General features: G+C 44.8%; 4 protein-coding genes across 5 annotated transcripts; 2 read left to right on the top strand and 2 right to left on the bottom strand.

Moving 5' to 3' along the window:
• The first annotated feature begins 22,613 nt into the window (after window positions 1–22,613).
• Window positions 22,614–27,816, top strand: LOC129842023 (leucine-rich repeat-containing protein 10B-like). Its single transcript, XM_055910398.1, has one exon. The coding sequence runs from the start codon at window positions 22,618–22,620 to the stop codon at window positions 23,836–23,838; it is 1,221 nt and encodes a 406-aa protein (XP_055766373.1). The 5' UTR covers window positions 22,614–22,617; the 3' UTR covers window positions 23,839–27,816.
• A 582-nt stretch (window positions 27,817–28,398) lies between these two features.
• On the bottom strand, window positions 28,399–35,337 carry LOC129842026 (uncharacterized). The gene is made up of 2 exons (XM_055910401.1): window positions 32,867–35,337; window positions 28,399–30,203 (listed from the first exon to the last, which is right to left on the bottom strand). The coding sequence occupies exon 2, from the start codon at window positions 29,959–29,961 to the stop codon at window positions 28,399–28,401; it is 1,563 nt and encodes a 520-aa protein (XP_055766376.1). The 5' UTR covers window positions 29,962–30,203; window positions 32,867–35,337.
• On the top strand, window positions 33,476–39,904 carry LOC129842025 (keratin-associated protein 6-2-like). The gene is made up of 2 exons (XM_055910400.1): window positions 33,476–33,536; window positions 39,396–39,904. The coding sequence occupies exons 1-2, from the start codon at window positions 33,476–33,478 to the stop codon at window positions 39,902–39,904; spliced, it is 570 nt and encodes a 189-aa protein (XP_055766375.1).
• A 6,019-nt stretch (window positions 39,905–45,923) lies between these two features.
• ppp1r32 (protein phosphatase 1, regulatory subunit 32) lies at window positions 45,924–94,840 on the bottom strand. Of its 2 annotated transcripts, none has more exons than XM_055910403.1 (12): window positions 94,570–94,840; window positions 93,959–94,161; window positions 93,410–93,527; window positions 90,661–90,805; window positions 90,375–90,435; window positions 89,995–90,092; window positions 84,750–84,815; window positions 84,436–84,522; window positions 51,624–51,695; window positions 50,279–50,373; window positions 48,639–48,740; window positions 45,924–46,098 (listed from the first exon to the last, which is right to left on the bottom strand). In XM_055910403.1, exons 2-12 carry the CDS (start codon window positions 94,074–94,076, stop codon window positions 46,080–46,082), a joined length of 981 nt encoding a protein of 326 aa, XP_055766378.1. In that variant the 5' UTR covers window positions 94,077–94,161; window positions 94,570–94,840; the 3' UTR covers window positions 45,924–46,079. The 2 variants fall into 2 exon arrangements, with proteins under 2 accessions (XP_055766378.1, XP_055766377.1); XM_055910402.1 differs by having other exon boundaries at window positions 93,959–94,076.
• Between the last annotated feature and the right edge of the window lie 9,991 nt (window positions 94,841–104,831).

Below are 104,831 nucleotides of genomic sequence, written 5' to 3'. Positions count from 1 at the left end.
TCCCTAATGCTAACCCCCACCATAACCCTAATGTTAACCCCTACCATAACCCTAACGTTAACCCCTACCATAACCCCCACCATAACCCTAATGTTAACCCCCACCATAACCCTAATGTTAACCCCCACCATAACCCTAATGTTAACCCCCACCATAACCCTAATGTTAACCCCTACCATAACCCTAACGTTAACCCCTACCATAACCTTAATGTTAACCCCTACCATAACCCTAATGTTAACCCCCACCATAATCCTAACGTTAACCCCTACCATAACCCTAATGTTAACCCCCACCATAACCCTAACGTTAACCCCTACCATAACCCTAATGTTAACCCCTACCATAACCCTAATGTTAACCCCTACCATAACCCTAATGTTAACCCCCACCATAACCCTAATGTTAACCCCTACCATAACCCTAACGTTAACCCCTACCATAACCCTAACGTTAACCCCTACCATAACCCTAATGTTAACCCCCACCATAACCCTAATGTTAACCCCCACCATAACCCTAATGTTAAACCCCACCATAACCCTAACGTTAACCCCTACCATAACCCTAAAGTTAACCCCCACCATAACCCTAACGTTAACCCCCACCATAACCCTAATGTTAACCCCTACCATAACCCTAATGTTAACCCCTACCATAACCCTAATGTTAACCCCCACCATAACCCTAATGTTAACCCCCTACCATAACCCTAACGTTAACCCCTACCATAACCCCCACCATAACCCTAATGTTAACCCCTACCATAACCCTAGAGTTAACCCCTACCATGACCCTAATTTTAACCCCCACCATAACCCTAACGTTAACCCCCACCATAACCCTAATGTTAACCCCTACCATAACCCTAACGTTAACCCCCACCATAACCCTAACGTTAACCCCCACCATAACCCTAATGTTAACCCCTACCATAACCCTAATGTTAACCCCTACCATAACACTAACATAACCCTACCATAACCCTAATGTTAACCCCCACCATAACCCTAATGTTAACCCCCTACCATAACCCTAACGTTAACCCCTACCATAGCCCCCACCATAACCCTAATGTTAACCCCTACCATAACCCTAACGTTAACCCCTACCATAACCCTAATGTTAACCCCCACCATAACCCTAACGTTAACCCCTACCATAACCCTAATGTTAACCCCCACCATAACCCTAATGTTAATCCCCACCATAACCCTAATGTTAACCCCCACCATAACCCTAACATTAACCCCCACCATAACCCTAACGTTAACCCCTACCATAACCCTAATGTTAACCCCTACCATAACCCTAACGTTAACCCCTACCATAACCCTAATGTTAACCCCTACCATAACCCTAACGTTAACCCCTACCATAACCCTAACGTTATCCCCCAGCATAACCCTAATGTTAACCCCCGCCATAACCCTAACGTTAACCCCCACCATAACCCTAATGTTAACCCCCAACCCCCACCACAACCCTAATGTTAACCCCCACCATAACCCTAATGTTAACCCCTACCATAACCCTAATGTTAACCCCTAACATAACCCTAATGTTAACCACAACCATAACCCTAACGTTAACCCCTAACCCCCACCATAACCCTAATGTTAACCCCCACCATAACCCTAATGTAAACCCCTACCATAACCCTAATGGTAACCCCTACCATAACCCTAATGTTAACCCCCACCATAACCCTAATGTTAACCCCCACCATAACCCTAATGTTAACCCCTACCATAACCCTAACGTTAAACCCCACCGTAACCCTAACGTTAACCCCCACCATAACCCTAATGTTAACCCCCACCATAACCCTAATGTTAACCCCCACCATAACCCTAATGTTAACCTCTACCATAACCCTAATGTTAACGCCCACCATAACCCTAACGTTAACCCCCACCATAACCCTAATGTTAACCCCTACCATAACCCTAATGTTAACCCCCACCATGACCCTAATGTTAACCCCCACCATAACCCTAATGTTAACCCCCACCATAAACCTAATGTTAACCCCCACCATAACCCTAATGTTAACCCCCACCATAACCCTAACGTTAACCCCCACCATAACCCTAATGTTAACCACAACCATAACCCTAATGTTAACCCTACCATAACCCTAATGTTAACCCCTACCATAACCCTAATGTTAACCCCCACCATAACCCTAATGTTAACCCCTACCCTAACCCTAATGTTAACCCCCACCATAACCCTAACGTTAACCCCCACCATAACCCTAATGTTAACCCCTACCATAACCCTAATGTTAACCCCTACCATAACCCTAATGTTAACCCCCACCATAACCCTAATGTTAACCCCCACCATAACCCTAATGTTACCCCTACCATAACCCTAACGTTAACCCCTACCATAACCCCCACCATAACCCTAATGTTAACCCCCACCATAACCCTAATGTTAACCCCCACCATAACCCTAACGTTAACCCCCATCATAACCTTAATGTTAACCACAACCATAACCCTAATGTTAACCCCTACCATAACCCTAATGTTAACCCCTACCATAACCCTAATGTTAACCCCCACCATAACCCTAATGTTAACCCCCACCATAACCCTAACGTTAACCCCCACCATAACCCTAATGTTAACCCCTACCATAACCCTAATGTTAACCCCTACCATAACCCTAATGTTAACCCCCACCATAACCCTAATGCTAACCCCCACCATAACCCTAATGTTAACCCCTACCATAACCCTAATGTTAACCCCTACCATAACCCTAATGTTAACCCCCACCATAACCCTAATGCTAACCCCCACCATAACCCTAATGTTAACCCCTACCATAACCCTAACGTTAACCCCTACCATAACCCCCACCATAACCCTAATGTTAACCCCCACCATAACCCTAATGTTAACCCCCACCATAACCCTAATGTTAACCCCTACCATAACCCTAACGTTAACCCCTACCATAACCCTAATGTTAACCCCCACCATAACCCTAATGTTAACCCCTACCATAACCCTAACGTTAACCCCTACCATAACCCTAATGTTAACCCCCACCATAACCCTAATGTTAACCCCTACCATAACCCTAACGTTAACCCCCACCATAACCCTAATGTTAACCCCTACCATAACCCTAATGTTAACCCCTACCATAACCCTAATGTTAACCCCCACCATAACCCTAATGTTAACCCCCACCATAACCCTAACGTTAACCCCTACCATAACCCTAACGTTAACCCCCACCATAACCCCCACCATAACCCTAACGTTAACCCCCACCATAACCCTAATGTTAACCCCTACCATAACCCTAATGTTAACCCCTACCATAACCCTAATGTTAACCCCCACCATAACCCTAACGTTAACCCCTACCATAACCCCCACCATAACCCTAATGTTAACCCCCACCATAACCCTAATGTTAACCCCCACCATAACCCTAATGTTAACCCCTACCATAACCCTAACGTTAACCCCTACCATAACCCTAATGTTAACCCCCACCATAACCCTAATGTTAACCCCTACCCTAACCCTAATGTTAACCCCCACCATAACCCTAACGTTAACCCCCACCATAACCCTAATGTTAACCCCTACCATAACCCTAATGTTAACCCCTACCATAACCCTAATGTTAACCCCCACCATAACCCTAATGCTAACCCCCACCATGACCCTAATGTTAACCCCTACCATAACCCTAACGTTAACCCCTACCATAACCCCCACCATAACCCTAATGTTAACCCCCACCATAACCCTAATGTTAACCCCCACCATAACCCTAATGTTAACCCCTACCATAACCCTAACGTTAACCCCTACCATAACCCTAATGTTAACCCCCACCATAACCCTAATGTTAACCCCTACCATAACCCTAATGTTAACCCCCACCATAACCCTAACGTTAACCCCCAACATAACCCTAATGTTAACCCCTACCATAACCCTAATGTTAACCCCAACCATAACCCTAATGTTAACCCCCACCATAACCCTAATGTTAACCCCCACCATAACCCTAATGTTAACCCCTACCATAACCCTAACGTTAACCCCCACCATAACCCTAATGTTAACCCCCACCATAACCCTAATGTTAACCCCTACCATAACCCTAATGTTAACCACAACCATAACCCTAATGTTAACCCCTACCATAACCCTAATGCTAACCCCCACCATAACCCTAACGTTAACCCCTACCATAACCCCCACAATAACCCTAATGTTAACCCCCACCATAACCCTAATGTTAACCCCCACCATAACCCTAATGTTAACCCCCACCATAACCCTAATGTTAAACCCCACCATAAGCCTAATGTTAACCCCTACCATAACCCTAATGTTAACCCCTACCATAACCCTAACGTTAACCCCTACCATAACCTTAACGTTAACCCCCTACCATAACCCTAACGTTAACCCCTAACCCCCACCATAACCCTAATGTTAACCCCCACCATAACCCTAATGTTAACCCCTACCATAACCCTAATGTTAACCCCTACCATAACCCTAACGTTAACCCCCACCATAACCCTAATGTTAACCCCCACCATAACCCTAATATTAACCCCCACCATAACCCTAACGTTAACCCCTACCATAACCCTAATGTTAACCCTTACCATAACCATTTGAAAATTCAACTTCAATGGGGTAACGTCAGAGCTGGGACTGTCTCAAGGATCCCTGATTGCACGGAACGGGCATCAGGCCTTGAGAACTGAACAGAAGGTCACGATGAAAATATATAATGGCCAATCAACGAGGCACTCGTCGATTATGGTAAGTGACCGACGTGGAGATTTACGAATAAAAACCGGAAGCACCGAGGATGGGCGTTCTATAGGACATAATGACAAAAACTCCTGTACCAGTGTAGAGGGGACATAATGATAAAAACCGTGCCGAGGGTTGTGGTAGGCTACATACAGTACAGTATAATGAGAGAAGGTGATATTAACCTAGTTATGAATCACTGTTCATGGCGAAAATGACCCGAAATTAAACTAAAATGTAGCCAGTTGTACCGTTATTTTGTACAGGCATGAAGGCATTTCTGCAATTGAAAGTAATTTAGCTAATGTAGAAATGTAACTGTATTTCTGTAGACAATTGTGACTGTGTTTTGTCCTTAATAGTGCTGTCATGTTGCAGTAATCTCGTTTACCAGACACTAAATGCGCAATTAGCCCGGAGACGAGTTTACATGTGCAGTGTGACATCCCATTCAATCCACCTTGAACATGCGTTTCCTGAGCTCAGCCACTACCAATTTACACCAGTAGGTGGCGCCAAAATGCCGTGAAACCACATTCACATAGCAATTCATTTGACCAAACACACAGTCGTCCTTATCCTCGCTTGAACCTCAGCTCAAGATGTGATGAATGGACATCAATGCTGCATCACAAATGGCACTTAATTCCCTATGGGTTCTGGTCTAAAGTAGTGCACTATATAGGGAATAGGGTTCTATAGGGCTCTGCTCTAAAGTAGTGCACTATATAGGGAATAGGGTTCTATAGGGCTCTGGTCTAAAGTAGTGCACTACATAGGGAATAGGGTTGCTATTTTGGACGCAACCAAGTATTTCTTATTCAGTAGATCTGCCTTCATAACCAGTTTCCCCAAATAAGAAATCCTTATTTTCTCTCCTTTCCCTCCCCTTCCCCTCATAAGGCTTGTGCACACCTGTGATACTTGTATGTGTGATAAGCTAATGTATTCATGCCGAGCACCTAAACATTATGTCAAAGTCATTGTCCGACAAAACATCCATTTAGCTCCATTCTGGAAACAGCTTTAACCACCTTTACATCTATTACAGACATGTCAGTACAGTGGTGAACCTATAGACCTTCAGTGGTGAACCTATAGACCTTCAGTGGTGACCCTTCAGTGTTGAACCTATAGGCCTTCAGTGGTGAACCTATAGGCCTTCAGTGGTGAACCTATAGGCCTTCAGTGTTGAGCCTATAGACCTTCAGTGGTGAACCTATAGGCCTTCAGTGGTGAACCTATAGGCCTTCAGTGGTGAACCTATAGGCCTTCAGTGGTGAACCTATAGGCCTTCAGTGGTGAACCTATAGACCTTCAGTGGTGAACCTATAGACCTTCAATGGTGAACCTATAGGCCTTCAGTGGTGAACCTATAGACCTTCAGTGGTGAACCTATAGACCTTCAGTGGTGAACCTATAGACCTTCAGTGGTGAGGGGGGGGGTGGGGTTGGGGTTATTGTGTTTCTCTTGACATGTTGTGTAATAATGGATAATTACCACAAATTACTGAGTAACTTTGTTACGTTTGCAACCATGAGTTTGTTCTATTGTGCTAGTAAAACAAAATGCATGCTCTTCAACCGATCATTGCCCACACCCTCCCGCCCGACTAGCATCACTACTCTGGACGGTTCTGACTTAGAATATGTGGACAACTATAAATACCTAGGAGTCTGGCTAGACTGTAAACTCTCCTTCCAGACACATTAAGCATCTCCAATCCAAAGTTAAATTTAGAATTGGCTTCCTATTTTGCAACAAAGCCTCCTTCACTCATGCTGCCAAACTTACCCTCGTAAAACTATCTATCCTGCTGATCCTAGACTTTGGCGATGCCATTTACAAAATAGCCTCCAACACTCTACTCAGCAAATTGGATGCAGTCTATCACAGTGCTATCCGTTTTCACCAAAGCCCCATATACCTCCCACCACTGCGACCTGTATGCTCTCGTTGGCTGGCCCTCACTACATATTAGTCGCCAAACCCACTGGCTCCAGGTCATCTATAAGTCTATGCTAGGTAAAGCTCCGCCTTATCTCAGCTCACTGGTCACCATAGCAACACCCACCCGTAGCACGCGCTCCAGCAGGTATATTTCACTGGTCACCCCCAAAGCCAACACCTCCTTTGGCCGCCTTTCCTTCTAGTTCTCTGCTGCCAATGACTGGAACGAATTTCAAAAATCACTGAAGTTGGAGACTTATATCTCCCTCAATAACTTTAAGCATCAGCTGTCAGAGCAACTTACCGATCGCTGCAGCTGTACATAGCCCATCTGTAAATAGCCCATCCAATCAACTACCTACCTCATCCCCATATCTGTTTTAGTTTTTCTGCTCTTTTGCACACCAGAATCACTATAATGACATCACAATACCCGATAATGACATCACAATACCCCATAATGACATCACAATACCCCATAATGACATCACAATACCCCCCACACCAGTATTTCTACTTGCACATCCTCATCTGCACATCTATCACTCCAGTGTTAATTGCTAAATTGTGATTATTTTCACCTCTTTGGCCTATTTATTGCCGTACCTCCCTAATCTTACTACATTTGCACACACTGTATATAGAAGAAGAAAAAAATATTTTAATGTTGAAGTTGCCGATACTGCTGGGCATATTGTTTATAGTATGGAGCATTGTGTCCGTTGTCATAGACGTCATTCGTTTTTACATAAAGGTGCTACTGCAGCACTTTCCATAGTTAAAGTGTTTTGTTGCGCTGCCATGGGCGAGCTTCTAGAACCTTCCCAGACGGGTCCTGGAACCGGCGCACGTACAGAGTAATATACAACTCTGTGGCGCTGGGGCAGATCAGATGTGACCTCAGGGAGGCAGATTCTGGCACCAGGCCGAAGAAAGAGTGTGTCATAAATCTCTATCTCGTCCGTCTCGGTAATTGGTTTCTCTCTCGCCGACAAGAGGTTCAATCTTTAGGTTAATGTTGATGCTGCTGTGTGTATAGCCCTGTTTATAGCTGTGTTATAATAGTGTCATATTATGCTTATACCTTCTGGTTTATATAGCTTTTCAATATTGCATAATTATGACACTGTGCTGATACTGTTATGTTCTTCCTGTTTTGGCCTTATAGAACCACAATTCATTCAGAGTAACATCAGTACTATTCCACCTAGATTCAGTCTCAGTCAGGAGTAACATCAGTTCTATTCCACCTAGATTCAGTCCCAGTCAGCAGTAACACCAGTTCTATTCCACCTAGATTCAGTCCCAGTCAGCAGTAACACCAGTTCTATTCCACCTAGATTCAGTCCCAGTCAGGAGTAACATCAGTACTATTCCACCTAGATTCAGTCTCAGTCAGGAGTAACACCAGTACTATTGCACCTAGATTAACTCCCAGTCAGCAATAACACCAGTTCTATTCCACCTAGATTCAGTCTCAGTCAGGAGTAACACCAGTACTATTCCACCTAGATTAACTCCCAGTCAGGAGTAACATCAGTACTATTCCACCTAGATTCAGTCCCAGTCAGCAGTAACACCAGTACTATTCCACCTAGATTCAGTCCCAGTCAGGAGTAACATCAGTACTATTCCACATAGATTCAGTATCAGTCAGGAGTAACACCAGTACTATTCCACCTAGATTCAGTCTCAGTCAGGAGTAACACCAGTACTATTCCACCTAGATTCAGTCTCAGTCAGGAGTAACACCAGTACTATTCCACCTAGATTCAGTCTCAGTCAGGAATAACACCAGTACTATTCCACCTAGATTCAGTCTCAGTCAGGAGTAACACCAGTACTATTCCATCTAGATTCAGTCTCAGTCAGCAGTAACACCAGTACTATTCCATCTAGATTCAGTCCCAGTCAGGAGTAACATCAGTACTATTCCACCTAGATTCAGTCCCAGTCAGCAGTAACACCAGTACTATTCCACCTAGATTCAGTCCCAGTCAGGAGTAGCACCAGTACTATTCCACTTAGATTAACTCCCAGTCAGCAATAACACCAGTACTATTCCACCTAGATTAACTCCCAACAATCCCTGACTGGGAGGTTATCTAGGTGGAAAAGTACTGGTCAGGACAATCCTGAAGAGCTTTAGAACCCAGAGAACCGTAAGCATCGTCCTGATTGGACAATCCTGAAGAGGGTTAGAACCCAGAGAAGCGTAAGCATTGTCCTGATTGGACAATCATGAAGAGGGTTAGAACCCAGAGAAGCGTCAGCATCGTCCTGATTGGACAATCCTGAAGAGGGTCAGAACCTAGAGAAGCGTCAGCATCGTCCTGATTGGACAATCCTGAAGAGGGTCAGAACCTAGAGAAGCGTCAGCATCGTCCTGATTGGACAATCCTGAAGAGGGTCAGAACCTAGAGAAGCGTCAGCATCGTCCTGATTGGACAATCCTGTAGAGGGTCAGAACCCAGAGAAGCGTCGGCATTGTCCTCTCCTCTTTCTGTTTCCTTCTTTTTTTGCCCCCTAACAGTCTTACCCCACACACACACACACAAACACACACACACACACACACACACACACACACACACACACACACACACACACACACACACACACACACACACACACACACACACACACACAGAAACACACACAGACACACCTTGTTTTATCAGGGTCATTTCAGTCCAGTAGGCTGAACTGTCTGCAATTTGCAAAGATCAGCACTTTCACTACCCTTCAGATCACACAGCATTACACTCAACCATTGTTCTGTTCGGCCTGCTGTGTGTGTGTGTATGTATGTGTGTGTGTGTGTGTGTGTGTGTGTGTGTGTGTGTGTGTGTGTGTGTGTGTGTGTGTGTGTGTGTGTGTGTGTGTCTATGCGTATCTGTGCGTTTGTGCGTGTGTCTGTGTGTTTGCCGCTGTCCTTCATCGCAGCAGCTCATTCCCATGGCAACACTGACCTTCCTTCCCTGAGTTTACTGAACAGCGTTTACACACTCATCATTCATCACCAACAGGCAGTCAGACAGTCAGTCAATCAAACATACAGTCAGTCAGTCAGTCAGTCAGAAAAACAGTCAACCAGACAGTCAGAAAAACAGTCAGTCAGACAGTCAGTCAGACAGTCAGTCAGTCAGTCAAAAAGTCAGTCAGTCAGAAAAACAGTCAGTCAAAAAGTCAGTCAGGCAGGCAGACAGTCAGTCAAATCGTCAGTCAGTTAAACAGTCAGTCAGACAAAAAGTCAGTCAGTCAGTCAGAAAAATAGTCAGTCAACCAGTCAGTCATTCAGACAGGCAGGCAGACAGTCAGTCAAACAGTCAGTCAGTTAAACAGTATGACAGTCAGACAGTCAGTCAGTCAAACAGTCAGCCAAACAGTCTGTCAAACAGTCAGTCAAACAGTCAGTCAAACAGTCTGTCAAACAGTCATGCAGTCAGTCAGTCATGTAGTCAGTCAGTCAGTCAGACAGACAATCAGTCAGTTAAACAGTCATGCAGTCAGAAAAACAGTCAGACAGTCAGTCAGACAATCAGTCAGTCAGTTAAACAGTCAGTCAAACAGTCAGTCAAACAGTCAGTCAGCAGGCCTACCCCAGTGACTTAGTGAGTTAGTTTCCTTACATTTATAACTTTAGTGTTAGTTTCCTCACATTTATAACTTTAGTGTTAGTTTCCTCACATTTATAACTTTAGTGTCAGTTTCCTCACATTTATAACTTTAGTGTCAGTTTCCTCACATTTATAACTTTAGAGTTAGTTTCCTCACATTTATAACTTTAGTGTTAGTTTAAATGGCTCTTATCAAGTTGTAAATTACAGTAGAATGGTGTTATTTCTCTTGGAAAATATAAAGTAGACGTTGCTCCACAGAACCGACAGGTTGGACCCTATTCAGCGTTTCATCGTGCGTAAGTGTGGTGGAATTATGAGGGAATTAAGACAAGGTCCGAACACACAACCTGTTCTCAGAGCATTTTATATTATTCTGTACTTAAATCGGAGACACTCCATGTAAAGGGGAAAGGGAAAGGGGGGATACCTAGTCAGTTGTATAACTGTGAATGCTTTCAACTGAAATGTGTATTCATTGTCTTCAAATGTGTATTCATCTCTGAATCAGAGAGGGCTGCCTTAATGAGGGCTGCCTTAAGGAGGGCTGCCTTAAGGAGGGCTGCCTTAAGGAGGGCTGCCTTAAGGAGGGCTGCCTTAAGGAGGGCTGCCTTAATCGACATCCACGTCTTCAGCGCCCGGGGAACACTGGGTTAACTGCCTTGTTCAAGGTCAGAACGACAGATTGTTACCTTGTCAGCTCGGGGATTCGATCCAGCAACCTTAAGTATGATATGTTACATTTCGTATGGTATACACAACATTCTGAAATAAATCTCTGGAAATAATCAGAATTCAGGTAAACATAACAGTTTGGAAAACATAGCTGGTCCCAAAAAAAAGTGGTCTCTTAGCACAACTTACACCTGGTACATTGAGCATAGAGACAGGGTAAATTTAGCCGCCTGGGGGTAAGTGGGTGATGGTATTCCTGTGACATGAACCGTGGATAGATGAAAGCATTCGCGCAAAACTGAAAGAGCCAACCATCGCATTTAACCATGGCAAGGTGACTAGGAATATGGTTGAATACAAAGAGTGTAGTTATTTCCTCCGTAAGGCAATCAAACAGGCAAAACGTCAGTATAGAGACAAAGTGGAGTCACATTTCAATGGCTCAGACACAGGACTTATGTGGCAGGGTCTACAGCCAATCACAGACTACAAAGAGTAAACCAGCCATGTCGTGGACAAGGACGTCTTGCTACCAGACAAGCAAAAACACCTTTTTTGCCCGCTTTGAGGATAACACAGTGCCACCGACGCGCTACAAAGGACTGTGGGCTTTCCTTCTCTGTGGCCGACGTGAGTCGTGTTAACCGCGCCTCTTCAGGAGGCTGAAGAAATTTGGCTTGGCACCTAAAACCCTCACAGACTTTTACAGATGCACAATTAAGAGCATCCTGTCGGGCTGTACCACCGTCTTGTACGGCATCTGCACCGCCCGCAACCGCAGGGCTCAACAGAGGATTGTGAGGTCTGCACAACGCATCACTGGGGGCAAACTACCTTCCTTCCAGGACACCTACAGCACCCGATGTCACAGGAAGGCCAAAAAAGATCATCAAGGACAACAACTCCCAGAGCCACTGCCTGTTCACCCCGCTATCATCCAGAATGCAAGGTCAGTACAGGTGCATCAAAGCTGGGACCGAGAGACTGAAAAACAGCTTCTATCTCAAGGCCATCACTAGCACATTAGAGGCTGCTGCCCTACATACGTAGACTTGAAATCACTTGCCACTTTAATAAGCTAGTAATTAAGGAGATAATGATGTCCAGGTGTGCGTACTGATGGGGAGCAGGTGTGTGTAATGATGGGGAGCAGGTGTGCGTAATGATGGGGAGCAGGTGTGTGTAATGATGGCGAGCAGGTGTGCATAATGATGGGGAGCAGGTGTGCATAATGATGGCGAGCAGGTGTGTGTAATGATGGGGAGCAGGTGTGTGTAATGATGGCGAGCAGGTGTGCGTAATGATGGGGAGCAGGTGTGCGTAATGATGGGGAGCAGACGTGTGTAATGATGGGGAGCAGGTGTGTGTAATGATGGTTGCCAGGGCTCGGTGGTTAGTAGATCGGCGACGTCGAGCGCCGGACAAGGGAGTAGGCGTAACACTAGATCAAAACGTTTAATTCATGGAATGGGGGTGTGGTATATTGCATATCTTCAATTAATGCCTACATTCAGATGTGGATCGCTCTGTTCAACGTCACATCCTTCCACAGGGATGCTGTTTCAATGTGCCAATTCGTAGGCAAGTTCTCCGGGTTTGAGGCTACTAAGCAAGTTCTCCGGGTTTGAGGCTACTAAGCCCATGAAACTGGGCTGCGAGATTCTTGATATGTTTATCAAGCTCAGACTCCATGTCATCAGATAGGACCTTATTTTCCTCTGTTACTCTGTCATAGCCTCTCTTTATCAAGATCAGACTCCATGTCATCAGACCTTGTGTTCCTCTGTTACTCTGTCATAGCCTCTCTTTCACACAGGTACATATTCATTTTATTTTTTTGTCAGCGTATCTCTTCAGTGTCATTCAGTCTATTTCTTCATCCCTTGCTGCTGCTCTAATTTCATCCCTTCTCTCACTTCCTTGGCTGTTGTCTCAAGAACCTCAAGGGGGGGGCCCTTCTCTCACTTCGTTGGCTGTTCTCTCAAGAACCTCAAGGGGGGGGGGGGCCCTTCTCTCACTTCCTTGGCTGTTCTCTCAAGAACCTGAAGGGGGGGGGGGCTTCTCTCACTTTCTTGGCTGTTCTCTCAATAACCTCAAAGGGGGGGGGGAAATTCTCTCACTTCCTTGGCTGTTCTCTCAAGAACCTCAAGGGGAGAGGCCTTCTCTGACTTCCTTGGCTGTTCTCTCAAGAACCTCAAGGGGGGGGGGCTTCTCTTACTTCCTTGGCTGTTCTCTCAAGAACCTCAAGGGGGGGGGGGGGGGGCTTTTCTCACTTCCTTGGCTGTTCTCTCAAGAACCTCAAGGGGGGGGCTTCTCTCACTTCCTTGGCTGTTCTCTCAAGAACCTCAAGGGGGGGCCCTTCTCTCACTTCCTTGGCTGTTCTCTCAAGAACCTCAAGGGGGGGCCCTTCTCTCACTTCCTTGGCTGTTCTCTCAAGAACCTGAAGGGGGGGGCCCTTCTCTGACTTCCTTGGCTGTTCTCTCAAGAACCTCAAGGGGGGGTGGGAAGGGGCTGTTCACTCAAGAACCTCAAGAGTCTCTGGTGACCATTGACTCAACTTAGCCCATAGCCATTGGCTCAACTTACCCCAAGGCCATTGACTCAACTTACCCCAAGGCAAACATTTTGACTATATTAGCCCACACAGCTACAAGGATGCCCTTTCATTCTACGTTTAGGGCCTCGTATTGAAGCTGATAGAGAACCCAACTGACGTATAAAACAATCTTAAAACCCATCTACCTTCGCTTAGATACACGTGTCATTAAACCTATAACACCATAAATTAATTAGAATTTGTGAAAATCCATTTTTTGGGACCTAACTTGCATACCACTTTTTCCCATGTGGTTTTATAGGTTTCACGGTGTGTGGTCTCTTCCTATATATCTGGTCACATGATTAATTTTGTGTATGGTTACCTAGAAACAAGGGGTGGTTCAACTGACCCTTTGGCTCTCCCCTAGTACATAACAGTACTACAGCCATACAGTGAATATTATCAGTAAAACAGATTTTCTTTAAATAAAACATGAGTCAGAACATACATATTAAATAGTACTTGACTAACCACCCTAATAGCACACGAATCAGTAACTATTGAATAGTATGAGCGTGGAGATTCCTATAATTATATGAATGATAGGATCTGTGAGTACAAGAATGTGTCTATAACAAGACAAGACTACATGACTAAGGCTGTACCTCCACTAAGTGAATGAGAAAAAACAGTAATCTCTCCTGCCCAGGGGTTTTTTATGCATGAGTCTCATTCATTCTGCATCTGAGACTCACCAACTCAGACTACCTGCTACTACATTGTACACTAATATTTCTCTCTATATATAGCCTATTAAGCCTAAGTGTTATAACCTCTCTCTGCCTCCTTATAACACTCTTTGCCTGTATATAACACAGTTATAACGTGTCTGTCTTCACATAACACTGTAATAGCAGTTATAACATGTGTCTGTCTTCACATAACACTGTAATAACAGTTATAACATGTGTCTGTCTTCATAACACTGAAACAGCAGTTATAACATGTCTGTCTTCACATAACACTGTAATAACAGTTATAACATGTGTCTGTCTTCATAACACTGAAACAGCAGTTATAACATGTGTCTGTCTTCACATAACACTGTAACAGCAGTTATAACATGTGTCTGTCTTCATAACACTGAAACAGCAGTTATAACATGTGTCTGTCTTCACATAACACTGTAATAACAGTTATAACATGTGTCTGTCGTCACATAACACTGTAATAGCAATTATAACATGTGTCTGTCTTCACATAACACTGTAATAGCAGTTATAACATTTGTCTGTCTTCACATAATACTGTAATAGCAGTTATAACATGTGTCTGTCTTCACATAACACTGTAATAGCAGTTATAACATGTGTCTGTCTTCACATAACACTGTAATAACAGTTATAACATTTGTCTGTCTTCACATAATACTGTAATAGCAGTTATAACATGTGTCTGTCTTCACATAACACTGTAATAGCAGTTATAACATGTGTCTGTCTTCACATAACACTAACAGCAGTTATAACATGTGTCTGTCTTCATAACACTGAAACAGCAGTTATAACATGTGTCTGTCTTCACATAACACTGTAATAACAGTTATAACATGTGTCTGTCTTCACATAACACTGTAATAGCAGTTATAACATGTCTATCTCCCTGAATACCATTGTTATAACACCTCTTTGCCTCCATATTAAACACTTATAACACCTCTTTCCTTAATTATAACACCGTTATAATAACATATCTTATAACACTGTATAGCATATCTCTGCTTCCATATAACACTGTATAGCATATCTCTGCTTCCATATAACACTGTATAGCATATCTCTGCTTCCATATAACACTGTATAGCATATCTCTGCTTCCATATAACACTGTATAGCATATCTCTGCTTCCATATAACACTGTTTAAGCTCACGGGGAGGAGGCCCCTTTGATACTTACCAACGCTGACTATTGTAACTAAATTCATGCATCTCTCTACCTCCACAGTATGGTTTGAACACTGCTGTAGTACTGTCATAACACATCTCATCCCCCATGTACTGTAGCAGTGTTAAGGCTTACTGGGAGGTTCCTGTCATACTGTAAATCCTCTTATCCCATTGGACACAGTCAAAACTTCCATCCTCTTATCCCATTGGACACAGTCAAAACTTCCATCCTCTTATCCCATTGGACACAGTCAAAACTTCCAATCAGCCTCCAATTGTATATTCTGCCATGCAAAGGGGAAATTAGATGATCTCTCCCAAATGGCACCCTACAGTATTCCTTATGTAGTGCACTACTTTTGACCAGGGCCCATAGGGGTAGTGCACTATGTAGGGAATAGGGTGCCATTTGAGACACACATCCTATATGACCTCTCCCAAATAGGGCTGAAAATGTGCCTGCTGCAGTAATAATAAAGAGATGCCAAATAATACATGGCCTAGCTATGGCAACTACTAGCCTGTTAGTTAGGCGAGCTATGGCAACTACTAGCCTGTTAGTTAGGCTAGCTATGGCAACTACTAGCCTGTTAGTTAGGCTAGCTATGGCAACTACTAGCCTGTTAGTTAGGCGAGCTATGGCAACTACTAGCCTGTTAGTTAGGCTAGCTATGGCAACTACTAGCCTGTTAGTTAGGCTAGCTATGGCAACTACTAGCCTGTTAGTTAGGCTAGCTATGGCAACTACTAGCCTGTTAGTTAGGCTAGCTATGGCAACTACTAGCCTGTTAGTTAGGCGAGCTATGGCAACTACTAGCCTGTTAGTTAGGCTAGCTATGGCAACTACTAGCCTGTTAGTTAGGCTAGCTATGGCAACTACTAGCCTGTTAGTTAGGCTAGCTATGGCAACTACTAGCCTGTTAGTTAGGCTAGCTATGGCAACTACTAGCCTGTTAGTTAGGCTAGCTATGGCAACTACTAGCCTGTTAGTTAGGCTAGCTATGGCAACTACTAGCCTGTTAGTTAGGCTAGCTATGGCAACTACTAGCCTGTTAGTTAGGCTAGCTATGGCAACTACTAGCCTGTTAGTTAGGCTAGCTATGGCAACTACTAGCCTGTTAGTTAGGCTAGCTATGGCAACTACTAGCCTGTTAGTTAGGCTAGCTATGGCAACTACTAGCCTGTTAGTTAGGCTAGCTATGGCAACTACTAGCCTGTTAGTTAGGCTAGCTATGGCAACTACTAGCCTGTTAGTTAGGCTAGCTATGGCAACTACTAGCCTGTTAGTTAGGCTAGCTATGGCAACTACTAGCCTGTTAGTTAGGCTAGCTATGGCAACTACTAGCCTGTTAGTTAGGCTAGCTATGGCAACTACTAGCCTGTTAGTTAGGCTAGCTATGGCAACTACTAGCCTGTTAGTTAGGCTAGCTATGGCAACTACTAGCCTGTTAGTTAGGCTAGCTATGGCAACTACTAGCCTGTTAGTTAGGCTAGCTATGGCAACTACTAGCCTGTTAGTTAGGCTAGCTATGGCAACTACTAGCCTGTTAGTTAGGCTAGCTATGGCAACTACTAGCCTGTTAGTTAGGCTAGCTATGGCAACTACTAGCCTGTTAGTTAGGCTAGCTATGGCAACTACTAGCCTGTTAGTTAGGCTAGCTATGGCAACTACTAGCCTGTTAGTTAGGCTAGCTATGGCAACTACTAGCCTGTTAGTTAGGCTAGCTATGGCAACTACTAGCCTGTTAGTTAGGCTAGCTATGGCAACTACTAGCCTGTTAGTTAGGCTAGCTATGGCAACTACTAGCCTGTTAGTTAGGCTAGCTATGGCAACTACTAGCCTGTTAGTTAGGCGAGCTATGGCAACTACTAGCCTGTTAGTTAGGCTAGCTATGGCAACTACTAGCCTGTTAGTTAGGCGAGCTATGGCAACTACTAGCCTGTTAGTTAGGCTAGCTATGGCAACTACTAGCCTGTTAGTTAGGCTAGCTATGGCAACTACTAGCCTGTTAGTTAGGCTAGCTATGGCAACTACTAGCCTGTTAGTTAGGCGAGCTATGGCAACTAATAACCTGTTGATTAGGCTAGCTATGGCAACTAATAACCTGTTGATTAGGCTAGCTATGGAAACTACTAGCCTGTTAGTTAGGCTAGCTTTGGCAACTACTAGCCTGTTAGTTAGGCGAGCTATGGCAACTACTAGCCTGTTAGTTAGGCGAGCTATGGCAACTACTAGCCTGTTAGTCAGGCTAGCTATGCAAACTACTAGCCTGTTAGTTAGGCTAGCTATGGCAACTAATAACCTGTTGATTAGGCTAGCTATTACAACTAATAACCTGTTAGTTAGGCTAGCTATTACAACTAATAACCTGTTAGTTAGGCTAGCTATGACAACTAATAACCTGTTAGTTAGGCTAGCTATGGCAACTACTAGCCTGTTAGTTAGGCTAGCTATGGCAATTAATAACCTGTTAGTTAGGCTAGCTATGGCAACTAATAACCTGTTAGTTAGGCTAGCTATGGCAACTAATAACCTGTTAGTTAGGCTAGCTATTACAACTAATAACCTGTTAGTTAGGCTAGCTATGGCAACTACTAGCCTGTTAGTTAGGCTAGCTATGGCAATTAATAACCTGTTAGTTAGGCTAGCTATTACAACTAATAACCTGTTAGTTAGGCTAGCTATTACAACTAATAACCTGTTAGTTAGGCTAGCTATTACAACTAATAACCTGTTAGTTAGGCTAGCTATTACAACTAATAACCTGTTAGTTAGGCTAGCTATGGCAACTAATAACCTGTTAGTTAGGCTAGCTATGGCAACTAATAACCTGTTAGTTAGGCTAGCTATTACAACTAATAACCTGTTAGTTAGGTTAGCTATTACAACTAATAACCTATGCTAGTTAGTTAGCCTAGTTATTACAACTAATGACATGTTAGTTATGCTAGCTATTACAACTAATAACCGGTTAGTTAGGCTAGCTATTACAACTAATAACCTGTTAGTTTGGCTAGCTATTACAACTAATAACCTATGCTAGTTAGTTAGCCTAGTTATTACAACTAATAACCTGTTAGTTAGGTTAGCTATTATAACTAATAACCAGTTAGTTAGCCTAGCTATTACAACTAATAACCTGTTAGGCTAGCTATTACAACTAATAACCTATGCTAGTTAGTTAGCCTAGCTATTACAACTAATAACCTGTTAGTTAGGCTAGCTATTACAACTAATAACCTATGCTAGTTAGTTAGCCTAGTTATTACAACTAATAACCTGTTAGTTAGCCTGGCTATTACAACTAATAACATGTTAGTTAGGCTAGCTATTACAACTAATAACCGGTTAGTTAGTTTGTTAGCCTAGTTATTACAACTAATAAGCTGTTAGTTAGGCTAGCTATTACAACTAATAACCTGTTAGGCTAGCTATTACAACTAATAACCTATGCTAGTTAGTTAGCCTAGCTATTACAACTAATAACCTGTTAGTTAGACTAGCTATTACAACTAATAACCTGTTAGTTAGGCTAACTATTACAACTAATAACCTATGCTAATTAGTTAGCATAGCTATTACATCTAATAACATGTTAGTTAGGCTAGCTATTATAACTAATAACCGGTTAGTTAGGCTAGCTATTGCAACTAATAACCTATGCTAATTAGTTAGCCTAGCTATTACATCTACTAACCTGTTAGTTAGGCTAGCTATTACAACTAATAACCGGTTAGTTAGGCTAGCTATTACAACTAATAACCTGTGCTAATTAGTTATCCTAGCTATTACATCTAATAACCTGTTAGTTCGGCTAGCTATCACAACTAATAACCGGTTAGTTAGTTAGCATAGTTATTACAACCAATTATATGTTAGTTATTTAGCCTAATAATCTGTTAGTTAGGCTAGCTATTACAACTTATATTGTAAGTTAGCTATTAGCTTATATTAGTTAGCTTATATTGTTAGGCTAGCTATTACAACTTATAACCTATGTTAGTTAGGCTAGCTATTACAACTAATAACCTATGCTAATTAGTTAGCATAGCTATTACATCTAATGACCTGTTAGTTAGGCTAGCTATTACAACTAATAACTGGTTAGTTAGGCTAGCTATTACAACTAATAACCTATGCTAATTAGTTAGCCTAGCTATTACATCTAATGACCTGTTAGTTAGGCTAGCTATTACAACTAATAACCGGTTAGTTAGTTAGCCTAGTTATTACAACTAATAACCTGTTAGTTAGTTAGCCTAGTTATTACAACGAATAACCGGTTAGTTAGGCTAGCTATTACAACTTATAACCTATGTTAGTTAGTTAAGCTAGCTATTACAACTACTAACCTTTGTTAGTTAGTTAGGCTAACTATTACAACTACTAACCAATGTTAGTTAGGCTAGCTATTACAACTAATAACCTGTTAGTTAAGCTAGCTATTACAACTACTAAACAATGTTAGTTAGTTAGACTAGTTATTACAACTAATAACCTGTTAGTTAGGCTAGCTATTACAACTACTAACCTATGTTAGTTAGTTAGGCTAGTTATTACAACTAATAACCTGTGCTAATTAGTTAGGCTAACTATTACAACTAATAACCTGTTAGTTAAGCTAGCTATTACAACTACTAAACAATGTTAGTTAGTTAGACTAGTTATTACAACTAATAACCTGTTAGTTAGTTAGCCTAGTTATTACAACGAATAACCGGTTAGTTAGGCTAGCTATTACATCTTATAACCTATGTTAGTTAGACTACATTAAAATTCTGAAACCTGATCATAGCTGCTTATCCAGAATGATTCAAAGGTTTACAAAAATACCTTTGTTTGTGGATGCATTGGCGTGTATTATATTACATCATCTGCGTGTGTTGCATGGTCCTAAATAAATACAGCTGCCAGTGTGCCCATGCACACAATCATATTACCAATTTTTCATTTCGAATGCAACTCCCTATTTATAATTGGCCTATGCAGCAGTAGGCTATTATGTAAATCCTGTGTCAATTACAGACTTTATCCAGGAATATTTTATAGCATGCTATGTGCCAATTTTTAACTCTTAATTATACTAGATCACATCACGTGGTCCCTCTCATCACTCTCTTCTCCTTTCTGTCCCCTCTTTATTTCTCTTCAATCACCCTCTCTGCTCTCTCTCCCTATTTTCCTCCCCCACTCTCCCATCCATCTCCTCTGCTCCCCCCCCCTGTCTCTCTCTCTCCCCTGCCCCCTCTTTCCCTCTCCCTTTCTAACCATGTGATGTACGTGTTTGACAATGCTCTCTCATGTCCCTCTGTTTCGGTTGCTAGGGAGGGGAGACAGTCCTAGGCAACGTTGTACGCAAATCTCCAGCCGAGACGCGAGAACCAGGATAACGTACACTAGTTTGAGATATCAAGAGGCGACAGTGAAGAGTGGACCGAGCGACAGCGCGCAACCGATAGTTTTCATAGTAGCCAAATTGAAAATTCTCCATTTTGTATACAGGCGACGGTCTAGTGACTTTGGGCACCAAGATGACGACATTAACGATGCCCGAAATGCGCAACCGTCATCACCAAAGCAAGAGTGAGTGATCACCAAAGTGGACTTCCCTTTTGCTCTTTCACTTTGCCGCTGGCCAGGTCAACACATCACATCACCACACAGCTGCGTAGCCGCCTGCGCGTCAAGCTGGGCTCCGACTCGCTCGCTCTCTCGACGGACGGAATATACAGTCATCACGGAAAAGAACATCTAGCGCGAACATATCCACTTTTTTGGGGGGTAATTCTTGTTCTGCGTTCTCACATCATACGATCAGTGGAACAGGTGACACTGACATCTGCTCCGTCTGTCGAGCAGAATTCAAGCTCATATGGAAACTAAAATGAAATGTGTAAAGCCTGCGGTTGTCGTGTGTCACACAGGGCTGAAAACATATCTAATGAAAACTTCCATGGAGTAAAGTAGCCGACAGTAAGACGCGGACAGCATCCAAATGAACATGTGATACCCAAATGGCAAGTTTGCTTCTGTTGGAAGTTTGTGGAGCCATTTTATCTGTTCTGGGAAGACATTTATAGTCTTATTTACATTGGTTGACTGCTCTGTCTGACTCCAAACAGACACTAAGAGACTATGCTTTATCATCAACATTCAGCTTTATATTGTTGAGTTAAATTATTATTATTATTATCACTTCTGTAAACACTACTCTGCTGCTTTTGGTTGTTGTTGATAATACGCCTCTAATTGGCTTATCCCCCCCTCCACCCCCCACCTCATCCTTTCAACTGTTCCCCAGGTCCTTGCTGTAAATGAGAATGTGTTCTCAGTCAACTTACCTGCTAAAATAAGGGTAAACCTTTTTTTTTTTTTTTTTTTTTTTACAATTACAAGTACATCAATGTTATTGTAATGTGTAGATGTCAGTTGACACTTCATCTAATGTGGGGCAGTCAGACAGTGCCACTTCTAGTACCATGTGTTGGTCTGTGGCTGCTGAGCTAGCAGAGAGCAATCACTGGCCTATTAAGGAACACAATGCCCCCTGTTGCTGCGGGTCCTGCCACTGGATCCTCTCTCACCAGTTCAGAACCTCCGACCGGGCTGACCAGCACCAGCCTCAGTTCAGAGTAGGAGCCTCCGACCGGGCTGACCAGCACCAGCCTCAGTTCAGAGTAGGAGCCTCCGACCGGGCTGACCAGCACCAGCCTCAGTTCAGAGTAGGAGCCTCCGACCGGGCTGACCAGCACCAGCCTCAGTTCAGAGTAGGAGCCTCCGACCGGGCTGACCAGTCTCAGAACCAGCGCCAGCCCCAGCCAGACCAGCCTCGGACACAGACACGACCAGCCTCAGAACCAGCCTCGGACACGTCTTCAGACACTGTCCTATCCTGACCAGCTTCAGCCTCAACCCCAGACAGTGTCGAAGCTTCAGTCTCAGTCTCAGTCCCAACCCCAGTCTCAGACAAGGCTTCAGCCTCATCCCCTGATTCCATCCTGACTCAGCCAGTATCCAACGGCAGGCTGCCGGGCCACGGGTGTAGCAACGGGCGAAGCAACGGGCGTAGCATGGGCAACTCCTCCAGGAAGGAGGAGGACGAGGAAGAGAAGGATGGGGATGGGGAGAAAGTGAAAGTAATGGAGGAGGAGAAGAGGAGGAGGAAGAAGAAGAAAGAGGAGGAGATGGAGGACGATGAGCTTCCCCTAGGAGTGGAGGAGATGCTGGCGAGCGGAGATCCCGTCTTGGATCTGAGCTATAAGAAGTTCCGCAGGTTGCCCGGTGTGATCTGTGGGCTACGCCACCTGGAGAAGCTGTATGTCTGTGGTAATAGCCTGCGGACCCTCCCGGAGAACATCGTCCAACTAAAGGGCCTCCGCATCCTGGCTCTAGACTTTAACAAGATGGAGGACGTCCCGTTGGCCATCTGCCAGCTCCGCAACCTGACACGTCTCTACCTGGGCTCCAACCGCCTGATATCTCTCCCTCCAGAGCTACGCAACCTTCAGAGCCTTCGCTGCCTCTGGATGGAGAGCAACTACTTCACGTGCTTCCCCCGCCAGCTCTACGATTTACCCCACCTCAGGTCCCTCCAGATGGGGGACAACAGGCTACGGACCCTGCCCCCGGACCTGTGGCGTATGGAGGCTCTGCGAGGGCTATGGTTATACGGGAACCGTTTCACAGAGTTTCCCCGTGTCTTACTCCGCATGGTGGATCTGGAGATCTTAGACCTGGACAAGAACAAGATCGCGGCGTTCCCTAATCTGAGTCGGCTCCCCGCCCTCCGCCTCTTTTCCTACGACCACAACCCTGTGGAAGGGCCTCCCGGTGTGGGCGAGGAGGTGCTGCTGGTTGGGGAGGGGGCCCAGGAGGAGCTCCAGGATCGGGCAGACAGGAAGGCTAAGAAGGAGCAGGATGTGAGGGACGCGGAGGAGGCTGTGCTGGCCGGGGATGGGCCTGTGATCCAGGGCATTCTAAAGACGGCCAAACAGAACAGTGCATCGCACGCCGGGCACAAGTACAACGAGGTGGTAACCGAAGCGATGCCCCTAACCGAGGAGGAGAGGAGGAAGAAGGAGATGGAGGCGGAGTTAGAGAGGGCGTTGAACGACTACGGGGCGGGGCTTGAGTATGACCTGGAGGGGATAGAATATGACAAGGAGGAGCTTATATGTGAGGGGGAGGGGTATGAGGTTGGGGATTTGGAGTACGAGCGAGGAGATATGGACTATGAGTATGAGGAGGGGGAGGAGCTAGAGGAACCAGGAAGACAAGGGGGCCGGCATTGATGACTGACTGATTGACTCCTCCTCCTGCAAAGGCTCTGACTCCTGCCCTCCTAAGTCTAGACTTGTTTGACCTTGCAGCAGACATTGCAGGCGACTGACTGATCTACAAGCCGCCTTGCATCATAAATAGCTACTTCGAATTATTTGTAGATCAGTCAGTCACAATTTACCAACAATGCATCACGGATTCGATGCTCTCAGACACAGCCTCTCACCCCTCCCCTTCCTAAACCTAGAACCCCTCCCCTTCCTAAACCTAGAACCCCTCCCCTTCCTAAACCTAGGATCCCTCCCCTTCCTAAACCTAGGACCCCTCCCCTTCCTAAACCTAGGACCCGTCCCCTTCCTAAACCTAGGACCCATCCCCTTCCTAAACCTAGGACCCCTCCCCTTCCCAAACCTAGGACCCATCTTCTTCCTAAACCTAGGACCCCTCCCCTTCCTAAACCTAGGACCCATCTTCTTCCTAAACCTAGGACCCCTCCCCTTCCTAGACCTCGGACCCCTCCCCTTCCTAAACCTAGGACCCCTTTCTAAACCTACGACCCCTCCCCTTCCTAAACCTAGGATCCCTCCCCTTCCTAAACCTAGGACCCCTCCCCTTCCTAAACCTAGGACCCATCCCCTTCCTAAACCTAGGACCCATCCCCTTCCTAAACCTAGGACCCCTCCCCTTCCTAAACCTAGGACCCATCTTCTTCCTAAACCTAGGACCCCTCCCCTTCCTAAACCTAGGACCCATCTTCTTCCTAAACCTAGGACCCCTCCCCTTCCTAGACCTCGGACCCCTCCCCTTCCTAAACCTAGGACCCCTTCCTAAACCTAGGACCCCTCCCCTTCCTAAACCTAGGACCCCTCCCCTTCCTAAACCTAGGACCCCTCCCCTCCCCTTCCTAAACCTAAGACCCCTTCCTAAAACTAGGATCCCTCCCCTTCCTAAACCTAGGGCCCCTCCCCTTCCTAAACCTAGGACCCCTCCCCTTCCTAAACCTAGGATCCCTCCCCTTCCTAAACCTAGGACCCCTCCCCTTCCTAAACCTAGAACCCCTTCCTAAACCTAGGACCCCTCCCCTCCCCTTCCTAAACCTAGGACCCCTCCCCTTCCTAAACCTAGAACCCCTTCCTAAACCTAGGACCCATCCCCTTCCTAAACCTAGGACCCATCCCCTTCCTAAACCTAGGACCCGTCCCCTTCCTAAACCTAGGACCCTTCCTAAACCTAGGACCCCTCCCCTTCCTAAACCTAGGACCCATCCTCTTCCTAAACCTAGGACCTATCCCCTTCCTTAACCTAGGACCCCTCCCCTTTCTAAACCTAGGACCCGTCCCCTTCCTAAACCTAGGACCCCTTCCTCAACCTAGGACCCTTCCCCTTCCTAAACCTAGGACCCCTCCCCTTCCTAAACCTAGAACCCCTCCCCTTCCTAAACCTAGGATCCCTCCCCTTCCTAAACCTAGGACCCCTCCCCTTCCTAAACCTAGGACCCGTCCCCTTCCTAAACCTAGGACCCGTCCCCTTCCTAAACCTAGGACCCCTCCCCTTCCTAAACCTAGGATCCCTCCCCTTCCTAAACCTAGGACCCCTCCCCTTCCTAAACCTAGGACCCCTCCCCTTCCTAAACCTAGGATCCCTCCCCTTCCTAAACCTAGGACCCCTCCCCTTCCTAAACCTAGGACCCGTCCCCTTCCTAAACCTAGGACCCATCCCCTTCCTAAACCTAGGACCCCTCCCCTTCCCAAACCTAGGACCCATCTTCTTCCTAAACCTAGGACCCCTCCCCTTCCTAAACCTAGGACCCATCTTCTTCCTAAACCTAGGACCCCTCCCCTTCCTAGACCTCGGACCCCTCCCCTTCCTAAACCTAGGACCCCTTTCTAAACCTAGGACCCCTCCCCTTCCTAAACCTAGGATCCCTCCCCTTCCTAAACCTAGGACCCCTCCCCTTCCTAAACCTAGGACCCATCCCCTTCCTAAACCTAGGACCCATCCCCTTCCTAAACCTAGGACCCCTCCCCTTCCTAAACCTAGGTCCCATCTTCTTCCTAAACCTAGGACCCCTCCCCTTCCTAAACCTAGGACCCATCTTCTTCCTAAACCTAGGACCCCTCCCCTTCCTAGACCTCGGACCCCTCCCCTTCCTAAACCTAGGACCCCTCCCCTTCCTAAACCTAGGACCCCTCCCCTCCCCTTCCTAAACCTAAGACCCCTTCCTAAAACTAGGATCCCTCCCCTTCCTAAACCTAGGGCCCCTCCCCTTCCTAAACCTAGGACCCCTCCCCTTCCTAAACCTAGGATCCCTCCTCTTCCTAAACCTAGGACCCCTCCCCTTCCTAAACCTAGAACCCCTTCCTAAACCTAAGACCCCTCCCCTCCCCTTCCTAAACCAAGGACCCCTCCCCTTCCTAAACCTAGAACCCCTTCCTAAACCTAGGACCCATCCCCTTCCTAAACCTAGGACCCATCCCCTTCCTAAACCTAGGACCCGTCCCCTTCCTAAACCTAGGACCCTTCCTAAACCTAGGACCCCTCCCCTTCCTAAACCTAGGACCCATCCCCTTCCTAAACCTAGGACCCGTCCCCTTCCTAAACCTAGGACCCTTCCTAAACCTAGGACCCCTCCTCTTCCTAAACCTAGGACCTATCCCCTTCCTTAACCTAGGACCCCTCCCCTTTCTAAACCTAGGACCCGTCCCCTTCCTAAACCTAGGACCCCTTCCTCAACCTAGGACCCTTCCCCTTCCTAAACCTAGGACCCCTCCCCTTCCTAAACCTAGGACCCATCCTCTTCCTAAACCTAGGATCCCTCCCCTTTCTAAACCTAGGACCCCTCCCCTTCCTAAACCTAGGACCCCTCCCCTTCCTAAACCTAGGACCCATCTTCTTCCTAAACCTAGGACCCCTCCCCTTCCTAAACCTAGGACCCATCTTCTTCCTAAACCTAGGACCCCTCCCCTTCCTAGACCTCGGACCCCTCCCCTTCCTAAACCTAGGACCCCTTCCTAAACCTAGGACCCCTCCCCTTCCTAAACCTAGGACCCCTCCCCTTCCTAGACTTCAAACCCCTTCCTAAACCTAGGACCCCTCCCCTTCCTAAACCTAGGACCCCTTCCTAAACCTAGGAAACCTCCCCTTCCTAAACCTCGGAACCCCTTCCTAAGATTCTGACTACTTGACAGCTTCCTGATTTGCACTAGGAGGTGATATGAGAACTAAGTGGACAATATAGGGAAAACACCAGGATTAATAGCCTATGTTAGTTAGTTAATTATCCATTCAAGTGGATTCAAATTTTGTTCTTCTGCCTTTCAAGGCTAGACCTTTTTATGACAACGCTCCAGCTGTCATGACAACGCTCCAGCTGTCATGACAACGCCCAACTAGAGGGTTGTTTAAGTTAGTAAATCCTGTGTGAAATGAATGAATGACTAGCCTCCCGAACCTGTTGCTATAATCTGTGACTTTGACATTCTCTCTCCGTAGTTAGAAGTAGAGCAGGGGCTGAGCCACTAAATAACTAAAGTCATTAGATGTTTCTTCAAACTGACCTGAAGACAGATCCGTGTGCACTGCTCATTGTGGAGATGACGGCAGGCGACGGCGGCTTTGCCAACTCGGCAAATTGGCAAGTCAGAGCAGGACTCCGGTGACGCTGTATGTGTGTGTCAGTGTGTGTGTGTGTCTGCATGGAGTGTGTGTGTGTGTGTGTGTGTCTGCATGGAGTGAGTGTGTGTGTGTGTGTATTTGAGTGGCTGTGTGTGAATGCAGACACGCAAGTGTGTATATATGTGTGCGTGTGTGAACGTGTACACGCTTGAGTGAGTGTGTGTGTGTGTGTGAACGTGTACACGCTTGAGTGTGTGTATTTTGAAGTGGGGGGTAAACTTATTACCTTGTAATGTGATATAGTTTGTTTTGTTAAATCCATTATGTGTATAAAGGAAATGTAATCTTGCCTCATTAAATAATGATTGAGTTTATCAGGTTGGACTGAATCATTCATAGACAAGGGGACCGAGGCTGTATTCGTCAAGCCTCTCGGGAATCTGTTACAACTCACAGATGATGCTCAGACACTATCTGAGCCAGGAACTAAGTCTACTGTATATCAAATAAAATCACGTTTTATTAGTCACATGCGCCGAATACAACAGGTGTAGCTTGTTTATGTCACAGTAAAATGCTTTACTTACAAGCCCCTTAAAACCAACAAATGCAGTTTTAAAAACAATTATAAATACGGATAAGAATAAGAAATAAACATCAAATGTTGCAATGGAAAAAAGAAAAGGGTTTGGTAAAGTATTCCCCCTGACACGATCACTTCTCTTAAAATATTTCCTAATATGTTGATTATTTGAATCAGCTGAGTATAGCGTGAGGTACCAATGACTGAGTTTGGGGAAACACTGATATAGGTCGTTAAGTAATCTAGAGAAACACGTTTATTTATTAGCCTAGTGGTTATTAATATTTAGGCATGTCACGGGAAATAGGCCTCGTTGTCAAAAGCACAAGAGATACTGTTGTTGCTATTAGGTTTAAGATGACGTATGGATTGATCATATAAAACCAGAAATATGAATTATTTTAACAATTTCATGTGGCGCAGGAACCCCCTGACTCGCTGTTTCTGTTATCAAGACATCTACTGGTAACTGGGGCCGACAGTCTGAGAGGAGTGCTGATTGGTCCGTATTGACACAGTCTGAGAGGAGGAGTGCTGATTGGTCCGTATTGACACAGTCTGAGAGGAGGAGTGCTGATTGGTCCGTATTGACACAGTCTGAGAGGAGGAGTGCTGATTGGTCCGTATTGACAGTCTGAGAGGAGGAGTGCTGATTGGTCCGTATTGACAGTCTGAGAGGAGGAGTGCTGATTGGTCCGTATTGACACAGTCTGAGAGGAGGAGTGCTGATTGGTCCGTATTGACACAGTCTGAGAGGAGGAGTGCTGATTGGTCCGTATTGACAGTCTGAGAGGAGGAGTGCTGATTGGTCCGTATTGACAGTCTGAGAGGAGTGCTGATTGGTCCGTATTGACAGTCTGAGAGGAGGAGTGCTGATTGGTCCGTATTGACAGTCTGAGAGGAGGAGTGCTGATTGGTCCGTATTGACAGTCTGAGAGGAGGAGTGCTGATTGGTCCGTATTGACACAGTCTGAGAGGAGGAGTGCTGATTGGTCCGTATTGACAGTCTGAGAGGAGGAGTGCTGATTGGTCCGTATTGACACAGTCTGAGAGGAGGAGTGCTGATTGGTCCGTATTGACAGTCTGAGAGGAGGAGTGCTGATTGGTCCGTATTGACAGTCTGAGAGGAGTGCTGATTGGTCCGTATTGACAGTCTGAGAGGAGTGCTGATTGGGCCGTATTGACAGTCTGAGAGGAGGAGTGCTGATTGGTCCGTATTGACAGTCTGAGAGGAGGAGTGCTGATTGGTCCGTATTGACACAGTCTGAGAGGACGAGTTCTGATTGGTCCGTATTGACACAGTCTGAGAGGAGGCGTGCTGATTGGTCCGTATTGACACAGTCTGAGAGGAGGAGTGCTGATTGGTCCGTATTGACACAGTCTGAGGAGGAGGAGTGCTGATTGGTCCGTATTGACAGTCTGAGAGGAGGAGTGCTGATTGGTCCGTATTGACACAGTCTGAGAGGAGGAGTGCTGATTGGTCCGTATTGACAGTCTGAGAGGAGGAGTGCTGATTGGTCCGTATTGACACAGTCTGAGAGGAGGAGTGCTGATTGGTCCGTATTGACACAGTCTGAGAGGAGGCGTGCTGATTGGTCCGTATTGACAGTCTGAGAGGAGTGCTGATTGGGCCGTATTGACAGTCTGAGAGGAGGAGTGCTGATTGGTCCGTATTGACAGTCTGAGAGGAGGAGTGCTGATTGGTCCGTATTGACAGTCTGAGAGGAGGAGTGCTGATTGGTCCGTATTGACACAGTCTGAGAGGAAGAGTGCTGATTGGTCCGTATTGACAGTCTGAGAGGAGGAGTGCTGATTGGTCCGTATTGACACAGTCTGAGAGGAGGAGTGCTGATTGGTCCTTATTGACATAGTCTGAGAGGAGGAGTGCTGATTGGGCCGTATTGACAGTCTGAGAGGAGTGCTGATTGGTCAGCATTGACACAGTCTAAGAGGAGGAGTGCTGATTGGTCCGTATTGACACAGTCTGAGGAGGAGTGCTGATTGGTCCGCATTGACACAGTCCGAGAGGAGGAGTGCTGATTGGTCCGCATTGACACAGTCTGAGAGGACGAGATCTGATTGGTTCACATTGACACAGTCTGAGAGGACGAGATCTGATTGGTTCACATTGACACAGTCTGAGGAGGAGGAGTGCTGATTGGTCCGCATTGACACAGTCTGAGGAGGAGGAGTGCTGATTTAGGATCAGTTTAGCCTTTTAGATCCCAGTTAATAAGATTAAATGGACGGGGGGGATCTGATCCTAGATCAGAGTGAATTATATTAAATGGACGGGGGGGGGGGGGGGATCTGCTCCTAGATCAGAATGAATCAGATTAAATGGACGGGGGGGGAGGGTCTGCTCCTAGATCAGAATGAATCAGATTAAATGGACGTGGGGGGGGTCTGATCCTAGATCAGAATGAATCAGATTAAATGGACGTGGGGGGGTCTGATCCTAGATCAGAATGAATCAGATTAAATGGACGTGGGGGGGGTCTGATCCTAGATCAGCATGAATCAGATTAAATGGACGTGGGGGGGGGGTCTGATCCTAGATCAGAATGAATCAGATTAAATGGACGTGGGGGGGTCTGATCCTAGATCAGCATGAATCAGATTAAATGGACGTGGGGGGGGGGGGGTCTGATCCTAGATCAGAATGAGTCAGATTAAATGGACGTGGGGGGGGGGGGGGGGGGGGTCTGATCCTAGATCAGCATGAATCAGATTAAATGGGGGGGGATCTGATCCTAGATCAGCATGAATGAGATTAAATGGACGGGGGGGGAGGGTCTGCTCCTAGATCAGAATGAATCAGATTAAATGGACGTGGGGGGGGTCTGATCCTAGATCAGCATGAATCAGATTAAATGGACGTGGGGGGGGTCTGATCCTAGATCAGCATGAATCAGATTAAATGGACGTGGGGGGGGGGGTCTGATCCTAGATCAGAATGAATCAGATTAAATGGACGTGGGGGGGGGGTCTGATCCTAGATCAGAATGAATCAGATTAAATGGACGTGGGGGGGGGTCTGATCCTAGATCAGAATGAATCAGATTAAATGGACGTGGGGGGGGTCTGATCCTAGATCAGCATGAATCAGATTAAATGGACGTGGGGGGGTCTGATCCTAGATCAGCATGAATCAGATTAAATGGACGTGGGGGGGGGTGGTCTGATCCTAGATCAGCATGAATCAGATTAAATGGACGTGGGGGGGGGGTGGTCTGATCCTAGATCAGCATGAATCAGATTAAATGGACGTGGGGGGGGGGGTCTGATCCTAGATCAGCATGAATCAGATTGAATGGACGTGGGGGGGGGGGGGGGGGGGTCTGATCCTAGATCAGCATGAATCAGATTAAATGGACGTGGGGGGGGGTGGTCTGATCCTAGATCAGCATGAATCAGATTAAATGGACGTGGGGGGGGTCTGATCCTAGATCAGCATGAATCAGATTAAATGGACGTGGGGGGGGGGGTCTGATCCTAGATCAGAATGAATCAGATTAAATGGACGTGGGGGGGGGGGGTCTGATCCTAGATCAGCATGAATCAGATTAAATGGACGTGGGGGGGGGGGGTCTGATCCTAGATCAGCATGAATCAGATTAAATGGACGTGGGGGGGGGGGGGGTCTGATCCTAGATCAGAATGAATCAGATTAAATGGACGTGGGGGGGGGGGGTCTGATCCTAGATCAGCATGAATCAGATTAAATGGACGTGGGGGGGGGGGGGGGTCTGATCCTAGATCAGCATGAATCAGATTAAATGGACGTGGGGGGGAGGGGGGTCTGATCCTAGATCAGCATGAATCAGATTAAATGGACGTGGGGGGGGGTCTGATCCTAGATCAGCATGAATCAGATTGAATGGACGTGGGGGGGGGGGGGTCTGATCCTAGATCAGAATGAATCAGATTAAATGGACGTGGGGGGGGGTCTGATCCTAGATCAGCATGAATCAGATTAAATGGACGTGGGGGGGGTGGTCTGATCCTAGATCAGAATGAGTCAGATTAAATGGACGTGGGGGGGGTGGTCTGATCCTAGATCAGCATGAATCAGATTAAATGGACGTGGGGGGGGTGGTCTGATCCTAGATCAGCATGAATCAGATTAAATGGACGTGGGGGGGGTGGTCTGATCCTAGATCAGCATGAATCAGATTAAATGGACGTGGGGGGGGTGGTCTGATCCTAGATCAGCATGAATCCGTTTAAATGGACGTGGGGGGGGTGGTCTGATCCTAGATCAGCATGAATCAGATTAAATGGACGTGGGGGGGGGTGGTCTGATCCTAGATCAGCATGAATCAGATTAAATGGACGTGGGGGGGAGGTCTGATCCTAGATCAGCATGAATCAGATTAAATGGACTTTGGGGGGATGGTCTGATCCTAGATCAGCATGAATCAGATTAAATGGACGTGGGGGGGGGGTCTGATCCTAGATCAGAATGAATCAGATTAAATGGACGTGGGGGGGGGTCTGATCCTAGATCAGAATGAATCAGATTAAATGGACGTGGGGGGGGTGGTCTGATCCTAGATCAGCACGCTTTTTGAAAACTGCACAAAGAGATGTATGGTGTTAACGTGAAGAGTAACATACATAATTAAGCCGTTTAAAATTGAACTAGTTAGAAGTAAATATTACGTCTAATTGGTGTAATATACAAGACACAGTAGACATGTATTGAAGACCACTAACTGTAATGTGTCCATTACTTGTTGATGTTTCTTCACCATTTTGTCTTGTTTGCGGACAGTGGCTGTGTTCTTTGTTAAGCACACAATCCAACAGCATCATTCGTACAGTATTCATGACCAAACCTTAACAAGACCTTCACCTCCTCCCTTCCCTCTGCCAGCGGCGAGGAGTGTTATCAGTACTCTCCTGAGCATGTCTGTGCCAAGAGGGAGAGAGACAGTTGGAGAGAGAGAGAAAGAGATGAGAGGGGGATAGAGAGAGGGGGGCAAGGGGGAGAGAGAGAGAGAGAGAGAGAGTTGACGGGGATAGAGGGAAGAGAGAGGAGAGAGAGACGTAGAAAAGGGGAGAGAGGGGGAGAGAAAGGGAGAAGGGAGAGAAAGAGAGAGGGGGAGAGAGATGAGAAAGGGAGAGAGAGGAGGAGAGGAGAGGGGTGAATAGTTGCCTGGGGTACTTCTCCATAAAAGGCAGGGAGAGACGTTTTAAACACAAGATGGAATGTCACCAAGAAAACAAGGGAGAGAAGAGAGAGAGACCACTGTGCAGGTACAGTTAGCATGCATCCCAATGGCATCATGTCCTGTGGAGCCTTATGGGCCCTGGTCTATAGAGGGAATAGAATGGGAAGCAGACTAGAGGGAACAACCCCACACTCAGAGGGGAGGGTCATAGGTCAGCTGGCATCAGAGAGGAGAGGGTCATAGGTCAGCTGGTATCAGAGAGGAGAGGGTCATATGTCAGCTGGCATCAGAGAGGGTCATAGGTCAGCTGGCATCAGAGAGGAGAGGGTCATAGGTCCGCTGGCATCAGAGAGGAGAGGGTCATAGGTCAGCTGGCATCAGAGAGGAGAGGGTCATAGGTCAGCTGGCATCAGAGAGGAGAGGGTCATAGGTCAGCTAGTATCAGAGAGGAGAGGGTCATAGGTCAGCTGGCATCAGAGAGGAGAGGGTCATAGGTCAGTTGGAATCAGAGAGGAGAGGGTCATAGGTCAGCTGGCATCAGAGAGGAGAGGGTCATAGGTCAGCTAGTATCAGAGAGGAGAGGGTCATAGGTCAGCTGGCATCAGAGAGGAGAGGGTCATAGGTCAGCTAGTATCAGAGAGGAGAGGGTCATAGGTCAGCTGGCATCAGAGAGGAGAGGGTCATAGGTCAGCTGGCATCAGAGAGGAGAGGGTCATAGGTCAGCTGGCATCAGAGAGGAGAGGGTCATAGGTCAGCTGGCATCAGAGAGGAGAGGGTCATAGGTCAGCTAGTATCAGAGAGGAGAGGGTCATAGGTCAGCTGGCATCAGAGAGGAGAGGGTCATAGGTCAGCTAGTATCAGAGAGGAGAGGGTCATAGGTCAGCTGGCATCAGAGAGGAGAGGGTCATAGGTCAGCTGGCATCAGAGACGAGAGGGTCATAGGTCAGCTAGTATCAGAGAGGAGAGGGTCATAGGTCAGCTGGCATCAGAGAGGAGAGGGTCATAGGTCAGCTAGTATCAGAGAGGAGAGGGTCATAGGTCAGCTGGCATCAGAGAGGAGAGGGTCATAGGTCAGCTAGTATCAGAGAGGAGAGGGTCATAGGTCAGCTGGCATCAGAGAGGAGAGGGTCATAGGTCAGCTGGCATCAGAGACGAGAGGGTCATAGGTCAGCTAGTATCAGAGAGGAGAGGGTCATAGGTCAGCTGGCATCAGAGAGGAGAGGGTCATAGGTCAGCTAGTATCAGAGAGGAGAGGGTCATAGGTCAGCTGGCATCAGAGAGGAGAGGGTCATAGGTCAGCTAGTATCAGAGAGGAGAGGGTCATAGGTCAGCTGGCATCAGAGAGGAGAGGGTCATAGGTCAGCTAGTATCAGAGAGGGTCATAGGTCAGCTGGCATCAGAGAGGAGAGGGTCATAGGTCAGCTGGCATCAGAGAGGAGAGGGTCATAGGTCAGCTAGTATCAGAGAGGAGAGGGTCATAGGTCAGCTGGCATCAGAGAGGAGAGGGTCATAGGTCAGCTAGTATCAGAGAGGAGAGGGTCATAGGTCAGCTGGCATCAGAGAGGAGAGGGTCATAGGTCAGCTGGCATCAGAGAGGAGAGGGTCATAGATCAGCTAGTATCAGAGAGGAGAGGGTCATAGGTCAGCTGGCATCAGAGAGGAGAGGGTCATAGGTCAGTTGGAATCAGAGAGGAGAGGGTCATAGGTCAGCTGGCATCAGAGAGGAGAGGGTCATAGGTCAGCTAGTATCAGAGAGGAGAGGGTCATAGGTCAGCTGGCATCAGAGAGGAGAGGGTCATAGGTCAGCTGGCATCAGAGAGGAGAGGGTCATAGATCAGCTAGTATCAGAGAGGAGAGGGTCATAGGTCAGCTGGCATCAGAGAGGAGAGGGTCATAGGTCAGTTGGAATCAGAGAGGAGAGGGTCATAGGTCAGCTGGCATCAGAGAGGAGAGGGTCATAGGTCAGCTAGTATCAGAGAAGAGAGGGTCATAGGTCAGCTGGCATCAGAGAGGAGAGGGTCATAGGTCAGCTGGCATCAGAGAGGGTCATAGGTCAGCTAGTATCAGAGAGGAGAGGGTCATAGGTCAGCTGGCATCAGAGAGGAGAGGGTCATAGGTCAGCTGGAATCAGAGAGGAGAGGGTCATAGGTCAGCTGGCATCAGAGAGGAGAGGGTCATAGGTCAGCTGGCATCAGAGAGGAGAGGGTCATAGGTCAGCTGGCATCAGAGAGGAGAGGGTCATAGGTCAGCTGGCATCAGAGAGGAGAGGGTCATAGGTCAGCTGGCATCAGAGAGGAGAGGGTCATAGGTCAGCTGGCATCAGAGAGGAGAGGGTCATAGGTCAGCTGGCATCAGAGACGAGAGGGTCATAGGTCAGCTGGCATCAGAGAGGAGAGGGTCATAGGTCAGCTGGCATCAGAGAGGAGAGGGTCATAGGTCAGCTGGAATCAGAGAGGAGAGGGTCATAGGTCAGCTGGAATCAGAGAGGAGAGGGTCATAGGTCAGCTGGCATCAGAGAGGGTCATAGGTCAGCTGGCATCAGAGACGAGAGGGTCATAGGTCAGCTGGCATCAGAGAGGAGAGGGTCATAGGTCAGCTGGCATCAGAGAGGTGAGGGTCATAGGTCAGCTGGCATCGGAGAGGGTCATAGGTCAGCTGGCATCAGAGAGGAGAGGGTCATAGGTCAGCTGGCATCAGAGAGGAGAGGGTCATAGGTCAGCTGGCATCAGAGAGGAGAGGGTCATAGGTCAGCTGGCATAGGTCTCTCCTCTCTGTTCTGCTCTGTCTCTCCTAGCCTCTGTTCTGTTCTCTGTCTCTCCCAGCCTCTGTTCTGCTCTCTGTCTCTCCCAGCCTCTGTTCTGCTCTCTGTCTCTCCCAGCCTCTGTTCTGCTCTCTGTCTCTCCTAGCCTCTGTTCTGTTCTCTGTCTCTCCCAGCCTCTGTTCTGCTCTCTGTCTCTCCCAGCCTCTGTTCTGCTCTCTGTCTCTCCTAGCCTCTGTTCTGCTCTCTGTCTCTCCTAGCCTCTGTTCTGCTCTCTGTCTCTCCTAGCCTCTGTTCTGCTCTCTGTCTCTCCCAGCCTCTGTTCTGCTCTCTGTCTCTCCTAGCCTCTGTTCTGCTCTCTGTCTCTCCTAGCCTCTGTTCTGCTCTCTGTCTCTCCCAGCCTCTGTTCTGCTCTCTGTCTCTCCCAGCCTCTGTTCTGCTCTCTGTCTCTCCCAGCCTCTGTTCTGCCCTCTGTCTCTCCCAGCCTCTGTTCTGCTCTCTGTCTCTCCTAGCCTCTGTTCTGCTCTCTGTCTCTCCTAGCCTCTGTTCTGCTCTCTGTCTCTCCTAGCCTCTGTTCTGCTCTCTGTCTCTCCCAGCCTCTGTTCTGCTCTCTGTCTCTCCTAGCCTCTGTTCTGCTGTCTGTCTCTCCTAGCCTCTGTTCTGCTCTCTGTCTCTCCCAGCCTCTGTTCTGCTCTCTGTCTCTCCTAGCCTCTGTTCTGCTCTGTCTCTCCCAGCCTCTGTTCTGCACTCTGTCTCTCCTAGCCTCTGTTCTGCTCTCTGTCTCTCCCAGCCTCTGTTCTGCTCTCTGTCTCTCCCAGCCTCTGTTCTGCTCTCTGTCTCTCCTAGCCTCTGTTCTGCTCTCTGTCTCTCCCAGCCTCTGTTCTGCTCTCTGTCTCTCCCAGCCTCTGTTCTGCTGTCTGTCTCTCCCAGCCTCTGTTCTGCTCTCTGTCTCTCCCAGCCTCTGTTCTGCTCTCTGTCTCTCCTAGCCTCTGTTCTGCTCTGTCTCTCCCAGCCTCTGTTCTGCTCTGTCTCTCCTAGCCTCTGTTCTGCTCTGTCTCTCCTAGCCTCTGTTCTGCTCTGTCTCTCCTAGCCTCTGTTCTGCTCTCTGTCTCTCCCAGCCTCTGTTCTGCTCTGTCTCTCCTAGCCTCTGTTCTGCTCTGTCTCTCCTAGCCCCTGTTCTGCTCTCTGTCTCTCCCAGCCTCTGTTCTGCTCTGTCTCTCCTAGCCTCTGTTCTGCTCTCTGTCTCTCCCAGCCTCTGTTCTGCTCTGTCTCTCCTAGCCTCTGTTCTGCTCTCTGTCTCTCCTAGCCTCTGTTCTGCTCTCTGTCTCTCCCAGCCTCTGTTCTGCTCTGTCTCTCCCAGCCTCTGTTCTGCTCTCTGTCTCTCCCATCCTCTGTTCTGCTCTGTCTCTCCTAGCCTCTGTTCTGCTCTCTGTCTCTCCCAGTCTCTGTTCTGCTCTGTCTCTCCCAGCCTCTGTTCTGCTCTCTGTCTCTCCCATCCTCTGTTCTGCTCTGTCTCTCCTAGCCTCTGTTCTGCTCTCTGTCTCTCCTAGCCTCTGTTCTGCTCTGTCTCTCCTAGCCTCTGTTCTGCTCTGTCTCTCCTAGCCTCTGTTCTGCTCTCTGTCTCTCCCAGCCTCTGTTCTGCTCTGTCTCTCCTAGCCTCTGTTCTGCTCTGTCTCTCCTAGCCCCTGTTCTGCTCTCTGTCTCTCCCAGCCTCTGTTCTGCTCTGTCTCTCCCAGCCTCTGTTCTGCTCTCTGTCTCTCCCATCCTCTGTTCTGCTCTGTCTCTCCTAGCCTCTGTTCTGCTCTCTGTCTCTCCCAGCCTCTGTTCTGCTCTGTCTCTCCCAGCCTCTGTTCTGCTCTCTGTCTCTCCCATCCTCTGTTCTGCTCTGTCTCTCCTAGCCTCTGTTCTGCTCTCTGTCTCTCCTAGCCTCTGTTCTGCTCTGTCTCTCCTAGCCTCTGTTCTGCTCTGTCTCTCCTAGCCTCTGTTCTGCTCTCTGTCTCTCCCAGCCTCTGTTCTGCTCTGTCTCTCCTAGCCTCTGTTCTGCTCTGTCTCTCCTAGCCCCTGTTCTGCTCTCTGTCTCTCCCAGCCTCTGTTCTGCTCTGTCTCTCCTAGCCTCTGTTCTGCTCTCTGTCTCTCCCAGCCTCTGTTCTGCTCTGTCTCTCCTAGCCTCTGTTCTGCTCTCTGTCTCTCCTAGCCTCTGTTCTGCTCTCTGTCTCTCCCAGCCTCTGTTCTGTTCTGTCTCTCCCAGCCTCTGTTCTGCTCTCTCTCTCCCATCCTCTGTTCTGCTCTGTCTCTCCTAGCCTCTGTTCTGCTCTCTGTCTCTCCCAGCCTCTGTTCTGCTCTCTGTCTCTCCCAGCCTCTGTTCTGCTCTCTGTCTCTCCCATCCTCTGTTCTGCTCTGTCTCTCCTAGCCTCTGTTCTGCTCTCTGTCTCTCCTAGCCTCTGTTCTGCTCTGTCTCTCCCAGCCTCTGTTCTGCTCTCTGTCTCTCCCAGCCTCTGTTCTGCTCTGTCTCTCCCATCCTCTGTTCTGCTCTGTCTCTCCTAGCCTCTGTTCTGCTCTCTGTCTCTCCCAGCCTCTGTTCTGCTCTGTCTCTCCCAGCCTCTGTTCTGCTCTCTGTCTCTCCTAGCCTCTGTTCTGTAGTGTGCTCTCTTCTGTCTTTCTCTTCTATCCTGCTTCTCATTGAAAGAGTCAAATATCCATCCATCTGTTGAAATATGTATGGACAGAATCACGTGTCAGTCAGTCACTGTTGTTTCTGTAGAGAGCTTCCTGTGACCGGTTACTGTGTCTGGTTCCTGTGACTGGTTACTGTGACTGGTTCCTGTGACTGGTTCCTGTGATTGGTTACTGTGACTGGTTCCTGTGACTGGTTACTGTGACTGGTTACTGTGACTGGTTACTGTGACTGGTTACTGTGACTGGTTACTGTGACTGGTTACTGTGTCTGGTTACTGTGACCGGCTACTGTGACCGGTTACTGTGACCGGTTCCTGTGACCGGTTCCTGTGACTGGTTACTGTGACTGGTTACTGTGTCTGGTTCCTGTTACCGGTTCCTGTGACTGGTTACTGTGACTGGTTACTGTGTCTGGTTACTGTGTCTGGTTACTGTGACCGGCTACTGTGACTGGTTACTGTGACCGGTTACTGTGACTGGTTCCTGTGACTGGTTACTGTGACTGGTTCCTGTGACTGGTTACTGTGACTGGTTACTGGTTCCTGTGACCGGTTCCTGTGACCGGTTACTGTGACTGGTTCCTGTGACTGGTTACTGTGTCTGGTTACTGTGACTGGTTACTGTGATTGGTTACTGTGTCTGGTTACTGTGACTGGTTACTGTGACTGGCTGCGTATTGAAAACAAGTGCAAAGCAACATTTCTTATAAAGATTACCTCTCAGGTTACGTCTCAGGTTACCTCTCAGGTTACCTCTCAGGTTACCTCTCAGGTTACGTCTCAGGTTACCTCTCAGGTTACGTCTCAGGTTACGTCTCAGGTTACCTCTCAGGTTACCTCTCAGGTTACCTCTCAGGTTACGTCTCAGGTTACGTCTCAGGTTACCTCTCAGGTTACCTCTCAGGTTACGTCTCAGGTTACCTCTCAGGTTACCTCTCAGGTTACGTCTCAGGTTACGTCTCAGGTTACCTCTCAGGTTACCTCTCAGGTTACGTCTCAGGTTACCTCTCAGGTTACCTCTCAGGTTACCTCTCAGGTTACCTCTCAGGTTACCTCTCAGGTTACGTCTCAGGTTACGTCTCAGGTTACCTCTCAGGTTACGTCTCAGGTTACCTCTCAGGTTACCTCTCAGGTTACGTCTCAGGTTACGTCTCAGGTTACCTCTCAGGTCAGGTTACCTCTCAGGTTACGTCTCAGGTTACCTCTCAGGTTACCTCTCAGGTTACGTCTCAGGTTACCTCTCAGGTTACGTCTCAGGTTACCTCTTAGGTTACCTCTCAGGTTACGTCTCAGGTTACGTCTCAGGTTACGTCTCAGGTTACCTCTCAGGTCAGGTTACCTCTCAGGTTACCTCTCAGGTTACGTCTCAGGTTACCTCTCAGGTTACCTCTCAGGTTACCTCTCAGGTTACGTCTCAGGTTACGTCTCAGGTTACCTCTCAGGTTACGTCTCAGGTTACGTCTCAGGTTACGTCTCAGGTTACCTCTCAGGTTACGTCTCAGGTTACGTCTCAGGTTACCTCTCAGGTCAGGTTACCTCTCAGGTTACGTCTCAGGTTACCTCTCAGGTTACGTCTCAGGTTACCTCTCAGGTTACGTCTCAGGTTACCTCTCAGGTTACCTCTCAGGTTACCTCTCAGGTTACGTCTCAGGTTACCTCTCAGGTTACCTCTCAGGTTACCTCTCAGGTTACGTCTCAGGTTACCTCTCAGGTTACGTCTCAGGTTACCTCTCAGGTTTTCTCTCAGGTTACGTCTCAGGTTACCTCTCAGGTTACGTCTCAGGTTACGTCTCAGGTTACCTCTCAGGTTACCTCTCAGGTTACGTCTCAGGTTACCTCTCAGGTTACGTCTCAGGTTACGTCTCAGGTTACCTCTCAGGTTACCTCTCAGGTTACGTCTCAGGTTACCTCTCAGGTTACGTCTCAGGTTACGTCTCAGGTTACCTCTCAGGTTACCTCTCAGGTTACCTCTCAGGTTACGTCTCAGGTTACCTCTCAGGTTACGTCTCAGGTTACGTCTCAGGTTACGTCTCAGGTTACGTCTCAGGTTACCTCTCAGGTTACGTCTCAGGTTACCTCTCAGGTTACGTCTCAGGTTACCTCTCAGGTTACGTCTCAGGTTACCTCTCAGGTTACGTCTCAGGTTTGTAACAATAATATAATTATTATCACGTTTCATCTCAGCCTCCATAGTGTCCTAGTGTAGTGGGACAAAGTCTTGATAAGGTAAACCAGGGTAGGGCCCTGGTCCCGTGTGGCTCAGTTGGTAGAGCATGGCGCTTGCAACGCCAGGGTTGTGGGTTCATTCCCCACGGGGGGACCAGGATGAATATGTATGAACTTTCCAATTTGTAAGTCGCTCTGGATAAGAGCGTCTGCTAAATGACTTAAATGTAAATGTAATGTAAATGTAAACCAACTCATTGTACTGTATTTCACTCCAGTGAATCATTTGGCAGTCGGTCACTGCTGTTTCTAGGACTGTTGCTGTGTCTGCTGCTGTTTATGTCTGCCTGTCTGTTACGATGTCTGTTACTGTGTCTGCTGCTGTGTCTGTTGCTGTATATGGGGCGGCAGGTAGCCTAGTGGTTAGAGTGTTGGACTAGTAACTGAAAGGTTGCTAGATCGAATCCCTGAGCTGACAAGGTAAAAATCTGTCGTTCTGCCCCTGAACAGGCAGTTAACCCACTGTTCCTAGGCCGTCATTGAAAATAAGAATTTGTTCTTAACTGACTTGCCTAGTTAAATAAAGGTAAAATAAAAAATTAAAAATATTTCTGTATGTTACCGGGTCTGTCACTGTGTCTGTTACTGTGTCGGTGTCTGTCTGTTACCGTATCTATCTATCTGTCAGTCTGTAACAACCAGAGACACTGGGTGAATCCAAAATGACACTCTCTTACCTATGAAGGGTAGGGAAACAGCAGTTACCCACGTAGGGTAGGGCCCTGGTCAACAGCAGTTACCTACGAAGGGTAGGGCCCTGGTCAACAGCAGTTACCCACGAAGGGTAGGGCCCTGGTCAACAGCAGTTACCTACGAAGGGTAGGGCCCTGGTCAACAGCAGTTACCCATGAAGGGTAGGGCCCTGGTCAACAGCAGTTACCCATGAAGGGTAGGGCCCTGGTCAACAGCAGTATATTGAACCGCATCATTAGAACACCTCCTGTCATTGGACCACATCATTAGAACACCTACTGTCATTGGACCACATCATTAGAACACCTCCTGTCATTGGACCAGCATCATTAGAACACCTACTGTCATTGGACAGCATCATTAGAACACCTACTGTCATTGGACCACATCATTAGAACACCTACTGTCATTGGACCACATCATTAGAACACCTACTGTCATTGGACCACATCATTAGAACACCTACTGTCATTGGACCAGCATCATTAGAACACCTCCTGTCATTGGACCAGCATCATTAGAACACCTCCTGTCATTGGACCACATCCTTAGAACACCTCCTGTCATTGGACCACATCATTAGAACACCTCCTGTCATTGGACCAGCATCATTAGAACACCTACTGTCATTGGACAGCATCATTAGAACACCTACTGTCATTGGACGACATCATTAGAACACCTACTGTCATTGGACCGTGTGGCTCAGTTGGTAGAGCATGGCGCTTGCAACGCCAGGGTTGTGGGTTCGATTCCCACGGGGGACCAGTACAAAAAAGTATGAATGTATGTACTTGTAAGTCGCTCTGGATAAGAGCGTCTGCTAAATGACTTAAATGTAAATGTAAATGTAAATGGACCGCATCATTAGAACACCTACTGTCATTGGACCACATCATTAGAACACCTACTGTCATTGGACCAGCATCATTAGAACACCTCCTGTCATTGGACCAGCATCATTAGAACACCTACTGTCATTGGACCAGCATCATTAGAACACCTCCTGTCATTGGACCACATCCTTAGAACACCTCCTGTCATTGGACCACATCATTAGAACACCTACTGTCATTGGACCAGCATCATTAGAACACCTCCTGTCATTGGACCACATCATTAGAACACCTACTGTCATTGGACCAGCATCATTAGAACACCTACTGTCATTGGACGACATCATTAGAACACCTACTGTCATTGGACCACATCATTAGAACACCTACTGTCATTGGACCAGCATCATTAGAACACCTCCTGTCATTGGACCAGCATCATTAGAACACCTACTGTCATTGGACCACATCATTAGAACACCTACTGTCATTGGACCAGCATCATTAGAACACCTCCTGTCATTGGACCAGCATCATTAGAACACCTCCTGTCATTGGACCAGCAACGTTTAACTGCCTCGGTAGAAAGAACCTTCTCCTTGTCCTGTTTCAACGACGGCTCCGTGCGTCCCCAAAACGACACACTATTCTAATGCCTGATACAGAGCCCTACAAGCCCTGGTCTAAAGTAGTGTACTTCATAGGGAATAGGGTGCATTTGGGACGTGTCCTCTGTTCAGAAAGGAACAGGTGTACCACACAGATCCACAGCTATGAACCATGTAGTAGAAGTGTTACGTTTTACATTTAGGTTATTTAGCAGACGCTCTTATCCAGAGCGACTTACAAATTGATGCATTCACCTTATAACCAGTGGAACAACCACTTTACAATAGTGCATCTAAATCTTTTAAGGGGGGGGGGGTTAGAAGGATTACTTTATCCTATCCTAGGTATTCCTTAAAGAGGTGGGGTTTCAGGTGTCTCCGGAAGGTGGTGATTGACTCCGCTGTCCTGTTACGTTTTATGTGTTTCTCAAGACTTTAATTTATTCTATTTTGCCGTTATTTAACCAGGTAAATTCATTGAGAATACAGTATATAATTTTACACAAATAACGAGATGAAGCCTAGTCACGGACACAGATTATTTTTATGCTTTTTAGTCCAGGACTGGGTTCAAGATGAACCTGTGACTGTCCGGGAAACTGTCCCATTGTGTTTTGATTCAGTAAGCCTGTATTTATATAAACTAGTGTAGATTTTGAAAAGGGGAAAAACGACTGCTAATACTGTATATAATTGTGTGGGCTTGGTTGGTGCTGTTGCCTGTAGAGAGCCAGGCTACGTCTACTGGGGGGGTAAATGATGACATGCTGATAGACTACTGTGACGCCGATGCGGCATGATGACCTCACAGGGGTCAGTGTCCTGCATACTGCCTCTTCATTCCAGGCCTGGATTCAAAACACCATTCAAATACTCTCCTGGGCGTTTGCTTGAGTCTGCCCGGGTTGCCAGATAGGCAGAATTTAGGACTAGTTCCATTAGATTGATATCACGCGGGTTGCCAGATAGGCAGAGTTTAGGACTAGTTCCATTAGATTGATATCACGCGGGTTGCCAGATAGGCAGAGTTTAGGACTAGTTCCATTCGATTGATATCACGCGGGTTGCCAGATAGGCAGAAAAGCTGTGGAGGCAGGTAGCCTAGTGGTTAGAGGCAGGAAGCCTAGTGGTTAGAGAGGCAGGTAGCCTAGTGGTTAGAGAGACAGGTAGCCTAGTGGTTAGAGCGGCAGGTAGCTTAGTGGTTAGAGAGGCAGGTAGCCTAGTGGTTAGAGAGGCAGGTAGCCTAGTGGTTAGAGGAGGCAGGTAGCCTAGTGGTTAGAGAGGCAGGTAGCCTAGTGGTTAGAGGGGCAGGTAGCCTAGTGGTTAGAGCAGGTAGCCTAGTGGTTAGAGCGGCAGGTAGCCTAGCGATTGGAGCGGCAGGTAGCCTAGTGGTTAGAGCGGCAGGTAGCCTAGTGGTTTAGTGGTTAGAGTGGCAGGTAGCCTAGTGGTTAGAGAGGCAGGTAGCCTAGTGGTTAGAGGCAGGTAGCCAAGTGGTTAGAGAGGCAGGTAGCCTAGTGGTTGGAGCGGCAGGTAGCCTAGTGGTTGGAGCGGCAGGTAGCCTAGTGGTTTAGTGGTTAGAGTGGCAGGTAGCCTAGTGGTTGGAGAGGCAGGTAGCCTAGTGGTTAGAGGCAGGTAGCCTAGTGGTTAGAGAGACAGGTAGCCTAGTCGTTAGAGAGGCAGGTGGCCTAGTGGTTAGAGAGGCAGGTAGCCTAGTGGTTAGAGAGACAGGTAGCCTAGTAGTTAGAGGAGGCAGGTAGCCTAGTGGTTAGAGAGGCAGGTAGCCTAGTGGTTAGAGCGGCAGGTAGCCTAGTGGTTAGAGAGACAGGTAGCCTAGTGGTTAGAGAGACAGGTAGCCTAGTGGTTAGAGCGGCAGGTAGCCTAGTGGTTGGAGCGGCAGGTAGCCTAGTGGTTGGAGCGGCAGGTAGCCTAGTGGTTAGAGAGGCAGGTAGCCTAGTGGTTAGAGAGGCAGGTAGCCTAGTGGTTAGAGCGGCAAGTAGCCTAGTGGTTAGAGAGACAGGTAGCCTAGTAGTTAGAGGAGGCAGGTAGCCTAGTGGTTAGAGAGGCAGGTAGCCTAGTGGTTAGAGCGGCAGGTAGCCTAGTGGTTAGAGAGACAGGTAGCCTAGTGGTTAGAGAGACAGGTAGCCTAGTGGTTAGAGCGGCAGGTAGCCTAGTGGTTGGAGCGGCAGGTAGCCTAGTGGTTGGAGCGGCAGGTAGCCTAGTGGTTAGAGAGGCAGGTAGCCTAGTGGTTAGAGAGGCAGGTAGCCTAGTGGTTAGAGCGGCAGGTAGCCTAGTGGTTAGAGCGGCAGGTAGCCTAGTGGTTAGAGAGACAGGTAGCCTAGTGGTTAGAGAGGCAGGTAGCCTAGTGGTTAGAGAGACAGGTAGCCTAGTGGTTAGAGAGACAGGTAGCCTAGTGGTTAGAGAGGCAGGTAGCCTAGTGGTTAGAGAGACAGGTAGCCTAGTGGTTAGAGAGACAGGTAGCCTAGTGGTTAGAGAGGCAGGTAGCCTAGTGGTTAGAGCGGCAGGTAGCCTAGTGGTTAGAGAGACAGGTAGCCTAGTGGTTAGAGAGACAGGTAGCCTAGTGGTTAGAGCGGCAGGTAGCCTAGTGGTTGGAGCGGCAGGTAGCCTAGTGGTTGGAGCGGCAGGTAGCCTAGTGGTTAGAGAGGCAGGTAGCCTAGTGGTTAGAGAGGCAGGTAGCCTAGTGGTTAGAGCGGCAGGTAGCCTAGTGGTTGGAGCGTTGGAATAGTAACTTAAATGTTGCAGGATCGAATCCCCCGAGCTGACAAGGTAAAACATCTGTTGTGCTGCAGGCTCCGCAGTAGGCTGTCATAGTAAATAAGAATTTGTTCTTAACTGACTTGCCTAGTTAAATAAATGTTAAATAACACAGCTCCTGTGGATTTACAACAGAGGCAACAGTTCTGTGTCTTTGAATCCAAACGGATAAAAATCAACCATTTTATTTGGATGGAAATAGCAGCACCCATGTCATTGTCATCTGAACATTGAATATGTTACACACCATCTCTGTTATATTAAGGGTATTTAATGGGCGAGCAGATGTCTGACTTTGTACCTTGGCTGTCAGTGTCTGAGGTTAAACCTGTGGAAGAAGAGGAACAGAGGAAGTCAAAAAGGGAGAAATATGAGATACAACATTTCTGTCATAACAGGATATCACAAGAATATAGTGGTGTGTTTAACACTCTACCTACCTGTCTGTCTCTCCCTGTCTGTCTCTCCCTGTCTGTCTCTCCCTGTCGGTGTCTACCTGTCTGTCTCTCCCTGTCTGTCTCTCCCTGTCTGTCTCTCCCTGTCGGTGTCTACCTGTCTGTGTCTACCTGTCTGTCTCTCCCGGTCTGTCTCTCCCTGTCTGTCTCTCCCTGTCGGTGTCTACCTGTCTGTGTCTACCTGTCTGTCTCTCCCGGTCTGTCTCTCCCTGTCTGTCTCTCCCTGTCTGTCTCTCCCTGTCTGTCTCTCCCTGTCTGTCTCTCCCTGTCTGTCTCTCCCTGTCGGTGTCTACCTGTCTGTGTCTACCTGTCTGTCTCTCCCGGTCTGTCTCTCCCTGTCTGTCTCTCCCTGTCTGTGTCTCCCTGTCTGTGTCTCTACCTACCGGTCTGTCTCTCCCTGTCTGTGTCTACCTGTCTGTGTCTCTACCTACCTGTCTGTCTCTCCCTGGCTGTGTCTACCTGTCTGTGTCTCTACCTACCGGTCTGTCTCTCCCTGTCTGTGTCTACCTGTCTGTGTCTCTACCTACCTGTCTGTCTCTCCCTGGCTGTGTCTACCTGTCTGTGTCTCTACCTACCGGTCTGTCTCTCCCTGTCTGTGTCTACCTATCTGTGTCTCTACCTACCGGTCTGTCTCTCCCTGTCTGTCTCTCTACCTACCTGTCTGTCTCTCCCTGTCTCTACCTACCTGTCTGTCTCTCCCTGTCTCTACCTACCGGTCTGTCTCTCCCTGTCTGTCTCTCAACCTACCTGTCTATCTCTCCCTGTCTCTACCTATCTGTCTGTCTCTCCCTGTCTCTACCTACCGGTCTGTCTCTCCCTGTCTGTCTCTCCCTGTCTCTACCTACCTGTCTGTCTCTCCCTGTCTCTACCTACCTGTCTGTCTCTCCCTGTCTCTACCTACCTGTCTGTCTCTCCCTGTCTCTACCTACCGGTCTGTCTCTCCCTGTCTGTCTCTCTACCTACCTGTCTGTCTCTCCCTGTCTCTACCTACCTGTCTGTCTCTCCCTGTCTCTACCTACCGGTCTGTCTCTCCCTGTCTCTACCTACCTGTCTGTCTCTCCCTGTCTCTACCTACCTGTCTGTCTCTCCCTGTCTCTACCTACCGGTCTGTCTCTCCCTGTCTGTCTCTCTACCTGTCTGTGTGTCTCCCTGTCTGTCTCTCCCTGTCGGTGTCTCTACCTACCGGTCTGTCTCTCCCTGTCTGTCTCTCTACCTTCCGGTCTGTCTCTCCCTGTCGGTGTCTCTACCTGTCTGTGTCTCTACCTGTCTGTGTCTCTCCCTGTCTGTGTCTCTCCCTGTCTGTGTCTCTCCCTGTCTGTGTCTCTCCCAGTCTGTGTGTCTACCTGTCTGTGTGTCTACCTGTCTGTGTCTCTCCCTGTCTGTGTGTCTCCCTGTCTGGGTCTCTACCTGTCTGTGTCTCTACCTGTCTGTGTCTCTCCCTGTCTGTGTGTCTCCCTGTCTGTGTCTCTACCTGTCTGTGTCTCTACCTGTCTGTGTCTCTCCCTGTCTGTGTCTCTCCCTGTCTGTGTCTCTACCTGTCTGTGTCTCTCCCTGTCTGTGTGTCTCCCTGTCTGTGTCTCTCCCTGTCTGTGTGTCTCTACCTGTCTGTGTCTCTCCCTGTCTGTGTCTCTCCCTGTCTGTGTCTCTCCCTGTCTGTGTCTCTACCTGTCTGTGTCTCTCCCTGTCTGTGTGTCTACCTGTCTGTGTCTCTCCCAGTCTGTGTGTCTACCTGTCTGTGTCTCTACCTGTCTGTGTCTCTCCCTGTCTGTGTGTCTACCTGTCTGTGTCTACCTGTCTGTGTCTCTCCCTGTCTGTGCCTCTCCCAGTCTGTGTCTCTCCCAGTCTGTGTCTCTCCCAGTCTGTCTCTCCCAGTCTGTGTCTACTTGTCTGTGTGTCTACCTGTCTGTGTGTCTACCTGTCTGTGTCTTTCCCTGTCTGTATGTCAACCTGTCTGTGTCTCTCCCTGTCTGTGTGTCTCCCAGTCTGTGTCTCTCCCTGTCTGTGTGTCTCCCAGTCTGTGTCTCTCCCTGTCTGTGTGTCTACCTGTCTGTGTCTCTCCCTGTGTGTCTCCCTGTCTGTGTCTCTCCCAGTCTGTGTGTCTACCTGTCTGTGTCTCTCCCTGTCTGTGTGTCTACCTGTCTGTGTCTCTCCCTGTGTGTCTCCCAGTCTGTGTCTACCTGTCTGTGTCTCTCCCAGTCTGTGTCTACCTGTCTGTGTGTCTACCTGTCTGTGTCTCTCCCAGTCTGTGTGTCTACCTGTCTGTGTCTCTCCTAGTCTGTGTGTCTACCTGTCTGTGTGTCTCCCTGTCTGGGGGTCTCCCTGTCTGTATGTCAACAGGTCTGTGTCTCTCCCAGTCCGTGTCTACCTGTCTGTGTCTCTTCCAGTCTGTGTGTCAACCTGTCGGTGTGTCTACCTGTCTGTGTCTCTCCCAGTGTAACCATTGGTCCTGTGCTTGTGGATGCCTCCCCTTGTCCAGCCTGCTCTTAGCTTCTCCAGCGCTGAAACGTCACAGAACCTGGAACATATTGTAGCGAGCTCAGTACAACACCTAGGGGCAGTTTCCCGGACACAGATTAGGCATTTTCCTGGATTTAAAGCTCAATGAAGAATCTCTATTGAAAATGCTTTTTGGTCCAGGATAAGGCTTAATCTGTGTCCGGGAAACTAGCCCGTAAGACCTTGTCAAGAGGTTTGGAACTCTAGATGTAACAGTTAACTGACAGTCACAGGGACCACGGTTCAAGTCCTGATGAGGACTACCCTCTGAATTCACCACAATATGTACAACTGACGTTTATCTCATTTTACATCTATATGTTAGTCATTTAGCAGACGCTCTTATCCAGAGAGACTTACAGCAGTGAGAGCAAACATTTTCATACATTCTTCACCTCAAGTCCCAGTCAGGACTAACGTGTTACCATGACGTCACTGCAATATGTACTACTGACGTTCACCTCAAGACCCAGTCCGGACTAACGTGTTGCCATGACGTCACTGCAATATGTACTACTGACGTTCATCTCAAGTCCCAGTCAGGACTAACGTGTTACCATGACGTCACTGCAATATGTACTACTGACGTTCATCTCAAGTCCCAGTCAGGACTAACGTGTTACCATGACGTCACTGCAATATGTACTACTGACGTTCATCTCAAGTCCCAGTCAGGACTAACGTGTTACCATGACGTCACTGCAATATGTACTACTGACGTTCACCTCAAGTCCCAGTCAGGACTAACGTGTTGCCATGACGTCACTGCAATATGTACTACTGACGTTCATCTCAAGTCCCAGTCAGGACTAACGTGTTACCATGACGTCACTGCAATATGTACTACTGACGTTCACCTCAAGTCCCAGTCTGGACTAACGTGTTTCCATGACGTCACTGCAATACGTACTACTGACGTTCACCTCAAGTCCCAGTCTGGACTAACGTGTTTCCATGACGTCACTGCAATACGTACTACTGACGTTCACCTCAAGTCCCAGTCGGGACTAACGTGTTGCCATGACGTCACTGCAATATGTACTACTGACATTCACCTCAAGTCCCAGTCGGGACTAACGTGTTGCCATGACGTCACTGCAATATGTACTACTGACGTTCACCTCAAGTCCCAGTCAGGACTAACGTGTTGCCATGACGTCACTGCAATATGTACTACTGACGTTCACCTCAAGTCCCAGTCAGGACTAACTTGTTACCATGACGTCACTGCAATATGTACTACTGACGTTCACCTCAAGTCCCAGTCGGGACTAACGTGTTGCCATGACGTCACTGCAATACGTACTACTGACGTTCACCTCAAGTCCCAGTCGGGACTAACGTGTTGCCATGACGTCACTGCAATATGTACTACTGACGTTCACCTCAAGTCCCAGTCGGGACTAACGTGTTACCATGACGTCACTGCAATATGTACTACTGACGTTCACCTCAAGTTCCTTATGTTTTTAACTCACAACAAAACAATAATGAAAATAATACACAATACAACATAAGACATTTGACAAGATGATGTAAATAAAAAGAGATACTTACTTGGACTGGTAGTGAGTGCGGACGCGTGAGGGGTCAGACGGTATGTGTGAAAGGGTTTTCAGATTTGGTGAGTTGAGGATGAATCCTGAACGCTCCTGGAAACCAAACTAAAGGTAACACTTTACCCTGCCGGTAACTAACGGTAACACTTTACCCTGCCGGTAACTAATGGTAACACTTTACCCTGCCGGTAACTAAAGGTAACACTTTACCCTGCCGGTAACTAAAGGTAACACTTTACCCTGCTGGTAACTAATGGTAACACTTTACCCTGCCAATAACTAATGGTAACACTTTACCCTGCCGGTAACTAACGGTAACACTTTACCCTGCCGGTAACTAACGGTAACACTTTACCCTGCCGGTAACTAAAGGTAACACTTTACCCTGCCGGTAACTAAAGGTAACACTTTACCCTGCCGGTAACTAAAGGTAACACTTTACCCTGCTGGTAACTAATGGTAACACTTTACCCTGCCAATAACTAATGGTAACACTTTACCCTGCCGGTAACTAACGGTAACACTTTACCCTGCCGGTAACTAACGGTAACACTTTACCCTGCCGGTAACTAATGGTAACACTTTACCCTGCCAATAACTAACGGTAACACTTTACCCTGCCAGTAACTAACGGTAACACTTTACCCTGCCGGTAACTAACGGTAACACTTTACCCTGCCGGTAACTAACGGTAACACTTTACCCTGCCGGTAACTAACGGTAACACTTTACCCTGCCGGTAACTAACGGTAACACTTTACCCTGCCAGTAACTAACGGTAACACTTTACCCTGCCAGAAACTAACGGTAACACTTTACCCTGCCAGTAACTAACGGTAACACTTTACCCTGCCAATAACTAACGGTAACACTTTACCCTGCCGGTAACTAACGGTAACACTTTACCCTGCCGGTAACTAACGGTAACACTTTACCCTGCCGGTAACTAACGGTAACACTTTACCCTGCCGGTAACTAAAGGTAACACTTTACCCTTCCGGTAACTAACGGTAACACTTTACCCTGCCGGTAACTAAAGGTAACACTTTACCCTGCCAATAACTAACGGTAACACTTTACCCTGCCGGTAACTAACGGTAACACTTTACCCTGCCAGTAACTAACGGTAACACTTTACCCTGCCGGTAACTAACGGTAACACTTTACCCTGCCAGTATCTAACGGTAACACTTTACCCTGCCAGTAACTAACGGTAACACTTTACCCTGACAGTAACTAACGGTAACACTTTACCCTGTTCGTATAATGCTTTAGAAAATGTTATAAGCATGTACGAGCCTTCAGAATGTCTTATTAAGGAGTATATGATATAGCTCTCTAACCTTCATCCCAATCAACTTCTGGTCAGCAGGTGAGCTGATCTTCTGAGTCCCAGAGCCAGGTAACACAGAGGCCTAGAGGTAATACACAGGAAGTGACATCATACAGTATAACAGAGCAGCTTAGAGGTAATACACAGGAAGTGACATCATACAGTATAACCGAGCAGCTTAGAGGTAATACACAGGAAGTGACATCATACAGTATAACCGAGCAGCTTAGAGGTAATACACAGGAAGTGACATCATACAGTATAACAGAGCAGCTTAGAGGTAATACACAGGAAGTGACATCATACAGTATAACAGAGCAGCTTAGAGGTAATACACAGGAAGTAAGTCGTTTTAGTATAGACATTGCCATTGAGGACCTCCAACATTTAAAAGTAGTCGACTGGGTGGGGATTCCTATGGTATTAGTTAGCATAGTCTTCCATAGTGGGTCTATATCTTCCTATGGGATCAGTCTTCTATAGTGGGTCTATATCTTCCTATGGGATCAGTCTTCTATAGTGGGTCTATATCTTCCTATGGGATCAGTCTTCTATAGTGGGTCTATATCTTCCTATGGGATCAGTCTTCTATAGTGGGTCTATATCTTCCTATGGGATCAGTCAGCAAAGTCTTCCATAGTGGGTCTTTATCTTCCTATGGGATCAGTCTTCTATAGTGGGTCTATATCTTCCTATGGGATCAGTCAGCATAGTGGGTCTATATCTTCCTATGGGATCAGTCTTCTATAGTGGGTCTATATCTTCCTATGGGATCAGTCTTCTATAGTAGGTCTATATCTTCCTATGGGATCAGTCTTCTATAGTGGGTCTATATCTTCCTATGGGATCAGTCTTCTATAGTAGGTCTATATCTTCCTATGGGATCAGTCTTCTATAGTGGGTCTATATCTTCCTATGGGATCAGTCTTCTATAGTGGGTCTATATCTTCCTATGGGATCAGTCTTCTATAGTGGGTCTATATCTTCCAATGGGATCAGTCTTCTATAGTGGGTCTATATCTTCCTATGGGATCAGTCTTCTATAGTGGGTCTATATCTTCCTATGGGATCAGTCTTCCATAGTGAGTCTATATCTTCCTATGGGATCAGTCTTCTATAGTAGGTCTATATTTTCCTATGGGATCAGTCTTCTATAGTGGGTCTATATCTTCCTATGGGATCAGTCTTCTATAGTGGGTCTATATCTTCCTATGGGATCAGTCTTCTATAGTGGGTCTATATCTTCCTATGGGATCAGTCTTCTATAGTGGGTCTATATCTTCCTATGGGATCAGTCTTCTATAGTGGGTCTATATCTTCCTATGGGATCAGTCAGCATCGTCTTCCATAGTGGGTCTATATCTTCCTATGGGATAAGTCTTCCATAGTGGGTCTATATCTTCCTATGGGATCAGTCTTCTATAGTAGGTCTATATCTTCCTATGGAATCAGTCTTCTATAGTAGGTCTATATCTTCCTATGGAATCAGTCTTCTATAGTGGGTCTATATCTTCCTATGGGATCAGTCTTCCATAGTGGGTCTATATCTTCCTATGGGATCAGTCTTCCATAGTGGGTCTATATCTTCCTATGGGATCAGTCTTCCATAGTGGGTCTATATCTTCCTATGGGATCAGTCTTCTATAGTGGGTCTATATCTTCCTATGGGATCAGTCTACTATAGTGGGTCTATATCTTCCTATGGGATCAGTCTTCTATAGTGGGTCTATATCTTCCTATGGGATCAGTCAGCATAGTGGGTCTATATCTTCCTGTGGGATCAGTCTTCTATAGTGGGTCTATATCTTCCTATGGGATCAGTCTTCTATAGTGGGTCTATATTTTCCTATGGGATCAGTCTTCTATAGTGGGTCTATATCTTCCTATGGGATCAGTCTTTTATAGTGGGTCTATATGTTCCTATGGGATCAGTCTTCTATAGTGGGTCTATATCTTCCTATGGGATCAGTATTCCATAGTGGGTCTATATCTTCCTATGGGATCAGTCTTCTATAGTGGGTCTATATCTTCCTATGGGATCAGTCTTCTATAGTGGCTCTATATCTTCCTATGGGATCAGTCTTCTATAGTAGGTCTATATCTTCCTATGGGATCAGTCTTCTATAGTGGGTCTATATCTTCCTATGGGATCAGTCTTCTATAGTAGGTCTATATCTTCCTATGGGATCAGTCTTCTATAGTGGGTCTATATCTTCCTATGGGATCAGTCTTCTATAGTGGGTCTATATCTTCCTATGGGATCAGTCTTCCATAGTGTGTCTATCTTCCTATGGGATAAGTCTTCCATAGTGGGTCTATATCTTCCTATGGGATCAGTCTTCTATAGTAGGTCTATATCTTCCTATGGAATCAGTCTTCTATAGTAGGTCTATATCTTCCTATGGAATCAGTCTTCTATAGTGGGTCTATATCTTCCTATGGGATCAGTCTTCCATAGTGGGTCTATATCTTCCTATGGGATCAGTCTTCCATAGTGGGTCTATATCTTCCTATGGGATCAGTCTTCCATAGTGGGTCTATATCTTCCTATGGGATCAGTCTTCTATAGTGGGTCTATATCTTCCTATGGGATCAGTCTTCTATAGTGGGTCTATATCTTCCTATGGGATCAGTCTTCTATAGTGGGTCTATATCTTCCTATGGGATCAGTCTTCTATAGTGGGTCTATATCTTCCTATGGGATCAGTCAGCATAGTGGGTCTATATCTTCCTGTGGGATCAGTCTTCTATAGTGGGTCTATATCTTCCTATGGGATCAGTCTTCTATAGTGGGTCTATATCTTCCTATGGGATCAGTCAGCATAGTGGGTCTATATCTTCCTGTGGGATCAGTCTTCTTTAGTGGGTCTATATCTTCCTATGGGATAAGTCTTCTATAGTGGGTCTATATCTTCCTGTGGGATCAGTCTTCTATAGTGGGTCTATATCTTCCTGTGGGATCAGTCTTCTATAGTGGGTCTATATCTTCCTATGGGATCAGTCTTCTATAGTGGGTCTATATCTTCCTATGGGATCAGTCTTCTATAGTGGGTCTATATCTTCCTATGGGATCAGTCTTCTATAGTGGGTCTATATCTTCCTATGGGATCAGTCTTCTATAGTGGGTCTATACCTTCCTATGGGATCAGTCTTCTATAGTGGGTCTATATCTTCCTATGGGATCAGTCTTCTATAGTGGGTCTATATCTTCCTATGGGATCAGTCTTCTATAGTGGGTCTATATCTTCCTATGGGATCAGTCTTCTATAGTAGGTCTATATCTTCCTATGGGATCAGTCTTCTATAGTGGGTCTATATCTTCCTATGGGATCAGTCTTCTATAGTGGGTCTATATCTTCCTATGGGATCAGTCTTCCATAGTATGTCTATCTTCCTATAGGATAAGTCTTCCATAGTGGCTCTATATCTTCCTATGGGATCAGTCTTCTATAGTAGGTCTATATCTTCCTATGGGATCAGTCTTCTATAGTGGGTCTATATCTTCCTATGGGATCAGTCTTCTATAGTGGGTCTATATCTTCCTATGGGATCAGTCTTCTATAGTGGGTCTATATCTTCCTATGGGATCAGTCAGCATCGTCTTCCATAGTGGGTCTATATCTTCCTATGGGATCAGTCTTCCATAGTGGGTCTATATCTTCCTATGGGATCAGTCTTCCATAGTGGGTCTATATCTTCCTATGGGATCAGTCTTCCATAGTGGGTCTATATCTTCCTATGGGATCAGTCTTCCATAGTGGGTCTATATCTTCCTATGGGATCAGTCTTCTATAGTGGGTCTATATCTTCCTATGGGATCAGTCTTCTATAGTGGGTCTATATCTTCCTATGGGATCAGTCTTCTATAGTGGGTCTATCTTCCTATGGGATCAGTCAGCATAGTGGGTCTATATCTTCCTGTGGGATCAGTCTTCTATAGTGGGTCTATATCTTCCTATGGGATCAGTCTTCTATAGTGGGTCTATATCTTCCTATGGGATCAGTCTTCTATAGTGGGTCTATATCTTCCTATGGGATCAGTCTTCTATAGTGGGTCTATATCTTCCTATGGGATCAGTCTTCTATAGTGGGTCTATATCTTCCTATGGGATCAGTCAGCATCGTCTTCCATAGTGGGTCTATATCTTCCTATGGGATCAGTCTTCCATAGTGGGTCTATATCTTCCTATGGGATCAGTCTTCCATAGTGGGTCTATATCTTCCTATGGGATCAGTCTTCCATATTGGGTCTATATCTTCCTATGGGATCAGTCTTCCATAGTGGGTCTATATCTTCCTATGGGATCAGTCTTCCATAGTGGGTCTATATCTTCCTATGGGATCAGTCTTCCATAGTGGGTCTATATCTTCCTATGGGATCAGTCTTCTATAGTGGGCCTATATCTTCCTATGGGATCAGTCTTCTATAGTGGGTCTATATCTTCCTATGGGATCAGTCTTCTATAGTGGGTCTATATCTTCCTATGGGATCAGTCAGCATAGTGGGTCTATATCTTCCTGTGGGATCAGTCTTCTATAGTGGGTCTATATCTTCCTATGGGATCAGTCTTCTACAGTGGGTCTATATCTTCCTGTGGGATCAGTCTTCTATAGTGGGTCTATATCTTCCTGTGGGATCAGTCTTCTATAGTGGGTCTATATCTTCCTATGGGATCAGTCTTCTATAGTGGGTCTATATCTTCCTATGGGATCAGTTTTCTATAGTGGGTCTATATCTTCCTATGGGATCAGTCTTCTATAGTGGGTCTATATCTTCCTATGGGATCAGTCTTCTATAGTGGGTCTATATCTTCCTATGGGATCAGTCTTCTATAGTGGGTCTATATCTTCCTATGGGATCAGTCTTCTATAGTAGGTCTATATCTTCCTATGGGATCAGTCTTCTATAGTGGGTCTATATCTTCCTATGGGATCAGTCTTCTATAGTGGGTCTATATCTTCCTATGGGATCAGTCTTCCATAGTGTGTCTATCTTCCTATGGGATAAGTCTTCCATAGTGGGTCTATATCTTCCTATGGGATCAGTCTTCTATAGTAGGTCTATATCTTCCTATGGAATCAGTCTTCTATAGTAGGTCTATATCTCCCTATGGAATCAGTCTTCTATAGTGGGTCTATATCTTCCTATGGGATCAGTCTTCTATAGTGGGTCTATATCTTCCTATGGGATCAGTCTTCTATAGTGGGTCTATATCTTCCTATGGGATCAGTCAGCATAGTCTTCTATAGTGGGTCTATATCTTCCTATGGGATCAGTCTTCTATAGTAGGTCTATATCTTCCTATGGAATCAGTCTTCTATAGTAGGTCTATATCTCCCTATGGAATCAGTCTTCTATAGTGGGTCTATATCTTCCTATGGGATCAGTTTTCTATAGTGGGTCTATATCTTCCTATGGGATCAGTCTTCTATAGTGGGTCTATATCTTCCTATGGGATCAGTCTTCTATAGTGGGTCTATATCTTCCTATGGGATCAGTCTTCTACAGTGGGTCTATATCTTCCTATGGGATCAGTCTTCTATAGTAGGTCTATATCTTCCTATGGGATCAGTCTTCTATAGTGGGTCTATATCTTCCTATGGGATCAGTCTTCTATAGTGGGTCTATATCTTCCTATGGGATCAGTCTTCCATAGTGTGTCTATCTTCCTATGGGATAAGTCTTCCATAGTGGGTCTATATCTTCCCATGGGATCAGTCTTCTATAGTGGGTCTATATCTTCCTATGGAATCAGTCTTCTATAGTAGGTCTATATCTCCCTATGGAATCAGTCTTCTATAGTGGGTCTATATCTTCCTATGGGATCAGTCTTCTATAGTGGGTCTATATCTTCCTATGGGATCAGTCTTCTATAGTGGGTCTATATCTTCCTATGGGATCAGTCAGCATAGTCTTCTATAGTGGGTCTATATCTTCCTATGGGATCAGTCTTCTATAGTAGGTCTATATCTTCCTATGGAATCAGTCTTCTATAGTAGGTCTATATCTCCCTATGGAATCAGTCTTCTATAGTGGGTCTATATCTTCCTATGGGATCAGTCTTCTATAGTGGGTCTATATCTTCCTATGGGATCAGTCTTCTATAGTGGGTCTATATCTTCCTATGGGATCAGTCAGCATAGTCTTCTATAGTGGGTCTATATCTTCCTATGGGATCAGTCTTCTATAGTGGGTCTATATCTTCCTATGGGATCAGTCTTCTATAGTGGGTCTATATCTTCCTATGGGATCAGTCTTCCATAGTGGGTCTATATCTTCCTATGGGATCAGTCTTCTATAGTGGGTCTATATCTTCCTATGGGATCAGTCTTCTATAGTGGGTCTATATCTTCCTATGGGATCAGTCTTCTATAGTAGGTCTATATCTTCCTATGGGATCAGTCTTCTATAGTGGGTCTATATCTTCCTATGGGATCAGTCTTCTATATTAGGTCTATATCTTCCTATGGGATCAGTCTTCTATGGTGGGTCTATATCTTCCTATGGGATCAGTCTTCTATAGTGGGTCTATATCTTCCTATGGGATCAGTCTTCCATAGTGTGTCTATCTTCCTATGGGATAAGTCTTCCATAGTGGGTCTATATCTTCCTATGGGATCAGTCTTCTATAGTAGGTCTATATCTTCCTATGGAATCAGTCTTCTATAGTAGGTCTATATCTTCCTATGGAATCAGTCTTCTATAGTGGATCTATATCTTCCTATGGGATCAGTCTTCTATAGTGGGTCTATATCTTCCTATGGGATCAGTCTTCTATAGTGGGTCTATATCTTCCTATGGGATCAGTCTTCTATAGTGGGTCTATATCTTCCTATGGGATCAGTCTTCTATAGTGGGTCTATATCTTCCTATGGGATCAGTCTTCCATAGTGGGTCTATATCTTCCTATGGGATCAGTCTTCTATAGTGGGTCTATATCTTCCTATGGGATCAGTCTTCTATAGTGGGTCTATATCTTCCTATGGGATCAGTCTTCTATAGTAGGTCTATATCTTCCTATGGGATCAGTCTTCTATAGTGAGTCTATATCTTCCTATGGGATCAGTCAGCATAGTGGGTCTATATCTTCCTATGGGATCAGTCTTCCATAGTGGGTCTATATCTTCCTATGGGATCAGTCTTCTATAGTGGGTCTATATCTTCCTATGGGATCTGTCTTCTATAGTGAGTCTATATCTTCCTATGGGATCAGTCAGCATAGTGGGTCTATATCTTCCTATGGGATCAGTCTTCCATAGTGGGTCTATATCTTCCTATGGGATCAGTCTTCTATAGTGGGTCTATATCTTCCTATGGGATCAGTATTCTATAGTGGGTCTATATCTTCCTATGGGATCAGTCTTCTATAGTAGTTCTATATCTTCCTATGGGATCAGTCTTCTATAGTAGGTCTATATCTTCCTATGGGATCAGTCTTCTATAGTGAGTCTATATCTTCCTATGGGATCAGTCAGCATAGTGGGTCTATATCTTCCTATGGGATCAGTCTTCCATAGTGGGTCTATATCTTCCTATGGGATCAGTCTTCTATAGTGGGTCTATATCTTCCTATGGGATCTGTCTTCTATAGTGAGTCTATATCTTCCTATGGGATCAGTCAGCATAGTGGGTCTATATCTTCCTATGGGATCAGTCTTCCATAGTGGGTCTATATCTTCCTATGGGATCAGTCTTCTTCAAACTGGGTTGGTTTGTAAACCAAAGGCTAAGCGGCGGATTCAATCAGATCCACTTTTGCAGACATCCGCATAGCAGCAGAGTACAGTAGAGTACACTAGAGTACAGTAGAATACAGTAGAATACAGTAGAGTACAGCAGAGTACAACAGAGTAGAGTAGAGTACAGCAGAGTACTGTAGAGTACAGTGAAATACAGCAGAGTACAGCAGAGTAGAGTACAGTAGAGTACAGTAGAGTACAGTCGAGTAGAGTACTATACAGCAGAGTACAGCAGAGTACAGTAGAGTACAGCAGAGTACAGTAGAATACAGTAGAATACAGTAGAATACAGTCGAGTAGAGTACTATACAGTAGAGTACAGTACAGTAGAGTACAGTACAGTAGAGTACAGTACAGTAGAGTAGAATACAGTACAGTAGAGTACTATACAGTAGAGTAGAATACAGTAGAGTACAGTAGAGTAGATTAGAGTACAGTACAGTAGAGTACAGTATAGTAGAGTACAGTACAGTAGAGTACAGTACAGTAGAGTACAGTATAGTAGAGTACAGTACAGTAGAGTACAGTACAGTAGAGTACAGTACAGTAGAGTACAGTATAGTAGAGTACAGTACAGTAGAGTACTATACAGTAGAGTACAGTACAGTAGAGTACAGTACAGTAGAGTAGAATACAGTACAGTAGAGTACTATACAGTAGAGTAGAATACAGTAGAGTACAGTAGAGTACAGTAGAGTACAGTCGAGTAGAGTACTATACAGCAGAGTACAGCAGAGTACAGTAGAGTACAGCAGAGTACAGTAGAATACAGTAGAATACAGTAGAATACAGTCGAGTAGAGTACTATACAGTAGCGTACAGTACAGTAGAGTACAGTACAGTAGAGTACAGTACAGTAGAGTAGAATACAGTACAGTAGAGTACTATACAGTAGAGTAGAATACAGTAGAGTACAGTAGAGTAGATTAGAGTACAGTACAGTAGAGTACAGTATAGTAGAGTACAGTACAGTAGAGTACAGTACAGTAGAGTACAGTATAGTAGAGTACAGTACAGTAGAGTACAGTACAGTAGAGTACAGTACAGTAGAGTACAGTATAGTAGAGTACAGTACAGTAGAGTACTATACAGTAGAGTACAGTACAGTAGAGTACAGTACAGTAGAGTAGAATACAGTACAGTAGAGTACTATACAGTAGAGTAGAATACAGTAGAGTACAGTAGAGTAGAGTAGAGTACAGTACAGTAGAGTACAGTATAGTAGAGTACAGTACAGTAGAGTACAGTACAGTAGAGTAGAATACAGTACAGTAGAGTACTATACAGTAGAGTAGAATACAGTAGAGTACAGTACAGTAGAGTACAGTAGAGTAGAGTACAGTACAGTAGAATACAGTACAGTAGAGTACTATACAGTAGAGTACAGTAGAATACAGTAGAGTACTATACAGTAGAGTACAGTAGAGTACAGCAGAGTAGAGTACAGTAGAATACCATACAGTAGAGTACTATACAGTAGAGTACAGAAGAGTACAACAGAGTAGAGTAGAGTACAGCAGAGTACAGTACAGTAGAATACAGTAGAATACAGTAGAATACAGTCGAGTAGAGTACTATACAGCAGAGTACAGCAGAGTACAACAGAGTAGAGTAGAGTACAGCAGAGTAGAGTACAGTACAGTACAGTAGAATACAGTAGAATAGGGTCGAGTAGAGTACTATACAGCAGAGTACAGCAGAGTACAACAGAGTAGAGTAGAGTACAGCAGAGTACAGTACAGTACAGTACAGTAGAATACAGTAGAATACAGTAGAATAGGGTCGAGTAGAGTACTATACAGTAGAGTACAGTAGAGTACAACAGAGTAGAGTAGAGTACAGCAGAGTACAGTACAGTACAGTACAGTAGAATACAGTAGAATACAGTAGAATAGGGTCGAGTAGCGTACTATACAGTAGAGTACAGTAGAGTACAGCAGAGTAGAATACAGTAGAATACAGTAGAATAGAGTACTATACAGTAGAGTACAGCAGAGTAGAATACAGTAGAATACAGTAGAATAGAGTACTATACAGTAGAGTACAGCAGAGTACAACAGAGTAGAGTACAGTAGAATACAGTAGAGTACAGTAGAATACAGTCGAGTAGAGTAGAGTACAGTGCAGTACCGTACAGTAGAGTACAGTAGAGTACAGTGCAGTACCGTACAGTAGAGTACAGCAGAGTACAGCAGAGTACAACAGAATACAGTAGAGTACAGCAGAGTACAGCAGAGTACAACAGAATACAGTAGAGTACAGCAGAGTACAGTAGAGTACAGTACAGTGGAGTACAGTAGAATACAGTAGAGTACAGTAGAGTACAGTGCAGTACCGTACAGTAGAGTACAGTAGAGTACAGTGCAGTACCGTACAGTAGAGTACAGTGGAGTACAGTAGAGTACAGTAGAGTACAGTGCAGTACAGTAGAGTACAGTAGAGTACAGTGCAGTACAGTGCAGTACAGTGCAGTACATTAGAGTACAGTGCAGTACAGTAGAGTACAGTGCAGTACAGTGCAGTACAATAGAGTACAGTGCAGTACAGTAGAGTACAGTGCAGTACAGTAGAGTACAGTGCAGTACAGTAGAGTACAGTGCAGTGCAGTGCAGTGCAGTGCAGTGCAGTAGAGTACAGTGCAGTACAGTAGAGTACAGTGCAGTACCGTACAGTAGAGTACAGTGGAGTGCAGTGCAGTACAGTAGAGTACAGTGCAGTACCGTACAGTAGAGTACAGTGCAGTACAGTAGAGTACAGTGCAGTACAGTGCAGTACAGTAGAGTACAGTGGAGTACAGTAGAGTGCAGTACAGTAGAGTACAGTAGAATACAGTAGAGTACAGTAGAATACAGTAGAGTACAGTGCAGTACCGTACAGTGGAGTACAGCAGAGTACAGTAGAATACAGTAGAGTGCAGTACAGTAGAGTACAGTGGAGTACAGTAGAATACAGTAGAGTACAGTGCAGTACCGTACAGTGGAGTACAGCAGAGTACAGTAGAATACAGTAGAGTGCAGTAGAGTACAGTGCAGTACCATACAGTAGAGTACAGTGCAGTAGCATACAGTACAATATAGTACAGCACATAATAGTCGTATATGTTTTGGCCAAATAGACATCAATGTTTTTTTGTCTCTTGAAGGTTGGAGCCGTCCGTCTGGCTATACATCTGAATCACAGGAGGCTGGTGGAGGATGGGCTGGTGGTAATGACTGGAGAGGAATCCGTGGAATGGCTTCCGTTCGCTCTGTTCCAGACATTATTATGAGCCGTCCTCCCGTCAGCAGCCGCCACTGATCTCAATAGTCTACCCTATTTCCACAAGCGTCTACTTGTCCACGACCCACACGATGGTCCTCTGTAGCTCAGTTGGTAGAGCGCGGTACGTTCAACTTAAAAAATAGAGATCGCGTCGTTGGAGTTGCCCGTGCTGTCACAGGCCCCATCTGGGCACAGACACAAAGAAGAGACCTCTATATATTGGTTATGACCGCGGAATTATTAATCCCCATAGCTAGTACATGACATCCTGCAAACATATATTTTAGTCCCAAATCCATACTTAACATATTTATATATATATTAATAGATATACAGTACCAGTCAAAAGTTTGGACGACTTTTGTGCCAGCGAGGACATAAGGAAGTAGTCGAGACGACCAGCTTGATTAAACCTCCTCCATGTATATCTCACTAGGTCAGGATATTAAACCTCCTCCATGAATATCTCACTAGGTCAGGATATTAAACCTCCTCCATGTATACCTCACTAGGTCAGGATATTAAACCTCCATGTATATCTCACTAGGTCAGGATATTAAACCTCCTCCATGTATATCTCACTAGGTCAGGATATTAAACCTCCTCCATGTATATCTCACTAGGTCAGGATATTAAACCTCCTCCATGTATATCTCACTAGGTCAGGATATTAAACCTCCATGTATATCTCACTAGGTCAGGATATTAAACCTCCATGTATATCTCACTAGGTCAGGGTATTAAACCTCCATGTATATCTCACTAGGTCAGGATATTAAACCTCCTCCATGTATATCTCACTAGGTCAGGATATTAAACCTCCTCCATGTATACCTCACTAGGTCAGGATATTAAACCTCCATGTATATCTCACTAGGTCAGGATATTAAACCTCCTCCATGTATATCTCACTAGGTCAGGATATTAAACCTCCTCCATGTATATCTCACTAGGTCAGGATTATGAACCTCCTCCATGTATATCTCACTAGGTCAGGATATTAAACCTCCTCCATGTATATCTAACTAGGTCAGGATATTAAACCTCCTCCATGTATATCTCACTAGGTCAGGATATTAAACCTCCTCCATGTATATCTCACTATGTCAGGGTATTAAACCTCCATGTATATCTCACTAGGTCAGGATATTAAACCTCCTCCATGTATATCTCACTAGGTCAGGATATTAAACCTCCTCCATGTATATCTCACTAGGTCAGGATATTAAACCTCCTCCATGTATATCTCACTAGGTCAGGATATTAAACCTCCTCCATGTATATCTCACTAGGTCAGGATATTAAACCTCCATGTATATCTCACTAGGTCAGGATATTAAACCTCCATGTATATCTCACTAGGTCAGGATATTAAACCTCCTCCATGTATATCTCACTAGGTCAGGATATTAAACCTCCTCCATGTATATCTCACTAGGTCAGGATATTAAACCTCCTCCATGTATATCTCACTAGGTCAGGATATTAAACCTCCATGTATATCTCACTAGGTCAGGATATTAAACCTCCTCCATGTATATCTCACTAGGTCAGGGTATTAAACCTCCTCCATGTATATCTCACTAGGTCAGGGTATTAAACCTCCTCCATGTATATCTCACTAGGTCAGGATATTAAACCTCCTCCATGTATATCTCACTAGGTCAGGATATTAAACCTCCTCCATGTATATCTCACTAGGTCAGGGTATTAAACCTCCATGTATATCTCACTAGGTCAGGATATTAAACCTCCATGTATATCTCACTAGGTCAGGGTATTAAACCTCCTCCATGTATATCTCACTCGGTCAGGATATTAAACCTCCATGTATATCTCACTAGGTCAGAATATTAAACCTCCATGTATATCTCACTAGGTCAGAATATTAAACCTCCTCCATGTATATATCACTAGGTCAGGATATTAAACCTCCGCCATGTATATCTCACTAGGTCAGGATATTAAACCTCCTCCATGTATATCTCACTAGGTCAGGATATTAAACCTCCTCCATGTATATCTCACTAGGTCAGGATATTAAACCTCCTCCATGTATATCTCACTAGGTCAGGATATTAAACCTCCATGTATATCTCACTAGGTCAGGATATTAAACCTCCATGTATATCTCACTAGGTCAGAATATTAAACCTCCATGTATATCTCACTAGGTCAGGATATTAAATCTCCTCCATGTATATCTCACTAGGTCAGGATATTAAACCTCCTCCATGTATATCTCACTAGGTCAGGATATTAAACCTCCTCCATGTATATCTCACTAGGTCAGGATATTAAACCTCCATGTATATCTCACTAGGTCAGGATATTAAACCTCCACCATGTATATCTCACTAGGTCAGGATATTAAACCTCCTCCATGTATATCTCACTAGGTCAGGATATTAAACCTCCATGTATATCTCACTAGGTCAGGATATTAAACCTCCTCCATGTATATCTCACTAGGTCAGGGTATTAAACCTCCTCCATGTATATCTCACTAGGTCAGGGTATTAAACCTCCTCCATGTATATCTCACTAGGTCAGGATATTAAACCTCCTCCATGTATATCTCACTAGGTCAGGATATTAAACCTCCTCCATGTATATCTCACTAGGTCAGGGTATTAAACCTCCATGTATATCTCACTAGGTCAGGATATTAAACCTCCATGTATATCTCACTAGGTCAGGGTATTAAACCTCCTCCATGTATATCTCACTCGGTCAGGATATTAAACCTCCATGTATATCTCACTAGGTCAGAATATTAAACCTCCATGTATATCTCACTAGGTCAGAATATTAAACCTACTCCATGTATATCTCACTAGGTCAGGATATTAAACCTCCGCCATGTATATCTCACTAGGTCAGGATATTAAACCTCCTCCATGTATATCTCACTAGGTCAGGATATTAAACCTCCACCATGTATATCTCACTAGGTCAGGATATTAAACCTCCTCCATGTATATCTCACTAGGTCAGGATATTAAACCTCCACCATGTATATCTCACTAGGTCAGGATATTAAATCTCCTCCATGTATATCTCACTAGGTCAGGATATTAAACCTCCTCTATGTATATCTCACTAGGTCAGGGTATTAAATCTCCTCCATGTATATCTCACTAGGTCAGGATATTAAACCTCCATGTATATCTCACTAGGTCAGGATATTAAACCTCCTCCATGTATATCTCACTAGGTCAGGATATTAAACCTCCATGTATATCTCACTAGGTCAGGATATTAAACCTCCTCCATGTATATCTCACTAGGTCAGGATATTAAACCTCCTCCATGTATATCTCACTAGGTCAGGATATTAAACCTCCGCCATGTATATCTCACTAGGTCAGGATATTAAACCTCCTCCATGTATATCTCACTAGGTCGGGGTATTAAGTCTCCTCCATGTATATCTCACTAGGTCAGGATATTAAACCTCCTCTATGTATATCTCACTAGGTCAGGGTATTAAACCTCCACCATGTATATCTCACTAGGTCAGGATATCAAACCTCCTCCATGTATATCTCACTAGGTCAGGATATTAAACCTCCTCCATGTATATCTCACTAGGTCAGGATATTAAACCTCCTCCATGTATATCTCACTAGGTCAGGATATTAAACCTCCTCCATGTATATCTCACTAGGTCAGGATATTAAACCTCCATGAATATCTCACTAGGTCAGGATATTAAACCTCCTCTATGTATATCTCACTAGGTCAGGATATTAAACCTCCTCCATGTATATCTCACTAGGTCAGGGTATTAAACCTCCTCCATGTATATCTCACTAGGTCAGGATATTAAACCTCCGCCATGTATATCTCACTAGGTCAGGATATTAAACCTCCATGAATATCTCACTAGGTCAGGGTATTAAACCTCCACCATGTATATCTCACTAGGTCAGGATATTAAACCTCCTACATGTATATCTCACTAGGTCAGGATATTAAACCTCCTCCATGTATATCTCACTAGGTCAGGATATTAAACCTCCATGTATATCTCACTAGGTCAGGATATTAAACCTCCTCCATGTATATCTCACTAGGTCAGGATATTAAACCTCCTCCATGTATATCTCACTAGGTCAGGATATTAAACCTCCATGTATATCTCACTAGGTCAGGATATTAAACCTCCTCCATGTATATCTCACTAGGTCAGGATATTAAACCTCCATGTATATCTCACTAGGTCAGGGTATTAAACCTCCTCCATGTATATCTCACTAGGTCAGGGTATTAAACCTCCTCCATGTATATCTCACTAGGTCAGGATATTAAACCTCCTCCATGTATATCTCACTAGGTCAGGGTATTAAACCTCCTCCATGTATATCTCACTAGGTCAGGGTATTAAACCTCCTCCATGTATATCTCACTATTTCAGGATATTAAACCTCCTCCATGTATATCTCACTAGGTCAGGATATTAAACCTCCATGTATATCTCACTAGGTCAGGATATTAAACCTCCTCCATGTATATCTCACTAGGTCAGGATATTGAACCTCCTCCATGTATATCTCACTAGGTCAGGATATTAAACCTCCTCCATGTATATCTCACTAGGTCAGGATATTAAACCTCCTCCATGTATATCTCACTAGGTCAGGATATTAAACCTCCATGTATATCTCACTAGGTCAGGATATTAAACCTCCTCCATGTATATCTCACTAGGTCAGGATATTAAACCTCCATGTATATCTCACTAGGTCAGGATATTAAACCTCCATGTATATCTCACTAGGTCAGGATATTAAACCTCCTCCATGTATATCTCACTAGGTCAGGGTATTAAACCTCCTCCATGTATATCTCACTAGGTCAGGATATTAAACCTCCTCCATGTATATCTCACTAGGTCAGGGTATTAAACCTCCTCCATGTATATCTCACTAGGTTAGGATATTAAACCTCCATGTATATCTCACTAGGTCAGGGTATTAAACCTCCTCCATGTATATCTCACTAGGTCAGGATATTAAACCTCCATGTATATCTCACTAGGTCAGGATATTAAACCTCCTCCATGTATATCTCACTAGGTCAGGATATTAAACCTCCTCCATGTATATCTCACTAGGTCAGGATATTAAACCTCCTCCATGTATATCTCACTAGGTCAGGATATTAAACCTCCTCCATGTATATCTCACTAGGTCAGGATATTAAACCTCCTCCATGTATATTTCACTAGGTCAGGATATTAAACCTCCTCCATGTATATCTCACTAGGTCAGGATATTAAACCTCCTCCATGTATATCTCACTAGGTCAGGATATTAAACCTCCTCCATGTATATCTCACTAGGTCAGGATATTAAACCTCCTCCATGTATATCTCACTAGGTCAGGATATTAAACCTCCTCCATGCATATCTCACTAGGTCAGGATATTAAACCTCCTCCATGTATATCTCACTAGGTCAGGATATTAAACCTCCTCCATGTATATCTCACTAGGTCAGGATATTAAACCTCCATGTATATCTCACTAGGTCAGGATATTAAACCTCCTCCATGTATATCTCACTAGGTCAGGATATTAAACCTCCATGTATATCTCACTAGGTCAGGATATTAAACCTCCTCCATGTATATCTCACTAGGTCAGGATATTAAACCTCCTCCATGTATATCTCACTAGGTCAGGATATTAACCCTCCTCCATGTATATCTCACTAGGTCAGGATATTAAACCTCCTCCATGTATATCTCACTAGGTCAGGATATTAAACCTCCATGTATATCTCACTAGGTCAGGATATTAAACCTCCTCCATGTATATCTCACTAGGTCAGGATATTAAACCTCCATGTATATCTCACTAGGTCAGGATATTAAACCTCCTCCATGTATATCTCACTAGGTCAGGATATTAAACCTCCTCCATGTATATTTCACTAGGTCAGGATATTAAACCTCCATGTATATCTCACTAGGTCAGGATATTAAACCTCCTCCATGTATATCTCACTAGGTCAGGATATTAAACCTCCTCCATGTATATCTCACTAGGTCAGGATATTAACCCTCCTCCATGTATATCTCACTAGGTCAGGATATAAACCTCCTCCATGTATATCTCACTAGGTCAGGATATTAAATCTCCTCCATGTATATCTCACTAGGTCAGGATATTAAACCTCCTCCATGTATATCTCACTAGGTCAGGATATTAAACCTCCATGTATATCTCACTAGGTCAGGATATTAAACCTCCACCATGTATATCTCACTAGGTCAGGATATTAAACCTCCTCCATGTATATCTCACTAGGTCAGGATATTAAACCTCCATGTATATCTCACTAGGTCAGGATATTAAACCTCCTCCATGTATATCTCACTAGGTCAGGATATTATACCTCCATGTATATCTCACTAGGTCAGGATATTAAACCTCCTCCATGTATATCTCACTAGGTCAGGATATTAAACCTCCTCCATGTATATCTCACTAGGTCAGGATATTAAACCTCCTCCATGTTTATCTCACTAGGTCAGGATATTAAACCTCCTCCATGTATATCTCACTAGGTCAGGATATTAAACCTCCTCCATGCATATCTCACTAGGTCAGGATATTAAACCTCCTCCATGTATATCTCACTAGGTCAGGATATTAAATCTCCTCCATGTATATCTCACTAGGTCAGGATATTAAACCTCCTCCATGTATATCTCACTAGGTCAGGATATTGAACCTACTCCATGTATATCTCACTAGGTCAGGATATTAAACCTCCTCCATGTATATCTCACTAGGTCAGGGTATTAAACCTCCTCCATGTATATCTCACTAGGTCAGGATATTAACCCTCCTCCATGTATATCTCACTAGGTCAGGATATTAAACCTCCTCCATGTATATCTCACTAGGTCAGGATATTAAATCTCCTCCATGTATATCTCACTAGGTCAGGATATTAAACCTCCTCCATGTATATCTCACTAGGTCAGGATATTAAACCTCCATGTATATCTCACTAGGTCAGGGTATTAAACCTCCTCCATGTATATCTCACTAGGTCAGGATATTAAACCTCCTCCATGTATATCTCACTAGGTCAGGATATTAAACCTCCATGTATATCTCACTAGGTCAGGATATTAAACCTCCTCCATGTATATCTCACTAGGTCAGGGTATTAAACCTCCACCATGTATATCTCACTAGGTCAGGATATTAAACCTCCTCCATGTATATCTCACTAGGTCAGGATATTAAACCTCCTCCATGTATATCTCACTAGGTCAGGATATTAAACCTCCACCATGTATATCTCACTAGGTCAGGATATTAAACCTCCTCCATGTATATCTCACTAGGTCAGGATATTAAACCTCCATGTATATCTCACTAGGTCAGGATATTAAACCTCCATGTATATCTCACTAGGTCAGGGTATTAAACCTCCTCCATGTATATCTCACTAGGTCAGGATATTAAATCTCCTCCATGTATATCTCACTAGGTCAGGATATTAAACCTCCTCCATGTATATCTCACTAGGTCAGGTTATTAAACCTCCTCCATGTATATCTCACTAGGTCAGGATATTAAACCTCCATGTATATCTCACTAGGTCAGGGTATCAAACCTCCTCCATGTATATCTCACTAGGTCAGGATATTAAACCTCCTCCATGTATATCTCACTAGGTCAGGATGTTAAACCTCCTCCATGTATATCTCACTAGGTCAGGATATTATACCTCCATGTATATCTCACTAGGTCAGGATATTAAACATCCATGTATATCTCACTATTTCAGGATATTAAACCTCCTCCATGTATATCTCACTAGGTCAGGGTATTAAACCTCCTCCATGTATATCTCACTAGGTCAGGATATTAAACCTCCTCCATGTATATCTCACTAGGTTAGGGTATTAAACCTCCTCCATGTATATCTCACTAGGTCAGGATATTAAACCTCCTCCATGTATATCTCACTAGGTCAGGATATTAAACCTCCTCCATGTATATCTCACTAGGTCAGGATATTAAACTTCCATGTATATCTCACTAGGTCAGGATATTAAACCTCCTCCATGTATATCTCACTAGGTCAGGGTATTAAACGTCCTCCATGTATATCTCACTAGGTCAGGATATTAAACCTCCATGTATATCTCACTAGGTCAGGATATTAAACCTCCTCCATGTATATCTCACTAGGTCAGGATGTTAAACCTCCTCCATGTATATCTCACTAGGTCAGGATATTAAACATCCATGTATATCTCACTAGGTCAGGGTATTAAACCTCCTCCATGTATATCTCACTAGGTCAGGATATTAAACCCCCTCCATGTATATCTCACTAGGTCAAGATATTAAACCTCCATGTATATCTCACTAGGTCAGGATATTAAACCTCCTCCATGTATATCTCACTAGGTCAGGATATTAAACCTCCTCCATGTATATCTCACTAGGTAAGGATATTAAACCTCCTCCATGTATATCTCACTAGGTCAGGATATTAAACCTCCTCCATGTATATCTCACTAGGTCAGGGTATTAAACCTCCTCCATGTATATCTCACTAGGTCAGGATATTAAACCTCCATGTATATCTCACTAGGTCAGGATATTAAACCTCCTCCATGTATATCTCACTAGGTCAGGATATTAAACCTCCATGTATATCTCACTAGGTCAGGATATTAAACCTCCTCCATGTATATCTCACTAGGTCAGGATATTAAACCTCCATGTATATCTCACTAGGTCAGGATATTAAACCTCCTCCATGTATATCTCACTAGGTCAGGGTATTAAACCTCCTCCATGTATATCTCACTAGGTCAGGATATTAAACCTCCATGTATATCTCACTAGGTCAGGATATTAAACCTCCTCCATGTATATCTCACTAGGTCAGGATATTAAACCTCCATGTATATCTCACTAGGTCAGGATATTAAACCTCCTCCATGTATATCTCACTAGGTCAGGGTATTAAACCTCCTCCATGTATATCTCACTAGGTCAGGATATTAAACCTCCATGTATATCTCACTAGGTCAGGATATTAAACCTCCTCCATGTATATCTCACTAGGTCAGGGTATTAAACCTCCTCCATGTATATCTCACTAGGTCAGGATATTAAACCTCCTCCATGTATATATATTAAACCTCCTCCATGTATATCTCACTAGGTCAGGATATTAAACCTCCTCCATGTATATCTCACTAGGTCAGGATATTAAACCTCCACCATGTATATCTCACTAGGTCAGGATATTAAACCTCCTCCATGTATATCTCACTAGGTCAGGATATTAAACCTCCATGTATATCTCACTAGGTCAGGATATTAAACCTCCTCCATGTATATCTCACTAGGTCAGGATATTAAACCTCCATGTATATCTCACTAGGTCAGGGTATTAAACCTCCTCCATGTATATCTCACTAGGTCAGGATATTAAATCTCCTCCATGTATATCTCACTAGGTCAGGATATTAAACCTCCTCCATGTATATCTCACTAGGTCAGGTTATTAAACCTCCTCCATGTATATCTCACTAGGTCAGGATATTAAACCTCCATGTATATCTCACTAGGTCAGGGTATTAAACCTCCTCCATGTATATCTCACTAGGTCAGGATATTAAACCTCCTCCATGTATATCTCACTAGGTCAGGATGTTAAACCTCCTCCATGTATATCTCACTAGGTCAGGATATTAAACCTCCATGTATATCTCACTATTTCAGGATATTAAACCTCCTCCATGTATATCTCACAAGGTCAGGATATTAAACCTCCTCCATGTATATCTCACTAGGTCAGGATATTAAACCTCCATGTATATCTCACTAGGTCAGGATATTAAACCTCCTCCATGTATATCTCACTAGGTCAGGGTATTAAACCTCCTCCATGTATATCTCACTAGGTCAGGATATTAAACCTCCATGTATATCTCACTAGGTCAGGATATTAAACCTCCTCCATGTATATCTCACTAGGTCAGGGTATTAAACCTCCTCCATGTATATCTCACTAGGTCAGGATATTAAACCTCCTCCATGTATATCTCACTAGGTCAGGATATTAAACCTCCTCCATGTATATCTCACTAGGTTAGGGTATTAAACCTCCTCCATGTATATCTCACTAGGTCAGGGTATTAAACCTCCTCCATGTATATCTCACTAGGTCAGGATATTAAACCTCCTCCATGTATATCTCACTAGGTCAGGATATTAAACCTCCTCCATGTATATCTCACTATTTCAGGATATTAAATCTCCTCCATGTATATCTCACTAGGTCAGGATATTAAACCTCCACCATGTATATCTCACTAGGTCAGGATATTAAACCTCCTCCATGTATATCTCACTAGGTCAGGATATTAAACATCCATGTATATCTCACTAGGTCAGGATATTAAACCTCCACCATGTATATCTCACTAGGTCAGGATATTAAACCTCCTCCATGTATATCTCACTAGGTCAGGATATTAAACCTCCTCCATGTATATCTCACTAGGTCAGGATATTAAATCTCCTCCATGTATATCTCACTAGGTCAGGATATTAAACCTCCTCCATGTATATCTCACTAGGTCAGGATATTAAACCTCCATGTATATCTCACTAGGTCAGGGTATTAAACCTCCTCCATGTATATCTCACTAGGTCAGGATATTAAACCTCCTCCATGTATATCTCACTAGGTCAGGATATTAAACCTCCATGTATATCTCACTAGGTCAGGATATTAAACCTCCTCCATGTATATCTCACTAGGTCAGGGTATTAAACCTCCACCATGTATATCTCACTAGGTCAGGATATTAAACCTCCTCCATGTATATCTCACTAGGTCAGGATATTAAACCTCCTCCATGTATATCTCACTAGGTCAGGATATTAAACCTCCACCATGTATATCTCACTAGGTCAGGATATTAAACCTCCTCCATGTATATCTCACTAGGTCAGGATATTAAACCTCCATGTATATCTCACTAGGTCAGGATATTAAACCTCCATGTATATCTCACTAGGTCAGGGTATTAAACCTCCTCCATGTATATCTCACTAGGTCAGGATATTAAACCTCCTCCATGTATATCTCACTAGGTCAGGATGTTAAACCTCCTCCATGTATATCTCACTAGGTCAGGATATTAAACCTCCATGTATATCTCACTATTTCAGGATATTAAACCTCCTCCATGTATATCTCACTAGGTCAGGATATTAAACCTCCTCCATGTATATCTCACTAGGTCAGGATATTAAACCTCCATGTATATCTCACTAGGTCAGGATATTAAACCTCCTCCATGTATATCTCACTAGGTCAGGGTATTAAACCTCCTCCATGTATATCTCACTAGGTCAGGATATTAAACCTCCATGTATATCTCACTAGGTCAGGATATTAAACCTCCTCCATGTATATCTCACTAGGTCAGGGTATTAAACCTCCTCCATGTATATCTCACTAGGTCAGGATATTAAACCTCCTCCATGTATATCTCACTAGGTCAGGATATTAAACCTCCTCCATGTATATCTCACTAGGTTAGGGTATTAAACCTCCTCCATGTATATCTCACTAGGTCAGGATATTAAACCTCCACCATGTATATCTCACTAGGTCAGGATATTAAACCTCCTCCATGTATATCTCACTAGGTCAGGGTATTAAACCTCCTCCATGTATATCTCACTATTTCAGGATATTAAACCTCCTCCATGTATATCTCACTAGGTCAGGATATTAAACCTCCTCCATGTATATCTCACTAGGTCAGGATATTAAACCTCCTCCATGTATATCTCACTAGGTCAGGATATTAAACCTCCTCCATGTATATCTCACTATTTCAGGATATTAAATCTCCTCCATGTATATCTCACTAGGTCAGGATATTAAACCTCCACCATGTATATCTCACTAGGTCAGGATATTAAACCTCCTCCATGTATATCTCACTAGGTCAGGATATTAAACATCCATGTATATCTCACTAGGTCAGGATATTAAACCTCCACCATGTATATCTCACTAGGTCAGGATATTAAACCTCCTCCATGTATATCTCACTAGGTCAGGATATTAAACCTCCTCCATGTATATCTCACTAGGTCAGGATATTAAATCTCCTCCATGTATATCTCACTAGGTCAGGATATTAAACCTCCTCCATGTATATCTCACTAGGTCAGGATATTAAACCTCCATGTATATCTCACTAGGTCAGGGTATTAAACCTCCTCCATGTATATCTCACTAGGTCAGGATATTAAACCTCCTCCATGTATATCTCACTAGGTCAGGATATTAAACCTCCATGTATATCTCACTAGGTCAGGATATTAAACCTCCTCCATGTATATCTCACTAGGTCAGGGTATTAAACCTCCACCATGTATATCTCACTAGGTCAGGATATTAAACCTCCTCCATGTATATCTCACTAGGTCAGGATATTAAACCTCCATGTATATCTCACTAGGTCAGGGTATTAAACCTCCTCCATGTATATCTCACTAGGTCAGGATATTAAACCTCCTCCATGTATATCTCACTAGGTCAGGATGTTAAACCTCCTCCATGTATATCTCACTAGGTCAGGATATTATACCTCCATGTATATCTCACTAGGTCAGGATATTAAACATCCATGTATATCTCACTATTTCAGGATATTAAACCTCCTCCATGTATATCTCACTAGGTCAGGATATTAAACCTCCTCCATGTATATCTCACTAGGTCAGGATATTAAACCTCCTCCATGTATATCTCACTAGGTCAGGGTATTAAACATCCATGTATATCTCACTAGGTCAGGGTATTAAACCTCCTCCATGTATATCTCACTAGGTCAGGATATTAAACCTCCTCCATGTATATCTCACTAGGTTAGGGTATTAAACCTCCTCCATGTATATCTCACTAGGTCAGGTTATTAAACCTCCTCCATGTATATCTCACTAGGTCAGGATATTAAACCTCCATGTATATCTCACTAGGTCAGGGTATTAAACCTCCTCCATGTATATCTCACTAGGTCAGGATATTAAACCTCCTCCATGTATATCTCACTAGGTCAGGATGTTAAACCTCCTCCATGTATATCTCACTAGGTCAGGATATTAAACCTCCATGTATATCTCACTATTTCAGGATATTAAACCTCCTCCATGTATATCTCACTAGGTCAGGATATTAAACCTCCTCCATGTATATCTCACTAGGTCAGGATATTAAACCTCCATGTATATCTCACTAGGTCAGGATATTAAACCTCCTCCATGTATATCTCACTAGGTCAGGGTATTAAACCTCCTCCATGTATATCTCACTAGGTCAGGATATTAAACCTCCATGTATATCTCACTAGGTCAGGATATTAAACCTCCTCCATGTATATCTCACTAGGTCAGGGTATTAAACCTCCTCCATGTATATCTCACTAGGTCAGGATATTAAACCTCCTCCATGTATATCTCACTAGGTCAGGATATTAAACCTCCTCCATGTATATCTCACTAGGTTAGGGTATTAAACCTCCTCCATGTATATCTCACTAGGTCAGGATATTAAACCTCCACCATGTATATCTCACTAGGTCAGGATATTAAACCTCCTCCATGTATATCTCACTAGGTCAGGGTATTAAACCTCCTCCATGTATATCTCACTATTTCAGGATATTAAACCTCCTCCATGTATATCTCACTAGGTCAGGATATTAAACCTCCTCCATGTATATCTCACTAGGTCAGGGTATTAAACCTCCTCCATGTATATCTCACTAGGTCAGGATATTAAACCTCCTCCATGTATATCTCACTAGGTCAGGATATTAAACCTCCTCCATGTATATCTCACTATTTCAGGATATTAAATCTCCTCCATGTATATCTCACTAGGTCAGGATATTAAACCTCCACCATGTATATCTCACTAGGTCAGGATATTAAACCTCCTCCATGTATATCTCACTAGGTCAGGATATTAAACATCCATGTATATCTCACTAGGTCAGGATATTAAACCTCCACCATGTATATCTCACTAGGTCAGGATATTAAACCTCCTCCATGTATATCTCACTAGGTCAGGATATTAAACCTCCTCCATGTATATCTCACTAGGTCAGGATATTAAATCTCCTCCATGTATATCTCACTAGGTCAGGATATTAAACCTCCTCCATGTATATCTCACTAGGTCAGGATATTAAACCTCCATGTATATCTCACTAGGTCAGGGTATTAAACCTCCTCCATGTATATCTCACTAGGTCAGGATATTAAACCTCCTCCATGTATATCTCACTAGGTCAGGATATTAAACCTCCATGTATATCTCACTAGGTCAGGATATTAAACCTCCTCCATGTATATCTCACTAGGTCAGGGTATTAAACCTCCACCATGTATATCTCACTAGGTCAGGATATTAAACCTCCTCCATGTATATCTCACTAGGTCAGGATATTAAACCTCCATGTATATCTCACTAGGTCAGGGTATTAAACCTCCTCCATGTATATCTCACTAGGTCAGGATATTAAACCTCCTCCATGTATATCTCACTAGGTCAGGATGTTAAACCTCCTCCATGTATATCTCACTAGGTCAGGATATTATACCTCCATGTATATCTCACTAGGTCAGGATATTAAACATCCATGTATATCTCACTATTTCAGGATATTAAACCTCCTCCATGTATATCTCACTAGGTCAGGATATTAAACCTCCTCCATGTATATCTCACTAGGTCAGGATATTAAACCTCCTCCATGTATATCTCACTAGGTCAGGGTATTAAACATCCATGTATATCTCACTAGGTCAGGGTATTAAACCTCCTCCATGTATATCTCACTAGGTCAGGATATTAAACCTCCTCCATGTATATCTCACTAGGTTAGGGTATTAAACCTCCTCCATGTATATCTCACTAGGTCAGGTTATTAAACCTCCTCCATGTATATCTCACTAGGTCAGGATATTAAACCTCCATGTATATCTCACTAGGTCAGGGTATTAAACCTCCTCCATGTATATCTCACTAGGTCAGGATATTAAACCTCCTCCATGTATATCTCACTAGGTCAGGATGTTAAACCTCCTCCATGTATATCTCACTAGGTCAGGATATTAAACCTCCATGTATATCTCACTATTTCAGGATATTAAACCTCCTCCATGTATATCTCACTAGGTCAGGATATTAAACCTCCTCCATGTATATCTCACTAGGTCAGGATATTAAACCTCCATGTATATCTCACTAGGTCAGGATATTAAACCTCCTCCATGTATATCTCACTAGGTCAGGGTATTAAACCTCCTCCATGTATATCTCACTAGGTCAGGATATTAAACCTCCATGTATATCTCACTAGGTCAGGATATTAAACCTCCTCCATGTATATCTCACTAGGTCAGGGTATTAAACCTCCTCCATGTATATCTCACTAGGTCAGGATATTAAACCTCCTCCATGTATATCTCACTAGGTCAGGATATTAAACCTCCTCCATGTATATCTCACTAGGTCAGGGTATTAAACCTCCTCCATGTATATCTCACTAGGTCAGGGTATTAAACCTCCTCCATGTATATCTCACTATTTCAGGATATTAAACCTCCTCCATGTATATCTCACTAGGTCAGGATATTAAACCTCCTCCATGTATATCTCACTAGGTCAGGATATTAAACCTCCATGTATATCTCACTAGGTCAGGATATTAAACATCCATGTATATCTCACTAGGTCAGGATATTAAACCTCCTCCATGTATATCTCACTAGGTCAGGATATTAAACCTCCACCATGTATATCTCACTAGGTCAGGATATTAAACCTCCACCATGTATATCTCACTAGGTCAGGATATTAAACCTCCTCCATGTATATCTCACTAGGTAAGGATATTAAACCTCCTCCATGTATATCTCACTAGGTCAGGATATTAAATCTCCTCCATGTATATCTCACTAGGTCAGGATATTAAACCTCCTCCATGTATATCTCACTAGGTCAGGATATTAAACCTCCATGTATATCTCACTAGGTCAGGGTATTAAACCTCCTCCATGTATATCTCACTAGGTCAGGATATTAAACCTCCTCCATGTATATCTCACTAGGTCAGGATATTAAACCTCCATGTATATCTCACTAGGTCAGGATATTAAACCTCCTCCATGTATATCTCACTAGGTCAGGGTATTAAACCTCCACCATGTATATCTCACTAGGTCAGGATATTAAACCTCCTCCATGTATATCTCACTAGGTCAGGATATTAAACCTCCTCCATGTATATCTCACTAGGTCAGGATATTAAACCTCCACCATGTATATCTCACTAGGTCAGGATATTAAACCTCCTCCATGTATATCTCACTAGGTCAGGATATTAAACCTCCATGTATATCTCACTAGGTCAGGATATTAAACCTCCATGTATATCTCACTAGGTCAGGGTATTAAACCTCCTCCATGTATATCTCACTAGGTCAGGATATTAAATCTCCTCCATGTATATCTCACTAGGTCAGGATATTAAACCTCCTCCATGTATATCTCACTAGGTCAGGTTATTAAACCTCCTCCATGTATATCTCACTAGGTCAGGATATTAAACCTCCATGTATATCTCACTAGGTCAGGGTATTAAACCTCCTCCATGTATATCTCACTAGGTCAGGATATTAAACCTCCTCCATGTATATCTCACTAGGTCAGGATGTTAAACCTCCTCCATGTATATCTCACTAGGTCAGGATATTATACCTCCATGTATATCTCACTAGGTCAGGATATTAAACATCCATGTATATCTCACTATTTCAGGATATTAAACCTCCTCCATGTATATCTCACTAGGTCAGGGTATTAAACCTCCTCCATGTATATCTCACTAGGTCAGGATATTAAACCTCCTCCATGTATATCTCACTAGGTTAGGGTATTAAACCTCCTCCATGTATATCTCACTAGGTCAGGATATTAAACCTCCTCCATGTATATCTCACTAGGTCAGGATATTAAACCTCCTCCATGTATATCTCACTAGGTCAGGATATTAAACTTCCATGTATATCTCACTAGGTCAGGATATTAAACCTCCTCCATGTATATCTCACTAGGTCAGGGTATTAAACCTCCTCCATGTATATCTCACTAGGTCAGGATATTAAACCTCCATGTATATCTCACTAGGTCAGGATATTAAACCTCCTCCATGTATATCTCACTAGGTCAGGATGTTAAACCTCCTCCATGTATATCTCACTAGGTCAGGATATTAAACATCCATGTATATCTCACTAGGTCAGGATATTAAACCTCCTCCATGTATATCTCACTAGGTCAGGATATTAAACCTCCTCCATGTATATCTCACTAGGTCAGGATATTAAACCTCCATGTATATCTCACTAGGTCAGGATATTAAACCTCCTCCATGTATATCTCACTAGGTCAAGATATTAAACCTCCATGTATATCTCACTAGGTCAGGATATTAAACCTCCATGTATATCTCACTAGGTCAGGATATTAAACCTCCTCCATGTATATCTCACTAGGTCAGGATATTAAACCTCCTCCATGTATATCTCACTAGGTAAGGATATTAAACCTCCTCCATGTATATCTCACTAGGTCAGGATATTAAACCTCCTCCATGTATATCTCACTAGGTCAGGGTATTAAACCTCCTCCATGTATATCTCACTAGGTCAGGATATTAAACCTCCATGTATATCTCACTAGGTCAGGATATTAAACCTCCTCCATGTATATCTCACTAGGTCAGGATATTAAACCTCCATGTATATCTCACTAGGTCAGGATATTAAACCTCCTCCATGTATATCTCACTAGGTCAGGATATTAAACCTCCATGTATATCTCACTAGGTCAGGGTATTAAACCTCCTCCATGTATATCTCACTAGGTCAGGATATTAAACCTCCTCCATGTATATATATTAAACCTCCTCCATGTATATCTCACTAGGTCAGGATATTAAACCTCCTCCATGTATATCTCACTAGGTCAGGATATTAAACCTCCACCATGTATATCTCACTAGGTCAGGATATTAAACCTCCTCCATGTATATCTCACTAGGTCAGGATATTAAACCTCCTCCATGTATATCTCACTAGGTCAGGATATTAAACCTCCATGTATATCTCACTAGGTCAGGGTATTAAACCTCCTCCATGTATATCTCACTAGGTCAGGATATTAAATCTCCTCCATGTATATCTCACTAGGTCAGGATATTAAACCTCCTCCATGTATATCTCACTAGGTCAGGTTATTAAACCTCCTCCATGTATATCTCACTAGGTCAGGATATTAAACCTCCATGTATATCTCACTAGGTCAGGGTATTAAACCTCCTCCATGTATATCTCACTAGGTCAGGATATTAAACCTCCTCCATGTATATCTCACTAGGTCAGGATGTTAAACCTCCTCCATGTATATCTCACTAGGTCAGGATATTAAACCTCCATGTATATCTCACTATTTCAGGATATTAAACCTCCTCCATGTATATCTCACTAGGTCAGGATATTAAACCTCCTCCATGTATATCTCACTAGGTCAGGATATTAAACCTCCATGTATATCTCACTAGGTCAGGATATTAAACCTCCTCCATGTATATCTCACTAGGTCAGGGTATTAAACCTCCTCCATGTATATCTCACTAGGTCAGGATATTAAACCTCCATGTATATCTCACTAGGTCAGGATATTAAACCTCCTCCATGTATATCTCACTAGGTCAGGGTATTAAACCTCCTCCATGTATATCTCACTAGGTCAGGGTATTAAACCTCCTCCATGTATATCTCACTAGGTCAGGGTATTAAACCTCCTCCATGTATATCTCACTAGGTCAGGATATTAAACCTCCTCCATGTATATCTCACTAGGTCAGGTTATTAAACCTCCTCCATGTATATCTCACTAGGTCAGGATATTAAACCTCCATGTATATCTCACTAGGTCAGGGTATTAAACCTCCTCCATGTATATCTCACTAGGTCAGGATATTAAACCTCCATGTATATCTCACTAGGTCAGGATATTAAACCTCCATGTATATCTCACTAGGTCAGGATATTAAACCTCCTCCATGTATATCTCACTAGGTCAGGATATTAAACCTCCTCCATGTATATCTCACTAGGTCAGGATATTAAACCTCCTCCATGTATATCTCACTAGGTCAGGATATTAAACCTCCATGTATATCTCACTATTTCAGGATATTAAACCTCCTCCATGTATATCTCACTAGGTCAGGATATTAAACCTCCATGTATATCTCACTAGGTCAGGATATTAAACCTCCTCCATGTATATCTCACTAGGTCAGGGTATTAAACCTCCTCCATGTATATCTCACTAGGTCAGGATATTAAACCTCCATGTATATCTCACTAGGTCAGGATATTAAACCTCCTCCATGTATATCTCACTAGGTCAGGGTATTAAACCTCCTCCATGTATATCTCACTAGGTCAGGATATTAAACCTCCATGTATATCTCACTAGGTCAGGGTATTAAACCTCCTCCATGTATATCTCACTAGGTCAGGGTATTAAACCTCCTCCATGTATATCTCACTAGGTCAGGATATTAAACCTCCTCCATGTATATCTCACTAGGTCAGGATATTAAACCTCCTCCATGTATATCTCACTAGGTCAGGATATTAAACCTCCTCCATGTATATCTCACTAGGTCAGGATATTAAACCTCCTCCATGTATATCTCACTAGGTCAGGGTATTAAACCTCCTCCATGTATATCTCACTAGGTCAGGATATTAAACCTCCATGTATATCTCACTAGGTCAGGATATTAAACCTCCATGTATATCTCACTAGGTCAGGATATTAAACCTCCTCCATGTATATCTCACTAGGTCAGGATATTAAACCTCCTCCATGTATATCTCACTAGGTCAGGATATTAAACCTCCTCCATGTATATCTCACTAGGTCAGGATATTAAACCTCCATGTATATCTCACTATTTCAGGATATTAAACCTCCTCCATGTATATCTCACTAGGTCAGGATATTAAACCTCCATGTATATCTCACTAGGTCAGGATATTAAACCTCCTCCATGTATATCTCACTAGGTCAGGGTATTAAACCTCCTCCATGTATATCTCACTAGGTCAGGATATTAAACCTCCATGTATATCTCACTAGGTCAGGATATTAAACCTCCTCCATGTATATCTCACTAGGTCAGGGTATTAAACCTCCTCCATGTATATCTCACTAGGTCAGGATATTAAACCTCCATGTATATCTCACTAGGTCAGGGTATTAAACCTCCTCCATGTATATCTCACTAGGTCAGGGTATTAAACCTCCTCCATGTATATCTCACTAGGTCAGGATATTAAACCTCCTCCATGTATATCTCACTAGGTCAGGATATTAAACCTCCTCCATGTATATCTCACTAGGTCAGGATATTAAACCTCCTCCATGTATATCTCACTAGGTCAGGATATTAAACCTCCTCCATGTATATCTCACTAGGTCAGGGTATTAAACCTCCTCCATGTATATCTCACTAGGTCAGGATATTAAACCTCCTCCATGTATATCTCACTAGGTCAGGATATTAAACCTCCTCCATGTATATCTCACTAGGTCAGGATATTAAACCTCCTCCATGTATATCTCACTAGGTCAGTGTATTAAACCTCCTCCATGTATATCTCACTAGGTCAGGATATTAAACCTCCTCCATGTATATCTCACTAGGTCAGGATATTAAACCTCCTCCATGTATATCTCACTATTTCAGGATATTAAACCTCCTCCATGTATATCTCACTAGGTCAGGATATTAAACCTCCATGTATATCTCACTAGGTCAGGATATTAAACCTCCTCCATGTATATCTCACTAGGTCAGGATATTAAACCTCCTCCATGTATATCTCACTAGGTCAGGATATTAAACCTCCATGTATATCTCACTAGGTCAGGATATTAAACCTCCTCCATGTATATCTCACTAGGTCAGGATATTAAACCTCCATGTATATCTCACTAGGTCAGGATATTAAACCTCCTCCATGTATATCTCACTAGGTCAGGATATTAAACCTCCTCCATGTATATCTCACTAGGTCAGGATATTAAACCTCCTCCATGTATATCTCACTAGGTCAGGATATTAAACCTCCTCCATGTATATCTCACTAGGTCAGGATATTAAACCTCCTCCATGTATATCTCACTAGGTCAGGATATTAAACCTCCTCCATGTATATCTCACTAGGTCAGGGTATTAAACCTCCTCCATGTATATCTCACTCGGTCAGGATATTAAACCTCCATGTATATCTCACTAGGTCAGGATATTAAACCTCCTCCATGTATATCTCACTAGGTCAGGATATTAAACCTCCTCCATGTATATCTCACTAGGTGATTGAGTGTCCATATAGCCATACCATGGTATTTGCACTACTACTGAGTAGATCTCCCATTGTTCTCCACTATTCCACCTGCTAAAACCTCCCCCCATCCCAATGTGGATTGGCGTCCCAGTGACTGGCAGACCCTGTCCACCAGTATCCCAGGGCCTGTGAGTATTTAGTTTTTTACATTGAGAGAGATCTGCTACAGTACACACTAGACAGGCCAGAGGGTCCACGGTGTCCCTGGTGTTTTACATTGAGAGAGATCTACTACAGTACATACTAGACAGGCCAGAGGGTCCACGGTGTCCCTGGTGAAGCCTGTTTCTCTGGGGCCTCTACTGACCAGCCTGGGGAGCATCTCAGAGCCCTGGAACACACAGAATAGATCTTGATTATTGTGCCAAAGGACATTTTTATTTTGTCCTCTGCTCTGAAACCCACAGACTCACAAAACAAAAAAGACAACACACAAACACACATTCATCCTCTAATAATACAAGAGATGGTTTTACAAGAGACGGACGTATATTCTAATCTACTGTGACATATCGGCAGATAGAGAACAAGGACAAATAAAAACACGTTAGACCCAACCTGAAGAAAGGATACCGGCAGGAAGTCATCTCTCATCACAGAGTTCTCAGTCCTCCTAGGATTGACCTAATAACACACACACACACACACACACACACACACACACACACACACACACACACACACACACACACACACACACACACACACACACACACACACACACACACACACACACACACACACACACACACACACACACACACACACATTTTAATAACAGGAACAAAGACACAACGAAGATGAAAAATGATCAGCCGTGTGGTTACGTTGATATAATACTACATAAAAACAAAATGGAGGATGAACGAGGTGCAACGTAAAGTTGTTTACTTCCCATTGGACGTGTCCCAAAAGGCACCCTATTCTCTGTATAGTGAATGATCCCTAGGGTTCCTGGTCAAAAGTAGTGCACTAAATTAGGGAACAGTGAGCCATTTTGGGACGCGACCGTGATGTTTACCCTTTAGTTGGAACGCAGACTGCTTAGCCTTGGGGTTAAGTGACTGCTCATGCTAAAGTGGGATAACGTCAACCTCAGGGTTAGCACAGACTTTTCAGGGCACGAATATCACAGAATTACTGTCACTACTGTCACGCTGTCACTTAATTTGAATATTCTACTCCAGTTTCCTGTTTTATTTTGTTTTAATGAACAGATTAACAATTTCTTCTTAGGCAGAGTAAAACCGTCCAAGTCCTGGTCAGTTTTGGTGTTGCTGAATGCCAGCTGGCGTTGCTTTGAAACTCTTGTTAAAGAAATAATGTTGTTCAATCAGGGTGTCAAACTGGACAGTTGATTATTCAGCGTCACATTTCTCGTGTTGAATCAGGTGTTAAAGTAAATCTGTAAGTGTTAAATTAACAAGTTTATAAAAGAACCCCAGTGTAGGTTTTAATAACCAGTGTTTAACCAAAACCACACCCATCATTGTCATATTTCCCAGCATGCTCTATTGCAGTTTTGATTTTTAGAATTATTTGTTTCAATATCTATGTTTATTTGCATGTACATTGATTGATTAATAATCTGACGCTACTCGAATATCAAATAACATACATTTTTATAAACTAATCCAATCTGTTATATGGATTTATTGCACCCGTTACTGAAATGGTTGTTCCAGTTTAGTCTCAAAAGTCTTCACAAGACAGCTATCATTCTGAATGCAGATTAAGGGTGAATACAAATGTGAAATGATGGATATATCCATTCTCCCTGCATTCCAATAGCAATTGCACAACACTTTGCAAACCAGAATAATCTTATTTGAATTACATATTCGGTGAAGACCACAGGACTGAAAATGGAAGAACGTAACAGCCATACAACGGAGATAATACAAGACAAGTACTGGACACCAGGCCTGGTATTCATAGCTGACTTTGAAAAGGCCTTTGAGAAAGTAAGACTGGAATTGATATATAAATGCCTGGACTATTTTACATTTTTTGGGAGAATTTCTTATACAGTGACAAGAAAAAGTATGTGAACCTTTTAGAATTACCCGGACGTCTGCATGAATTGGTCATCAAATTTGATCTGATCTTCATCTAGGTCACAACAACAGACAAACACAGTCTGATTAAACTAATAACACACAAAATATTGTATTTTTATACGTTGTTTAAAATGTCAAGAGGACTAAAACATGGTTTTTCACTATCGGCATATCTATTCTTTTATTATTATTTTTAATCTATTTCTTTATCGCCATCGAAATGTTAGCTTTTAAAATAATAATAATAATAATTTAAAAAAGGATTAGAAAAATGCAGGGCTTAAAAAACAAAGGTGTCATTGTACGCTGATGACGTTTTCTTCTAAATCCACCATTTGGATCCACAGCCTCATAGAGGATCTAGATCATTTTCCTGACCTCTCTGGATTAAAATCTAGTTATGTTAAGTGTTCTATATTACGTATTAGATGACAAAAAAAGAGAAAGTACTTTCACATTACCATGTAGTTTACCCATAAAACGTTCTGATAGTGCAGTGAAAATACTCTGTATTCATATTCGAAATAAATAAATAATCTCACTACAATTGCATGTTGTGCTCCCGAGTGGCGGAGCGGTCAAAGACACTGCATCTCAGTACAAGAGGCGTCACTACAGTCCCCGGTTCGATTCCAAACTGTATCACATCCGGCCGGAAATTGGGAGTCCCATATTGGCCCAGCGTCGTCCGCGTTTGGCCGGAGTAGGCCATCGTTGTAAATAAGAATTTGTCCTTAACTGACTTTCCTAATTAAATAAAGGTTCAATTAATAATAAATAAAAAAAATTGAATGTTAGTCAAATTAGATAAGATCTTGCTACTGGAAAAATCACCTTGATAGTATAACATCTACTTCCAACTAACACCCTCAAACACCTAGATCCCCTGAACGCAGCTCCCTCTCCAGATCCCAATCACCTGAATTCTGATCACCTGTTCACACACCTGTACGTCATTATCACACACTATTTAGTTCAGTTCTTTGCAGCCCATCACTGCGAGGTATTGTTTGTTTTGTGATACACTTCTATTCAGAGCTGTTTTTGCAGTAATTTAATCCTCCCCTGCCTCACTAATGACGCCTATTCCTTGCCTATACTTTAGCCTATCATATTTCCTGTTATCAATCTATTGCCTGATCTCCTGGACTACGTTACTAGCCTTTTCCCTGCCTGTACTGTTGCCTTTGGACCCCCAGAATACACCTGAATACAACAGGTGTAGTAGACCTCACAGTGATATGCTGAATACAACAGGTGTAGTAGACCTTACAGTGAAATGCTAAATACAACAGGTGTAGTAGACCTCACAGTGAAATGCTGAATACAACAGGTGTAGTAGACCTCACAGTGAAATGCTGAATACAACAGGTGTAGTAGACCTCACAGTGAAATGCTGAATACAACAGGTGTAGGTAGACCTCACAGTGAAATGCTGAATACAACAGGTGTAGTAGACCTTACAGTGAAATGCTGAATACAACAGGTGTAGTAGACCTTACCGTGAAATGCTGAATACAACAGGTGTAGTAGACCTTACAGTGAAATGCTGAATACAACAGATGTAGTATACCTCACAGTGAAATGCTGAATACAACAGGTGTAGTAGACCTCACAGTGAAATGCTGAATACAACAGGTGTAGTAGACTTCACAGTGAAATGCTGAATACAACAGGTGTAGACCTCACAGTGAAATGCTGAATACAACAGGTGTAGACCTTACAGTGAAATGCTGAATACAACAGGTGTAGTAGACCTCACAGTGAAATGCTGAATACAACAGGTGTAGTAGACCTCACAGTGAAATGCTGAATACAACAGGTGTAGTAGACCTCACAGTGAAATGCTGAATACAACAGGTGTAGACCTCACAGTGAAATGCTGAATACAACAGGTGTAGTAGACCTCACAGTGAAATGCTGAATACAAGTCCTTAACCAACAATGTAGTTTCAAGAAAATACCAAAAAAGAAAAGTAAAAGATAAGAATAACAAATAATTAAAGAGCAGCAGTAAATAACAATAGCAGGACTATATACAGTATAGAGATACTCTGAATGATCGGCTATGAAAAGCCAACTGACATTTACTCCTGAGGTGCTGACCTGTTGCACCCTCGACAACTACTGCGATTATTATTATTTGACCATCTGGTCATTTATGAACATTTTGAACATCTTGGCCATGTTCTGTTATAATCTCCACCCGGCACAGCCAGAAGAGGACTGGCCACCCCTCATAGCCTGGTTCCTCTCTAGGTTTCTTCCTAGGTTTTGGCCTTTCTAGGGAGTTTTTCCTAGCCACCGTGCTTCTACACCTGCATTGCTTGCTGTTTGGGGTTTTCAGGCTGGGGGTTTCTGTACAGCACTTTGAGATATCAGCTGATGTAAGAAGGGCTATATAAATAAATGTGATTTAATTTGGTTTGATGCACCTGAGCTCAATTTTGAGTCTCATAGCAAAGGGTCTGAATACTCTGTACACATTTCGCTTTGTCATTATGGGGTTAGATGTTTTTTTTTTATTCAATCCATTTCATAGCATAACAAAATGGGGAAAGAGTCAATGGGTCTGAATCGTTTGCTGTGAAGGTAACTTTAACAATGAGTTAGTGGTGTAACATTTGAATGTCACCGGTGTTGGAAAGTATCGGGCAACACTTTGAAAAGTGTAAATTCAACACTTTCTCTTGGTTCACTTCAAAACACACTTCAAAAGTGTGAAATTGAAACACCCATCAGTGTTTACTGAGGGTAAAATTCGGTGAGTTCTGGGCTAAGAATATGCTGTGTGAAAAATGGCACCCTATTCCCTACATAGTGCACTACTTTATACTAGAGCCTATGGGCCCTGGTCAATATTAGTGCACTACTTTATACTAGAGCCTATGGGCCCTGGTCAATATTAGTGCACTACTTTATACTAGAGCCTATGGGCCCTGGTCAATATTAGTGCACTACTTTATACTAGAGCCTATGGGCCCTGGTCAATATTAGTGCACTACTTTATACTAGAGCCTATGGGCCCTGGTCAATATTAGTGCACTACTTTATACTAGAGCCTATGGGCCCTGGTCAATATTAGTGCACTATATAGGGAATAGGTGCCATTTAGGATGCATCCTAAGAGATATGACACTAACCATGTGACCAGACCTGGGTTACTGACATCACTAAACATGTGACCAGACCTGGGTTACTGACATCACTAACCATGTGACCAGACCTGGGTTACTGACATCACTAACCATGTGACCAGACCTGGGCTACTGACATCACTAACCATGTGACCAGACCTGGGTTACTGACATCACTAACCATGTGACCAGACCTGGGTTACTGACATCACTAACCATGTGACCAGACCTGGGTTACTGACATCACTAACCATGTGACCAGACCTGGGTTACTGACATCACTAACCATGTGGTAATGTTGTATACTTAGAGGGATCATCACTAACCATGTGGTAATGTTGTATACTTAGAGGGATCATCACTAACCATGTGGTAATGTTGTATACTTAGAGGGAGCAACACTAACCATGTGGTAATGTTGTATACTTAGAGGGATCATCACTAACCATGTGGTAATGTTGTATACTTAGAGGGATCATCACTAACCATGTGGTAATGTTGTATACTTAGAGGGAGCAACACTAACCATGTGGTAATGTTGTATACTTAGAGGGATCATCACTAACCATGTGGTAATGTTGTATACTTAGAGGGATCATCACTAACCATGTGGTACTGGGGCAGAAAGGTGTTGGGTTGCAGGGCCGTCCCTTCAGTGAAACCGCTCTCTCCTTGGGCTCCCACTAACTGGTGCTTCTGAGAAACTAAAGGACAATCATGTGTCATTTATGCACTGCTCTCTAAACAGCCCCTTCCCTGCAGCGAGCAGAGCTGGGTGAAAAGTACGTCATTGCAATCAGTTTTGCCAGAGGAGTAATACCCTTTTCACACAACAAACAGAGCAGAGGCAAGTTGTGTTCTCCTCATTATGCCCCCCCCCCAGCACAGAGCCTGCATCAGAGCCAGTACAGTTCTGGTCTGTTCTGGTCAGTTCTGTGAAAAGGGTATTACGAAATCATTCAGCTCCTCAGTATATTACACTGTACCTGGTGGTCTGGGACGATATGCAACAAAGTGATCCATATACTCTGTCTGGATGGATACATTCTGGGGGAGAGAGAGGGAGGAAGAAAGGAAGGAAGGAAGGAAGGAAAGAAAGAAAGATGGAAGGAAGGAAGGAAGGAAGGAAGGAAGGAAAGAAAGAAAGAAAGAAAGAAAGAAAGGAAGGAAGGAAGGATGGAAGGATGGAGGGAGGGAGGGGAACAGAAAGACACTTAAAATCCATTTATTCTCCCAGTCTCTCTCCCACATCCCTCCCTCTCTCCTCCTCACTGCTGTAGGCCGTGTCTTGAGTTGTAGGTATCCACTCTCTCTGATCGGTCCACTGGGGCCAGGCAGGGCCTCTGACCCATCAGGTCTGGTCAGGGGCTGGAAGTGTCGCTTAGTCTGAGACTGGAAACTATCTAGCAGAGAACGCCTGGAGAAGACCCAAAACACACGCTTGATGTCACTGTTATAATCCACTGTATATGTGATCCCTGCAGGGATTGAACCTATGACCTTGGCGTTCCTATCGCCAAGCTCTTGATAACTGAGCCATACAGGACCTCATAATATTATATGTTTATGAGTATAGAATTACTATCACTACCAGTAAGCACCTCTGGGTGGCATATCTGAAATGGCAACATATTTTAAAAAATGCACTTCTTTTGGCCAGAGCTCTGCGGTAGACTAGCATCCTGTCCCGGGGGTCGTTCTGGCTCGGTCAAGGCTACTAGCATCCTGTCCAGGGGGTCGTTCTGGCTCGGTCAAGGCTACTAGCGTCCTGTCCAGGGGGTCGTTCTGGCTCGGTCAAGGCTACTAGCATCCTGTCCAGGGGGTCGTTCTGGCTCGGTCAAGGCTACTAGCATCCTGTCCAGGGGGTCGTTCTGGCTCGGTCAAGGCTACTAGCATCCTGTCCAGGGGGTCGTTCTGGCTCGGTCAAGGCTACTAGCGTCCTGTCCAGGGGGTCGTTCTGGCTCGGTCAAGGCTACTAGCATCCTGTCCAGGGGGTCGTTCTGGCTCGGTCAAGGCTACTAGCATCCCGTCCAGGGGGTCGTTCTGGCTCGGTCAAGGCTACTAGCATCCTGTCCAGGGGGTCGTTCTGGCTCGGTCAAGGCTACTAGCATCCTGTCCAGGGGGTCGTTCTGGCTCGGTCAAAGCTACTAGCATCCTGTCCAGGGGGTCGTTCTGGCTCGGTCAAGGCTACTAGCGTCCTGTCCAGGGGGTCGTTCTGGCTCGGTCAAGGCTACTAGCATCCTGTCCAGGGGGTCGTTCTGGCTCGGTAGACTAGCATCCTGTCCAGGGGGTCGTTCTGGCTCGGTCAAGGCTACTAGCGTCCAGTCCTGTGGGCCGTTCTGCCTCGGTCAAGGCTACTAGTCTCCTGTCCTGTGGGCCGTTCTGCCTCGGTCAAGGCTACTAGTCTCCTGTCCTGTGGGCCGTTCTGCCTCGGTCAAGGCTACTAGTCTCTTGTCCTGTGGGCCGTTCTGCCTCGGTGAAGGCTACTAGTCTCCTGTCCTGTGGGCCGTTTTGCCTCGGTCAAGGCTACTAGTCTCCTGTCCTGTGGGCCGTTCTGCCTCGGTCAAGGCTACTAGTCTCTTGTCCTGTGGGCCGTTCTGCCTCGGTCAAGGCTACTAGTCTCCTGTCCTGTGGGCCGTTTTGCCTCGGTCAAGGCTACTAGTCTCCTGTCCTGTGGGCCGTTCTGCCTCGGTCAAGACTACTAGTCTCCTGTCCTGTGGGCTGTTCTGCCTCGGTCAAGGCTACTAGTCTCCTGTCCTGTGGGCCGTTCTGCCTCGGTCAAGGCTACGAGTCTGCTGTCCTGTGGGCCGTTCTGCCTCGGTGAAGGCTACTAGTCTCCTGTCCTGTGGGCCGTTTTGCCTCGGTCAAGGCTACTAGTCTCCTGCCCTGTGGGCCGTTCTGCCTCGGTCAAGACTACTAGTCTCCTGTCCTGTGGGCTGTTCTGCCTCGGTCAAGGCTACTAGTCTCCTGTCCTGTGGGCCGTTCTGCCTCGGTCAAGGCTACGAGTCTGCTGTCCTGTGGGCCGTTCTGCCTCGGTCAAGGCTACTAGTCTGCTGTCCTGTGGGCCGTTCTGCCTCGGTCAAGGCTACTAGTCTCCTGTCCTGTGGGCCGTTCTGCCTCGGTCAAGGCTACTAGTCTCCTGTCCTGTGGGCCGTTCTGCCTCGGTCAAGGCTACTAGTCTCCTGCCCTGTGGGCCGTTCTGCCTCGGTCAAGGCTACTAGTCTCCTGTCCTGTGGGCCGTTCTGCCTCGGTCAAGGCTACTAGTCTCCTGCCCTGTGGGCCGTTCTGCCTCGGTCAAGGGTACTAGTCTCCTGTCCTGTGGGCCGTTCTGCCTCGGTCAAGGCTACTAGTCTCCTGTCCTGTGGGCCGTTCTGCCTCGGTCAAGGCTACTAGTCTCCTGCCCTGTGGGCCGTTCTGCCTCGGTCAAGGCTACTAGTCTCCTGCCCTGTGGGCCGTTTTGCCTCGGTCAAGGGTACTAGTCTCCTGTCCTGTGGGCCGTTCTGCCTCGGTCAAGGCTACTAGTCTCCTGTCCTGTGGGCCGTTCTGCCTCGGTCAAGGCTACTAGTCTCCTGTCCTGTGGGCCGTTCTGCCTCGGTCAAGGCTACTAGTCTCCTGCCCTGTGGGCCGTTTTGCCTCAGTCCAAACTATTTAATTACTTTACTTGGACCAGAGCCCTATGTGGGTCATAAAATGTAGTGCACTGTGTAGGGACAGACTGGGGCTGTAATATAATATAGTATAGTATAATATAGTATAAAATAGTATAACATAATATAGTATAGTATAATATAGTATAAAATAGTATAGTATAATATAATATAGTATAATATAATATAATATAGTATAGTATGATATAGTATAATATAGTATAGCCTTACCCGAACTGTGAGTTATCAGTGTGGTCCAGACTAGGGCTGTAGTATAATATAGTATAGTATAATATAGTACAGTGTAATATAGTATAGTGTAATATAGTATAGTATAATATAGTATAGTATAGTATAATATAGTATAGTCTTACCCGAACTGTGGGTTATCGGTGTGGTCCAGACTAGGGCTGTAGTAAACAGCAGGTCTCAGGTTGGCAGAGTAACCTGTCCCGAAATGATGACCTAGACATGGACTGAAGTCTTCTTTGCCTGGATAAGATATGACAGTAAGATGGGAAGGGGTTGGGGGGGGGGGGGGGGGGGGCTTCTCAATAATACCTCTCTTCTCTTGAAGTTTGCACTCATGAGAGTAGAAGAGGGCTAGAGTTCCACCATATTTCTCATAGGAATTCAAATTTCCTTTGAAATCAGTGATGGGAAGTGAACACAAGTACACATTTTAGTGAGGTAATTGGGACCAGTCTGTGGCCATGACAGTGAGTCATTAGGGAATCTGGCTTTGCATTGTTAAAAATCACACAAGCGTATCATTGAGGGTGAAAGCAGAGATTACTTGAGCAAGCAGAACACTTCAGGCAAATGTAGTGGATACTATCTTACTAGCAGTAGAATAAAATAAAATATAATTCAATACAATAGAGTGTTTATAATCCAAGTCATATCAGATATCTTGTTCTCACCGTAAGAAGCCCTGTAGGAGGTACAGTAGAGGTTGAGGGAGGTGTTTGCCAAGCGGCCTCCTGGGCTTCCTGTTCCTCCTAGAGAGGGCCTGGTGACCATGTCTACCTGACTAACCATCTGTGACGGACCAGGATAATGGATAAATACTACCGTTAACTCCACTAGCAACAACGATAGACAGAGAAAAAGCGCTGCCTGTAACCTGGAGAGAAGACTGATTTTAGTTCATATTGAACGTTGACAGTCAAACAGTTTTTTTTGTTGTTGTTTTGTTTTTACACTCTTAGAAAATGTATAGCTTTCTCACAATAGCTTACACTCATTCTACATGTCATCATGTTGAATGTTGATGTTATCGTGTAAGTCACGTATTTTCATCAAGAATGAAGAGAAATGGGAAGTTATCGTAGCAGAAGAAGTCTAGGAAAAGCATGCTAAATGCCCTTATTATAGGCCTAGCCTACAGATTAATTCATTTGTGATCATCTCTGTAAATATATAAATATATATTAAGAACTAGTAGGCCTAGTCGACATTCATGTCAGTAAAATATCTGCATAATTATGATAAAAGCGACCCCCCCTCCGCTCCTCATGCGCTCTACCGTTACCTGTCCGTCGAAGCGGGGTGTTTCTGCTTACCGGCGGCCTCCTCTCGCCGTGTTAGGTTTTATAGCCCGGGACCCGTGCCGTCGCCATGATACCGACCGTTGCTACGGTGATTCTCTAAGTGGCGCCAGCAGCACTTCACAATGACCGACGAAATGAGGTCACAATAGAAGTCATAGACGGTTGCTCCCAATACAAGTAGCTTGCAGTTAGTTGCACCTTAAAAGCTCACTATGCTCCTGGTCCCTGATCTGTTTGTGCCTGTTGCTGTTGTCATTGTCAAGTCATGTTTGGCATGACAATTAGTGTGACAAGGAGTTGGTATGAAAAAGCGCAAACAGACTGACACTAAGGCTGAAGCTGGCTAGGGTAAAAGGACATGATTTAAAAATATATATATATTTATCTGATTGAGGTATCCAGTCAATCAAAGGGCATTTAATTTATGAATGATGAATTTATCATGATTATAATAATGTACGACCTCCAAGAATATAATCAATGCCTTGAGGGAGTTAGGTTACTAATAGCGAATGTTATTGCCAGGGCTGTAGACACCAAGGTCCAGGCCACAGGCATTTTTTGTAATAATAAAATATATATATATATATTCTAAGTGTCAACAGTAAGTTCAGACCCCGACTGAGTTCCTAAAATATATATATATTGAATTTGAATAAGTCAGTCACTCAGATATTATATTAAGGCAAAATGTGTAGAATTGCAGGAACAAAAAAGTTATGTAAAGCATGCTTATTTATTTACGTTTAGTTAATAAAATACAATATTTTTTCTGCAAACAGATCCCTCTGTGTGTATTAAATTATAGATTTTAATTGTGGTGCTGAGTTAATGTGATTATATATGAAGCTACTGCAACCACCTTGATAATAGCAGTGGTATTTTTTGGTGGTTGTTTTTTCGTTTTTAAAAGTGTATAAACATCCCCTCTCAGACCCGGGCTATGGCCCTGTTTTGGCAAAAAATAAATATATACTTTTAGATCAGAATTCTCCCTTCCTTGCATCACATCTCGTCTCTGCATAACTTAGCCTCACTTTTTACAGCACACCATTGAAGAAATCTTAGTGGAGCACGTTGGGTGTTTACGTGCTGGGCCTGTCTTAAATAAATTTAAATACTAAGCATACAATTTTAATATCCTGGGTGTGCTATTCCCCGTGAATAATGTGGATATATTTTTACACCCACTTTATGACATCAATATTGTCATCAATAAATGGTACACATTATTAGGCAACACCCAAGTAGCACCTGTGTCAAGAGACCGTTGTTACATGTTATAGCCACTAGATGGGGGTGTTGTGTTAAGCAGACCTAAACAACCCCAGTCCTTAGTGTAACTTCCACACAATCTATCTCGACAAGGTGAGGTGGTGGCTTTCTGTTCAAATAATTAACTAGGGCAATACATTCACTTCATCAACGTTAAGTGGAGGGTTGATTACTACAGTAAAGCACTCAGCATTTTCACAAAACACAGTTTGCGTGGCTACCTGCACTGTCATTATGAACATAATTAATCACAACACTGTAGTCTGACAGCTTGGCTAAACTACAGTTCACGTCGACATGACCAGTCATACTAAATAAAGCACGGTCATACATTTTCTGTAGCCCCAGTTCAAACATTTAAAATGAAAAAACTTGTTATGACCGATGTATTTCATTTCCTCATTAAAGTAAATCTCCGCTAGCATTAAGAGAGGCTATCGCAAGAGAGCAACAGACGCGCGGAGAGAAGAAAAAAAATATGGTTTGTTTATCTTGACTCATTTTATGCTTGTTCAAAATAGTATCATGTCCCCCTCTTTTTCAAATCTGTGAAAAAAGTAAATGTGGCATATTGAGGTTTGGTTGAGACTGATGAGAGGAGATAGCTTGGAGAGGAGAGCAGACGAGGCTCTGTGGAAGGGATATAGCGCCCCACAGTCATCTGAGACATGGCTCCAGAAGAGGAGCACCTTCCTCCACCAGCCCACACACACACAGAGACAGAGACAGAGAGAGAGACAGAGACAGAGAGACAGAGAGACAGAGACAGAGAGACAGAGAGACAGAGAGAGAGACAGAGAGACAGAGAGACAGAGAGACAGAGAGACAGAGAGACAAAGAGACAAAGAGACAAAGAGACAGAGAGAGAGAGAGAGAGAGAGAGAGAGAGAGAGAGAGAGAGAGAGAGAGAGAGAGAGAGAGAGAGAGAGAGAGAGAGAGAGAGAGAGAGAGAGAGAGAGAGAGAGAGAGAGAGAGAGAGAGAGAGAGAGAGAGAGAGAGAGAGAGAGAGAGAGAGAGAGAGAGCACAACACAAACCCAGGGACCATATAAACAGTGAGAGCCAGGGTACCCTCAGGAACACTGCCAGTAACGTTGTACCCAGACATCCAGGAACACTGTCAGTAACGTTGTACCCAGACATCCAGGAACACTGTCAGTAACGTTGTACCCAGACATCCAGGAACACTGTCAGTAACGTTGTACCCAGACATCCAGGAACACTGTCAGTAACGTTGTACCCAGACATCCTGGAACACTGTCAGTAACGTTGTACCCAGACATCCAGGAACACTGCCAGTAACGTTGTACCCAGACATCCAGGAACACTGTCAGTAACGTTGTACCCAGACATCCTGGAACACTGTCAGTAATGTTGTTCACCGACATCCAGGATTGCATTTGTCTGGATTGGTTTGAGATGCTCTAGCTCCACCGCTAGCCCCAGGTCAACAACAGCATAAATATTGGAGGCTGAGACAGGAGGGGTCAGGAGACACTGTGGCCCCTTCCTATGATACCCCCAGACAGGGCCAAACAGGAAGGATATAACCCCACCCACTTTGCCAAAGCACAGCCCCCGCACCACTAGAGGGATGTCTTCAACCACCAACTTACAATCCTGAGACAAGGCCGAGTATAGCCCACAAAGATCACAAACCAAGGGGGGGCGCCAACCCAGACAGGAAGATCCCCAGGTCAACCACAGTTATCAAATCAAATCAAGTTTATTTTATATAGCCCTTCGTACATCAGCTAATATCTCGAAGTGCTGTACAGAAACCCAGCCTAAAACCCCAAACAGCAAGCAATGCAGGTGTAGAAGCACGGTGGCTAGGAAAAACTCCCTAGAAAGGCCAAAACCTAGGAAGAAACCTAGAGAGGAACCAGGCTATGAGGGGTGGCCAGTCCTCTTCTGGCTGTGTCGGGTGGAGATTATAACAGAACATGGCCAAGATGTTCAAAATGTTCATAAATGACAAGCATGGTCAAATAATAATCAGGAATAAATGTCAGTTGGCTTTTCATAGCCGATCATTAAGAGTTGAAAACAGCAGGTCTGGGACAGGTAGGGGTTCCATAACCGCAGACAGAACAGTTGAAACTGGAGCAGCAGCAAGGCCAGGTGGACTGGGGACAGCAAGGAGTCATCATGCCCGGTAGTCCTGACGTATGGTCCTAGGGCTCAGGTCCTCCGAGAGAGAGAAAGAAAGAGAGAAGGAGAGAATTAGAGAGAGCATACTTAAATTCACACAGGACACTGGATAAGACAGGAGAAGTACTCCAGATATAACCAACTGACCCTAGCCCCCCGACACAAACTACTGCAGCATAAATACTGGAGGCTGAGACAGGAGGGGTCAGGAGACACTGTGGCCCCATCCGATGATACCCCCGGACAGGGCCAAACAGGAAGGATATAACCCCACCCACTTTGCCAAAGCACAGCCCCCTCACCACTAGAGGGATATCTTCAACCACCAACTTACAATCCTGAGACAAGGCCGAGTATAGCCCACAAAGATCTCCACCACAGCACAAACCAAGGGGGGGCACCAACCCAGACAGGAAGATCCCCAGGTCAACCACAGCTAGCCCCAGGTCAACCATCACTAGCCCCAGGTCAACCACAGCTAGCCCCAGGTCAACCACAGCTAGCCCCAGGTCAACCATCACTAGCCCCAGGTCAACCACAGCTAGCCTCAGGTCAACCACAGCTAGCCCCAGGTCAACCATCACTAGCCCCAGGTCAACCACAGCTAGCCCCAGGTCAACCACAGCTAGCCTCTGGTCAACCACCACTATTCCCAGGTCAACCACAGCTAGCCCCAGGTCAACCACAGCTAGCCCCAGGTCAACCACCTCTAGCCAAAGGTCAACCACAGCTAGCCCCAGGTCAACCACCTCTAGCCCCAGGTCAACCACAGCTAGCCCCAGGTCAACCATCACCAGCCCCAGGTCAACCACCACTAGCCCCAGGTCAACCATCACTAGCCCCAGGTCAACCAGAGCTAGCCCCAAGTCAACCACAGCTATCCCCAGGTCAACCACAGCTAGCCCCTGTTCAACCACCGCTAGCCCCAGGTCTACCGCAGCTAGCCCCAGGTCAACCACAGCTAGCCCCAGGTCAACCATCACTAGCCCCAGGTCAACCATCACTAGCCCCAGGTCTACCACCTCTAGCCCCAGGTCAACCACCGCTAGCCCCTGGTCAACCACCACTATTCCCAGGTCAACCACAGCTAGCCCCAGGTCAACCACAGCTAGCCCCAGGTCAACCACAGCTAGCCCCAGGTCAACCACCTCTAGCCCCAGGTCAATCACAGCTAGCCCCAGGTCAACCATCACTAGCCCCAGGTCAACCACAGCTAGTCCCAGGTCAAACACAGCTAGACCCAGGTCAACCACCTCTAGCCCCAGGTCAACCACAGCTAGCCCCAGGTCAACCACAGCTATCCCCAGGTCAACCACCTCTAGCCCCAGGTCAACCACCTCTAGCCCCAGGTCAACCACAGCTAGACCCAGGTCAACCACAGCTAGCCCCAGGTCAACCACCACTAGCCCCAGGTCAACCACCTCTAGCCCCAGGTCAACCATCACTAGCCCCAGGTCAACCACAGCTAGCCCCAGGTCAACCACAGCTAGCCCCAGGTCAACCACAGCTAGCCCCAGGTCAACCACAGCTAGCCCCAGGTCAACCACAGCTAGCCCCAGGTCAACCATCACTAGCCCCAGGTCAACCATCACTAGCCCCAGGTCAACCGCCTCTAGCCCCAGGTCAACCACCACTAGCCACAGGTCAACCACAGCTAGCCCCAGGTCAACCACAGCTAGCCCCAGGTCAACCACCTCTAGCCCCAGGTCAACCACCACTAGCCCCAGGTCAACCACAGCTAGCCCCAGGTCAACCATCACTAGCCCCAGGTCAACCACCTCTAGCCCCAGGTCAACCACCTCTAGCCCCAGGTCAACAACAGCTAGCCCCAGGTCAGCCACCTCTAGCCCTAGGTCAACCATCACTAGCCCCGAGTCAAACTGTGCTGGCTCCACCTAAACCTGCTAGCTGCCAATGTGGTAGACCCCTTCATAGCGTCAGCCAATGGGATACCAAAGCCTTCATTACTAACCTTCAGAAGTGGAAGGGATAGTGATTAACACTTCTCCAGATGTCATTGGACAGTTTCCTGAACAATCATGCTTCAATTGAACCATATAAATAACAGGTCCTCTTGGATCATGTCCAGTTTCCAGGCCTGTGTGCATGATGCTTTTATCTATTTACTTTTCTGCTCTTTTGCACACCAGTATCTCTTCTTGCACATGATCATCTGATGATTTATCACTCCAGTGTTAATCTGCTAAATTGTAATTATTCGATTTATTGCCTACCTCCTCATGCCTTTTGCACACATTGTATATAGATTCTCTTTTTTTTCTACCATGTTATTGACTTGTTTATTGTTTACTCCATGAGTAACTCTGTGTTGTTGTCTGTTCACACTGCTATGCTTTATCTTGGCCAGGTCGCAGTTGCAAATGAGAACTTGTTCTCAACTAGCCTACCTGGTTAAATAAAGGTGAAATAAAAAAAATGATGCCAGACTCTACACCACAGCTCTTCAATTCCTGCAGGACAAATATAGGCAACCACGTCACCTGAGCAAACCAGACTGTCATCTAGTGAATCTAAGTGCATGTAGAGAATCTAGCTAAAGGTTTTAACATTACAGCAAATAGAATAAACCATTTTGTAAGCTTGCCTCCACTGTTAATTTAAAAAATATATATAATTCTGACTTGTCATTGTTCTTTATTGTAGTAATGTTAGAGATTTATAATATTTCACTGCAGCTGAAGTAACGTAGCTGGGGGGGGGGGGGTAAGGGTGGGGTGGTAATGGGATTGAGCTTAAGTGTCTCATGTCTTCACTCACAGGCTGACCACACCGCTCGCGAGAGTTGCAAAATAAATTTAGAAATGTATGTTATTCAATTATTACACCCACACTGCTCGCGCGCGCGCGCCAACAAGCATCTGCGCTGCCAAGGGCTAAAATAGTGGTTCTATTCTGATGCAGTTCCCGCTGCATGTCCTGACTCTCCCATCTCCTCATTGGTTTATAGAAGCAGGTACCCACGTGCCATCTCCTCATTGGTTAAACCCACGTGGGTGACTGAAAGACGAACGAGGTAAGTGGCGGTAATGCACCTAATTTATGAAAGTTGCCAATCGCAATATAAAGTCAAGAGAAGAAAAAGCCTGGAAGGAAGAGAGATGACTAGAAACGATTGGGTTGATCGTTTTATGTGTGGATTAATTGTCAGAGTAGAGGACCTTGTGTATTTCAGGTAAGATAACAACTCTGTTTATATCCCAGGAGAAATTAGCTAGCAAGGGCAAGCTAACTAGCTAAATTGCCATACATTTTTAATGCTTTTCGACCTGTCCCCAAATTAATTTAATTGGGTCAGATTTTGTTTTGATATTTTAACCTGCGTGTAGTGATCGCGTTTGGTGTGCGGGGCGCACGCGCGCAGCCGGTTTGGGTTCCGTGTAACCCTACACCAGCTTTAAAGAGAGGGAGGGAGAGAGAGAGAGGGGGGGGGGAGAGGGAGGGAGAGAGAGAGGGATGGAGGGAGAGGGAGGGAGAGAGAGAGAGAGAGAGAGAGAGAGAGAGAGAGAGAGAGAGAGAGAGAGAGATAAGGTTGTCTGAGTAAGAGGAGCTGAAAGAGCGGAAATGATGGAGGGAATATAGGGTTGGAGAGACTGGGAGGGACCATCGATGGAAGGAGCTGAGGGATGGAGAGACTGACAGAGACCATCGATGGAAGGAGCTGAGGGATGGAGAGACTGAGAGAGACCATCGATGGAAGGAGCTGAGGGATGGAGAGACTGGGAGAGACCAACGATGGAAGGAGCTGAGGGATGGAGAGACTGAGAGAGACCATCGATGGAAGGAGCTGAGGGATGGAGAGACTGAGAGAGACCAACGATGGAAGGAGCTGAGGGATGGAGAGACTGGGAGGGACCAACGATGGAAGGAGCTGAGGGATGGAGAGACTGAGAGAGACCAACGATGGAAGGAGCTGAGGGATGGAGAGACTGGGAGGGACCAACGATGGAAGGAGCTGAGGGATGGAGAGACTGGGAGAGACCAACGATGGAAGTAGCTGAGGGATGGAGAGACTGAGAGAGACCATCGATGGAAGTAGCTGAGGGATGGAGAGACTGAGGGAAGAGAGAGGGAGGGTGGTGATGTGTATATAGGTCACTAAATCAATGAGAATCAGCTTTTTCAAGAGGAGAAGATGGGGATATTTATAGGTACCAGAGGAGACAGACAGGAAGGAGTACAGGATTACAGACAGGAAGGAGTACAGGAACACAGACAGTAGTACTATAGTACTATAGTACTACTGAGGTGGATCAGAGATGGTAACCTCTACCAGATAGGTGGACACTACAGTACTACTGAGGTGGATCAGAGATGGTAACCTCTACCAGATAGGTGGACACTACAGTACTACTGAGGTGGATCAGAGATGGTAACCTCTACCAGATAGGTGGACACTACAGTACTACTGAGGTGGATCAGAGATGGTAACCTCTACCAGATAGGTGGACACTACAGTACTACTGAGGTGGATCAGAAATGGTAACCTCTACCAGATAGGTGGACACTACAGTACTACTGAGGTGGATCAGAGATGGTAACCTCTACCAGATAGGTGGACACTACAGTACTACTGAGGTGGATCAGAAATGGTAACCTCTACCAGATAGGTGGACACTACAGTACTACTGAGGTGGATCAGAAATGGTAACCTCTACCAGATAGGTGGACACTACAGTACTACTGAGGTGGATCAGAGATGGTATCCTCTACCAGATAGGTGGACACTACAGTACTACTGAGGTGGATCAGAGATGGTAACCTCTACCAGATAGGTGGACACTACAGTACTACTGAGGTGGATCAGAGATGGTAACCTCTACCAGATAGGTGGACACTACAGTACTACTGAGGTGGATCAGAGATGGTACACTACTACTACTCTGTGCACCACAATACTAAGAGATGTTACAGGACCCTGTTTTTACATTTATTTGACATTGCATTGACCAACTACTATATCATGTACAACAAACTCTGCCTATCGTCTTTCCGTAAGGTGCAATACACATGACGGCCTGTAGGTGGGCACCTAGTCCAACTAATGAGTTTGGGGTCACCGGGGTGACCCTCTGTGACATTGGAAATGGCTGTGACCATTGAGGGACAGACATGAACAATCTTTGTGATTGGTCTTTTTGTTCTGTTGAAGACGGATGTGTACAGGATTATGTGGACAGGGTGATGTGGACAGGATAATGTGGACAGGGTGATGTGGACAGGGTGATGTGGACAGGGTGATGTGGACAGAATGATGTGGACAGGGTGATGTGGACAGGGTGATGTGGACAGGGTGATGTGGACAGGGTGATGTGGACAGGGTGATGTGGACAGGGTGATGTGGACAGGGTGATGTGGACAGGATGATGTGGACAGGGTGATGTGGACAGGGTGATGTGGACAGGATGATGTGGACAGGGTGATGTGGACAGGGTTATGTGGAGGATAATGTGGACAGGGTGATGGGAACAGGGTGATGTGGACAGGATAATGTGGACAGGGTGATGTGGACAGGGTGATGTGGACAGGGTGATGTGGAGGATAATGTGGACAGGGTGATGTGGACAGGGTGATGTGGAGGATAATGTGGACAGGGTGATGTGGACAGGGTGATGTGGACAGGGTGATGTGGACAGGATGATGTGGACAGGATAATGTGGACAGGGTGATGGGAACAGGGTGATGTGGACAGGATGATGTGGACAGGGTGATGTGGACAGGGTGATGTGGACAGGGTGATGTGGACAGGGTGATGTGGACCGGATAATGTGGACAGGGTGATATGGACCGGATAATGTGGACAGGGTGATGTGGACAGGGTGATGTGGACAGGGTGATGTGGACAGGGTGATGGGAACAGGGTGATGTGGACAGGGTGATGTGGACAGGGTGATGTGGACAGGGTGATGGGAACAGGGTGATGTGGACAGGGTGATGTGGACAGGGTGATGTGGACCGGATAATGTGGACAGGGTGATATGGACCGGATAATGTGGACAGGGTGATGTGGACAGGGTGATGTGGACAGGATTATGGGCAGCAGGTAGTCCAGTGGTTAGAGCGTTGGGGCAGTAACTGAAAGGTTGCTAGATCGAAACCCTGAGCTGACAAGGTAAAAATCTGTCGTTCTTCCCCTGAACACCGTTCCTAGGCCCTAGTTGAAAATAATAATTTGTTCTTAACTGACTTGCCTAGTTAAATTAAAACTTTAATGAAGGTTAAATGTGATTTATATTTTTTGATTTATATTTTTGTCCCCTATATCTGATAGTGGTACTCAAGACCTGGAGGAACCACAATCTGATAGTGGTACTCAAGACCTGGGGGCACCACAATCTGATAGTGGTACTCAAGACCTGGGGGGACCACAATCTGATAGTGGTACTCAAGACCTGGGGGAACCACAATCTGATAGTGGTACTCAAGACCTGGGGGCACCACAATCTGATAGTGGTACTCAAGACCTGGGGGCACCACAATCTGATAGTGGTACTCAAGACCTGGGGGGACCACAATCTGATAGTGGTACTCAAGACCTGGGGGAACCACAATCTGATAATGGTACTCAAGACCTGGGGGAACCACAATCTGATAGTGGTACTCAAGACCTGGGGGAACCACAATCTGATAGCGGTACTCAAGCCCTGGGGGCACCACAATCTGATAGTGGTACTCAAGCCCTGGGGGAACCACAATCTGATAGTGGGACTCAAGACCTGGGGGAACCACAATCTGATAGTGGTACTCAAGACCTGACCTGACTATTTAGGAGACCTGGCCTGACTATGTAGGAGACCT

This window comes from Salvelinus fontinalis, unplaced genomic scaffold (assembly GCF_029448725.1).
Source record: "Salvelinus fontinalis isolate EN_2023a unplaced genomic scaffold, ASM2944872v1 scaffold_0007, whole genome shotgun sequence".
Classification (NCBI taxonomy): domain Eukaryota; kingdom Metazoa; phylum Chordata; class Actinopteri; order Salmoniformes; family Salmonidae; genus Salvelinus; species Salvelinus fontinalis.
Note: the sequence above shows the minus strand (reverse complement) of the source record. Positions and strands in the feature narration are given on the sequence as shown.

Bases quoted from the DNA above. Each gene is read 5' to 3' on its own strand.
- LOC129842023 (XM_055910398.1), top strand. From the start codon at position 22,618: ATGGGCAACTCCTCCAGGAAGGAGGAGGACGAGGAAGAGAAGGATGGG.
- LOC129842026 (XM_055910401.1), bottom strand. From the start codon at position 29,961: ATGCTGACCAATCAGCACTCCTCTCAGACTGTCAATACGGCCCAATCA.
- LOC129842025 (XM_055910400.1), top strand. From the start codon at position 33,476: ATGTCAGCTGGCATCAGAGAGGGTCATAGGTCAGCTGGCATCAGAGAG. The intron at 33,537-39,395 runs GTCCGCTGGCAT...GTTACCTCTCAG, and splicing joins CAGAGAGGAGAGGGTCATAG to GTTACCTCTCAGGTTACGTC.
- ppp1r32 (XM_055910403.1), bottom strand. From the start codon at position 94,076: ATGGTTAGTCAGGTAGACATGGTCACCAGGCCCTCTCTAGGAGGAACA. The intron at 84,816-89,994 runs GTTAGTGATGAT...GTGTGTTATTAG, and splicing joins TTCTGCCCCAGTACCACATG to GTCAATCCTAGGAGGACTGA. The intron at 84,523-84,749 runs GTTGGGTCTAAC...TGTGTGTTCCAG, and splicing joins TGCCGGTATCCTTTCTTCAG to GGCTCTGAGATGCTCCCCAG.